At 35.9% G+C, this 144,179-nt stretch overlaps 2 protein-coding genes across 3 annotated transcripts; one reads left to right on the plus strand and one right to left on the minus strand.

Annotated features, from left to right (window-relative positions):
* Positions 1-16,830: 16,830 nt before the first annotated feature.
* Positions 16,831-66,780, minus strand: LOC101606316 (charged multivesicular body protein 1b-2). Of its 2 annotated transcripts, none has more exons than XM_045141028.1 (8): positions 66,603-66,780; positions 58,544-58,641; positions 38,381-38,527; positions 37,972-38,040; positions 37,779-37,886; positions 19,873-19,916; positions 17,655-17,733; positions 16,831-17,246 (listed from the first exon to the last, which is right to left on the minus strand). In XM_045141028.1, exons 1-8 carry the CDS (start codon positions 66,616-66,618, stop codon positions 17,202-17,204), a joined length of 606 nt encoding a protein of 201 aa, XP_044996963.1. In that variant the 5' UTR covers positions 66,619-66,780; the 3' UTR covers positions 16,831-17,201. The 2 variants fall into 2 exon arrangements, with proteins under 2 accessions (XP_044996963.1, XP_004667022.1); XM_004666965.2 differs by having other exon boundaries at positions 17,661-17,733; positions 66,603-66,778.
* A 60,732-nt stretch (positions 66,781-127,512) lies between these two features.
* Tent5d (terminal nucleotidyltransferase 5D) lies at positions 127,513-128,685 on the plus strand. The gene has a single exon (XM_004666955.1). It carries the CDS (start codon positions 127,513-127,515, stop codon positions 128,683-128,685), a length of 1,173 nt encoding a protein of 390 aa, XP_004667012.1.
* Positions 128,686-144,179: the final 15,494 nt, after the last annotated feature.

Here is a 144,179-nt window from a genome sequence, read left to right on the forward strand (position 1 = left end):
CTTTTTCTTCCCATAGAAAGCCAAGCTTATCTGAATTGGCTCTATGCCTTTATCCCTATCCCTCATGCTGCTTACTACCTGGGATATCTGCCCATTCCTCTAACTCCCATCCTCTGATGTCCATTCACAAAGCCTTCTGATTCCTTAAAGTCGCACTGTGATGAAGTTTTAGAAACATTGAAATGAGACTAGGAGATTATAATTTAATTTGCCATTTTCTAGCTGTATGATTTTAGAATAGGTACTTAATCTAAGCTTCCTCATCTGTTAAATATTAATACATACCTATCATCAGGCTTGTGTGGAGATTAGAGGAGAATATATATATGTTGAATATATACATCTTTCTGAAAACACACATTAACACAATTATGTAATAAAATTAATCTTTGTTATGGTTTGGATATAATGCATCCACCAAGGGCTCATCTGTTGTAGGCTTGAACCACAACTGGTGAATCCAATCGTTGAGAGGTGATCAGTTCATGAGGTTGCCGAAATAACCCATGGATTATTCCACTGATGGATTCCTAATTTGATTGCATTATTAATATGTGGGGAGAATACTTTCAGAAGTAGGGCATAGTTGAAAATAGTTGGCTGGAAGAAACTTGGGAACTATACTTTGTCTTGGGTCATTCTTTGTCTCTTTTAATTTTATAGTTGCCATGAATCTTCTCCAATGCATCCTCCCCAGCCTACAATATGACAAATATCCTAGGTTCCTGAAATTTGTATCATCCCCAAAGTGCACTTATATGATGAAAAAAACATCTTGCAAGGCCTTGAAGGGAACTATCTTGGAGCAGCTATCTTGAATATCAGACCACATTCAGCTCCCTCAACTTTTACTTATGGTCATAATGAAGTAGCACAGGCCAGACACACCCACTCTCTTGTCTAAAACAGTTAAAGCAACCAGATAAAAATACATAAAATATCAGTTCTTGCTAAGGTATCAGACAATAAAGGAAAGTGATCCCTAGAAATATGAAACAGATGCTGTGAACCATAGAATTGCCAGTTACTGTCTTAAAGACTTTCCAGGATACATAAGAGGGAACCAAGGCTAACCAAGCACTCCATAATAATATAAACAAGCTGCAAGTCCAAGGTGATCAAATTGGCTACAGTCTACAAGACAAAACACCAGAGAGGAGAGTAGGCTAGAAAGAATTTAGGACAGCACCTATCAGGACATGCTTATAAGGAAAGTACTGGGGCAAAATAACTATCCAGTAGCATTACAAAGGGCTAGGATTAGTGTCCAATACTCTCAGGCTGGAAAACCTCATAAATCACATTCAGTAACTCAGAATAGGCTTACTGAGAGATCGGGTATAATGAACATTGAACCTAGATTCGAGACTAAAACTGTTCTGTTTTTCCATATCAAACCCTTTCTAAGTAAGTTAATTTTAACATTGTTCATAGGACTAGCGTCTAGGAGATACTAATAAAATCAGCATTCATGCAAAGAAGAAAGTATATGCCATAGGGAGAAATAGTAAAATGTTTCAGCAGTGATACAAATGCTAGAAGGAACACAGAAATTACAACAGTTGTAACTGTATTCTGTATGTTTAAAGGACTAATTAGAATGGACATATAACAGCAAATCCAAGCCAAACTTCTGAAGATAAATACTTGAAATTTAAATATACTGACTGGATTAACAAGTTACAAAATTACATATCATAGAGGAAATTTGAAGACATAATAAAATATATTCAAGGGAAAATAAAGACAGAAAAACACATGGAAAAATGGAAAAGGCATAAGTAACCTTTGGGACAAAATTGAGAGGTCATGCTTTTGCATTTTTAGCTTAAATATTCAAAGAAAAACCAAAAAGTATTTGGAGACACAATGGATGAAAAATTTCTAAACTTGATGGAAATTATAAAGTGAGAACTCCATACAAGAAACTCAAGAATACAAACTAAAAGGAGCATGAAGAAAGTGAAATGACAATTCCTATTTTAAACATCAATGATAAAGAAAATTCTCAGGCTGGAGAGATTGGCTTAGCCATTAAGGTGCTTGCCCTGATATGCCCTTTCTCTCTATCTGCCTCTTTCTCTCTCTCTCTCAAAAAAAAAATAGAATTTTTTTTAAGAAAAGAAAAATCTTATAATAAGTCAGAGAAAAAAGGCACATAAAGAGGCCAGAAGATAAAGATGGCATATTTCACCTGGAGAAAAATGCAAACAGGAGAGTATAGCAACATCTTAAGCATACAGAATGCAAAACAAAATGCTACTAAGCTATAATATCAGACAAATTAATTTTTTTTCAAAAATAAAGATGTAAGCCTTTAAGTAGAGAAAAAAAGAATGAAAGACTGCATTATCACCACAGCAATGGGATAAGCAATATTAAAGGAAGTGCTCAAAGTAGAAGGAAAGCATTACCAAGAGGAAGTGTGACTGCAGAGTGGCAACAATGAAAATAATAGAAATATTGGTGACAACATTAAAGTATGGACATACATATATACACACATGTATAAACATCGTTAAAATATGTAGACGGATGACTACTGAAAATATGGTACATATACACAATAGAATTCTGTCCAGCAGTATGGAAAGATGAAATTATGAAATTTGTAGGAAAATGGATGGAGCTGGAACAAATTACATTAAGTGAAGTGACCAAGCTCAGAAAGACAAAAGCTGTATCTTCTCTCTTATATGCAGATACTAGCTTATAATATCTGTAAATATGTACATATAAGTGGATGGGGAGGTGGAGGAAGTTTTGGGAGAGGAGAGGTGATGAGAGTTAAGCAAAACAAATGTTATTTGAAAATGCCAGAATGAATGATACCTACATCTCTGTATGCCAACCTAAATAAAAATTATGCTATACATTTTAACTCTCAAAAAAATCCAATAAACTATGATCTACTTAAGCTTAAAAACATAATGAACCTTTTAAAAATAACTTCAATGTCATGTGGTACCTATAACATGTAATAAAAGGCAAGACAATAGTATAAAAGCTATGAGAAGAAAAATAGAAATCACACTATATTTTAAGTAATATGTATTTTAAGGTAGATTTTAACTCGTCATAGCTAATAAGTCAATAAAACAGCTAAAATGTCATTGCAAAAAATACTGATGTAATACAAATGAATGCAGACAAAAATGAAGGGGTCAATTAAGAGATGGGCCATACTGAAGCCAAGAGGGCATACTTAAGGCTAACCATGTGTTTAATCATGTTAAGTAGGAATAGTATAAATGCCCTAAGTTAAAAAGCAGAGACTGTCATGATACATAAAGAGAAGCAGACCAAAGTAGATATCACCTAAACGAAGTTCACTGCAATTGCAAAGTAATAAGTTAAAATGTAAAATAATGGAAACACGTGCACAAGAACTTCATTTAATAAATTAAAACTGGAGTGCTTAGTATCTTACAAGAATTTGACAACAGAAGTGCTGTTTTCACAATATTCTCTTGCATATGGCAATAAACAAGTGGCCAAAGCTGATAAAATTTTAAGAACTGACTTTCTGACAGAAAATTAAATGAAAAATTCCTGATACACTGTGATGTATGCTCTTTCCATGGCCAATTACAAGCTACTTGAAATCAACTAGGCCACAAATTTCCTGAAAACTTAAATAGGCTCTCTCATGAGTCAGTTCTGGACAGCTTTAGCATATAAGTAATTCCATGTGAATATATTCATCTTATTCTTGCTGAGTGTCCCTTTGAGACAAACATACTTAGAACTGTTATTTAGGACTCAAATCCCAAGGAATTATAGGACACACAAAGAATTCATGTTCTATAAATGGATATGCTCTAACTTTGAAAGAAGACTTCTGCCAGTATCCAGTAACTCCTTTTTTCCCTTTTAAATAATTTAGCTTTGGGTGTATTGATATAATAAATCCTGGAACTTATTGCACTAATCAATAGAAATTTGATAGGACATTAACATCTCATCATGGAACCTAGGTATGCCTGTAGAGGATGAGAAGACAAGCCTTTGGGGATGCTCAAACTGATTCTCTGTGATAAATTCTTGAAAGAGAAGTTACTGTAACTGTCATGGATTTTATCAATTTTCGGGTCATATCGATTCGTCTCAGTCTTTTCTAACAGACTGTAACTAATGTGTAACACTGATGGAGGGCAAATTAAGGTTCCTCATGATTTATGATAAAGGAAATCTTGATGGATGTTGACTTTTAAATTATTTATTTATTTGTAACTTTTCATTTCTTAGTGTGTGGGGCAGGAAGAATGGGGATATATATGGATAAGTTTTTGTCCCCTTTAACTTAATAGTATTTATGTATAAGATGAGGTAGTGACAATGAATCACTAATAATGGATTTCAAGAACTGTACCTTAAAAATAAGAGATTTTAGCTTGGTGTGGTGGCACACACCTTTAATCCCAGCACTCGGGAGGCAGAGGTAGTAGGATCACTGTGAGTTCGAGGCCACCCTGAGTCTACAGAGTGAATTCCAGGTCAGCCTGGGCTAGAGTGAGACTCTACCTTGAAAAACAAAACAAACAAAAAAGCAAACCAAAAAAAAATATTTCCCCTCATAAATGGAACATTTAAATGACCAAATACCTGCCCTGGCATAAGGGTAGCCTTAGTTCAGAAGCATATACACTATCCTTCCTTTATCTTATTCTTAACCCCCATATAATGAACCCTTCAAACTATCATCTAATTTTAACAAAGCAAATGGAATTTATGGAAGCTACATAAGCAAGATAGTAAGATTTTGGCTCAGCAAGGGATGGAATCCACACAGTGTGTACTAAATGAGGTCCGAAAGAACAAACTGTTAAGAAATGTGCCATCACCCATTCCTCAGATCAGAAGGATTCCTTGGTTCCTAACTTGTACAATCTGTACTTTACATTGCCTGTTATGGGAGATCTTAATTGATCACATGAACTCTATGGCCTGCTGTTTAATGGTTCGTGGCAGGTCAGCCTTCATGTTTATAATTTGGCACATGACCAGCTAGGGTAATGTGGAATACAATAACACAGGAACAAAGAAAGGTACAAAATGAAAAGTGGTGGCAAAAGCCAACATGAGTTCTCTCTGAATTACGCCACTATTCTCTGGGAGGCTGGGTATGTCTATTTCCCTATATGATTTCAATTTGCATCATATAATCAATGAATGCTAAAGGCATTTTAGTTCTAAAATTCAATAGTCCGAGGGATGCTTTTAGTCCTGACAATGACTCACTCTACCTTTATCTTCAGGAGAATAAGACTTCATGACCCTTTTCTTTTGATATGGAAGAATTGAATTTACAGTGTGCTCTCTGATTACATGTTATTTGATCCCTAAAATAGCTTTCTTAGGTAGAAGAATATCTATATTCTCAGCTGGCAGCTGAAAACAGCTGAGGAATAGAGTCTAACCTTCAATCAAAACATGTTACATGGATCATCCCTAATTTAGTCTTCAAAAACTGACCCTTTCAGGACTTTCATAGCTGCTAATGAAATTTAATACACACACACACACACACACACACACACTTAGGTTTATTGAGGTAGAGTCCCATTCTAGCCCACCTGGAACTCACCCTCTAGGGTGCTTGGCTGGCTAGCCTCAAACTCAGTAATTATCCTACCTCTGCCTCGCTAGTGTTGGAATTACAGGCCTGGACAACCTCACCCAGTTAATTTGTAATTTAGTAAATTCCTGTTTTTTTTTTTTTTTAAGACACTGAAAATAAAGAAATGCATGTATTTTCCCACCATAATCTGGATACAAATACCTAGGTTTTAGACCTCTGTACTTTTTTTTTTTTAGTGTAAACCTTTAAAATAAAATGTAATGTGTTTTTTTTTTTTTATTAGTTTTCTATTCAGCAAATACAGGCAGTTTGGTACTATTATTAGGCTCATCCTTGATCTGTCTCCTCCCCAATGGACCCTCCTTGTTGAGGTATATGGGTCGTACATTGTGGAGTTAGCCCACAGTTATTGGTACGATAAATGTCTCTGCATATCATGCCCCAACATGTGGCTCTGACATTCTTTCCGCCCCCTCTTCCACAAATTTCCCTGAGCCATGTTGGGTTCATTTTTGGTCTGCTTCAGTGCCTCTGAGGCTCTGGCTCTCTGATCTGGTAGGAGTTGATTTTTCTCTGTTTTGATCTCCTTCCCCCTTGTGCTGGTATCCGGTTCATCAGGAAAACAACACCCTTGGTTGTTTTGCAAATTTTCCTTAGTTTCAGTCAGGGCCCCTTTGAGGTATGATAGGGTGGCTCTCTCCTTAGGATCTGCATCTGCATTTATCTGAAAAAGAGAAGCAGATTCTCCAACGGAGAGTAAGTTAGCACCAGGTCAAATGAGATAACCCTTACTTTTTTTATAGAGAGTTTAATAGGTGTAGGCCCTCTCTTAGCCCATGATTGATGATAACTTGACATTGGAGAGTGGGCTTATGTTTGGATATGGTTCCGACTTGTTTCCCACCTCCAGCTATGGGTCCCATACCACTGAGGGGATCAGTTAGCCGCATCAAGAGCAGTTGGTTCCCCTCCATGGCTGTGTGCCACTATTGCACTTGTGTGGGCATCACAACAGGTTATTTGTTGCTAAGTAGGTTAGACCACAAGTTGCTTGGGCAGATATTGGTCATTTCCCCCAGTCACCCATGTAACACCTTCTGGCACTAGACATGCTGACTGTCTGGGGACTAACTCTGTCCTGGCTTCCAGCCATGCCATTCCATTTTCTATGTCAGCTGCATGTGGAGTCATTAGCAATATGGTCTTACCAATGACCTTTGGTGGGTCATCAAGTACTCTGAAAGAAATCTGTCATTCTTTTAGGAAACCTTGTAGGTTTCTCTGATCAAAAGCTCATTGTAGATGATACCCCATGCTGGTACTAGGAGTCACAGGTCAGTGCCCACTAAGAAAATGAGGGGAAAAAAGACTAATATACAAGAGTTAGAGAGGAGAGAGAGAGAGAGAGAGAGAGAGAGAGAGAGAGAGAGAGAGAGAAAGAGAGAGAGGGAGGGAGGGAGAGAAGGAGGGGGAGAGGGAGGGAGGGAAGATGTAGGAGATTTGGGTTAGATTTGATCCAACCCTCTCCAGTGTCTTGTGGTTCAGGTGTTTCCTGTAAGGGTCTGGTGAAGGTTCAGCCATTTGGTCTGCCTTTTAGGAAGTAGAATTTTATGGTACCATTGTCGTTTGGGTCTAGATTAGTGTTTTCCACCCCTTTGATGCCCTTCACTCCCTCCCCATCCCTCCTAGTGTCTAGTCCATGAGATGCTTGCTGTGTATTTAAGGTATCTTGGGTAGATTCAGGTTAGGTGCTGTAGATGAGTGAGACTATGTGGCGATTTTTTTTTTTTTCTGTGATTGGGTAAGTTCACTGAGAATGATCTGTTCCAGGCTCAACCATTTTTTCTCAAATTTCTTTGTGTCATTTTTTCTTACTGCTGTATAGAATTCCATCGTGTAGATATACCACATCTTTGTTATCCATTCTTCTAGTGATGGACATCTGGGTTGATTCCAGCTCTTAGCTATTACGAATTGAGCTGCTACAAACATGGTTGAGCAAATCTCTCTGGCCTGTGGTTTGAAGGTTTTAGGGTAGATGCCCAGTAAGAGTATAACTGAGTGTGTTGGTATCTCTATAGTCTACATTCCCACCAACAGTGGATGAGTATTCCTGCTTCTCCACATCCTTGCCAGCATGTATTTTCATTTTTTGATGTTTGCTATCCTTATTATATATTCAGGAAGTCTTTTTCCATTCCTATATCATGGAAAGTGCTTCCTAAATTTTCTTCCAGTAGTATTCGAGTTTCTGGTCTTATATTAAGGTCTTTGATCCATTTGGATTTGAGTGTAGTGCATGGTGAAATGCGTGGATCAAGTTTCAGTTTCCTGCATGTGGTTATCCAGTTTGTCCAGCACCATTTGTTGAAGATGCTGTCTTTTTTTTCCAGCCTATATTGTTTGGGCCTTTGTCGAATATCAAGTAGCTGTAGTTGCTTGACCCAAACTCCGGGCCCTCAAGTCTATTCCATTGGTCTATAGTCCTGCTTTTATGCCAGTACCATGCTGTTTTTATTACTATGGCTTTGTAAATAGCTTTAGATCAGGTATGGTGATGCCACCAAAGGTATTTCTTTTGCTGAGGATATGTTTGGATATGCGAGGCCTTCTGCCTTTCCATATGAAATTTGAGATCATTTTTTCTATCTCTGTGAAGAACACTGCAGAGATTATAATTGGAATTGTGTTAAATCTATATATTGCCTTTGGTAGGATTGTCATCTTCACAATGTTAATCCTTTGTATCCAGGATCATGGGAGGTCTTTCCATTTTCTCAAGTCCTCCTCAATTTCTTTTTTGAGTGTTTCTATGTTTTCATTCTATAGATCTTTCACTTCCTTGGTTAACGTTATTCCAAGGTATTTTATTTTTTTGTTGATATTGAAAATGGGACTCTGTCCCTTATTTCTTTCTCTGTATCTTTGCCATTTGTATATAAAAACACTACTTATTTTTGTGCATTGATTTTGTATCCTGCTACTTTTCTATAGGAGATAATCAGCTTCAGGAGTTTTGGGATGGATTCTCTCGGGTCTCTTACATATACAATCATGTCATCAGCGAATAGAGGTAACTTAACTTCTTCCTTTCCAAGTTGTATCCCATTTATTTCCTTCTCCTGTCTTATTGCTTGAACTAGGACTTCCAGTACTATGTTGAGAAGCAGATGTGAGAGAGGACATCCTTGTCTTGTATCTGATCTTAATGGGAATTCCTCCAGTCTCTTTCCATTAAGTATTATTTGGGCCTTCGGAGATTTGCATATTGCCTTTATTAAGATATGAACCAACCGTGCCAATTCTCTCCAATGTTTTGATTATAAAGTGATGTTGCATCTTGTCAAAGGCCTTTTCTGCATCTATCAAAATGATCTTGTGGTTTTTATGTTTAACTTTGTTTATGTGTTGTATTACGTTGACAGATTTCCGGATATAGAACCACCCTTGTGTTCCTGGGATGAATCCCACTTGGTCAAGGTGGATAATGTTTTTGATGTGTTTTTGGATTCGGTTTGCGAGTATTTTGTTCAGGATTTTTGCATCTAAGTTCATTAGGGAAATAGGCTGGTAGTTTTCTTGTGGCATCTCTGCCTGGTTTTGGAATTAGGGTGATACTAGCTTCTTAAAAGGAGTTGGGTAGCTTTCCCTGTTCTTCAATTGTGTGGCACAGTTTTAGGAAGATTGGTTTGAGTTCTTCCATGAAGGTTTGATAGAATTTGGCTGAGAACCCATCTGGTCCTGGACTCTTCTTTTTGGTGAGGTTTTTTATTACTTTTTCAATCACCATGAGTGTGATGGGTTCATTGAGGTGATTAATCTGCTCTGAGGTTATCTTTAATAGATGGTATGCATCCAGGAATTTATCCATCTCCTCTACATTTCCCAGGTTTGTGGAGTAGAGGTTTTTGAAATAAGTCCTGATGATTCTTCCAATTTCACTTATGTCTGTTGTGATCTCTCTTTTTCATTTTGAATTTTGTTAAATTGGAGTCTCTCCTTTTTTTGCTTGATCAAATTGGCCAGGGGTTTGTCAATCTTGTTTATTTTTTCAAAGAACCAGCTCTTTGTCAATTGTCTTAATTGTTTCCAGTTCATTAATTTCTGCTCGGATTTTAATTATTTCTTTCCTTCTGGAGCTCTTTGGATTGGATTTTTCTTGTTTTTCCAGTGCCTTTAGGTAGATGTTTAGGTTCTTGATTTGGGATCTTTCTGTCTTTTTTTTTAACTATTTATTTATTTGAGAGCGACAGACACAGAGAAAGACAGATAGAGGGAGAGAGAGAGAATGGGCGCGCCAGGGCTTCCAGCCACTGCAAACGAACTCCAGACGCATGCGCCCTCTTGTGCCTCTGGCTAACGTGGGACCTGGGGAACCGAGCCTCGAACCGGGGTCGTTAGGCTTCACAGGCAAGCGCTTAACCACTAAGCCATCTCTCCAGCCCATCTTTCTGTCTTTTTTATGAAGGCATTGAGTGCTATGTATTTCCCCCTGAGGACTGCCTTCATTGTGTCCCATAAGTTTTGGTATGATGCGTTCTCATTTTCATTCAATTCCAGGAATTTTGCAATTTCCTTTTTTATTTCTTCCACTATCCATTTATTGTTTAAAAGTGTCCTGTTCAGTTTCCAGGTGCCATTGGGATTCTTGGTGGGTCTTTTGTTGTTGATTTATAGCAATATAGCATTATGATCTGATATCATGCAGGGAATTATGTCAATTTTCCTAAATATGTGGAGGCAGTCTTTGTGACCCAGTAGATGGTCTATTTTAGAGAATGTTCCATGGGCTGCTGAGAAGAACGTGTAGTCTGTGGATTTGGAATGGAAAGTTCTGTAGATGTCTGTTATCGACCTCTGTACTTTTTAAATAAAAATATTTGCAAGAAGAGAGAGATAGGGAGAAGAGACAGGCAGATAGAATGGGTGTGCCAGGGCCTCTAGCTGTTGCAAGCAAACTCCAGATGCATTTGCTACTTTGCTTATAGCTTTACATGGGTGCTGCAGAATTGAACCCAGGTCGTTAAGCTTTTTAGGCAAGCACCTTAAGCTGTATCTTCAACCAAGAGCTTTGCACTTTAGATAAGCCAGACACTGCTTCTCTTATAAGAACAAGGATGGAGCTGCAGAGGTCAAATCTTAGAGGAGGTTCTAAGACAGACTGAGTACAATGGAAAGACTGGGAAACATCTCTGCAGCATACACCCCTACCTCTTTTCCAAGTCTCTGCTAGACACTGCCCTCACCTTACCTAGCACTGGACTCCAAATTTCAATCTACACTATTTATGGGCAATATGCCTGATGAATACTACTCTTCACCACAGTCAACATTATTTTCTCTGGCTAGGAAAAGGCATTTGAGTTGCTGTTAGATGTTTTTAGGAAGGAAAGTAGCAACAGAAGAAGACAACTGTTCAAGTGGCCTCCTTTCCAACTCAGAAGGGATAGCACAAAGGCCAGAGAAGAAACAGTGGTTCTTTTTGGAAGTTGCATTTTGGAATTTGGAATTTTCTTGACTTGCTCCTTCCCAACGAGCTTCCAGTGGAATATTCACAAGTTGTAGAGACCCTCAAGCACAGTGCCACATTGGACTATAACCACTCTTGCCAGTAGTAGGAAATGACTGCTTGGTCCATAGTAACTATTCCAAAGACTCTGATCCAGGATGACTCCTTTTTAAGTCCTGCTGGTGAGGAACTGCTCACTCAGATCAGTCTTTCTTAATTGGCCCTCATGGTACCCTGATATTTATAGCCCTCAGCACCTACCTTGCAATACTGAAATAAATGAATAAAGCCTGCTCAAAGCCTTCTCTATGAAACTTTGTGTTCAATTCCCTCAAATCTTAACAAAATGCTATTCTCAGGTTTCTTTTCAATTTGGAAATTACAATACCTCTATGTTTAAGGTCATTCCTCTCTGAAGTGTCTCTTTATTCAGTGGAAAAAAATATTTTAGAATTGTTCTCTGTTACCTACCACTGCTATCCCATTCCCTAAATCAATATAACAATGGAATGACTTGAAGCCACTTTATGCAGGGATGGTCATCTGCTCATTGTAGCATTTGCTCTGTTCCTGATGCAAGTTGTACTGTGTAACCTGGGTCATAGAGTCTGCTCAGCTTACAGTCATGCATTTGTGAGGACAGCAGGCTAGGAAAGTTCTCTATTACTGAGCTTTGTGCCTGCTCCACAATACTTCTTTTTAACTTACCAAGAAGTCATTGATCTATGAGAAAACCTTCCTCCTCCTACAAGTGTCCAAGTAGATCTACACCTGAGCCATTTTTTTCTGAGGCTGGACATAAGGGTAGGAAGTAGCTAGAATCAAAATGGCAATACTCATTAAAGTAAGAATTTTTTCATGAATTATTTATTTAACATCACAATACACAAAGCCCAGATCAACATTTCACAATGCAGAATATTTAAAGATTTTCTAAGGGTAAGAAAGTGATAGCCAACATACATTAAATATCAAATATATAGTTGTGTATGTACTTTATTAGTTACTTCATTTAATACTCCCAGTAATTTTATGAGGCAAACATAAACCCAATTTACAAATAGAAAGAAAACTTGAGAAGCTGTTACTTATCCAAACTAGTGAAAGGATAGTTAACTGTTTAGTCACTTATATGTGCCAAGCACTATCCTAACCATTCTGCATGTACATGCTCTTAATTCTCATGAATCTTATTTTACAGAGCAGATACAAGTGGTAGGGCAGAAATTCATACCAAAATATTTCTTAGTTCTTATGGATCTAGATATACACAGATTTACCCCTGATTGGTACAGAAGAACAGAGGGCAACACACAATTTGAATATTTTCAAAATTATATTTCATAAATGACTGTATTTTTATGTATTTAAGATATAACAGTACCACAACAATCTAACAAAAGATGTAGTGCCAATTCTAATTGTTCACTGAAGCTGATGTCTGCTGCTCCTGCCTCTAGTGTGGGAATAGTACAATAATTACCATTGGAAACCTATCCTATTTCTACTGCACCTGTCAACATTCATTATCTACATAATCAGTCCTTATTTTCTATGCCCCAATCCCATTCCTTCATGACAAATTTCAGATTGTTTTTTTTTTTTTTTTTTTAATTTTTTAAACATTTTTTTTTATTTATTGGTTTGAGAAAGACAGACACAGAGAGAAAGACAGATAGAGGGAGAGAGAGAGGATGAGCGCGCCAGGGCTTCCAGCCTCTGCAAACGAACTCCAGACGCGTGCGCCCCCTGTGCATCTGGCTAACGTGGGACCTGGGGAACCGAGCCTCGAACCGGGGTCCTTAGGCTTCACAGGCAAGCGCTTAACCGCTAAGCCATCTCTCCAGCCCTGTTTTTTGATGGAGAAATGATGAACTTAGCTAGTCATCCCCTGGGCTCTGTATGTTTTCCTGTGACACTACCCCATAGCCATTTTTTTAAAAAGGCCATTATATGTCAGTAGGTGTGGGATGGTCACCCAAAGATAAGGATGCCTTCAGCAGGGCCTTCAGAAGCCCTCAGTGAGCAAAGAAAACACCCATCAAAACTAGGGCCAGAACATATACGAATTGCTTTAAGTCTGATTCTGGCCTTTTGCTTTTACAGTCTACAGTAAAGCCATTCTGCATTTGAAAGACTTTGTCATTGACAACCTTCATTAATCCATAGAAAAATGTACTGAGCATGCTTATGGTATTCTATCAGTCACTTGTCTTTGCTCATCGTCAGATGCTCCTTCCTCATAACTTTCTAAACTACAAATCAAATTAACCTCAGCAGTATTTCCCTCTTTTATCTCCTAGTTATGTTTCTTTATGTGGTAGTCTTCAGAAATAAGTTAACCAGGTAAAATAACTGAGCCTGCATTTACTTACAAAGGTTCATGAAAAAGTGAATAGTTTTATACATCCAGATACCTGAATATGGGAAGAATTACTGTCAGCCTCCTGCTCTAATGGACAAAAATGCAAACAATGTATTTAAAAATATATATGAACTTATATGTTCAACCCAAAGATATTATCACTTAATCAAAACATTAGTTTTCTATTTTTTTGTGACAGTAGAAGTTTACATGTTACATTCCAAATTGCTGAAGCAATTATCAAATTAGAAGTAAAATTATATTTTTAAAAGCCAGGAGGTTATTAGTTTAAGAATAAATTATTAGAAATAATTTTAATGACATTTATAAAGCAATGAATAGATGACTATATAAGTGTAAAACTTGGAATCTAAAATGTTTCTGAAATGCAAATTTGACTTGGTTATAACATAAGTGAATGAGTACTCATGTAATTTCTAGATTTAAGTGATATTCCCAATCTAATAATTTTCATTTAAAAGAACAAAAGCTATATAATCCCACCAATGGAATATAAATTCCATACATCATAGATTTTATAGTCCATAAGTCTCTTCTATGGATTTCTAGGTTATCCCAATGCAAAAACTTACATTTTACATGGAAAGTCAAAACATCATTTATAATAAAATAGAAAACTCATACATTAATGTAACAACCATATAGCTTAATATAATGGAAGTTAAACAGGTTTACCCCAAATTAGCAAGATAGCAATTCTTCATCTATGAGCCAGCAAATATAGACTTCATTTATATACATCCTCATACATGGTAGTACATATCATATATAAATAGTTAACACTTAGTTTAAAAGTGTCTCCACAATTGCATTTTAAATATGTTTACGACTTCTAATGGAAATACTTTTTTTTTGTCCTTCTGTGGTGCTGTGGATGCAACCTAGAGTCTTACACTTAAACAAAGGTTCATGAACAGTTATAATTCATGAAAGTCTTTCAGTTAGTAAGGAAAAACAGATGGTTAACCTAAATTAGCAGTATACTTGGTAAAAGATAATTTGGTCATTTGTCTAAAATCAAAACTATAATACTAATAAAACTGTAGGCACATGATAATTTGTTCATTTTTGCTTGGTAAAAGAGAAAAATTCCTGAGGATATTACAAGTAGTACAGCTGCTCATCACATGCTTTTACAAGGGTTATAGTCTAGCAGATCTGCTCTTTTTATAAGGCTATGACTTTGGTGGCTGCCCAACTCCATGTTGTTCTCCCAATTCCCACTGGAATGGAAGTCACTTGTATTATTGAAGAAAACATCTTAACGCATTTCAAGATTGCTTTTAATTACTAAAATGCTATTTTTTTGAGGTAGGGTCTCACTCTAGCTCAGGCTGACCTGGATTTCACTATGTAGTCTCAGGTTGGCCTTGAACTCACAGAGATTCTCTTACCTCTGCAAATCAAAGTTCTGGGATTAAAGGGGTGTGCCACCATGTCCAGGAAGAGTTATTGGTTTAAGAGAAAAGTCTAAACACATTTAACTAGGACTTCTATTAGTTATAAAACTTGGGTTGATTCATTCTAGCTTTGTTATTGCTGTGGTTATTGTTATTTTGTTGGCTGAGTTAAAAATCACATACTAGGGGCTGGGAAGATGGATCATGGGCTGAAGGTACTTACTTGCAAAGCCCAAAGCCTAATGGCTTATTAAGGCCAGGGTTCAATTCCTAGACTTGATATAAAAATCATGGCACATGCATCTGGTGTTTTTCCATAGTGACAAGGGGGTCTGATCTGCCCATACATATGCACATGCATGCACAAATAAATAAATTTAAAAATTAGAAAGAAAACACACACCCCTTAACTGTATTCACTGAGTACAAAACTAATAAATAAAAAAGAGATGCATCTAGATTATATAAGGTTATAGAACAAATGGACCTAACAGATATCTACAAGACATTTCATCCAAAGGCTGCAGAATATACATTCTTTTCAGCAGCACATGGAACATTCTCTAAAATAGATGATTTATTAGACTATAATATGAACATCCCAAGGCCTTCAGCCACTGAAAACCTACTCCAGATACATGTGCCACTTTGTGCATATGGCTTTATGTAGGTACTGGGGAATCTAAGCTTTGCAGACAAGTACCTTAACCATTGAACCATCTCTTCAGCCCCTACTCTCACTTTTGGTTAGAGAAGCTTCTCTTTTCAGATGGTGCTCACCACTGGGATGATTCAAAAGGCACCATAGTGCTGGGAAGTGACAGTGGAGTGTTCAGCACTGAGAAATGTCTGTAAAAATTTCCAAGACTCAAGGTCAATTGTGGAAGAAGTAAGAGAAAGAATGTAACAGCCAAAGGAAGAGAAGGACTACTTACAATGCAATCTTCCAGACACAAAATGGCCTGGGTATCCATGACCTTGCAGTCCTGAGTACTATCTAGATAAGACCACCATAGTAGGAGGAAAAGGTGATGAGAAGACTCATTACCTTGAAAAGGTGAAGAAAGACTAATTGAGAGAGGGAGGAGATATGATGCAAAATGGATTTGTGAAGGGGAAGAAATTATCATGGTTTATTGTCTATAATTATGTCAATAAAATTATGTCTCTAATTATTGTCAAAAAATAACAAAATAGGAAATTTAAGTGCTACTAATACCACATAAATTAGCTTCTTTTAAAACAAAGAATAATGGTTGAGTATAAATAGATTAATCATTAAAATGTGCTTTTGAATTTCACTTCAAAATATGAAAAGTAATATTATTCTAAGACTTTTAACAACTATATTTAGCAAAGAAAAACATTAATAATAGGAAGTCTTATCTTCTTTGAATTCATCTTGTAGAATTTTTCTAGTTATATAATAAAATTATCAATGATTTCTTTTTGTGTGTGTGTGATGCTGGACCTTGAACCCAGGGCCATGCCCATGGTTGGCAAGTACTGGACATTATCAACCCTCAATAAAATAGTTTTTAAAACTTAAGAAACAAAAGCATCAATTATTAAATTCCTAGGTATAATAATGACTAAAATTTAAATTTAACAGCTGATAAACACAGATTAAGCATCTATCGCATTTCTGCTTTTAGAACAAAAACAAATATAAATTATAGAAAAAGAGCTGGGAGTAGAGGCACACACCCAGAGACTAAAACAGGTGGATCACTGATTTTGAGGCCAGCCTACACTACTCTGCATCAAAAGTATACAAACCAACAAAAGCAACCCAGAAAAACTCAGAACAAAACAAACAAAAGGATCACAGAAATTGATATTACTGATTGTGTGACACTAAATGAGGTGATTTGGGCTATGTAAACATATTAAGAAAACACACTTTTCCTGTTTTTATTATAAACCCTATTTCACCACAGACAGTAAACAAAACCTTTATTCTACACTTTATTCTGTAAAAAGTACTTCACTCAGTAGTACTTTGGTGCTAGATTCTTTAACATTTGTGGAAGATGTGTAATATACAGCAAACTAATACTAGGTTTGTCAAAGAAATCTACAAAAATATGTTCCTCACACTTTCACACATAATATACAGAACTATAAAATCTGTCAGAGTAGAAACTCCTTGGAATTTCTTAATGCACTGGAAAGTACGCAAGTCAAAAGAAAGCATTTTACATAGATGATTTTTAAGCATTCTGGCATAAATAGTGTTTTGGGTTACTAGATTGCAACATATCTATCTACACACAAAGGGTGTATAAGAACAAATGAAGGAAACAGTAGCACCAGTTCTTTACATTACACTTGATCCCGAAGACGAGCAAGCCTCTGTGATAGTTCATCCTGGAGGAAGCAAATTTTAGAAGTCACCAAGGTTGTAACAAGTTGAAATCACTACTATTTTAAAATGTTGACATTTTAAGTAAGAGTTAATATTTTGTCTCTAAAATTTACATAAAACATTAAGAGTTTAGTGTCTGAAACACCTCCAAAAAATTGAGGACTTATAGCAATAGGTATCAAGGGTAGCAAACCCATATTCATGCAAATTGAAAATGTCCATCAACCTGGAGCTAACAGCTCAGTGCATGTTAGCACAATTTATAATGATGTGTCAGAGTAGAAAAATGCTTTATGAACAGGTAAATATATGCTTACTTATATAAAAATACATATGTTTAACTCATAGAGCATATAGATTTCATGAAGTAAATATACATCAAATATATATGAATCAAAACAAAACCCAACCTCTACCTGCTCCACAGAAGCAATACTTGTGCCAACAGAACCTGTCTGACCCTGTGGTAGTTCCATGTTGAGATCAAGGCTAAAAAGAAATTTTAAAATAATTAGCATAACAATAAATAGCAATATAATTCTAATGAATATGCAAAGTTAATTTGAATACTGTACCCTTTCTAACCTGAAATAAAAATAAATTGGGTTTTATGTATGTAATTAGAACTTAAACATCTTCTAAATGATCGCCATACAATGAATTTTCTAATCATAAAGTATTTTCCTTGATCCCAAATGTGATCCCTAAGCTAATTAAAGATTAAGAAATCGGGCTGGGGCAGCTCTCTTCTTAGGATCTGCATCTATATAGAAAAGAGAAGCAGATTCTCCAACGGAGAGTAAGTTAGCACCCGGAAAATTGAGATAACACTTACTTTTTTGATAGACAGTATGGTAGGTTTAGGCCCTCTTATATCCCGTGATTGATGGTAGCTTGATATTGTAGAGTGGGCTTGTGTTTGGGTATGGTTCTGACTTGTTTCCCAGCTGCAGCTATGGGTCTAGTACCACTGAGTGGATCAGTTAGCCAAATCAAGAGCAATTGATTCCTCACCATGGCTGTGTACCACTATTGCACTTGTGTGGGTATCACATCCGGTTATTTGTTGCTAATTAGGTTAAACAATGTGTTGCTTGGACAGATTTTGGTCATTTTCCCCAGTCGCCCATGTAGCACCTTCTGGCACTAGACACGCTGACTGTCTGGGGACTGACTCTCTCCTGGATTCCAGCCATGTCATTCCATTTTACGCATCAGCTGCATATGGAGTCTTCAGCAATAGGGTCTTACCACTGGCCTTTGGTGGGTCATCAAGTACTCTGACAGAAGTCTGTCATTGTTTTGGGAAACCTTGTAGGTTTCTCTGATCAAAAGCTCATTGTGGATGGTAGGCCCAAGCTGGAAGTGGGGGTTACAGGTCAGTGTCCACTAAGAAATTGAGGAAAAAGATAACTAATATACAAGAGTTAGAGAGGAAAGAGATAGAGGGGAAAGGGGGAGAGGGAGGGAGGGAAGATGTAGGAGATTTAGGTCAGTTTTGATCCTCAAAAGGGGCCCAACTGAAACTAAGGACAACTGGTGAAATAAGCAAGGGTGATGTTTTCCTGTGAATTGGATATCAGCACAAAGGGGAAGGAGATCAACGCAGAGAAAAATCAACTCCTACCAAATCAGAGAGCCAGAGCCTCAGAGGCCCCCAACACCTCATCACTGAAGCAGACCAAAAATGAACCCAACATGGCTCAGGGAAATTTTGCGGAAGAGGGGGCGGAAAGAATGTCAGAGTCACATGTTGGGTCATGATTTGCAGAGACATTTATCATACCAATAACTGGGGGCTAACTCCACAATGCACGACCCATTTTCATTAACAAGGAGGGTCTAATGGGAGGGGGTAGAACACAGATGAGCCTAAATAATGGTACCAAACTGCCTGTATTTACTGAAAAGAAAACTAATAAATTATATTAAAAAAAAAGAAACGGGGCTGGAGAGATGGCTTAGTGGTTAAAGAATTTGCCTGCAAAGCCTGAGGACCCAGGTTTGATTCCCCAGAACTCATGCAAGCCAGATGCACAAGGTGGTTTCATGTATCTGGATTTAGTTTGCAGCAGCTGGAGGCCCTGGAGTACCTATTCTTTCCCCCTCTCTCTTCTTTCTCTCTCTCCTTGCAAATAAATAAATAACATATTTTTAAAAATTTAATAAAGAATGAGAAATGATTTTCTAGGCAAAAGACCAAAATAATAGTTATCTGATATACTATAGTACTAGAGATTATTTTCTTTTAGAGTTAAAATTTGTAAGTTGGAAAAACTGCAAAACAGGCTAGACAACTATAGCCTCAGGATCTTTCTATAATTTGAGTTAATTTCTATTTAGTATTTAGCTTCTGGTTCTTCTTAGTATGAAGAATGATTGGCATCCAGCCACACAACTAAAAAGTTATTTCAGCTGTCAGAACCATCCTAGTGATAGAGAAACAGTGGAAAGACTCTAGATAACTGTTATAAAGCCTTTGAAGCATAACTACAGAGTTTGAACCCAGGACCTAACTAACATATGCTAGATGAGCACTGAGACCACACCTCTAGCCCAATATTAAAAGTTTTGTAACCTCTACAGATAAAATCATGATTACTGCACAGCCCCTGAATAACATCTTACCCAGCTTCATCTGCCATTTCCTGAAGCAGCATATCCACTTGGTTCTGCAATAAGAAAATATTAATTCATATTTTGATAGCATAAGCTTTTGATTTGGACTTAGTTTTCAAAAGGGGAAACTGATCTCCAACTTTAGAATAAACCTCTAAAATACTTTTCTGGACACTAGAGGGCGGAGCACTATTCAGAACATGACATGTTAAATTCTAATCTAAACCCTAATACCTATAAGGTTATTTGAAAAATATTAACAGAGAAATTCACTCATAATTCACATCTCTGAGTAATATAGCAGTCTTATCAACCCAACCTATATAATCCACTATAAACCATTTTGCTTTTTTTATTGTTATTTTTCAGGGTAGGGTCTCACTCTGGCTCAGGCTGACGTGGAATTAACTATGTAGTCTCAGGGTGGCCTCAAACTCATGGTGATCCTCCTACATCTGCCTCCCCAGCGCTAGGATTAAAGGCGTGTGCCACCATGCCTGGGCATTTTTTATTTCAAGTGGAATAAATTTAAATTTTAGATTATAATAACTGTTAAAAGTTCCCTCTGCTGGGGCTAGAAAGATGCTTAGTGGTTAAGGCACTTACCTGCAAAGCCTAAGGCCCCAGGTTCGAGTACCCAGTACCCACATAAGCCAGATGCGCAAGGTGGCACATGTGTCTGGAGTTCGTTTTCAGTGGCTAGAGGCCCCGATGCACCCATTTTCTCTTTCTCTCTGCTTTTTTCTCTCTGTCTCAAATAATTAAATAAATAAAATATTTTTTAAATGTTCCCAGGCTGTAGAGATTGCTTAATGGTTAAGGTGCTTGCCTGTGAAGCCTAAGGACCCAGATTTGATTCCCCAGTACCTATGTAACCACATGTGCAAGGTGGCTCATGCATCTTGAGTTTGTTTGCAGTGGCTAGAAGCCCTGGAGCTCCCATCCTCTCTCTTTCTCTAACAAATAAATAATATTTATAAAAAGTTCCCTCTGTGAATTGATACAAATCTGACATTAAATGATTATTTTAATAAATATCTATAGATAAATAAAATATAACTGAGTTTTGTATTGCAGACCTAACCATTTTTTTTTATCAAAACCATCTCTAAAAGAAACTGTGCTGTACAGACTCCCATGTCATTATTCTCTCAACAATGGAGCAAATCAAATATTGATATAGACTTTACATTGTATTAGGCATTATATGTAGTTCAGAAGTGATCTGCATTACATAAGAGAATATACAAGCTATAGGCAAATACTATGACTTTATGGAAGAGGATTGAAAATCCTTAAATTTTGGTGTTTATGAAGATAATGGAACCAATTCCATATGCATATGTTTTGGATATTTTTTGTTGTCTTGAGATAAGGTCTCACTATACGGTAAGTTAGACTGATCTGGAACTCCTGAAACATAAAGTCCATTATCTCCATGTACTAAGTGCTGGGCTTATAGAGTCCTATAGATTTTAGGAAATAACGTCTCCTTAATCAAAACATCCTTTCACTTTAATAGTTACTTGAAATAGTTTGAGCAAACAAGAGAAAGTTCTAAAATGTGGTCACAGTACTATCAGCAGCAAGATACATGATTTAAAGCAAATCACTAGCCTTAATTTTAGGACTTTTACTTTCTCTTGTTCTTTCATGCACTTCAAAAATGTTTCCACAAGGCAGAAAAAGTTCAGAAAATAATAGACCATGTAGGTGCTGAGGAGATGGTTCAGTGACTAACGTGCTTATTGAAGAATAATGAAGACCAGAGTTCAGATCCCCAACACCCACATAAAAGCCAGACAGGTTCAGTAAGAGATTCTCAGCCAAACTACAAGGTAAAGAATTTTTAAGAAAGGTACCCTATATAAACCTTCTGAATTGCACACATGGACACATATGTGTCCCTGCACCTGTACACACATGTGCACACACAGACATGTGAACATATGGACACATATACACATACAAAAATGAAAGTTTAGAGCAAAGCTGGAAGGATAACAATATCTGATTTTAAGGAACATCACCGAACCTTAGTTCCAAAGGAAGTATAAATAAATAACACACAGATGAATGAAACAGAATAGACATCCCAGAAATACAGCAAACAGATTCTTGACAAGGACCCAAAAACATACAGTGGAAAAATAACAGCCTCTTCAATACATGATGCTAGGAAAACTGATTTGCGTATTAAAAAAAAAAAAAACTGAAACCAGACCTCCTGCCTTTCATACTTTATAAAAATCAACTCAAATTTAAGAAAAAAATATAAATATAAGATATGAAAATATTAGAAGGAAACATAAGGGTAATATTTCAATGATTTGTTTGGATATGACCCCAAAGCCACAGTAAACAAACCAAAGATAGACATGTAACATGACATCAAACTAAAAACTGTACAGTAAAGGGAACAATCAGCAATGTGATGGGCCAATGGAGAGAAGAAGAAGAAAAAGAAAAAAAAAAAAACTTGTCAGCTGCTGGTTTAACAAAAGTATCTAGAATATATTAAAAAATCCCAAAATCTATAGTAAAAACCAAATAAGCCACTTTAAAATGAACAATATTTCTAAAGTAGTTATTTCTCAAAAGAAGATATGCAAATAGCCAATAGGCATATGAAAATATGCTCAAAATCACTAACTAGGGAAATGCATATCAAAAGAGGAATGAAGGTTCACCAAAATCTAGTGATAATGGTTTTTACCCATATGCTGGTGAAGCCATGGACAAAAAGGAAACCTTAAATACAATTGGTGGGAATGTAAATTACTATAGGCATTATGAAGAATAATGTGGAGACATCCAAAAAGCACTTAGAAACAGACAAGAGCTTATTACTTGAGACTGATGTAGTCTGGGGACCTAAACAGAAGGAACAACTGCAATGCAGGGAATCTGGGAACAACTTATCACACTGCCTTAGTGGGTGACAGTCATGAAAGGCAGGCATGGGAGGACAAAGTGTTAGGTAGACACAGGCACTAAAAACTTTAGGCAGCAGGAGACTTCTATGAAGGCCATGGTGGTATGTGTCCCCCACACCCCACTCTCCCTGATATGAGAAAACACCATCATGTGAAGAAGACAGTGGAGACTAACACCCTTGAGCCTACAGCCAGTGAGTTCTGTAGCTGCTTCCCTTCAGTGTTCTTTGTTATCTGCTGGGCACAGCTCAGTGCTCTGAGCCCAAGTCTAGTGGATCACTTAATTTCTAGTCTCCTGAGAGAGTCACAGGGTGGCTTAATGCTGCTGCATGTAATCAGAAAGCAATGACATATTGCCAGGGTCCCTTGGCTCTCCTCATCCAGTACAGATTTCAACACAGCTTGCTTAACTCAAATTGCAGGACTAGGAGGGCAAACTTCAGCTTTGCCATTAACAAGCCTATGACGAATAATCTGGAGGATGCCTCAGTGAATGAGATTCTGCTCAGCCCACAGGCCACAAAAATAAATGTGGCCACTGGTAAATTTATGAAATTAAAAAATATCAAAAATATAATCTACAATGAAGCTCATTCCATTCAAGGCATGAAAGGAAGATACAAAAAATTCAAATCAACAAATATAGCACATACATTAAGGGACAAAAATCATATTACCACCTCATAGATGCAGAAAAATCCTTAACAGAGTGCAATATCTTTTCATGATTAAAGCCCTGATGAAACAAAGAGTAAAAGAAACATATACACCAAAAAAAAAAAAAAAAAAAAAAAACCTACCTTTGGTCAACCTATACTAAACATCTGGAAGCGATTCTACTAACATCAGACACAAGGCAAGGATTCTCACTCATTCTATTCTTATTCAATATTGAACTTAAATTCTTAAAAGCAATAGGACAAAAGAAATAAAAGGGATATAAATAGAGAAGGAGAAAGTTAAACACTCTTATTTTCTGATGAAGTGATTCAGTCCTTTATTTAACATATACTAAAAGCTCTCTCAGAAAATTTTTAGATCTGATAAACACATTTAGCAAAAAAGAAGGACACAAAAGCAGCACACAAAAATCAGTAGCTTAGCTGGAGAAATAGCTTAACAGTTAAGGTGCTTTCCTGTAAAGCCTGAGGACCTAGGCTCAATACTTCAGTACCCATGTAAGTCAGACGCAGAAGGTAGCACATGTATTTATAGTTAGGATGCAGGGGCTAGAGTCCCTGGAGCACCCATTCTTTCTCTTGCTCTCTCACATATACAAAAAAATAAATAAAATATTTAAAAAAAATAGAGTAAACTCATCCTAGTCAGGGTCACAAGAATGATACAAAAGAATCCTCTACGGCCAGGAATAAACAAGTTGACTGATAAATAAGAGGTGAGTACTACAACTCAGCCTCAACAGAAAAGCAAAAAAAAAAAAAAAAAAAAAAAAATCACAGTGAAAGCCTGAACAGCCACTCACAGAAGAGAAAACAAACCACCAAGTAGAACAGAAATGGCGGTGATAGAGAGATGGCTTAGCAGTTAAGTTGCCTGCTGGCAAAGTCAAAGGACCCAGGTTCTATTCCCCACAGTACCCATGCAAAGTGGCACATGCACCTGGAGTTCTTTTACAATGGCATGCCCATTCTCTCTCTCTTTCTCTCTATGCTTCCTTCACTCTCTCAAACAAATAACATAAAATAAAACTAAAAGGGGGAAGTTAAATCTAAATCAAATGCAAAAAAAATCACCCACAACAAAGAAATATAAACTTCATGAGAAATCAACCTACCTCCACACATTCTCAGTCTCCCAACCCCCTTATAATGGAACCCATAACCAGTGAGTTATGGGAAATCCCAAGGAATACAGAATCCTATATCTAAGTGACCATATAGAAGGCTCAAAAAAATCAAATGACTAAACTAAGAAAATCCATTTAAGACCACAACAAGATAGCTTCCAAAGTGAACAATAATGTAAGCAAATTGAAGGTAAAAGTCCAAATCATGGAAGATACATTCAGCAAGGAAATTTCAACACTGAAAAAGTACCAAACAGTAATATTAGAAATGGTAGAAACAGGGGACTGGAGAGATGGCTTAGCAGTTAAGTGCTTGCCTATGAAGCCTAAGGACCCCAGTTCAAGGCTCAATTCCTCAGGACCCACGTAAGCCAGATGCACAAGAAAGTACATGCATTTGGAGTTTGTTTGCAGTGGCTGGAGGCCCTGGTGCACCCATTCTCTCTCTCTCTCTCTCTGCCTCTTTCTATGTCTGTCACTCTCAAATAAATAAATAAACATAAACAAAAATATTTTAAAAAATGGGAGAAATAATCAGCCAAAAAAAAATCACATCAGAGAACATTACTGACAGACAAGTCCCCACAGAATATGGAACTTTAGAGATGAATGACAAAGTTGAGACAATAATTCAGATAATATAAAGAAAACAAGTCAAAGAACATGAATGATATTTCTAAAAATCTGGGATATATGTAACAGATCAAACCTTACAGAAGTAGTTGAAAACATGAACTGAACTGAAGATTCATTTGATGAAACCATAGCAGAAAAACAGCCAAACACAGAGAAGTTAATATGCAAAGCCCAGAGGAATTTAGAACCCCAATTAAACAGGACCAGAGAAGAACTCCTCCACAATACATTATAGTCCAGATGTCAAAAATCCAAAATAAAGAACCAATACTTGCCATATTCAGGTACATAGTGAATTCTAGGTCAGCCTGGGCTAGACTGAGACCCTACCTTGAAAAATAAAAAAAAATATCAATATTAAAAAGGGCAAGTATGGGATGGAGAGATGGCTTAGTGGTTATGCACTTGCCTGTGAAGCCTTAGGACCCTGGTTCGAGGCTCGATTCCCCAGGACCCACATTAGCCATACACACACACACACACACACACACACACACACACACACACACACACCACTTTCTTTGTTGCTTTCAAATAAATAAATAAAAATAAACAAGACAAAATTTAAAGTGCAATGGAAAACATCAACTCAAATACAAAGGGCAGAAACATCAGAATAACTTCAGATTTTGCCTCAGCTATCCTAAGAAAGCATGGAATATATTTCAAGCCTGAAAATTAAACAATTTCCAACCCACAGTGTTATACCCACAAAATTATCTCTTGAAATTGAAGGAGAAATAAGGATATTTAAGATGTCAAGTTAACACAAATCATGACAACCAAACCAGGACTGCAGAAAAATTCTCAAAAGAATATTATACAAATAAGAGGAAGAGAAAGTTACATCCACAGTACACATGTAAAAATACCGACTCAACAAGAAAGGGACAGGTCAGTAAAGAAGAAACACCAACAAATTAATCCTTTCAAACACAGAAATCCAGTAAAATATCAAATCTAACAGGAGAGGGGATAAAAGAAAAAAAAATACATTAACATGAATAACCAGAACCTTACCCAATACAATCATAGATAAAAAGGCTCAATAATAATTTAAGCTGAGTGTGGTGATGTATGCCTTTGATCTAAGCACTTGGAAGGCAGAGGTAGGAAGATCACTGGGAGTTGGCAACCAGCCTGGGGCTACAGAATGAGTTCCCTATCAGGCTGGGCTAGAGTGAGACCCTACCTCAAAAAAAGGAAAAAAAAAAAAACAAAAAAAAAAAAACAAAACTTTAATCAATCATGGGCTACAAGACAGCCTACACCTATTAAACTCTCTCTCTATATATATATAAAAAAAAGTAAAGATTATTTCATTTGTCCTGGTGCTAACTTACTCTCTGTTGGAGAATCTGCTTCTCTTTTTCAGATAGCTATAGAACCTAAGGAGAGAGCCACCCATCATACCTCAAAAGGGCCCCAGCTGAAACTAAGAAAAATTGTTGAAACAAGCAAGGGTGCTGTTTTCCTGATGAACCGGATACCAGCACAAGGGGGAAGGAGACCAACACAGAGAAAAATGAACTTCTACCAAATCAGAGAGCCAGAACCCTAGAGGTCCCCAAAACCTCATCACTGAAGCAGACCAAAAATGAACCCAACATGGCCCAGGGAAATTTTGCAGAAGAGGGGGCAGAAAGAATGTCAGAGCCACATGTTGGGTCATGATATGCAGAGACATTTATCGAACCAATAACTGTGGGCTAATTCCACAATGTACGATCCATATACCTCAACAAGGAGGGGCCAATGGGGAGGGGGTAGGTCACGGATGAGCCTAATAATGGTACCAAACTGCTTGTATTTGCTGAATAGAAAACTAATAAAAAATTTTAAAAAACTTTAAATATTAGTGATCTCAACACATCACTAAAAAGATGCAAACCAACAGACTAGACTGAAAAACAAGATATAACAAACACATGTAGCTAACAAAGACATTCCCAGAAATGAGTATCAAATGATGGAATGCAAACTGTAAAGCAATTAGAAATACTAAACAAATAAGCATGGGTATTCTTGTATCTGATAAACTTTACTTCAAATCAAAAGAGACAAAGAGGGACATTACATATTAATAAAGAGAAAAATTCATCAAGAAGACATAACAATTATAAGCATTAATACACCATATACTGGGTCACCCAATTTCATAAAAGAAATGTTAAAAAGCATAATAGTTCACATAAGGGCTGGAGAGTTGGCTTAGCAGTTAAGCGCTCGCCTTTAAGCCTAAGGACTCTGGATCAAGGCTTGATTCCCCAGGACCCACTTTAGCCAGATGCACAAGGGGGCACATGCGTCTGGAGTTCGTTTGCAGTGGCTGGAAGCCCTGGCCCGCCCATTCTCTCTCTCTCTCTCTCTCACTCTTTCTCTCTCTGTCGCTTTCAAATAAATAAAGAAAAAAATTAAAAAAAAATAGTTCACATAGATCTAGACACAATAATATTGGGAGATTTTACTACTCTACTCACATATTTAGATGGGCCATTCAAACTAAAAGTTAGCAATGATACTTCAGATATAAATTACACCACAGACCAGCTAGATTTTCTATTTACAAACATAACACCCAAGGGATATGGAATAAACTTTCATTTTAGTAGTACATGGAAGTTTTTCTAAAACTGACCACTTTATAGGCCATAAATCAATCCATAAGAAAAGAAAAATTGAGATTATCTCCATATTCTATCAGATCACAGGAATAAAACTAGAAATAAATAACAACATAAACCTCAGTAACTGCACAAACACATGGAGACTAAACAATGCAATTTTGAAAGACCAGAAACAATAGGTCACTGAAGAAATTAGGAATGAAATTATTTGTTTTCTAGAAATTAATGAAAATGGTAACACAATGAACCAAATCCTAAGGGACATAATAAATGAAGTCCTAAGATGAAAGTTTATAGTCATAAATGCTTAAAGTTCCTGAGAGATCACAAATAATCTAATAATTCAATGTAAGAGGCTAGAAAAATAGCATGATACAAATCCCAAACCTAGAATAAGAAAAAATATTAGGGAATACATCAATGAAAGAGAAACCAAAAGAATAATACTCAACATCAACCAAAGGGTTGGTTCTTTGAAAGTTATCAATATTGATAAACCCATAGCCAAAAAGAAAGAAAAAAAAAAAGATAACCAGAGAGAAGATCCAAATAAATGAAATTAAAGACAAAAAGGAAGCAGTAACAAAAGACCACATCTATTCCCATATTATTTGAAAACCACAATGAATCAGTTAAATTTTAATTGCATATGACCCATCAAAATTTAAATCAAAAGATATAATTTAATCTGAGCCTGTAGTGGATAATATGTGTTGCCTCACAGTCTCAGGCTTGAATCATGAGTCCCTAGTAGGCATACCCTTACTGTAGAAGAGGTAGGTCACTGAAGATGGATCTTGGAGTCCTGCTATAAGGTGTGTTAGGGAGCAGGTCTTAAACCCAGCCCCAATGTTTGTAGAACAGTTTGAGTTCTAAATGTTTCTTTGGGATGATTGCTGGTGGTGTTTGCTTCCTATTTGATGGTGTCTTTCTGCTACAATCTATAGACAGGAGCCAGAATTTTCTGCCAATAATGGTGAATCCCTGAAATTTTTAAGCCTCCAATAAACTATGTTTGGTTGGGTGTTGTTCCAGCAATGAGGAACTGACTAAAATAGTAATTTGTTACCAGAAGTGTAGAGTTGTTAATACAATGATTCTGAAAATGGGATTTTGGTTTTGAAGGGTTAACAGACTTCCCTGAAAACTAGAAGGTACTGAAGAGTCAATAACTCTCCCTAAGACAAACAGGCAATAAAGAAGCCCCAGAAATGTGCGGCCTTGACAGACTACTCTTCTCCCAATTGATAAACTTCCCTTAGGTGAGAAAAACTTGAGGGAACAGAAACTATCTGGTGGGTTATCCTTTGTAGTCAATTTTTCTAAATAAATAAATAAATAAATAAATAAATAAATAAAAGCTGATTCTGAATAAAGACACAAATAACTATAGTTGCTTATCTACTTCCTTGGACCTGCAGCTGATCCAGGTTGTTTTCTTAGGATTCTCCTTATAAGCTTGCACCACAGCCTGGTTCAGTGCTTCAGACTTTATCCCATGGGAAGGTTGCTGCCCCTCACTGTTTCTATCAATGAAAAATCTGTCTGTAAAGATCTGCAGGTGTTCCCTTTTGCTTTTCTCTTACACTTTTCTTAAATTTGGTGCTGTGACTCAGATCGGAGCCCTCTAGGGCTTTTGACCCGTACCCTCTCCCCTTCTCTTCCCCACCTCCCTGCCAGTGTTTCATTCCCTTGGGAGCATAGACTCTCGCTGAACTCACTACTCTGGATTAAGCCTGGGAGATGTCCCTGGTGGTGGGATTGGCCAATCTAGTCCTTGTCCTCCAAAATGGACTCCAAATTATCTGTTCCAAAAGATACTCCATTGGCATGTCTCAAGGCTAATTTAAAGGAGCTCGAAATTCCTGAGCTCCTGCCTGCCAAATTACTCAGGCTCTCTGTTCAAATCTGGGCACAGTATTTCGTAATGCCCACCACTGGCCTGAATTTGGTACTTTTGGTTTTAGTATTCTTATTGATCTTGATAACTTCCTCAGAAAACATGGCAAGTGGTCTGAGGGACCTTACCTTGAGGGCTTCTTTGCCCTCCATTCCTACCCTTCCCTTTGTACTTTTTGTTATACCTATCAAATTCTCCTGTCACCAAAAACCCTCTAAAATCCTCCTCAAGAGAAAGTCCTCACAAGACTACCTTCTTTTGACCCAGCAGATGACCTCTCCCATACCATTCCCCCAATCCCCCTTCTGCCGCTCCTGCTCTTCTACATCAATCTCCTGAAACTCCCACTACCTCACCCCTTCAAACCCCAAGCAATTCCCTTTGTGCACCTGCTGCTTCTCCTCAATCCCTCGCTGCTCTTCCCTTTCTGTCCTCTCACCTCAGCCCCCTGAAACACCTAAACAGGATGATCGTGCTAATACCATATACTCCCCTCCCCATTCCACAATAGGTTGTTGGGGGGGAACCAACATGGAGCTTTGGATGTTTAACTTATGCGATGAAGCAGGGACAGACAGACATACTCATGTCCACATCCCTTTAACTCTCAATGAAATGGACTCCACTGAACAAAATTTGGGATATTTCTCAGAAAATCCTCTCCATTATAAAATTTATTTCACTAGACTCACCCAAATCTATTCTCTCACCTGGAGAGATGTTTTTCACATTTAAACTCAACCCTTACCCCTGATGAAAGGGAATGTATTTGTAAGGCATCCCAGAGCCATGCTGATAGACTGAGTCAGCCGGACCCTCAATACCCTCCTGGAGTTGAGGCTGTCCCCTTACAAGAACCAAACTGGGACTACTAAGCAACAGGTTCAGGCTCAAAGCACCTCCAGCATATGGTAACCTGTCTCATTGAAGGGATGCACCAGAATGCCTGTGACAGAATTAATTTTAACAAACTGAAAGAAATTACCCAGGGCCCCACTAAAAACCTAGCCCTTTTCATCAACCACCTATCTGAGGCTATAAGTAAGTTCTTCATTAATGTAGATATAAACTCCCATGAAAGCACCTTGGTTCTTCACATTTAGTTTGTAGGATAGTCTGCCCCCAATATCAGATGTAAACTCCAAAGACTTTAAAAGGGACCTATGACCCTCCAAAATGAATTACTTGACCTGGCTTTCAAAGTCTTTAATGGTAGAGAGGAGGAGGCCAGAAAAGAGAGAAAAAGAGATTAGGAACAGACGAGGGAAGAGTGCCAGGCAGATTTAAAATTCCTGGCTGCCATCTTACACTGTTCCCAGCCACAGGCTTTACCTTCTATCTTTGGGAAGTGGGGGGTCAGTCCTCCCCTTCCTGTTTCCACTGTGGGCAGCCTGGCTGTTGGGCAAAAAACTGCCCCAACCCTCAGCACCCTTACAGGGATTGTCCAGTGTATGTCAAGGGGTACAATGGAAGATGGATTGTACACCTAGCTGCCCAGGTGGCTCTTTTGGCAATCATGATAAATCCCCTTCTCATGCTCTTCTCTTGCTGGCCCCCAGCGGAATTAACACCTGGCTCACCAGAACTCAGGGTAAAAGGCATAGAGGCTGAAGAGACCTCTATCATCTCAGATAGTAGGACTTCTTATTCTTTACTCAATTCCTGATGGGGACACACACTTAACCACCATAATCATCATAACACAGGTTTCAGGGACCCCCTCATATCCCCCACAGCACCCTACCTGTTCTTTGCCAATTTGGGGACCTAACTTTAACTAAACAGTTCATTGTCATGCCTCAATGTCCACTCCTTCTCTTTGGCATGGACCTCCTATATAAATTTAAGGTTTCCATCTCCATATCCCCTATAAAAGCAACCAGCATTTTCCTCCTACATATTGATCCATGTCTACCTAGTCTGCTCTCAAATCACTACTTCTCCCCCCCATGACTCTCAGTCAATCCTTTAATATGGGACACTTCCCTTCATGACATCACATCTTACAACCCCCTATCCTCATAAAATTTAAAGAACCTTCTACCTACATCTCCCAAGAACAATACCCCCTAGCCCTTACCATTGACCGAGGACTAAAACCCATATTTCAACATTTATTCTCAGCCTTTCTACTTATACTTACCCCCATCCATTCACCCCATAACACCCTCATCCTGCACATAAGAAAACCCAATGGATCCTATGGTTTAGTACAGGACTTCTGAAAAATAAATTGTGCTATCATCCCAACCTTTCCAATTGTCACTAACCCATATACTTTCCTCTCCTCTATCTTACCTTCTTGAAAATATTTTTCTGTTTTTGATCTCAAAGATACCTTCTTTATTATCTACCTACACCCTAAGTCAAGATCACTTTTTTGCCTTCACCTGGGAAGGCCCTGTCACCCTGCTAGCCCAACAACTAAGATGGACAGTCCTACCCCAAGGTTTGAGGGATAGTCTCCATCCACTTTTTGGCTAGGACTCACAATGAAACCTGGCCACTTTTGAGCACAGACCTAGCTTTCTCCTCCAATATGTAGATGATCTCCTATTATGCAGGCCTTCCAGGGATCTCAATTTAACACACACTACTGTGCTTCTCAACTCCTTGGCTTCTTGGGGATATAGATCTTCTAAAGATAAGGCTCTAATATGTAAAAACTCTGTCCCCTATCCCAGTCTTTCACTGTCACAGGAAGGAAAAACTATTCCTGCCTCCAGAATTAGAGATCTCATTAATTATCCCTTACCCCATGCAAATGGGAACTCCTTCCATTTCTTGGTCTGTTTAGTTTTTTTTCCATATTTGGATACCAAATTTCTCTCTCATAACCCATACTCTATATGAGGGCACCAAGGGGTCCCTTGATAAGACACTCCTATTCACCATGTCCCTTTAGGCTCCCATATACCTTCCCAAACAATCTTTATCCACTGTCACCTCTCTCTCCCTACCTGACATTAACATGCCTCTGTCTTTTCTTACAGGTCAGTCAGGGACAAGCCTTAGCCATTCTCTGCCAAAAAGGAGGTGACACTTTTTGCCCCCTAACTTATGTTTCCAAACAATTGGATATGGTAACATGGGGTTGGCCCTCTTACCTCCAAACCCTTGTATCAACTGCACTACTTGTCCCTAAGGCTAATAAAATATCCCTCCATAGTCCTCTCTATATTCTCACCTCTCACTCTCTAAAGAACCTCCTGAGTCACCGAGCCTCTCTCTCTCTCCCCTTCCCAGGTCCAGATTCTCCATGTCCACCTTTTGATACCAATCTCATTTTTGAACAATCACCCCTTCTGAATCCTGCTACTCTCTTATGTGCCACATTGCTCTATACCATATGAAAGCCCCATTCATATCTGCACAGATATTCTAGACTTCTTTCTGAAACCATTCTTACATATTCACAACTCCCCCTTACCTGATGGTCCTGACTGGTTTATTTATGGTAATGCCCTCAAAAGGAACCCTTTACAGGAGGCTATGCTATCCTCCATGGTGATCTTCAACATCCCCAACACCCACAAATCATAGACCTAATGTTTCTACCTCAATATACTACACAACAAGCTGAACTTATTGCTTTAGTCAGAGCTCTCACCAGGGCAACCACTTGCAATGTGAACATCTACACAGATTCCAAATATGCATATGATATCATACATTCAAATATTCTAATCTGGAAAGAGAAAGAGGCTTTCTTATACAGAAAGGGTCCCCCATCATCAACTCAGCTCTTATCCAAGAACTCTTAGACTCAGCTCTATTAACCACCCAAGCTGTTATCATTCATTGCAAAAGTCACCAGCAAGATAAACAGTACTTTTCTATTCTCAATCACCATGCAGACATTCTTGCTGGCCAAATGGCTTTTGCTTACCCATAGCACTCTTTGAAATAGGCTAACACTTTCCTCCACTCTCACAGAACTACATCTTTATTCCTAGCCCATAATACCACTCATAGCACTTTTATCCCACCTACTAAGGAGATGATTTCCTACCTACACTTCTTGTTCCATCCAGCTGACAACAGTTTGCTTTCCTTCCTTCAGGACTCATACAACTTTACTCCTGAAGACAGTTTCTCCAAAACAAAACAAAAACAGATTCTTGCTTTATTGGTTAGAAAACTAATCCTAATTCTAATATACATTCCCCCCCAATTCCCAACCCATCAATGAGGGGAATCTGTCCTGCAATGGACTGGCAGACAGACTTTACACACATGTCCTCTGTCAAATGCTACTGATATCTTTTGGTCTTTGTTGATAACTTTTCAGGATGGATAGCAGCTTTCCTCATGATGAACAAATGGGCCTCAACAGTTGCTAGATTCCTCCTTACTGAACTGATTCCTGATTTGGTTTACCCTCTTCTCTGCAATCTGACAATGGGTCAGAATTTATTTCTGCTGTTACCCAACATGTGGCCACAGCCCTTCATATACCTTGGAAATTTCATACTCCCTAGGGCCCCCAATCCTCTGGGAAAGATGAAAGGGAAATTGCTCTCTCAAAGGAATCTTAACTAAACTAACTCTGAAACTAAAATTTCACTGTACCAAACTCCTACACTTAGCTCTCCTTTATTTCTGTGCCCTTACCCATAAACCAACTAACATCAGCCCTTTTGAATTAATATATGGCAGACCCATCATCCCTCCCGGACTTTACCCCACAAATTTTAATCTGACCTCTGCTTTTGCCAAAGATTTTCTTTCTTTCCTCAGAGCAGAACTGTGGAAGCCTGCTGATTAAAACCTCCCCAAGCCTATCCCTAATGTTCCTCGTCCCTCTCTTCAAGTTGGAGACAAGGTTCGGCAAGGACCTCATAAAGTTATACTCCTTACCCTCATAGTTGCCAAACTCCAAAATACTGCTCCTTGGTTTCATCTTTCATGCCTCAATAAAGCACCTCCCTCCCACTCTACCATCCTAAATTCCACCAAACTCAAACTTTCTCGTCTCTCATCTATTCCTGAAGAGACAACCGAGACCACTATTAACCTATGCTTCCTTTTCCAGATCCACTGAATGACCCTGAGCCTTCATCAGTTTCACCTTTTCCTGACTGCCCTGCTAGTGGGCATCTGGTTAAGGCCATGGCTCATTTACACCTTTAATCAGCTACTCGAGGCTACTGAAATCCTTTGGTTACAGGGCACTTTTATGTCTTTTCAGCCCCATCAGATTGAATTTTTCACTCTTACCCTTCATTTTGCCCTTCACTAGGATTGCTCATGTTCTGCCCCATCCTTCCCTTTGTCCTCACTCTCATCACAGCTGCAATCTTTACCACTGGACTAATCAAAGCCATACCATCTAGCTGGTCCCACACTGAAAAGGCAGCTCTCACTCTCCTACCATGATCATATTTCATTATCTTTATAATCATAAAATGTCACCCAAAATTCTATTCACATTACTCTTTCTATCACACTTTACTCATTTCCAACTCCTCCCAAAGATTATAATTTCTGCTTATATCTTAGCTGACACATTTACCCCTCTGTATCCTTAATAGGACCTGCCAATGCAGGATATCCCTTACTGCTAAACAGTACTTTTTCATGTTCTAACACCATAATTGGTCCTATTAGATGGTATATGGATGATTAAGAAATATTTCATCAAAAAATCATGCAGGGACCATGGAAAAATCTCATAGATCAATCTAAAAGAGATAACATAAATCATGGTATCAAACTCTTGCTAACCCTCAAGACTCAGGCATATATTCTTGTATTAAACTTAAAAAGGGATTTCCCACAGATACAGTTTACTCAAAAGCTACCTTGAAGATAAGTATCTCCATGAGCTCCCAGAGTCCTTGAATACTCAAAACTTCTGGGTATAATTGGATGTTGACACAGTAAGCAAATATTCCTTTTGCTACAGGAAGAAAACATAGTCCATCAACTATTAACTAATAACCTCATGGGTCTGTACATCAGATATAATGTTACTGGGGACAAAATTACAACGCAAGACTATCCTATCCTCCATTCTGAGTCAACACTCCCAATCTAACTATCCAACAACACTGTTTATGAATCAAATGTGCCCTCCTCCTAACTTCTCATAAATCATTAACTCCTGTTTTTTTTTTTTTAAAGGAATATTTCTTTGCCTTCTGGCAAACATTTACCTAAGGGATGGGCCTTCTTCTGCAACCAAACAACCTACCAAGTTCCTCCTGGAAAATTTTCTGGAATCTCTTTCATTGGACATATCCTTCCCTTACTACCTCCCCTAACCCCTTTCTGATGAATTATCAGATCCTTTCCCTCCAACTGTGATGATAATTTACTCATATTAGATACAAAGCAGGTACCCATTGCATCAGCTTTTGTCCTGCCTGTTCCAGGCCTTGTGACAGGAATATAAAAGGAAGTCTAAAAATTGGCCTATGTTTTCAGTAAGACTGCTAATCTCACTGCATGAGTTCTGGCAGGAATTAGCCAAAAAATGAAAGATCTCTGAACTTCAATATTACAAAATAGGCTAGTATTGATTTCCTATTATTAAAACATCATATTGTATGCCAGTAATACTCTGGAGTATGCTGCTTCAACATTACAGATATATGTTATTCAACAAAAGATAAAAAAAAAAAGTCAAACAAGGGCTGGAGAGATGGCTTAGCGGTTAAGCGCTTGCCTGTGAAGCCTAAGGACCCCGGTTCGAGGCTCGGTTCCCCAGGTCCCACGTTAGCCAGATGCACAAGGGGGCGTACGCGTCTGGAGTTCGTTTGCAGAGGCTGGAAGCCCTGGCGCGCCCATTCTCTCTCTCTCTCTCTATCAGTCTTTCTCTCCATGTCTGTCACTCTCAAATAAAAAATAAAAAAAAAAGTCAAACAAGAAATTAACAAAATCCATGAGAGTAACTTTTGGTTAGATTTAGGGCAACAACTTCCATGGTTAAGCTCTTTACTGGGCCCCATTATTATGATACTCCTAACTCTCCTTTTTGGTCCTTGCATACTCAGTGCCTTACTGAACTCCTCCAAGACAGAATACATGTCTTCACTTCACAATGGGTCACTGAGTTCCTCATCATGGCCACTGAATATCAACCCGAGAACATTCAACTTCCACTGGACTGTGTGGGACATCCTAAGAGATCTATTGCCCCTCCAGCAGGAAGTAGTTGGAGAAGATGTCATCACCTCTGTTCTGGCCCACAAATGTCCCACTCATCCCCAGTTCTCCCCAATATTTTTTTATCTTTCCAGAGTCTGGACTGAAGGGTTAATAGCCTTGCCTGAAAACAAGAGAGAACCGAAGAGTTAATAACTCTCCCAAAGACCAGCAGGCAATAAAGAAGCCTCAGGAACATGTTGCCTTGACAGGCTCCCCTACTGCCCATTGTAAAACTTCCCTTAGCTCAGAAAATCCTGAGGGAACAGAAACTGTCTGGTGGGATATCCTCCCTAAAAAATTTTGCTATATTGTCTATATTTATGAAAGTTGTCAATAAAAAGTTTAAATAAAACCAGAGGTTACTAACAGCCTCAAAAAATAAACAAAAAATAAATAAGTTATTCTAAGTTATTGTATAGAAATTTCCTCTGAACTGAAACATTTCATTCTGGAGGGAGGCTCATTAGGAAACTCTAATTTGAAATACTCTCCTTAAGTCTCAGGAGACAATAAGGCTCAGGACCTCACAAGTCTTAAAAAGCTCTTGAAACTTATGATTCACAAGCCCCTCTCCAATATTATACAGGAAGGAAGAACTACTTGGGAAAGGAAACTCCTACCAGCCAAGCAGGTTCTGTAAGTCTCACCTATGTTGGGATGGACCTTTTGGTAAGATAAACTGCAATCAAGTGGAATGTGCTCCTCTAAGTAATACCAGTAAACTCGATGACTGGACAACTTAGACTTTGATATAATCATAACTTTGGTATACTGTGTATGCTCAGAGTGTAAATAGGCCTTTATTTATGTCTCTTCAGGAAAAGTTAATACAGTATAAGCATAAAATTTATTCTTACTTGTGGGGTTGTTAGGGTTGTTGTGCTACTCATTGTATCTTCCATTTGTTGTGTCTGAACATCCAGTGTTTCAAACTGATGTTCAAATTTGTCCATCAAAGCAGAAATCTGTAAAATTATGGTTATAATAAAAATATAAGGTGAGATGCTATTTGAATACCAAATAATAATTATGAGTATTCATTTATTTTACCTTCTCAAGATTCATACTCCTCAATGTAGCATCCATAGATTTAACTACACCTGCCATGGACTTTGTTACCTATATGAAATAACAAACAGATTTAGCAGCATAGAAGGTGTGTAATTTTTTAAGTGTATTGCTTATATATCCACCTTTTCCATAATAGTAAAAATTCACTATGTGCTTTGGCTCAGGACAAGTCATTATCTAGTTTATATCTTTGCCACGTTACTTAATTATACCTCAGTTTAAAAGTCTATTGACAAAATCATTTTCCTCATCAAGCTTCATTTTCCATGAAAGCTTTTAGCAGCACCCTGCAACACCTTGCAACACATTCAGATTTCTATTTGAAAATTTCTTACTTTCATTAAACTTCAATCATGCCTTCTCATTGTTAACAGAGGCTCAATGTTACCTTTCCCATCGTTACTGCAGTTTGGACTCTGGCTGCCACAGCATCAACCCTAGCACTCATTCTCAAGAAATTGATTGCTTGATTTTTCTGGCGGATTGCATTTTCAGCATGTATTCTCGCAACTTCTGTATTTCCTTTCTGAATAGCCTGTTTTAAACAAAGTAAAAGTAAAGTGACTAATGTTGAAATGAGAACAAAAGAAGAGATTGGTGAAGCCAAAGCGTAAAAGTAAAAATATTTTAAACAGTAAAAGACCCTAAATTTAACTAATCTGTAAGAGATTTTATAATAGCAATGAGAAAATAATTATGATTAAAGTATTAAAAGGATAATTTATAATTCTTCAAATTTATAGTCTCATTAGAAAATGCATGTGTATTAATAGATTAAGAAATTAGAATGTAGGGAAAATAAAGTTGTCCATAATCATATAACTGAGCCATTTCACTCTTAATGATTTAGTATACAATATAATATTTTAATAAGATATATAGTATAAATATATTTGTTACAAAAGTACATATGAACAGCATATTATTTTAAATCCCTTTTTCTCAGATATTAAAAATAACACTTTAAGCTGGGTGTGGTGGCACATACATTTAATCCCAGCACTTGGGAGGCAGAGATAGGAGGATTGCTGTGAGTTTGAGGCCACCCTGAGACTGCATAGTGAATACCAGGTTAGCCTGGGCTAGAGTGAAACCCTACCTTTAAAAACCCATATATGTATATGTTGAAAGTATGTAACCATATCATCATATCAAAGGGCTGTATAATACAAGTGCACCATTAATCAGGCTTTTCACATTTGGTAAAAAGACTATTGATAGGGCATGAAATGATTCTATATGTTACACATACATAAGTGGTTTCTGTACACATTTACTAATTATATGTATGAAAGGATGTAACTAGCACAAATGTATACTTTTCTGTTAAAATATGTTAGATCAGGAATAACGGTAAAAGAAAAATTATTAAACAGGTCAGACAAACCTCTAATATAGCAATGTGAAGAAAGCAGTACAGAAATAACTGAAATTTAAAACTAAGATCCAAATTATTCAATGATATAAGAACATTTTTATAATTCTCCTACTATGTGCAACCTTGCATCCATTCCAAGTATTTTGATGAGATAAATTTCTGGATATAATATTGCTGGACACAGAGGTATATTCAATTTTAATTGTATTCCTTACAATGCTGGTAACAATTTTCATCATGCCTTAGAAGGTTCCTGTTTTATTTTCCACAAGTATACTTATAAACATAAGATTATGATATTATTATTATTATCATCATATTTTGTCATTTACTAAGAGGTAAAAACTGGTACTTCATTGTATTTCTTTAATATATGCTGGTGAAAATGCAGGAAAAAGAAACCCAACATACTGATGGTAAAATCATGAATTCCTATGGGAATTAATATGGAGCTTCTAAAAAAGGAGATAGAAATAACATGTGATTTTGTTTCACCGCTCCTGGGTATACATGTTTTTATTCACAACTTCCATAAATAAAGACATGTTACCATACTAACCTTTCCTAGCTACCCTCGAAAATTTCAAAAACCACAGTCCTAATTTTTCATATTGTCATATTCTGCTTTATTTTTCTTCTCAATGTCTAGTTTAATTATCTTGGTTATTTTCAGAAACTCTGATCAGAAGGTATGTTGTATAAGATAAACAAATCAGTTATGGAATTTCCAATTCACAACTGAATCCCAATTGCCTAAAATATAGTCTTCCATGTGCTGGACACTCAATGTTTTTTTAAATTTATACATATACATACATACACACACACACACACACACACACACACACATTCATACACACACATACATACATATATGAAAGAAAGTTACCTGTATATATATATATAAAGAAAGTTACCTGTAGGATCTTAAGGCAGATTGACTAAGGTTGAAGAAAGGCATCTTAATTATATAGACTTTACTATTTGAACACTATACTCATGTGAAGGATTTTTTGTAGTTTTTTTAATAACTTATTTGTTTGCAAAGACAGAGAAAGGAAGACAGGAAACATAGGGATTCTAGATACTACAAATGAACTCCAGATGCTTGAGTCACCTTAGCTTTAAGTAGGTACTGGGAAATGGAACTGAGGTCATTAGGCTTTGCAGGCAAGCACCTTAACCACTGAGATCTCTCTCCAGCACCTTTTGTACTATTTTCAAATTCATTAAAATGAGGGAAGGTAATTAGGCATGAAACAAAATCCTTAAATATATTGAAAAGTAATTCTTCAATGAGTAAAGCACTAACTGTTGGAAAACATTGAATGACACAGTGTTGCACTCAGGTTTGTATTGCTGGCAGAAATAACATGACCAAAAGCAGCTTGTGGGAAAGAGAGGCTTATTTTGGCTTATAGGCTTTCAGGGGAAGCTCCATGATGGCAGAAAAATCTATGGAATAAGCAGAGGGTGGACATCATCCCCTGGCCAACATCAGGTGTAAAACAGGGACAGGAGAGTATGCCAAACACCAACAAAGGGACACTGGCTACAATACCCATAAGCCTGCCCCCCAACAATACACTGCATATAGGAGGCATTAATTCCTAAATCTCCATCAGCTAGGAACCTAGCATTCAGAACACCTAAGTTTAAGGGACACCTGAACCAAACTGCCACATTCCCCCCCTGACCCTCATAAACAGACAACCACATATGATGTAAAATGCACAACATTCATCCAACTTTGAAAGTCTGCTTAGTTTTTACCAGTTCCAATGATGTTCATACATTCCCATAGTCCAAGATTGTCTCACTGAGCCACAATACGAAAAAATGGCCCCCAAAACCATAATGACACAGAAAAAACAATCACACTGTAAAATATGGCATTGCGTAAAGCAAGGATACATTCAACCAGTACAAGAATTTAACAGGGTAGACACCAAACTCTAACTCCAGTTCCAGCAACTATAGCCATTGACAAATCTCCAAGTCCAATAATTCAAACCATCAACAAGTCTCTGAAATGCTAGTTCCACCCATAGAGCTGGGCTACTCACAATCCTGGAAAACTTCACTGGGGCCCTGCAGCTCTCCTTGGCAGCCATCTTGTGGTCCCAGCATCTCCACTGCAACCCATGGTTCATCCTCATGGTCCCATAGGTTCTCCAAGCAGGCACCCAGCAAACCTGATTGGGGACACCTGAATCAAACTTCCACATATAGGATGTTCAGGCATAACATATGGAAAAGACATTGTTGGGATGGGAGAAGGGTCAAAACAAAGAGAACTGGAAGCTTACTGCAATAAATGAGGTAAGAATGATGACTATGACAGAGGTAGGAACATTGAAATTGGTAAGAAAGGATGGAATTCTGATTGTTAATGTTTTTGAAAACCTTTCAAAAATTTGCTGAGATATGATCTGTAAGGTATGAAATAAATGAGAGGCTAAGTACCAACTGATTCTAAGGCTGCTATTTTTTTTTTCCTCTGAACGTCAGAATTGAATCCTGTATTTGAGGATGGGAAAAGTTTTGTCCCCTCCCCTTCCCTTCAGACAGCCTAGTGGAAACTAAACAGTTAGATGCTGGAGTGTGCCATTAAGGCATAAAGACTAGGCTACATTTGCACACTCATTATCCAAAGAGCATAAAAATATTATATAAAATATAAGTCTAGATGAACTCACTTGTAGAGTCACTATAGATTGAGAAATTTAAAAAATATCACAAGTGCGGGGTGTGGTGGTACATGCCTTTAATCCCAGCCTTTGGGAATCAGAGGTACAAGTATTGCTGTCAGTTACACCAGCCAGGATCTACACATTTCCAGATCTCCCTGGGCTAGAGTAAGATCCTATCTCAAGAAAAAAAAAAAAAAAGATTAAAATAAAACAGAATTACAGCCTAAGCACTGGTGGGTATGTTTTCCTGGAAGCCAAAGTGAGAAAATGTTTGAAGGAGGAAGGAGTAATGAACTATGACAAATGGTATTAGTAGAGATAGAGTTAAGAGAAAACTTTGAAAAGTTTAAGGATTTGTATGTGCCCACAGAATTTATAAAGTACACAGGGGAAAATAGTAATGTAAGAGAGAAATAGCTGGGTATGGTGAAGCATGTCTTTAATCCCAGCACTTGGGAGGCAGAGGTAGGAGGATCCTTGTGAATTCAAGCCTACTCTGAGACTACATAATGAATTGCAGGTCAGCCTGTGCCAGAGTGAGACCCTACTGCAAAAAAACAAAAACAACAACAAAAAAAGAGCATGTAACGACCTGGGACATAAGAGATGACCTTTATTAGAGACAAGGTCAGTTCTTAAAGGATAGTTTATGGCAAAGAAGCAGACAGGTAGTCAATGATTTCTCAGGAAATAGAAAGCAACATCATCAGATGAATTTGAAAATGAGAAAAGGGCATCTTGAAATTGAAAAAGAGAAGTTGTCAGTTGTGAATGTTGGAATAAATGATTAAGAAAGTAAGATACGACTTCCGGTTAAGATGGCGGCGTAGGTACCACGCCAAAACAGCCTGGGGGGAAAAAAGACCAAAAAAAACTCAGCAAAATACACACTTTTACTAAAAAGTGAGGTGTATAGGAAATTGAAGCAGCAGCGGAGAAGTAGGAGAGATCCAGAGCATCCAGAGCCCGCACAGGCCAGCAAAAGCGGCCCTGGCAGCTCAACCAACTGTGGCGGCGGGCGCACCAGAAAGCCACCAGGCTCGGCTCCAGCCACAGGAAAAGCCAGGTCCGGGAGCTTCCCCTCAAACCGTGTTCTCCACAACTCAGGAAACATGAAGGGAGAGCAGCAGTGAGCAACGGAGGAGCAGATGGCAAAGTAGAAGAACACGTGGAACAGCGAGAGAACCAGAGCAGCTGCGGCTCCCTCCCCTCCCCCACCGTCTGAGCCCAGCTCCAGCGAACAGAGCAGCATCCCGGGACCAGCCACGCAAACTTGAGCCTACAGCGGGACCCAAGCAGGAGCAGAGTTTGGCAGCAACATCAGCAGCTCCGGAACCGGTACCACCGGCCCCAGCAGCAGCAGACCCAGGAGCGGCAGCAGCAGACCCAGCAGCAGCAGCAGCTTCCAGCAAAAGCAGTGGCTGCAGAAGTGGCAGCTACAGCAGCAGCAGCAGCAGAGGCAACAGCAGCAGTGGGCCCAGCAGCACCAGCTTGAGCTGCAGACAGACCCAGCAGAGGCAGCTTTCGCAGCAGCAGTTCTAGCAGTGGGGGTGCTGATCTGCAGGGCCACAGTTGCCAGGCTTTGTTTGCCCCACAGGAAAAGCCAGTGCCCAGCTCCAGAAATCAGAACAGCAGCCCGACGACCCAGGGAGCAACTTGACTGAGACCAAACTCATCCAAGGTAACTGGGTTTGCAACAGGGAAGGGTCTCACATGGTCACAAGCTGACTGGGATCCCTCAACAGACCAGAAATCTTAACGTCTATGTTGATAGAGGATCTGATTGTAATAATAGCTACGCTGGCATACATACTTGGGGCTGTTTTTGACTGAAAGGGTACAGTGTTTAGTTAACTTTTAGAATCTACCTGTGTTTTATTCCACTCAGCCTACTTGAATACTCCCATAGCAGGGAAACTTAACCCCTAGGAGCACCTTTGTAGATACTCTCAGAGTCTTAGGAGCCACATCCAACACCTTAAGCTCCTACCCTGAAAATATATAACATCAAATCAACTGATACAGCTAAGAATACCCACCTAGCTAGAAAATCCAAACATTAACTTAATTCAAGATGCAAAAATATATACATTATAACACAAGAAACACTAAAAAGCAAGACGATATAAATCCACCTAAAAGTATTAATGCATCAGAAATGACCTCCAGTGAGAACGAGTTAGAGGAAATGCCTGAAAAAGATTTCAAAAGAATGATTGTAAATATGTTCAAAGAAGTCAGAGAACAAATCAAAGGAGTCAAAGAGGAACTTAAACAGGAAATCAAAGGAATCAAAGAAGATGCAGTACACCAATTTCATGAAATAAAGAAGGCAATACAAGTCATAAATAAGGAAATAGAAATAATAAAGAAAAAACAGTCAGAATTACTACCAATGAAGAACACAGTTAATGAAATAAAAAAAAACTCTGTAGAAAATCTCACCAGTAGAATGGATGAAGGAAAGGACAGAATATCTAAGCTAGAAGACCAGGTTGCAGATCTCATACAGGCCAACCAAGAGAAAGACAAACTTATAGAAAAGTATGAGTGGGAATTTCAAGGTATTTGGGACACTATGAAAAGATCCAATATAAGAATTCAGGGCATAGTAGAAGGAGAAGAATTCCACTCCAAAGGCATAATAGGTGTCTCCAACAAAATCATAGAAGAAAATTTCCCCCAAATTGGGAAAGAGGTGCCAATACAGATACAGGAAGCCTTTAGAACCCCAGCCAGACAAAACACGGAAAGAACCTCTCCTCGCCATATTATAATCAAACTTCCAAACACACACACCAAAGAAAAAATATTGAAAGCAGTTAGAGAGAAAAATCAAGTTACCTACTAAAGCAAACCCATCAGGATTACAGCAGATTATTCAACACAAACTTTTAAAGCCAGAAGGGCTTGGAGTGATATATTCCAAGTTCTGAAAGATAGCAACTGTCAACGAAGGTTACTTTATCCTGCAAAGTTATCCATTCAAATAGACAGAGAAATGAGGACATTCCATGACAAAAGCAGGTTAAAGGAGTATTTGAAGACAAAACCAGCTCTACAGAAAATACTTGATAGAATCCTCCATGCTGAAGAAAAGGAAAAGCACACATATAAGGAACCTAGAAAAAACAAGCAATACTCAAATACTTCTTAAGAGAGCATAGGTAGAACCAGAACCACACACACACACACACAAAAAAAAGGCAAATATAAATACACACCTTTCAATAATATCTCTTAATATCAATGACCTCAATGCCCCAAAGAAAAGACAGATTTGCAGACTGGGTTAAAAAGCAGGATCCTACAATTTGTTATCTCCATGAAACTCACCTTTCTACAAAGGATAGACATTTTCTTAAGGTGAAAGGTTGTTAGACGGTGTTTTAAGCAAATGGGCCTATAAAACAAGCAGGGGTGGCTATCCTAATATCGGACAGGGTAGACTTTAGTCCAACGTTAGTCATGACAGATAAGGAAGGTCACTTTATATTGATTAAGGGCACACTCCAACAGGATATTACAATTCTAAACATATATGCACCTAACATGGGGGCTCCCAAATTCGTCAAACACTATTAGAACTAAGGTCACAGATAACACCAAACACACTGGTGGTGGGTGACTTTAACACCCCACTCTCATGAAGTGACAGGTCATCCCGGAAAAAAAATAAACAGAGAGGCAGCTGGACTAAATGAGGTCATAGAAGGAATGGACCTAACAGATATATACAGGACATTTCATCCAAAGGCTGCAGAATATATATTCTTTTCAGCAGCACATGGAACATTCTCTAAAATAGACCATATATTAGGACACCAAGCAAATCTTAACAAATTCAGGAAAACTGAAATAATTCCTTGCATTCTATCTGACCACAATGGAATTAAACTACAAATCAGTAGCAAGAAAGGCTATAGAGCATACACAAAATTATGGAAACTAAACAATACATTACTAAATGATGAATGGGTCAATGAAGAAATCAAAAAGGAAATCAAAAAAAATATAGAGTCAAATGATAATGAGAACATACCATACCAAAATCTCTGGGACACAATGAAGGCAGTTCTAAGAGGTAAATTTATAGCCTTAAGTGCCTATATTAAGAAATTAGAAAGGTCGCAAGTAAACGACCTAATGCTTCGCCTTAAAGCCGTGGAGAAAGAAGAACAAGGCAAACCAAAAATCAGCAGACGGGAAGAAATAATAAAGTTTAGGACAGAAATTAATGAAATAGAAACAAAAAGAACAATCCAAAGAATTAATGAAACCAAGACTTTGTTCTTTGAAAGGATAAACAAGATTGATAAACCCTTAGCAAATCTGACCAAAAGAGAGAAGAGACACAAATTAATAAAATCAGAGATGAACAAGGTAACATCACAACAGATTCCAGAGAAATTCAAAAAATCATAGGGACCTACTATAAAAGCATATACTCCACAAAGTATGAAAATCTGAAAGAAATGGATGATTTCCTTGATCTATATGACCTACCTAAATTAAACCAAAATGAGATTAATCACTCAAATAGACCTATAACAAACATGGAGATCCGAATGGTTATCAATAATCTCCCAACTAAAAAAAGCCCAGGCCCGGATGGATTCACTGCTGAATTTTACCAGACTTTTAAGGAAGAGCTAACACCATTGCTTCTTAAGCTGTTCCAGGAAATAGAAAAAGAAGGAATTCTACCAAACTCCTTCTATGAGGCCAGCATTACCTTGATACCAAAACCAGGCAAAGATAGAACAAAAAAAGAAAATTACAGACCAATCTCCCTCATGAACATAGATGCAAAAATTCTCAACAAAATATTGGCAAACAGAATACAAGAGTATATCAAAAAGATCATTCACCCTGACCAAGTAGGCTTTATCCCAGTGATACAGGGATGGTTCAACATATGCAAATCTATAAATGTAATACATTATATAAACGGGTTGAAGGACAAAAATCACATGATCATCTCATTAGGCGCAGAGAAAGCATTTGACAAAATCCAACGTCCCTTCATGATAAAAGTCCTACAGAGACTGGGAATAGAAGGAACATATCTCAATATAATAAAGGCTATTTATGACAAGCCTACAGCCAACATATTACTAAATGGGGAAAAACTGGAAGCTTTTCCACTAAAATCAGGAACAAGACAAGGGTGTCCTCTGTCCCCACTTTTATTTAATATAGTTTTGGAAGTCTTAGCCATAGCAATAAGGCAAGAGACACACATAAAAGGGATACAAATTGGAAAGGAAGAGATCAAGTTATCATTATTTGCAGATGACATGATTCTATACATAAAGGACCCTAAAGACTCTACTAGCAAACTGTTAGCGCTGATTAAAACCTACAGCAATGTAGCAGGATACAAAATAAATACACAGAAATCAGTAGCCTTCATATATGCTAACAACAAACACACAGAGGATGAAATCAGAGAATCACTCCCATTCACAATTGCATCAAAAAAAATAATAAAGTACCTTGGAATAAACCTAACGAAGGAAGTAAAGAATCTATACAATGAGAACTTTAAAACACTCAAGTGAGAAATTGCAGAAGACACTAGAAAGTGGAGAAACATCCCTTGTTCCTGGATTGGAAGAATCAATATTGTGAAAATGGCAATCTTACCTAAAGCAATCTACACATTTAATGCAATCCCTATCAAAATTCCAAAGGCTTTCTTCATGGAAATAGAAAAAACAATCCAAAAATTCATTTGGAATCACAAAAAACCTCGAATATCTAAAATAATACTGAGCAACAAAAATAAGGCTGGTGGTATCACCATACCTGATTTTAACCTATACTACAAAGCCATAGTAACAAAAACAGCATGGAACTGGCACAAAAAACAGACATGTAGATCAGTGGAACAGAATAGAGGACCCAGATCTAAGCCCAAGTAGCTATAGCCACCTGATATTCGATAAAATGCCAAAAATACTCATTGGAGAAGAGACAGCCTCTTCAGCAAATGGTGTTTTGAAAACTGGATATATATCTGCAGAAGGATAAAAATAGATTCTTCTCTCTCTCCATGCACAAGAATTAAGTCCAAATGGATTAAAGACCTTAGCATCAGACCGGAAACTCTGAAACTGCTAGAGGAAAAAGTAGGGGAAACCCTTCAACATATTGGTCTTGGCAAAGACTTTCTGAATACAACCCCAATTGCTCAGGCAATAAAACCCCAGATTAATCACTGGGACCTCATGAAATTACAAAGATTTTGCACTGCAAAGGACACAGTGAAAAAAGCAAAGAGGCAACTTACAGAATGGGAAAAAAATCTTTGCCAGCTATATATCTGATAGAGGATTAATATCTAGGATATACAAAGAACTCAAAAAGTTAAATAATAAGGAATCAAACAAGCCAATCAAAAAATGGGCCATGGAGCTAAATAGAGAGTTCTCAAAGGAAGAAATATGAATGGCATATAAGCATCTAAAAAAATGTTCCACGTCACTTGTCATCAGGGAAATGCAGATTAAAACTACATTGAGATTCCATCTCACTCCTGTCAGATTGACCACCATCATGAAAACAAATGATCATAAATGTTGGCGGGGATGTGGAAAAAAAGGAACCCTTCTACACTGCTGGTGGGAATGCAATCTGGTCCAGCCATTGTGGAAATCAGTGTGGAGGTTCCTAAAACAGCTAAAGATTGATCTACCATATGACGCAGCTATAGCACTCCTAGGCATATATCCAAAGGACTCATCTCATTTCCTTAGAAGTACGTGCTCAACCATGTTTATTGCTGCTTAATTTATAATAGCTGGAAAATGGAACCAGCCTAGATATCCCTCAACAGATGAGTGGATAATGAAGATGTGGCACATTTATACAATGGAGTTCTACTCAGCAGTAAAGAAAAATGAAGTTATGAAATTTGCAGAAAAATGGATGGACTTGGAAAGTATTATACTAAGTGAGGTAACCCAGGCCCAGAAAGCCAAGCGCCACATGTTCTCTCTCATATGTGGATCCTAGCTACAGATGACTGGGCTTCTGCGTGAGAATGAAAATACTTAGTAGCAGAGGCCAGTAAGGTAAAAAGGAGACATAAAGGGTAGAGAAAGGAAGGGAGGAGGATACTTAATAGGTTGATATTGTATATATGTAATTACAATGATTGTAATGGGGAGGTAATATGATGGAGAATGGACTTTGGAATGGGAAAGTGTGGGGGTGGGGAGGGAGGGTATTACCATGGGATATATTTTATAATCATGGAAAATGTTAATAATTTTTTAAATATTTTTGTTCATTATTTATTTATTTATTTGAGAGCGACAGACACAGGGAGAAAGACAGATAGAGGGAGAGAGTTAGAATGGGCGCGCCAGGGCTTCCAGCCACTGCAAACGAACTCCAGACGCGTGTGCCCCCTTGTGCATCGGCTAACGTGGGACCTGGGGAACCGAGCCTTGAACCAGGGTCCTTAGGCTTCACAGGCAAGCGCTTAACCGCTAAGCCATCTCTCCAGCCCAATAATTTTTTTTTTAAAAAAAAAGAAAGTAAGATACAATCCATCACCAAGTCATTTTGATGAAATTAATTCTAAGGACAGAATAAGAGATTCCTTATAGGTAAATATAAGAATATGATATTAAAATACCCAAAGCTTGTCATTATATAGATACCCTCAAAATAGTGTAATGTTTGGAATTATAATGCATTCATATTATAAAATAATATTTTATTAATACATTAACTGTTTCAGAAAATTAGCTAGTTACATGGTGGAGAATGATCATATAATAACAACAGGAGTACACAGGTCATTTCTTCATGCATTTTTCTATTTACCAACAAGGAATACTTACTATGTAGCAGGTACTAGTTTTATAGCACTAAGAAGGAGTGCTCTGCTGGAAGGCAACTACCATCTATAACAAGTTATTTAATAAAAATAAAGCAGGACAATGTCATAAGGTAATAGAATGGGTGGACCTGCTGAGTAGTTAGGGACAGTCACTTGAAAGAAATGACATTTAATCACCGATTTACTAGACACTACATTTCTGAATTTTTACCTTGAGGATTTTGTATTAGTTATGTTCTTTGCCTGGATAGATTTTTTCTCCCATGTATTTATAAGGCTGGTTCATTCTGGTCACTAAGTTTTAACCTTAAATTATATTTCTTTCAAGTGACTGTTCTTAATGGCTATAGAGATCAATGAGGGACACAGATTAGACCAAATGAATGTTATGACAATAGGACAGGCAAGAAATGGTGTGTTCTGACTTAAGAGTACAGGCAGTGTTAAGTGGTGAGATCTAGAAAAGTTCAGGATATATCATGAAAATAGTCTTAACTGTGGACAAAATGTGAGCTAAAGACACCTAGCTTGTAAAAATGGCAGGTATAGAGTTTCCATTTATTGAAATAAAAATAATGGATCAGAATCAGGTAATGTTTTAGTTTGTACAGGAAGTAGAATCACATATGTGGCTTTGGAAAATATTAAGTTTGAGAAGCTTTGTAGAAACCCAAGAAGATATGACACTATGAATGTCAGATTCATAAGCCAAGCGTAGAAGACAGAATAGAAGACAACAAAGATAACTATCTGCTTATGCTTTCCTGTCATTCACATCCCAACTTGATGTAACCAGTACTTTACCTCTACTTCACTGGAATTTCTCTTGCTAAAAATAACTGTTTTGCTGGATATCTCCAATACAGTTTTTAATCTTCTTGCCCTGCCAAACATTTTTTCCATGACTCTATTTTACTCTAGTTTTTTCTAATTTTGTGGTTGTTCCTTTTTCTTTTTGTTGATTACTCTTTCCCTACCTCCTCTCTCCAATCCCACTGGATGCTGTTTCTTATATAAGGTTTGTCAACCTGGTATGGTCCTTATTTCTTATCCTTCTCCTGGATGAGTCCCATGTATATGTGGGTAATTATAAACTGTAAAATATATTATATCTAGATGAAATGTGCCTCTTGAATTCCCATAAAAAAAAGACTTCCTTTCTCATTAGGCCACTTAATCAGGACAAGAATCTCCCATTTAGAATACCCAAAATTCAGAATCTCCCACTTAGAATACCCAAAATTAAACATTCTTCCTCAAACAAATCTATTACTTTAAAGTATTTATCCACTAAAACAAAAGCTAACACCATCCAAAGAACTGTACAAGCTGTAATTCAGAGTTTTTGTCATCTACACATCTGTATCAATTACTCTCTCGTTGCTGAGATAAAAATACCTTAGCATGGCTGGGCGTGGTGGCGCATGCCTTTAATCCCAGCACTCGGGAGGCAGAGGCAAGGCCACCCTGAGACTACAGAGTTAATTCCAGGTCAACCTGGACCAGAGTGAGACCCTACCTCGAAAAACCAAAAAAAAAAAAACCTTAGCACAAAAATCTTATGGAAGGAAACGGTTTACTTTGCCTTCCAGTTTTGAGGGGAAGTTTCATCATGGTGAGGGAAAGACAGCATAAACAGGAAGCCTAAATTCCATCAACAGGGTGGAAGTAGAGAGCAAGTGGGGCTGAACTATCAAATCCCAAGGTCTTTCCCAATGACACACTTTATCCAACAATGATCCACTTTATAAAGGCTCCACAACTTTCCTGACGATACCATCTAGGGATTAAGTATTAAAACACAGGAGTCTTAGGAGGTCAAATTACATTCAAACCATCTCATATCCGATGAGGCATGCTATCTAGAATAGACAAAGAACTCAAAAAATTAAACACTAAGAAAATGAACAAATGAATCACCTGGGCTATAGAGCCAAATGGAGTGCTCAATAAAATAAATAAAAATGATCAATAGATAGTTTTAAAAAGTGTTCAACACCCTTAGCAATCATGGAACTACAAATTCAATCTACTTTGAAATTTTATCTCACCTCATCAGAATGGCATATCACCAAGAAAATAAATGACAACAAATCATGGTAAGGATATGAGGGAAAGGAATCTCTTATTCACTGCTGTTTGGAGTATAAACTGAAGCAGCTATTATGGAAATCAGTGTGGAGGTTCCTCAAAAAGTTAAAAATAGACCAACTGTATGACCCAGTTATACCACTCCTGGTCATATACACAAAGAACTCCACATCCTACAAAAGGACATGAATCCAACAGAAGAGGATTCAGCCCTATGACCTATCACCAAGAGTAGCCCTTCTCCCCACTGATACCATCACATTAATGATCACATTTTGGCTTATAAGTTGTAGGGACAGAGGCACAACCATTCAGTCCTCTATAGTTCATCTGCTTTTTTTCTTCCGACAAATCTCTAACTGAACTCAGAGCTCCTGTTTGTTTGTTTGTTTTTCAGCCAGACTGACCATCAATTCTCTGGTCTCCATAAATGAAGCTACAAGCTGTGTGTGGCCACAACCAGATGTTTATCTCAGAGCTGGAAAATTGAACTGAGTGCATCAGGACCCTCAAGCCCTCATACTTGTATGGCAAGTATTCTACATTCTGAGCCATTGTGGTGGTTTAATTCCCCCATAAACTTAGGTGTTCTGGATGCTAGGTTCCCCAGTTGATGACAAGTGGAAATTAAAGCCTCCTGGAGGTGGTGTACTATTGGGGGCTGGATTATGGGTGTTATAGCCAGTTTCCCAATGCCAGTGTTTGGCACACTCTCCTGTTGCCATTGTCTACCTTATGTTGCCCAGAGGGTGATGTCCACCCTGTGCTCATGCCACAGTTGACCTCTGCCGTCACAGAACTTCCCTTAAACTAAAAGACTTTTTTCCCAAAAGCTGCTCTTGGTCAGGTGATTTCTGCCAGTAATGCGAACTTGACTACAATAGTAATATTGGTACCAGGGGTGGGATTACTGATAGACGCCTGACTGTGTGGCTTTGGCTTTTTGGAGCTAATTTTCAAGAGGAATGTGAAAAGATTTGAAACCCTGGCCATAAAGATACCTTGCAGTGCTGTAAGAACAGCCTTATGGATTCTTGTAGTAAGAGTTGAAAGACCTAAATGCAGTAAGAATTATGGACTGTGAGGTTTGACTTATGAAGGTGAAAAGGAGCTTTACTTGGACTAGGCTAGATGCAATTTGTGTGAGAGGCTTGCTGTCTATCTGTGTCCTGAGAAGTTGTGCAGGGTTGCAGTGCGTAGAAACAGACTGGTGTGAGCAGAGGGATATGGCACAGAAATGGATTTGGGGGGCCCAAACTACTGCCTATTTAGCTTCAATTGAATGATTAAACCTTTAAGATTGGGTCAGCTGACCTGCACTCGTGCAACAGGAAGAATGTAGACTCTTTTGAAGGGGCCTGAGTGCTCAAGAAGTGTCCTGTTCTTCAAAGTCTGCTTTATTCCTGCTAGATTAACAAACTGGCACTCTACCTTGTTTTATGGAGTATAAGAAATGCAGGAGAGGGTCACTGAGCTTGCAACACAGTCTTGTGTTTTGGGAATGGCCATGGGCACTGTGAAGCAGGTTTGCTGGATGCCTGCATGGAGACCCCATAGAGCCATGAGGATTGACACTGGGTTGCAGCAGCGGCACAGTGGAGATTCCAGGACCACAACATGGCTGCCAAGGAGAGCTGCTGGCCCCGGATGAAGTTTTCAAGGACTGTGAGTAGCATACCTGGAGGGACAGAATTATAACTCCAGAGATTTGTTACTGGCTAGGATTATCGGTTTTAGAGACTTGCCACTGGCTAGAGTTGTTGGTGTTGGAGTTACAGAGTTTGATGTTTGTCCTGGTTGTTTTAGATCTTGTGTTGGTTGAGTATTTCTTTGCTTTGCCCAGTACCATCTTGTACAGTGTGAATGTCTATTCTTTGCCATTATGAGTTTTGGGGAATTTTTTGGTATTATGCTTCAGTTAAAAGATCTTGGGCTATGGGGCTATATGAACATCATTGGAATTGATAAAAACTATGGAAACTGTGGTGGTTTGATTCAGGTGTCCCCCATACACTTAGGTGTCCTGAATGCTAGGTTCCCAGTTGATGGAGATTTGGGAATTAACACCTACTGGAGGCTATCTGTGTATTGCTGGGGACAGGCTTATGGGTTTCATACCCAGTTTTCCCATGGCAGTGTTTGCCACACCCTCATGCTGCTACTGTCTACCTCATTCTGGCCAGGGGGTGACGTTCACCCTCTGCTCATGCCATCATATGCCCCTGCCTTTGTGGAGCTTTCATTGAGTGTGGGGGAAAAAAAAAAAAAAAAACTTCCTTTTCCCAAAATCTGCTTTCGGTTGGGTGATTTCTGCCAGCAATATGAACCTGACTGTGTAATGTTGGTACCAAGAGTGGGGTCATTTGCTGCTAGACACCTGACTGTGTGGCCTTAACCTTTTGGAGGTGATTTTCAAGAAGAACATGTAAGGATTTGAAACCTTGGCCTAAGAATGCTTTGCAGTGTTTTAAGTACAGCTTGATGGATTATTCTGTCAGAGTTGAAAGACTTGAATGCAGTAAGAATTATGGACTATGAGTTTTGGCTTATGAGGGTGAGAAAGATCTTTGCTTTGACTGGGCTGGAAGCAGTTTGTGTGAGGCTTGCTGTTATACCCATGTCCTGAGAACATGTGCAGGATTGCAGTGCATAGAAACAGACTGGTGTGAGCAGAGGGATATGGCACAGGAAAAGAAAAAAAAGAAAAAAAAGAAAATTTTTGGGTGAACTACTGCCTGTTTAGCTGCAATAAGAAATTGCAACCTTTGAGATTGGGTCAGCTGACCTCCACTGCGGCAACAGGAAGAATGTAGGCTCTTTTGAATGGGCCTGAGTGCTCAAGGAGTGTCCTGTTCTTCAAAGTCTGCTTTATTCCCTCTTGGGTTAACGACTTGGCACCCTACCTGGTATTGTGGAGTATAAGAAATGTAGGAAAGAGAGAGTCACTGAGTTTGCAATACAGACTTGTGTTTTGGAAATGGCTATGGGCAGTGTGAAGCAGGTTTGCTGGATGCCTACATGGATACCCCATGGGGCCATGAGGATGAACTATGGATTGCAGTAGAAACCCAGTGGAGATGCAGGAACCATGAGATGGCTGCCAAGGAGAACTGCCAGCCTGGGATGACGTTTTTCAGGACTGTGAGTAGCCTAGCCAGTGGGGTAGGATTGGAACTCCAAAGACTTGTTACTAGTTAGAATGATCAGACTTGGAGACTTTTCACTGGCTAGATGTACTGGACTTGGAACTATAGAGTTTGCTGTTTTCCCTGTTTAATTTGGTTGAACATTTCTTGGCTATGCCCAATTCCATCTTTTTCAGTGTGAATGTTTATTCTGTGCCATTATGGATTTGGGGGGATTTTTTTTCCCTTTGGTATTATGGCTTAGTTAAAAGACCTTGAATTATGGGGATGTTTGACAAAAACTCTGGGAACTTTTAAAGTTGTACTGAATGTATTGTATTTGCTGTCATGTATGATTATCAGTTTATGGGGGCCAGGTGTCCTCCGTAAACTCAAGGTGTTCTGAATGCTAAATTCCCAGCTGATGTAGATTTGGGAATGTCTCCTGGTGGCAGGGTATTGTTGGGGGCAGGTTTATGGGTGTTATAACCAGTTTCCCCATGACAGTGTTTAGCACACTCTCCTGTTGCTATTGTCCACTTTATGTTGGCCAGTGGGTGATATCCACTCTGCTCATGCCAACATTTTCCTCTGCTATCATGGAGCTTCCCCTTGAATCTGTAAGCCAAAGTAAATCTTTTTTCCAACAAGCTGCTCTTGGTCGGGTGATTTCTTCCAGAAATGTTAACCTGACTGCAAAAGCCATCTCCCTCACTCACATGAATGACTTTTCTATTAACTACTCTGTATCGTTTGCCTCTTTTAATAAATTTTTAGCATTTTCTTTAACAATTCCATATTTACTATGTAATAGTTTTTTTTTTTAATTTTTAACATGTGAATGTGTGCTATGTACATGTGTGTATGCATGTTCATGTGTATGGGTACAGATGTATAACATGACATCTGAAGGCTAGAGGTTGACAACAGGTTATTTTCCTTTTTATGCACTAAGGCAGTGTGTCTCACTCAAATCTAGAGTTCATAGATTTGGCTACTCTAACTAGTCAGTTTGACCTAGGGATACCTCCTCTCCTCCTCTTAAGTGCTGGAATTAAAGTCAGCCTGGCAAGTCCACATGACATTCACTAGGGTATTGGGGAATTGGACTCAGGTACTCACACTTCTAGGACAAGCACATTATCCACTGAGTCATCACTCTAACCCCTATAAATAATTTTAAAAGCACTTTATACACAGTAGACCATCTGTTACACTGCTATAAATGTTCTTTCCTGTACATTTTTCCTATTGACATTTTATGGAATTTGTACATTTAAAGATTTTTTTCAACACAGTTATCAGTCTTCCTTATATGGTTTTTACTCTTTGTATGGTTCAGGTTACAATCCAAGGTTATAAAAAAATATAACTCCTGTCTCTTCTAGTATGTATGTGGTTTATTTTATGCAATTCTACTTTTAATCAACATAAAATATTTTTGGCATATAGATTTTCATTGAAATTTAATATAACACATTCTAATTAAGAAATAAAAAGTTGTGGTAAGCAATGTGTTGGAATATATTCAGAACACAATAAAGGGTGAAGAATAAAAAGCTATGGGGGAGTAGAAAATAGAAGAAAATAAAAATAAACAACATTTTTTAAAAAAAGAAGAAAAAATTAATTGTAATGAAATTTACATGAGGAAGAGGATAACCAAGGTACACTAAATACAAGGTCAAGAAGCACTTCTCCCTGCCTACAAATGGCTTGCATAAGAAAAGGAATGTATGGAAAAAAAGAAAAAACAAAAAGAAAAGGAATATATATTACTTAATAACTTATAAAAATGAATAGTTGCCCTTGCCTGAAATTTTATAATTTAAGAAAAACATTTCTGATTATTTCTAAATTCTTCAGTATGTAAAACTACTAGATCAAAAATTTTTGAAGGTTTCTCTTTTCTTGCTATACTTAGATATATGTTCTAAGAAAAGTAAAATCCTGACATCAATTTTAAGTTTACTGTTTCTTTTAACTCCACGTAAGAACTTCCATGTCTTTTTCTAAGTTTTCTACTTGTATAGTTTTCTTAAGTAAAAAGTAAAGATTAGTTATCTATAGTGATTCAAGTTGAGAATCAGATGTGTTATTACAAAGTATCTGAATATGAAAAATAATATAATTTGATTAATATAATATTTAATAGTATATTAAAACAGATTTTAACTCACTTGTACAAAAACTAACATAGTAAGTATGAGCCTTTTGTCCTTTGAATTTTCCACTTGAAAGTCTGGTTCTTGGCTGACAACTAGTAACTTGTATTTGGGGAGAAAGCCCAGAACTGTGAGTGGCTCACTACCAAGAAATCAATGATCCAAACAATAAATGACCTAATGACATGAGCTTAACGTATTCAAAGATGGAGGAAAACTGGCCTATAAATACACAAAAAAGGTGGTCAACATCCTTAGGTAACTGGGAAGTGCAAATTTAAAGTAACATCAAGATTCTATCTCATCCCAGTGAGAATCTTTATATATAATATATATATAAAATCATACGTGCATTAGACATAGAAGTATAAGAGATAATGTCTGGTGCAATGAATGGAAAGGGGTAAGGAGAGGGTGGAAGTGTCTAAATATGTTCAAAATACACATTTCACAATGTCTTTACAAAATCCATCATTGTGTACAATGTATATACAACAATAGAAAAATCATGTCTCAGGCTGGAGAGATGGCTTAGCAGTTAAGGTGCTTGACTGTAAAGCCTAAGGACCTAGGTTCAATTCCCTAGTACTCAAGTAAGCCAGATGTGTCATTATCCCTGAACTGTTTGTGCAAATAATGGTGTTTGAGTCAAACAAATGGTTTCCTTCCAGAATTTTGGTATATTATAGGCAGAAGTACCAGCATGACTAGCAAGCAATAAAAACTCCAGACCAGTCCAGATCTTCCTTGATAGACAACAGTTCACATGTGCTATCAGAACTAGCTGGAGATTTGACTGGGAAAGGACTGATAAGTGTGGGCCTGAGTTCAGTCTGACCCATATACTTTTTTCCTTTACTGGTTCTGCTTTGAATCCTACCCCTGAGTGTAACTGCCTACTTAGGTGAATCCTGCTAGTAAAAAGTCAAAATATGTATCTACTAAGCATACACAATGCTTATAAATGAAACTTTAAAAAGTAGAAAGACATTAAGGTTAGCCAAACTGTAAGGAAACAATTTTATAAGCCATATTTGCATATAAAAATAATTAACAAACACTAAAGCATAGTTGAAAAGCCATTACTATTTATGACAATAATTCATTTACATAGACACTTTGTTTAGTATGTTGTAAAAACAATTATTTTCCCCCAAAATATATTATATACAGTTCACCATGCTTTCATTATTTATTGTGCTTATTTTATAAATAAAACAGTAAAAATATTAAAAGTAGTCTACCTTTTTAATTTTTGCCTTTTCAGCCTTTTCTTCTTTATCACATTTCTTGGCATTCCTATTAAGTTCTTTGGCAGCAAACTTCAAATTAAATAAGTGTTCTGAAAATATAGGTTAAGGCTATTCAAAAATCATTTTTCCAAGATAAGTGCCTGTAAGCATGTTAAAATTATTTAAAAATAGACCTGATTTGATTTTAACCAACTAATCCCAAAGCTTTTGTAAAGCTACAACAAATTCTATCTGTTCTATATTTTCCTACTTTTCATTTTTTGACAATCAAAAAGTAAAATATAGCGTTTATTAATTACAAGGGGAAAATAAGTACCATGATGAAGTTAGGAGAAAAAAAAAAAACTTAAAGCAAGGTTAATGCTATCATTAATAAAGCATGTCAATGTAGTTTCCCTTCAAAGTGACGGCTTGAGGAAAATCCATCCTGCATCCCTTCCATGGTGGTACTGCTAAAAGCTTCAAAGTACTCAAAACAAAACACTGAAAAATCCTGATCTAAAAGACATTTGTTATAAATGACTGGCACAGTCTTGAAGTATCAAATTAAAGAAAATCAAGGAAAGACTGAATTGTCAAACTTCTGAAAACTACAAAGACAGGGTGACTAAATGCAGCATAGAATCCTGGACTAGATCCTTATGCACACACACACACACAATAATTATGTCAATGATGAAATCCAAATGAGTTTAGCTAATAACAATATAATGATACTATTTTTCTTTCTGTTCACAGATATACTATGTTTATATCAGACAGCTAGGTAAAGATTAGTAAAGAGTATATAGTGATTTTACTATTTTTGTAAATTTTCTTCAACTCTAAAATATTTTAAGAATAAATTTTTAATAAAATGTCATTAAAAACAAAAAATAAAAATTAAATGCAAATAAACAAAAAGAAAGACAAGACACAAAATGGAAAGAAAAACACTACCTTTAATAACACTTCAATAAGCAGTATTACTCACATTCCTTACTGTTGGACTGAATGTGACCAGCTTCTGCAACCTAGTATATCCTGTCATGATAGACTCAAAACTCCCTGCACAATCAAAAGAACCTGAAGGAGAGAACAAGTGGGGATCAGACAAGGTGCTCTGGAACACCTCTAGGTGGCAATTCACAGCTTTGTCTCCATCATATGCAGGCACCAGGAATACAACCCTTGATTGCCAGAAGTCAAGGAATCTCATTTACCTATCCTACACACAGCATCCAGAGTAGCTGACATATCTAGCCAGCTGAGACAAGCCCATCATGTACCAAAGAGGGAACCTACTTAACCTCAATGAGATAGAAACTCACTTGAAAAGCCTTGCTCATTTGCTCCCCAAAACTTTTGAAGTCAGTAGACCACTATTGCTAATTTACTAGCAGGACATTCCCATAGGAGACACTTCTACCAGCTTTGCTTTCTCCTACTGTTAGTATTCTTCTTTGAGAATAATACAGAGCCCACACCTGACACTGAGCTCTGGCCCTGACATGTAACTTCTGACCTACATGTCTAAGAATACAGCTAATACAACAAAAAGAAAATCCAAACAAAGAAATAACTTGAAATGTGAAGATCCCAACTCAGTAAGAAACACAAACACCCTACCTCAAGGCAACAAAACTGCTAAAAAGCATGAATCCCAATACTAATGACCTCCAGTGAGACTGATACAGATAAAATGCCAGACAGGGAATTCAAAAGAATGACTGAATGATTATAAGTATATTCAAATAAACAAAGAAATGAAATAAGAAAACAAATTCCTGAAGGAACACCAAGAAAACACAGGAAGGCAGCTAATGGAAATAAGGAGATCAATAGAAGATATGAGCAAGAAAATAAAAATACTGAAGAAAAAGTAATCAGAAATAGTGGAAATGAAAAACACAGTAAGGCAAATTAAAAAAAAAAAAAACCTCTATAAAATGCCTCAGAAACAGAAGGGAACAAGGAGAGGATAGAATATCTGAGCTTGCAGACAAAGAAGATTTTGAACATTCCAACAAGGAGAAATTAAGTTAATAAGTGTGGGTCTAGAAGGAGGAGAATTTTCAACAAAATCATAGAGGAAAACTTCCCAAAATTAGGGAAAAAGATGACATGACAGATACAGGAGATATTTAGAACACTAAACCTACAAGAACAGAAAAGAATCTCTCTCATTATATTATAATTAAACTACTACATAACTACATAGACCAAATAACATATTGAAAGCAGCAAAAGATAAGTACCTATAAAGGCAAGCCCATCAGAATAACCATATATTTTTCAACAGAAAATTTAAAAGCCAGAAGAGTTTGGAGTGATGTATCTCTAGTTCTGAAAGGTAACAATTGCCAAGCCAGACTATAATAACCAGCAAATCTACTTCTCATAGTTGAAGGGGAAAGAATGACATCCCATGATAAAATCAAAACAAACGAAGAGAAAACAAAACCAGAAGAAAGTAATAGATGACGAGTAAGCTAGCTATACAGAAAATACTAGAAGGAACCATTCAGACTAAAGAGGATGAAAAGCACAAACATAAAGCCACAGAATAAACCATACCAGAATACTAGTTAGCACAAGAGAGAAGCAGAGGAACACTAAGCAATACAGAAACAACAAGAATGATAGGCATTAATACATACCTTTCAATAATAACTGAATACTAATGGTTTAAATTCCCAAAAAAAAATAACACAGACTAGCAGGGTGAAATAAAAGGCAGGATCCTTCTGTTTTCTGCCACTGACAAACTCATTACTCCATAAAAGATACATGATACTTTAGAGTAAAATGTTAGAAAATGGAGTTTCAAGCAAGTGGGCCTAGGAAACAAACAGTTCTTGCTACTCTAATATCTCACAGGGCACAATTCAAACTGACATTAGTCAGAGACATAAACAATGTTAGTTCAGGGCTGGAAAGATGTCTCCATTTGCCCATAAAGCTTAAGGACCTGAGTTTGATTTCCCAGTACCCACATAAAGCCAGATAAACAACGTAACACTTGTGTCTGGAGTTCATTTGCAGTGACTAGAGGCCCTGATGTGTCCATTCTCTCTCTTTGCCAGGAGGGTTGATGCACACCTTTAATACCAGTGCTCAGGAGGCCAAGGTAGGAGGATCTCTGTGAGTTTAAGGCCAGCCTGACACTAAATGAATTCCAGGTCAGCCTGGGCTAATGTAGGTTCCTATGTCAAAAAAAAAAAAAAGCCACAGAATAAAAGAATGCCACTTCATGCTGATTAAGGAACAATCCAACAAGAGGACATTACAACTGTAAACACACAAGCACATAACATGGGTACACTCAATTTCATTAAGCAAACACTACAAGCCATAAATTCATAGATTAACCCCAGAACAATAGTAGTGGGCAACTTCAATACCGTACTCTCACCAATTGACCAGTAAAGTCACCCTCCCAAAATAAACAGAGAAGCATCTGAATTAAATGACATATAACATATAGAGCTAAAAAGACAACTTTTATACAGCACAAGGCACTGTTAAACAGAGGCAGCATACAGAATAGAGAAAATCTTTGCCTACTATATATCTAACAAAGGATTAACACAGTATATACAAAGAACACAAAAACCTAAGTAACAATAAACCAAACAACCCCATCAAAATTAACACAATTCTCAAAGAAATATAAGTGACCAATAAATATTTTTTTCAATGATATATATCTGTATTTTATCTGGGAAATGCAAATTAACACTATTCTGAGATTCTACTTCACTCTGGCCAGAAAGGCTATCCTCAAGGAAGCAAATGACAACAGATGCCTGTAAAGGTGTGCAGAGTAAAAAGGGACAATTATTCACTGTTTTTGGGAATGTAAACAAGTGGAACCATTATATAAAATGGTGTGGAGGTTTCTAAAACAATCTAAAAACAGATGTAGCACATGACCTCGCTATACCACTCTAGGTCATAGGAATATACACTTTACCATACAGATACTTGATATCCACATCCATTACTGTTCTACTAACAAGAGATAGGAAATGGCAGCCTAGATGCTCTTCATTAATTACTGGATAATGAAGATGTGGTATGTACACATGATTTAGCTCTCTTCACTGCAAAGAAACATAAAATTATGAATTTTGCAAGAACATGGATGAATCTACAAAAGATTAATCTAAGGGAAGTAACCTGGGCTCACAAAGTCAAACCGTTTTCTCCCATTTACAGTTCAAGATTCAATTTTTAAAGACTTGTTTGTGAGCTAAAGAAATAGTAGAGGCCAGGGAGCTAAAAAGTGGGAATGATAGAAGAGAGAGGAAGGCTCCAGGGATGGGGATAACATAGGGGTAGAATTCTAGGAGAGAAATAGTCTTGGTCAAAGTGGTGTCATAGGAAGGAATGGAAGAAAATAAGGTGTGGAAAAAGGTTTAATCAAAACTAAAGATGCTATGAATATGTAAGCCTACTTCATGTTGGCTAATTAAAATGTGTATTTTTTTAAAAGTGAGAGCTGGGCAGAATATTGTGCCCAGAAGCGATAGGTTATTACAAAAAAAATCCCATATATGACAAAGAATGGGGTAGTGAAGTTAAATATGTGAAAATCTTACTGGAGTTGAGAAGAATTGTGTCTCATTAACTTTAATATTAACAATACATGTTAAAATGTCAAGAGTACTGCTAAACTAGCATGTTACATCCAAAGTAATAAAGGGAAAATGTGGTAATTATTTAAAGATCTAAAAGGGCAGCAAAGGAATCATGAATCCAGAAATAAAAGGCCATACAGAAATTATACAATAAATGAACAGAGATATTTCCATGTCATAATGGATTAAAAAATAACAAAAGTTAGCTAGGTGCTTAAAACAGGATGTCAAGATATAAAGACAGAATAATATATGTCAAAAAGCAGAAAAAAGTATCCTAAAATAAATAGGTCTAAGTTTATTAGTACCAATCAAAATGATATATAAAAGTATAGTATTATGAATTAAAACCAGGGTCACAATATAATAGTAAAACTTCACAAATTAATTTAACAATTAAAATTTTCATATTCCTCTAACATAGTATCAAACTATATATATGTATACATAAACATACATACATCTGAAAAATAAACTAATAGATCTTAACTGGGATAAAAAATCTGAAAAAATCAAATAAAAAAGAGACTATTACCAATCTTAACTTAAAAAATTCATTGTGTTAAATAAAATAACCACTTTTTCATGTGGACTCTAAATATACATATACACACACACCACATATGCATACACATATATACATGACATGAACATTGAAAGGCAATTATTTATAGTGGGAAGAAGGGAATTAAAAAGAAAGGAACTGAAAAGGTAGTTGGGAAAGAGACAAATGGCACTTTCTCTTATTTGTCAAAAAATGGATTTAAATATATAAATTGATACATACAGAAGACATGAAAATAGAAAGGAGAATGTTTGGGGGTATAAAGAATATATAGATTGTGATGCTAAAGGGAGGCTAATGGGATGTAGTAATTAAATCAATGTACAGTGATATAATTGTATGAAAATACATACTAGTAAAGTAAAAAAAAAAAAAAAGAATTATAGCCAGTACTGCTCCAACCACTTGAGACTACACATCATCAAGCATATTATACCTAAGAAAACATCACTTATTGGGCCATCAAAAAAATCTGAAATAAACATCTGAAAAACTTGCTGTCTAACCATGATACAATAATTGTTTATTGTTTTCAAGTTTTTCTGCACACATCAATAGTTAAAATGAAAATTATTGAAGATATTCAAAAACTTAAAAGATGTCCATATGGTTAAAGAAAAGGAGAATATAGCCTATATTTAGAATCGCATGGCAATGAAATGTCTTATGACAGTTTTTGTTAGGCATTAAACTCAATTATATTGAGACATACCTTTCAATGAAAGAAAATTATTAACAGGGCTGGGAGATTTTTCAGCAGGTAAGAGTGCTTGTTATTTAAACATAAAGATCTAGCACACATGGAAAATCCAGGCATAGCCATGCATACCTATAACCCCAGTATGACCAGAGCAGACAAAGGAGAAATACTGGAGCTTGCTGGTTAGCCAGCCAGACCAAAAAATGGCATCTCCAGGTTCAGTAAAAGACCCTGTCTCAAGGAAATTAGTTGGGGCTGGAGAGATGGCTTAGCGGTTAAGCACTTCCCTGTGAAGCCTGAGGCTTCATTCCCCAGGACCCACGTTAGCCAGATGCACAAGGGGGTGCACACATCTGGAATTCATTTGCAGTGGCTGGAGGCCCTGGTGTGTCCATTCTCTCCCCCCCCCACCTCTTTCTCTCGCTGTCTGTCGCTCTCAAATAAATAAATATAACTTATTTTTTTTTAAAAAAAAAGAAAATTAGTTGGAAAACCAATAGAGTAGGGCCCCTGACCTTCTCTGGCCTTTGCATATGAGGTATGTGCACCATACATACACAAGTGACAAAAAAAAAAAAAAAAAAAAAAAACTAGAATAACCAGTTGGGTTGTTGTTTTCCAGGTAGGGTCTTACTCTAGCCCAGGCTGACCTGGAATTCATTCTGTAGCTCAGGGTGGCTTCAAACCAACAGTGATCATCCTCCCAGCTGTTAGTATTAAAGTGTACCACTACACCCAGTTCAGTTGTTTCGTTACTGGAAATAAAACAGGGCATGTTATATAGAGCAAAAGCAACATATCTTATTATAATAGGAAACCACACTACTTTCAGCACTATTACCCCAAATCCTTCCAAATGATCTTGGAAAAGAGCAATTTTTAAACTATTTGCTCATATTTGGGTAAGTTCAGGACTACAATTTGTTAGACACTACCATTTCCTTTTACCTTCAGAAATACTTTTATAAAGTCGGACGGCCAGGTAGTATGCCTTACAGACAAGTCAATGTTAGATGAGGAGAGTATATGTAACTTGCCCTAACCCCCAGGCTTCTTAAAAGGAAATGTAAATAATAATTTATATTCACTTATAGGTCAGCGCTCTTCTCTTTATATACCAAGCAAAACTACACTTCTTTTAGTCTTTAACGGACAGTGACAACTGGGCATTTCTTAGTTATCTATTCTGTTCATAAGATGACCTCCAATATTTATTTTTTGTCTATGTTGATCAATCCAGCAAATAGGGTTTTAGCACCATTTTCATTTTGTCATAAAATACCTCCATTGTCTGTCTTTCAGGCTTATAAATTAATGAAGACAAAAGTGCTTTAACATGAGCTACCAAATAATTACCATTACCCATATTTTATCATTTTGCCAAACTGCACTGGGAATATAACAACTTATTCTATTTTTTTTTTAATGCCAACTCCTGCAAAAGGCAAGCATTACAGCAGCATGGAGTTCCTGTGATGGAATTTTAGTAGTGAAAAACAATTTCATATTTCTCCAGCTTAGCTTGTCACACGGCTTGGTTCTCAGTTCCCAAGTAATTTCTTAAACAGCACGGGTTTGGAGAATGGATTTCCTAGCTTTAGGAAGAAAAGGGGGTTTCTTTATGTTTTAAATCAACAAGCACTGTCATTAGGAAGCAAGCACTCATCTGAATTTGGAGGGCTGGTAATAAACCCTCCCATTATCAGTCACCTCCATTCACAAGAGGGGAGCAGTTCGCCAAAAGGTATTTGTGCACCTCCACCTCCACCTTTACCTCAAACCATTGGCAAATCCTGGCCGCCTCTGGTCCCGCACCACTCCCTAGCCATTTCAAAGAGGTCACAATTTACAGCTATGACAGGTGACAGAAGTCCTCAATGAGAGGGTTCGGACTCCTTAAGCTCACATCAAGTCCAGAGACTCTCCAGCCGAACCACTTTCTCCGATTCTAGGATGACGGCGGCAGCTGCTGCTAGAAAAAGAAATAATAAATAAATGGCAAAACCCGGGCCGTGGGAGCCTAGCCCACAGCGCCAGAGCCCTCGCTCCACACAAGGACCAAAAAGGTCACGGCCACCGGGCTCGCACTGCGACCGCGAGCTCGGGCCCTTCTCCCGCTCCCCTGGCGCGGGCGGCAAGCGCCTGGACACACTGAAAGGATACTCTCCATATTAGACATGGCTCCACGAGACCGCGGGGCGCAGGGAGGCAGCGCCTGGGTCAGGGGTACCAGCTGTTCGCGGGAACGCACCCAATCCCGAGACGGAGCCAACCTGGCCGGCTCGCCGTAGAGGTGGCAACCCCACTTCCTGTTTCGGTGCTCGGAGTGGGCGGAGGCCGGAGGGCCCGAGGGGCGGTACTGGGGCTTCGCCAAAATGGCTGCGGCTAGGAGCGCTGGTAAGGCTCCGGTCGCTAGGGGGCGGTGGAGGCCCGAGAGCTGCGGTTGAAGTCCCTCCCCGTCAGATGCTTCACGTGCGCTTGAGAAAACCGCCTCACCTTAAGGGTCCGGCAACCAACCAACATTCTAGTTCTTTCCTCTGACCTCTCGGATTCTTCTTACCTTTCTGCCCAACTTTTTCCCTCAGATTTTACACTATCCATCCTTGACCCCTCCCCTCTTTCCCAGCTTTAGTCTAAAAGGATGAAGACAAAGGTATAGGACTTTTAAAGTACTTTTTGAAAATTATAGTAGTTTAAAATACGGGTTTATGGGTTGTCGTGGTTGGCAGTGTGGAAGCTTTAGGCTACAAGGAGCAGAAAAGTAAGTTCGAGACGATGTTTCTGTGAAGAACATTCATACTAAGTACTTTTCTGTACCATAGAAAACTATAATTTGGTAAAGTGATTTACTATAAGTAGGTGATAGTGCTAGACATTTTGTTTGTAACTTACTAAAATGCCCAAAGGTTAGTATAGTAGACGCCGAGTCTTGGTTTAGCATAAGGAAGGGCTGGTTGGCTTTGGGGTGGTGGTGTTCCAAACTAAATATCATAGAAATTTCAACGATGTACTAAGATGTTATTTTGTCGTCTTTAAAATGTCACTAAATGAAAATCAATATGTCATTGGGAAAGCTTTTTTTATCCTTAGGATTACTTCCACTTTAAATGAAATACTCTAAAAGCTAATGTTTTGTTATGCTATATTGATAATGATTGGACATACACTTCATACTTCTGTAATTGTAAATTCAGCATGTTGCTTTAAAAGAAAAAAATACACCTTTAAAATACACGTTTCCGGAAAAGTACAGCCTGTAAATCACTTTCATAGGTAAAACTGCAGTAAAATTAGTTTTGGTTTTATACCTCATAATTGAGTTGCAAGGCTTATGGAAACATAAAATTTTGCAGATTTCATCAGTTTCTGTGCAAAATCAACAATTATGTTTCATTGATGAGAAACTTAAGTTTTTTGGGGTGTGAAGGTAATTTTTTAAAAAAACGTTCTTTCTTAAGCACTTAATATTCTTAATAGTTATTTCAGTAAAACCATACATATTAGGACAATACATTATACTTGATCATTTCCAAGTTTTATAAAGTGGTTAAGTTTTATATGTATACAATGCATAATTTTTAAATGTGTTTGAAGATTGTATGATTTTTTTAAGATGCATCCTTAGGATAGATAAGGTCATTTTAAATCAGATATGAAATTGTTCAATTAGAGAAAATTGTTGTTGATGGGCACCATACTAACACTGAACTACTCTAGATGCTAAGTAAGTTTTTATTTGCCCTCATATTTTTGTGAGCCTCTGATTTCTTAAAGCCAGATTTAGAAAAATCAGTATTTTAAGTGCATACATGTTGACTTATAACTGTTGTTGAAAAATTCATATCTTTAAAAATCATAAATCTCACAACAAAATATTGGAAAATAATATAATTTTAAATGATTTTAATAATTAAATACTTCTAAAGTATTGTACAATAATTTCGTGCACAAAAAAGAAAACAATCACTTGTGACTAGTCAACCAATTTAAGAAAAAAGAACTTATAATTTTCTACAAATTAACTTATGTACACTTTTCTAACCATATTCCTTCTGACCCTCGTGGCAGCCTCTGTCTTGAATTCATGCCTATTCTCCATTTTTCTTATTTTTCTATAATGTTTGCATATATAAATAATATATTACTTAGGTTTACATGCTTTTGAACATTTTTGTATAAATGAAATCATACTGCTTTTCTACTCTGTCTTGTTTTGAGCTCATCATAAAGTTATTCAATTCTGTTAAAGTATATAGCTATGATGCATTTACGTTTCTCTGCTTAAAAATACCCCACTAGTATCTTTTATCTAATGATGAATATAGGAAAATATAGTTTCTAAGAATATGTTTATTTTTACCATTTAACATATATTTTGATGTAGGGTAAAAAGTTAAAAACCAAATAATATCTTTAAAAATATAAGTATAACATTAGACTCATTCATTTATTGTTTATTATATTCTTATTTCCAAATGTTTTGGATTATTTTTATCCTAGCCTTTTTTTCTTCCTGTTTGATGTACCAAATCTACTACCCTTTCTCACCTAAATAAACAGACACCTGTTTTATGCTTTAGCCTACAAGTTCTCTTAGCCAATTTAACTTTTTCTATGAAGGTTGAAATAAAGCACTATTAACCACCTGTTGTTGAGCTAGTTTTCTGGTTAATTTCATCTGCTTATGTCAGAAAGTATGCATTTTATGTACAGTGAATTCTAACTTGGATAATGGGGATAAAAGAGTACAATATCTTAGGGATATATTAGTAATTGTATGTGCTACAATTTGTCATAAACATAGCTATATGAGAAACTATAATCATTCCCTGGGAAATTATGTTGTTTTAATGATTAATCTTGGTTGGGTCAGGAATCCAGTGTGCTCTAAAGATTTTTTTTAATTAAATGCATTTATAAAATCATTTTACCTAGGAATGAAATTACTTAAATTTTAATATTTTATAAGACTTTTATGTTACTTTGTCTTTGTAATTTTTAGTAAATGATTTTGAAGTAGTTAGAAAATTTAATGGTACGTCATAGCTAAACTCCACTGAAGTGAAAAGAAGTGAATTACCAGAAATGAGAATGGCATACTTTCATAGTATTTCTCAAACATTGTTTTCCCTTTAAAATTATAGATGGATAACCCTTGCCTCCATAGATTATGATAGAATAAATTTATAGTCTATACAAGTGCCTGTATTTCAACTCTATTTACAGAGTGAAAATGAATATTTTAATATAGAATATATAAATCCATATCTGGCTGATATAGCTTAGTTTATGGGGAATTTAGTTTACAAAAAGTGCCTCATATATTATTTGATTTGATATGTAATATTCTGTGGTCACAAGGGTGGGCATTATCATCCTGTTTATTAGCAAGGGAACAGTGACAAACAATAGCAATAAAAAACCTTAAAAAGGATGTTTTGTCTAAGCAAACTGATAATATAGAGTTGGTGTTACCAAGGTTTCCTTAGTTTCCATTCTAGTATTTTAAATAAAAATAGCAGACTGGCAAGGAAGAAACACAAATAAGGCCACACTTGTTGCTGCTTTTTGTATCTCAGATAACTATTTAGTATATGAGTGAAATGAATTGTTTTAGCTAGCTTGCAGTTTTCTGCAGTTTCTATAAGGAGATACAAAGTTATTTTTTTAAATAAATTTTAGAGAAATGTAAAATGAATGTCTTTCTTGCTCATGTTAGGAAAACTTTTCCCCTTAGACAAAGATCACCTTACTGGTCTCTCTGTTCTGCCATTTCAGATTTGATTGGCAAATTGTACTAGTAAAGAGTTGTTCAAGTGACCGATGAAAGAGATTAGAGGTACAAAAGAGGATAAAGCTCTATCTGCCAAGGCAAATAGGAGACTAGGTAGGGAATAATTAATAATAATAATAATAATAATAATAATAATAATAATAATAATAAAAACAGAAAATATCTAGGTAATGGCACATGCCTATAATCTGAGCAATCAGATAGCAGAAGCTGGAGGATTGTTGCAAGTTAGTAAGCCAGGGCTATGTACATAGACTTTGTCTCAGAAAACACTCTACCCCAAAAGAAAGAAAGAGAAGAAAAGAAAAGAAAATAATACATACATACATACATGCATGCATTCATACCAAGAGGAATGGGTTTCAGTAGTTGACAGAGGGTACCAGAAAAAAATATTCAGTTTATGATTAGGAATTAAGAAACACAGAATGGGAAGTTGAAAGCAAGATTCAAGTTAATAGGAAAAGTACATTATTATAAATCTTAGAAGATTGAAGGAAACATATTTACATATTTACTGTGTTGTTATTTAAGTAATAAGTGGTAATATTTAATAATTACAATATTTAGTTATCAGAAACAATATTGATATAGCAACTTTTTTGTTGTTTTCTTTTGAAGTAGGGTCTCACTGGAGTCCAGGCTGACTGGGAATTCACTATGTAGTCTCTGGGTGGCCTAGAACTCACATTGACCCTCCTACTTCTGCCTTCTGTGTGCTGAGACTAAACGCATGTGCTACCATACCCAACTGATATAGCAAATTTTGATTTCTATTGAGCACACATGACTTTAAAATTTACCTTTGTCAGGAAATATTCAATTCTCAAATAATCAATGTAAAATCACATTTTATCATTAAGATATTGGATTGATTCTGAAAGGATTATATAGTAAAACATTAGAAAGGCTTTATGATTATTAGAGATATTCTAGGTAGATTCCACATTAACTTTGGAAATTGTATCATTCAGAAACTTTTTTTTTTTTTTTGAGATAGGGTGTCACTCTAGCCCAGGCTGACCTGGAATTCATTCTGCAGTCTCAGAGCAACCTTGAACTAAGGTGATACTCATACCTCTGCCTCCCAAGTGCTGGTATTAAAGGTGTGCACCACCATGCCTGGCTTAGGAAACTTTTTAATTCATGCATAAATGCTTGAAGGAGTTGATGTTTAAATAAATGTTTTCTTTATCTTTATTGTTAATTTTTATCATGCAGAAGCTGCTTGAAAGAAACTGGAAGAAAAATCAAAAATAAGACACTTTGATCAAAAGCATAGATGAAGAAAGGTATGGAAAAAATAGCTGTCTCAAAAAAAAAAAAGAAACATGTTGCATGCCTATATCCCATTTTGCTGACCACCAAACCTGTACATTTACTTACAGACAGTGAATTTATTTACTACTTACCACCATACTATTTACTTTTCACCTTAAATTGGTTCTGGAGTCTCCAGTTAGAACTCTAAAATCATTATCATGTCATTTTATAGTTTCATTTAATAAATTGGTTAGAATAAAGCCTACCAGGCTCTCCAAAACTTTGAGTTATCTGCGTTGTTATACACAATCTGTGGTTTTGGATATCATTTTTCTTTCTTTTTATTCACAAATTTTACTTCTTTATCAAAGTTTCTCAAATTGTGTTGTAATTTCCTGTGTAGGATATTTCATACCTTCTTAGACCTCAGCCTGTGCAAGCAAGTAAATAATAGCCTCTCCAATTTAGGATAACCAAATAGGTCTTCAGATAATACCAAACATTCTGCAAAGGACAAAATCACTCCCAGTTAAGAACTACTGAATATCACTTTAGAATCATGTATCATGGATGCTGTAGTAAACCAGCAAGACTGACAACAATAGCAACAGAAATATTTTAAGACTATTCTCTTACAGACTTTATCATAGCAATAACTAAGCAATTGTACCATTCCTGACTTTTGAACTAGCATACCAAGGTTGGTAAAATGAGAATCCTTGAAAGAGATTTTGAAGTCACCTGACCTTTTTATATGTACTATAGAGGCCATGAAAAGAACTGAGTATTGGGTGTCATTCAGACCTAGGTTTAAATATCTGTTCTTAATACTTACTCATCTTTAATATTAATCATCTTTGAAAACATGAATAATAGCTATTTGATAGGTTTGTTGTGAAGATTAAATGTGATTATAACATAATATTACAGTGGTCAAACTAGAAGACCTGAGTATTAGCAATAGCAATGGTCTCTGTTGCCAAAAATCTAAGAGTTCGTGATCGTTGACAATGATGCTTGAAAGAGTGAGGAGAAAAAAGTACTAATTGAAAAACATGGTGGGTCTAGGGAGATAGTTTGGTGGTTAAATGCACTTGCGTGCAGACTGCCAAGCCTGCTGGCCTAGGTTCAAGTCCTGTGCAATTCATGTAAAGTCAGGCGGGTATTCATCTATAGTGGGAAGAGATCCAGGTGTGCTCATACATACATACAAACACACTCATACACGTGCAAGTAAATCATTAAAAGCATAAGACCTTAGTACTTACAAAAGATGGACATTTGTGTTTATAATTCTACAAGAAACAACTCACGTCTAAAGAGAATTAGAAAAAAGCAAGCTAAAATGGCTGTCACAAAGGCTTTGATGTGGTAGATTGATTAATATATATGAAAAGAACAGATAAAGGTTGAATCAAAAAGTGTAAAGTGAATGGATATGAGAAGACTATTTGATTTTGTTCCTAAGATCTTTAGTGACTAAGAGTAGGTATTCATTTTTTATTAGCATATTCTCTCGGTATTCTGTGAGATTTTTGTGGTTCTAAGAGGGTTTTAATAAACCATTCAACTTTGCACAGAAAAGTTACAGGCATTTACATCACAAGGATATTATACATTATGATTTCTGTTACTTCTCTTATCACGATTCTTTTTACTTTCTTGAGTATTTAATTTTCTTTCTTGGTTAATTCTTATAGTTATTTTCAGTATAAATTTGAGGTAAATTTATTTTATTTTATGGGATTTTTATTTATTCACAAATAGAAAGATACAGAGAGAGAGGGTAAAAGAATGAGAATGGTCATGCCTGGGTCTCTACAAATGAATTCTAGATTTATATGCCATTTTGTACATCTGGCTTTACATGAGCACTGGGGAATTGAATCCAGGTCATCAGACTTTGAAACAAGCATCTGTAAACACTGAGCCATCTCCTCAGCCCTTGGGGTACTTTAAAAACTCAATTGCACAAAATAAACTAAAGCTAATGTGTGGTATCCCCTAGAATGCAACTATAGTTGTTCCATAAATCATTAACATTAATTTTGTGCCTTTTCTATTAGTTACATAATAATACATAATACATAATAATAAATATTATTTGTAATTTTAAAATATGAACATATTGTACATTGGTTGTATTCTCACTGGTTGTCCTTTTATGTCCCATCTCCCCTGCCTGTATTCCATGCTGAGCCCTATTCAGTTGAAGTATTCATAATTACAATGGGGTTATGAATACAGCAGCCAGTTCCATTGGGAGGGATAATATCACAAAGTAAAACATCCCACCCTATTTTTCTTAAAATTCTAGCCACTGCAAACGAACACACCAGACATATGCGCTACCCTGTGTATGGGCTTATGCGATCATTGGAGAATTGAACCTGCATCCTTAAACTTATCAGGCAAGCTCCTTAGCTGCTAAGCTAAGCCATCTCTGCATTCCACATTGTTTTTCTTTTCTTTTCTTTGTTTTCTTTTTCTTTTCTTTTTTTTTTTTTTTTGGTGTTTTAAGGTAGGGTCTGGCTGTGGCTCAGGCTGACCTGGAATTAACTATGAAGTCTCAGGGTGACCTCGAACTCACAGTGATCCTCCTGAGTGCTGGGATTAAAGACATGTGCCACCATGCCCAGCTTTCTTTCTTTTTTTATATCATTTTTTCTTATATTGTTTATGTCTCCTTTTCTGCAATATTCCATGAGCCTTGGGTGGCATGTTATTATTAATATTTTTTAGTGTTGTGCTCTCAGCAGTCTCTGATTATCTGCTTTGGTAAGTGTTGAGTCTCCTCAGTGTTTGCTACCATCTCCCTGGATAAGCTTCTCTAGCTAGACTTAACAGTAGCACTCTAATTTAATCAGGCATTTGTTCTGTAATGTTTTCTGGACCCTGGTGAATGTGATAGAGATAACTTGCTTGGTGCAAGTCACATGACTTTCTCTTCTCATCATTCTAATGGTCTTGGGTTACTCCAGAATTCACCACCATCTGTAAAAGGCAAGTTCTTTGACCAAAATAGAGGCAGCATTGACCAAAGGAGATAAACACACATTTAGAATACGTGGTGGACATAACCTCTCAGTTTATTCAAAGAACTAAAAACTAAAGCAGAAGCTTCTCTCTATAGTCTATGACCTTCTAAGCCATAGGCTTTTGACTTGGTTCTCAGTATTAGCCACAAATTCCCTCCCCCTGAATGTGTCTAATTTCCAATCAGAGAACAGTTTATAACCCCCATAACTTATATACCATTATTGTACTGGTGGGTTCATTTGTCTAGATGGTAGTTTTTGTAGTTTGAGCATCTACTGCTTATTGATATTACTGGTGACTTTAAAAAATATTTATTTATTTATTTGAGAGAGAGAAAGAGGGAGATAGAAAGAGAGAATTTGTATAACAGGGCCTCCAGCCACAGCAAACGAGTTCTAGATGCATGTGACACCTTGTACATCTGGCTTTAAGTGGTTACTTTTATCCCCAGCAGGTGACAGTACTTTCCAGCATTATGAAAGTTAGCCAACATGGAGCTGGCTTCCATCTCAATTCCAGCTTGATTTCTCAGTGTTGTTTAAGCATGTCTTTAGGATCAAATCATTTTATGTCTTAAATGACTTTCAATGCCTGAAACTATTTCTTGTCAGTAAGTGAGCCTTAGCAACTTATAATATTAGTAAGGCATTATCATGTTTTAATTCAGGCTATCAAAAGATAGATCTGGGGCTGGAGAGATGGGTTAGCAGTTAGGCACTTGCCTGTGAAGCCTAAGGACCCCAGTTCGAGGCTTGATTCCTTAGGGCCCACAGCCAGATGCACAAGGTGGCACATACATCTGGAGTTCATTTGCAGCGGCTGGAGGTGCTGGCGTGCCCATTCATCCCCCCCCCCGCCTCTTTCTTTGTCTGTCTGTCACTCTCAAATAAATAAATAAAAATAAACAAAAATTTTAAAGTTAGATCTATCTCATTTAGAGCGCTGTTTCCATATGCAGTTTTGTTTTTTTTTTAATTTTTTTTAAATTTTATTTATTTGAGAGTGACAGACACAGAGAGAAAGACAGATAGAGGGAGAGAGAGAGAATGGGCGCGCCAGGGCTTCCAGCCTCTGCAAACAAACTCCAGACGCGTGCGCCCCCTTGTGCATCTGGCTAACGTGGGACCTGGGGAACCGAGCCTCGAACCGGGGTCCTTAGGCTTCACAGGCAAGCGCTTAACCACTAAGCCATCTCTCCAGCCCTGCAGTTTTGTTTTTATAATTGAGAGATATATGCAAAAGTTTAAGAAATCTAGAAGTGATAAATAATGAAATGTGAGGAACTCTTAGTTTATATTTAGTAGCAAAAATTGTATCTTTAAATCATATTTCTTCTGAAGTAACTTATTCAAAACAGACAACATTGTCTATATTTAAATATAATATATTGCCGGGCGTGGCGGCGTATGCCTTTAATCCCAGCACTCGGGAGGCAGAGGTAGGAGGATCGCCAAGAGTTCAAGGCCACCCTGAGACTACATAGTGAATTCCAGTTCAGCCTGATCCAGAGTGAGACCCTACCTCGAAAAACCAAAAAAATAAATAAATAAAAAAAATATATATATATATATATATATTATAAAGTTTTGATAACTATAACTGAACATAAATGTGCTTCCAACAAAATTAACAGCATAAAATACTCATATTAATTTCAAATGTCTGGGTTAATAATAATAAAAATTAATCAATTTCATGCTAGCAAAACTCTTAATTTTATGATTGTAATATCTTTATGAATGGGATAACTACAATTTACTTGATTAATGATCCTATACTTTCACAGCTACTAAATATATATTAGAGTGCCTTTCTCATTTGCTTCTTTGGTTGGGGCAAAATTTGGCCCCAACAAAAAGGAACACTTGCACTATGAATACCTCAAAGGACCTCACCATACCATCTTGGTGTTACTGTAAATATGTTTTATTTTATTATTTTAACTATATGAAGTATTTTAGTTATGGAAATGTAGAAAGAACATGAAAAATTATTGTCTTCTATAAGATGGAATAGGAAAAATACTTTGAAGTTTATAATCATAAGAAAATGAAATCACAGATCAGAAAATACACATTTTATAACAACCAGTTATTTACCTAGCTGCATATAGTTGAATTATGGGTTCAGTTTTTATTTGAGAAACTTTCTTCAGATGAAACATCTCCATATAATATTTTTGTATTAATATCATAATAGCTCTTTAATTAAATTACTATACCTTTTATATACCTTTTGTGAGTTGAAGAATCTTTTCATAGTTTGTATCACTGATTCTAGAATTTAACAGTAAAAATTTCTGTGCAAAATTACTAACTAAATGTGATTTAAATAAAAATTATGAAATAAAATAACTTAAGTTTGAATTGATCTAAACTTAAATTAGAAAATAGGACAGTAGTGGTAGACACTGTGGTCACTCAAAACTCATCAAAGCAGAAATCCAGTGCCTACAAAGAGCTGAACACTAAATCAGACTCCTAACATGTATACCGAGGGTCAGGGAACATTGAGGAAGAGAGGAAGTAAAGACTGTAAAAGCCACAGCGTGGGTAGGAATACCCTTAGGTATGCCCCCCCACACACACAGAGAGAGCCTGAGACTCATGACCTCACAGTGAATATAAATGACCCCAGTGAAGAGGGCCTATAGTGGAATGGGGGCTGAGGAGAGAGGATATAAGAGTATGACCTATAAAAGTAATTTAAAAATAGAACATATTTTATTAGTAAATTATGAGTTTTTCTTAAAGTCATGCAATTAAAGAAGTTTCTAGGAATGCTTCAGACTGTTGTTAGCTATATGAGATATGAGAGAACAATGGTGTGTTGTATTGAATAACATGTTTTCAAAGAGTTCATAAAACAGTAGCTCAGCTTCTCTGCATATTTGAGATAAAGGTATAAAAAATCAAGGACTGTCTGGTTTGGGACAATCTTGGTGGCAGCTAGTCTGGAGCAAAGGAAGGTGATTCTATACACAGAAATGTATAACAATTTATGAACAATTTTATAAAGCTATTCATGGCTTAATACAAAAGACACTACTCAAAAGGTAAAATTTTGAATTCTGCATTTGTAGTAGCTGCTTGCTTTTACAAACTTGTAATTTTAATTTATATTATATATAAATATATACTAGTGTTTCATAGGAATGAACTCTTTGTGACTTTTGCTATAAATCCCTTTGATATTTGAAATTTACCTTTATTTATTATAAAAAGATTAGAATATTTTCAAAATCAAGAGAATTAGTTTATGGAGACTGCATACTTTAGTTCCTAAAGGTGCAACACAAAACTAATGTGCAAACCAAGTATTAAAGAAATGAAAAAAGCTATGTACTACATAGAGAAAAATACAATAAAGAAAAAATACAGAATTTTAATTGTTTGTACTATGTTGGGTCTCAGTTATGCTATTTTTATTTATTGAGAAAGATGTATATCTAGGTTTAAGCAATACATTCTCTAGCTTGAGTATACTATACTGTATTTTACTCATGTGAGTCATTACATATAGTGACTCATATAAGTATAAAATATTTGAGATCTGTAGCTGGATAGTATGAGTTACATGCTGTAATCTTTAACTGGAATGATATGAACTAATTTGATGAGTGACAGAAAATGAAGACTTATTCTGGAGATGCAAATATATGTGTGTGTGTGTGTGTGTGTGTGTGTGTGTGTGTGTAAATGTTTAAGGTGGTACTATTTTTTTTTCTTTTTTACTAATTTTTAAATGTTCCTACTAAATAATGGATTACATTATGGCATTTTCATAAATATATGACATATATGTCAATACTTTCTGTATATAACATATAAGAAAAAGAGGAACTTCGAGACGGAAATTAAAGAAAAAAAAAAAACACCTGGGCTGGAGGGAATGCTTAGCAGCTAAGCACTTGCCTATGAAGCCTAAGGACCATGATTCGAGGCTCGATTCCCCAGGACATACGTAAGCGCATGCATCTAGAGTTTGTTTGCAGTGGCTGGAAGCCCTGGTGGGTCCGTTCTCTATCTGCATCTCTCTCTCTCTCTCTGTCACTCTCAAATAAATAAATTGATTAATTAAAAAACCAAAAAAACCTAAAAAGAAGGTGGTTGTTACATTTGCCCCTTTGTTTTTAAATAAGTGCAGAAAATACATTTTGTCAGAACATGTAATTATACACACACACACACACACACATATATATATACATACATGTATATGTACATATATACAGACACATATATGTTTGCATATATATTCAAAATTCTATGTCATTTTATAAAATTAACATCTTTTTAATATTATAATTTTGAATTAATTTGTGAAATAATTGACCAATGGGAAATGTAGCCTTACCTAGTATGTCTTTTTGTTTGTTTTAAAGCAGGGTCTCACTCTAGACCAGGCTGGATTCAAACTAACAGCAGTCCCCCTACCTCAGTCTCCCAAGTGCTGTGACTTAGGCATGAGCCACAATGACTGGCTAGTATGTCTTTTATATTAATAAAAATACTGATAAGTAGCTGCATTTATAGTGTGTGCTCTCTATAAGACTTTAAATGATAGGTTGGCATTTTGTACATTTACAGTTAAGTTGGTTTAGGATGTATGTAAAACCTTGTCTACAAAACTATTACTATCCTTCTATATTCCAGTTATAGTTATTATATATATATGGCCTACATATCTTGAGTGTTACTAGGATTATGACATAAAGATACTGTAGATCCTCAATTTTCTTGGGGTACATATTTAAGAATTTGTCTTCTCACTAAAATCTAATTTTAGCCCCCAAATTTTAAGGTATTTTAAAAGTATTCTTTTGACAACATGTGGAGCAATTTAAACAAACCAAGTTACACAATTTTCAACTTTAGTAAATGAGATCAAGCAAATTTATGCTGTAGTGTCAGGCACTGCCAGGCACAAGCTGGAGCCTTCAGGAGTGGGGCCTGAGCTTCCAAGGCATGGCTATGGACCCCCAGGCTACAGGAGGCCACTTCCTCTCTAAGCCTGTCACACCTGAACTTAGGCTCTGCCCATAGCCCTGTAACCTTTGGCCAGTTGCCTAGGAAACTCCATATCAGCAGTCACACAGCCCATCCTCCTGGGACCCTAGATCACTTGACCTCCGCTGCCATTGTCTAAGTGCTAGAATGAATGTCCCTGTATGCTAATTCGGTATCAGAAACAAACTTGGTACGTCCAATCGCCTTAGGACCCTTTCTTCTACCCTCAGATGCTTATAAATCTATTTCACTGACAATAAACTGAGAGATTCAACTTTTTCCCGAGAGTGTTTCTCCTGTCATACAATCACCCACCCTCGGTTGCCTGGATGCCTTGGGGGGGAGGTCACTGGCTACCCCCTGGAGCAAAAATCCTGGAACCCACACTATAGGTACCAAATTTCTCAAGCTTTATGCCATTTGGGGCAATTTCAATGTTGAAATGGCTCCCAAACACATTGCTGAAATGGTGTCTAGTGTTTCTAAGCTAATGACTGTGAGGAATCTTACAGAAGAAATATGTGTATTAACTAATCTTCATTCAGCCATGGGTTTATAATGCTGTTGGCTGTAAGCTCAGTGTTAATGAAAAGACAATATATACATGAAGATACCTTAAAACAGAAATAGTCTTTGTAATAAATGTTATAACCAGAAATTAGAAGAAATTTAATCTCATATTTATCTCAGGAGAAAGGCTTAGTATTTTCCAGTTTATTTATAGGGCCATGAAACATATTTACTGTAAAAAATTAGTATCTGTCACATATAGTTACAGTGTTTTCACTGCTTGCTTAATCTCATGGGAAGTGAATCTGTGTATTTCTTTAGTCACTTCTTTCTGGACAAGTAAGGCTGCATAACTGCTCTACATCTTCATTGATTTTGTGGAATTATCTCTGCTTTCCATATAGTTTGAGTTCATAGGCTGAATTTTGTTTTATATTATTTGTGTACTGTGTGTATGTGTGTGCATGCATACATGCATGCATGTGTGTTTGTGTATATGTGTGGGTATTCATGTATGCATGGGCATGTCATTGGCTCTTGCTATTGAAGACAAGCACTTGTCTGACTTTATTTAGGTGGCTGAGGAATTGACCCTGGACAGGCAGGCTTTGTAGGCAAGTGCCTTTAATCACTGAGCCATCTCTCTAGTCCCTGAAATTCATTATAATGATCACTTAATCCAGTATATTTTGTTTTATAGTTAAAATGTATTATTAAAATTAATTATAAAATTTGGGTATAGTGGCACACACCTTTAATCTCATCATTTTGGAGGCAGACATAGGAGGATTGCTGTGAGTTTGAGGCCAGCCTGGAACTACAATGAATTCCATGTCATCCTGGGATAGACCCTACCTCGAAAAAGAAACAAGAAATTAATTATTAGTAGAAGTATAATGATATATATCACATGAACATTTTTAATATTTTAACATTTGATTGCTATCTAACATCGACACAAGGACAAATGTCTGAAGCAAACATCTTAAACATTTTCCACTCATGATTTCTTTTTACCTGAGAAATTTTTCCATGACCCTGGCTGTTTAGATATATAAAATAAGTTTGCAAATAAATAATTTACTGACAATGAAGCATAAAGTAATTTATTCATAAATTTCTTTGGTGCACATGTGATTTTACCATTTATTACATTTTAAAGCAAACTGCTGACTAATAAAGTAAATGTGCTTATTTATTTTTGCCTAAAGAATTAAATCCGAGCTAAGTATTTGATACTTCAGGACAGTCTCAGCTTTTCTCAGAGTTGATTCGTCAATGCTGCGAACACCATTTTGCAATCATATAGTGCAAAAAGGCAGAAATACACTGAGAACAATTCAAAAATTGTTGACAATTCTGCTACAGTCCCACATCAAAATTCAATTAACATTTTTCTTTTCTTTTCTTTTTTTCTTTTTCTTTTTCTTTTCTTTTTTTCTTTTTTTTTTGTGGTAGAGTTTTGCTCTACCCTAGACTGACCTGAAATTCACTATATAGGATCAGGCTGGCTTTGAACTAATGGTGATCCTCCTACCTCTGCCTTTCAAGTGCTGGGATTAAAGGCGTGCACCACCACACTGGGCTTCAGTTAACATTTTTATGAAATTCAGGTTAGCAATTCAAATAGCAACACTTTTTTGTTTGTTTGTTTTTGTTTTTCAAGGCAGGGTTTCTCTGTAGACCAGGTTGACCTGTAATTCACTGTGTAGTCTCAGGGTGGCCTCTAACTCATGGCAATCCATTTACCTCTGCCTCCTGAGTGCTGGGATTAAAGGCATGCACCACCACGCCTGGCTCAAATAGCAACACTTTTAAATTAATCATTATATCACATTTCAATCTGAAGGTATACTAATTTGATACTTTTATGTGGAAGAATTATAGTAGGAAAATATTAGAAGTCTTAGTTTTTGATGATTAAACCCTTATGTTTTTGTAAAAAGAAAATATGGTGTGCTAAAAGTAGAATACTGAAATTCATAACATGCATTAATTTCTTTTTAAATTAAGAACATACTTATTATGGGTACAGCATGTGTTGGTACCACCTTTTCCTTCATCCCTACCCTCATTCCACTGGGGCCCTCCTCAGTGGGGTTGATGGTATTCCTCATGGGGATGCGTGTTATGTGTTTTTGGAGTAGCAGGCTGGGTATTCCAAACCTGTGGCTCTTACAATCTTTCTGCTCCCTCTTCTGCACTGTTCACTGAGCTGTGTTGGGTGTGTTTTAAGTCTACTTCAGTGATGAGCTCCTGGGAGCCTCTGGATTTCTGCGTTGGTAGGTGTTGAATATCCTCAGTGTCTGTCTGCTTCACCCTGGAACTGATTGCCAGACACACCATAGAGGTGGTATTCTTGCTTGTCTCCCCACTTCTGTGCTTTCAACTGGGCCTTGGCTGAAATGTGAGAGATGGTTTATCTCTTCTGGTCTTGCTACCTTCTGAAATAGACAGATTCTCCCACAGGTAGTAAGTCAGCTTTGGTTAAATAGGATAAATGTTATTAATTTAGGAAAAATTGATGGAATTAGCCCCTGTTTAAGCCAAAGAATAGCGGGAACTTGACATTAGAGAGCATAATTTTTGTCTCCATAGGAATCCGACCTGGTTTCCACTTCCAAATATGGGTTCCTTTCTACTGAGCAGATCTCTTAGCCAATCTGAAAGCCATTAGTTATCCACCAAGGCTGTGTCCCACCATTACACTGATGTAAACATATTGTCAGGCTGGTTACTTCTCACACCATTGTTGGCCAGTTTCCCCCAGTAGCTTATGCAGTGCTTTCCAGAGGTAGATGGGCAAACTATCTGGGGACTGGCTCCTCTATATTCCAGCTGGGTCTCTCTGTGTTCTGTATCAGCAGCATATGGTGTTATTAGCAATATGGTCTTACCTTATGCAGGTAAGCACTTGCTTTGACAGAAGCCTGTCTTGTTTCGGGGGACCTCGTAGGTCACTCTGATTAACAGCTCAATTTGGTTAGCAATACATTTCTGGTAATGGGAGTTACAGGACAGAGCTGAATTATTTTTTAAAGTTAAGTTTCATCCCACTCTCTCCAAGATCCTTCTTTTTAGAAGCTTTCCCTATGCTCCTGTTCAGGGTTAAATCTTTTAGTCTACCATTAAGGAGAAACATTTCTCTGGTAACAGTTCATTTGGGGTTTAGTTTTGTGCTTATTTCCTCCCAATTTCCTCTTCACCTCCCCAGAAGCCCTTCTATACCTATTGTCTGTGCCTCAATTTGCCTATCATGTATGCCAGAATCTCAATCTGATTCAGGTTAGGAACTGCAGATGAGTGAGAACTTGTGTCATTTCTCTTTCTGTGATTGTGTATGTTTACTGAATATGATCTGTACTAAGTCCATCCATTTTCCTATGAATTTCAATGTACCATTTTTTCTTATTGCTGAGTATTCCATTGTGTAAATGTGCCATAGCTTTGGTATCTGTTCATCCAAAGATGAGCACCTAGGTTGGTTCCATATCATAGCTACTATTAATTGAATAGCTATAAACATGGTTGAGCCAATATCTCTGTAGTGAAGCATGGAGTGTTCAGGGTAAATGCCCAGTATGGGAATAACTGGGTCTTTTGGCAGTTCTATATTCATCTTTTTCAGGAATCTCCATATTGATTTCCATAGTGGTTGTACAAGTTTGCATTCTCACCAACAATGAATTAGGGTTCCTCTTTCCCCTCATCCTTGCAAATTTTTTTTTTGTTTGAGTTTTTAATGACTATCATCTTTTCTGGAGTAAGGTTGAATCCCATGGTTGGTTTAATTTGCATTTCCGAGATGGTTAGGGATGTTGAATGTTTTCTTAAGTGTGTGTTAGCCATATGTACTTATTCCTCTTGAGAACTCCCTATTTAGTTCTCTGCCCCAATTTATTGAATGTGTTGTTTGATTTTTGAGTTCTTTGTAAGTTCTACATATTAGTTCTCTGTCAGTAGTATAGCTGAAAAAAAAATTTCTCCCATTTTATGGGTCATCTATTGGCTCTACTTATGGTATGTTTGTCTGTGCAAAAGCTTTTAGGATTCATGAGATCTCATTGGTTGAGTGATTGTTTAATTTCCTGGGCTACTGGAGTATTATTCAGGAAGTTTTCCCCCATCCTTATATAATGGAGCATTCCTCTTTTTTTTTTTTTTTTTTATTCCAGTAGTTTAAGAGTTTCAGGTCTTATATTAAGGTCTGTAATCCACTTAGAGTTGTTTTTTTTTTTTTTTCAGAGTGTGATGAGTGGGTCTAGTTTCATTTTTCTACATATGGTTACTCAATTTTTCCAACTCCATTTGTTGAAGATGTTGTCTTTTCTCCAGTCTATGTTATTGATACCTTTGTCAAAGATCAAGTAGCTATAGTTACTTGACTTAAGGTCTGGGTCTTCAGTTCTGTTCCACTGGACTATTATGCCAGAACCATGCTGTTTTTGTTACTATGGCTTTGTATTATAGCTTTAGATTGAGTATGGTGATACCTCCAGAGGTGTTTCTTTTGCTAAAGATATGTTTGCATATCCAAGGCCTGCTGCCATTCCATATGAATTTTGAGATAATTTTTTCTATCTTTGTGAAGAATGATGCTGGAATTTTTATTGATATTGCATTAAATCTGTATATAACTTTTGGTACAATTGCCATTTTCACAATATTAATTTTACCTATCGAAGAGCATGGGAGGTCTTTCCATCTTCTCAAGTCCTCCTCAATTTCTTTGTTGAGTTTTTCTTATGTTTTCATTATATAGATCTTTCACATACCTTGTTAGTGTTATGCCAAGGTTTTTTTTTTTTTTTTGTGTGTGTGTGTGTGTGTATAGAAAATGGGACAGCCTTGCTAATTTCTTTCTCTGTATATTTTCCCTTTGCATATAGAAAGGCTACTGTTTTTTGTGTATTGATTTTGTATTCCACCACTTTGCTGAAGTAATTAATCACCTTTAAAAGTTTTGAGGTGGAGATTTTTGACACACTTATGTATAGGATCATGTCATCTACAAATAGGGCTAATTTGACTTCTTCCTTTCCATTTTGTATCACTTTTATTTCTTTCTTCTATCATATTTCTCGGGCTAAGAGTTCTAGTACTTTGTTGAAGAGCAGTGGTGAGAGTGGGCACCCTTGTATTGTTCCTAATCTCAATGAGAACTCCTTGAGTCTTTCCCCATTATTATTTGGGTTTGGGAGTGCTTTATATATTGCCTTTATTATGTTAATATATAAACCCTTTATGGCTATGCACTCTAGTTTTTTGATCATGAAGTGATGCTTTATTTTGTTGTAGGCCTTCTCTTCATCAATTGGGATTATCATGTGTTTCTTGTTAAGTTTATTTCTGTAGTATATTATGTTGACCAATTTCCGTATGTTGAAACTTCCCTGCATCCCTGGGATGAATCCTGCTTGATCAAGGTGGATAACAATTTTGATGTGTTGTTGAATTCAGTTTGGAAGGTTTTTGTTCAGGATTTTTGTTCATCAGGGTAATAGGCTTATAGTTTCCTTATCTTCTTATATGTCTATCTGGGTTTGGTATTAGGGTGAGGTGTTGGGAAACTTTCCCTGTTCTCCAATTATGAGAAACATTTTGAGAAAAATTAGTTTCAGTTTTACAGTGAATGTTTGAAAGAAATTGGCTGAGAAGCCATCTGGTGCCAGACTTTTCTTTTGGGGGAAATTTTTTATTACCTTTTTAATCTTGATGGATATGGTAGTTTTGTTTAGGATATTAATCTGCTCTGAGTTTAGTTTTGGTAGGTGATATGTGTCTAGAAATTCATCCATTTCTTCCAGATTGACAAATTTTGTGGACTAGAGGCTTTGAAATATGCCCTGATGATTTTTCCAAGTTCATTTTATGCTTTCTTTTTTCATTAAACATAATAAGTAGGTTATGGAGCTCCTGCACTTGTTGATTCACCTTAATTTATTTATCTATTTATTTATTTATATTATGTTAAGCCAACTGACAAAAGTTGTGTGCTCTCAGAGACAATTATGCTCAATTTCATTTAGGGGATTGTTGGTTTTTTGATGATTTATTTCTAGTTCAGCTATTGGCCTGGTCAAGATCACATATCTTTTCATTTTGGGATTCAATTTCTCTTGTTTTCTGTTTTCATTGGAGGCTTCCATTATGGGTCTAGCAGCCTTGGAGTTGATCTCTGTCTTCTGACTTTTTTTTTTCATTTTGTTCTACCCATCTCAGGGTAAAAGTCTTGTTTTATTAAGGAGGAAGCAAGTGTTTGTCCTTCTAGGATTCAGTGGGTGTTTGGGAGCTCTGGTCTACTCACTCCGGGGTCACCTTCCAGTGTAGGAGATCCCAGAGTTTGGGACCCAGGGACCAGTCAGTCAGGAATTGAGAGGCAAAAAGCAATATGCAGTAATTTCTAATGTGAGCTTAAGTGTTTTATCAGCTGATATTGTGTGGACTGATGATGTAAAAAGTATAAAGGCTGTATGTACAGACACAAGGCTATGCAAAATCTTGCAATGCAACATGGACAGACACTTTCCAAAGCACCTCAAATTAATCACATATTTTATTTTGAATTAAATTTTGGTCATAAACATTCAGAAACATTTTATTGTTCCCAAATTTTTCCCTATACCCATATTCAGTTATACAACTTTGTATGAAGTTGCAACCCACTGTTTAAGAAGCTGTTGTTTAAAGCACTAATAAATTTCAGACTATTTAGTTAGTTGTGAGCAGAGGGAGGGGGAGAAATTGAAACTAGGCACATCAGGGCCTCTTACCACATGCATCTACCGCTTTGTATATCTACCTTTACATGGATACTGGGGAGTTAAAAATGAGACAGCTGGTTCTGTAAGCAAGTGCATTAACCACTGAGTATTCTCCCTAGCCCTCACACCTACTTTTTAAAGTAAGCATTTAAATTCTCCTCTTCCCTTTCCCTAGTAGCTGAAATACCAGCATTTCTGGGGTTTGGCCTTGGCTTGTATCTTTCTCTATCTATGGATTTTCTTGCCCATTTTCCCCACCAACCTAGTACCTTGTCATTTGATCATGCATTTAATGAATGAAGATTCTCTATTCTACATACTTAAGATATTGCTATAGCTCTTCCTTTTTTGTCACAAACCCCCTTGTTTTAGTGGGATCCCTTTTCATTTAGTCAAGAAACCATCAGTGACATATGTTATGAATTGTTATGAAATTAAGTGTAGAATCAGCCAAATCCATTAAACAAGTCTTACATGTAATTAATTGCTGACAGTATACTCTTATGTTAATTATGCCCATTGTCTAGAAGAAATGGTGCTTGTAAATAGAAGTAACTTTTATTTTTATTTTTTTTTAATTTTATTTATTTATTTATTTGAGAGTGACAGACACAGAGAGAAAGACAGATAGAGGGAGAGAGAGAATGGGCGCGCCAGGGCTACCAGCCTCTACAAACGAACTCCAGATGCGTGCGCCCCCTTGTGCATCTGGCTAACGTGGGACCTGGGGAACCGAGCCTCGAACCGGGGTCCTTAGGCTTCACAGACAAGCGCTTAACCACTAAGCCATCTCTCCAGCCCAAGAAGTAACTTTTAAAACAACAAAAAAAGATTCACTGAGCTGCTTCTCTAACATGTTTTGAGATAAATTAACATATAAAAAATTGGTATATTGCTATACAATCCAATTGAGTCATACAATATGCATCTTACTTGGTTTGTAGTATTAGTAATTAAATAAAAATCATGGAATTATAATCATAAATTTTGAAGGTATTAAAAAGTGCCAAATCCCTGGTAATCAGAAGGAAAAAATGTACCTTTATGATGCTGACTTATTTTAACTAGCTATAACTTTATTTTTGTATGTTCTTGATAGGAATACAGTTTTGTAAGTTTTTTGTTAATACAACATATTAAAATATCATGACATTTTGACATATAATTATTGATATTATTATATATCAAATGCTACACTTCTTAACTTATAACCAATTTTATAATAAAGCAAAGTTTCATGATACATTTATAATCTAAATACCAGTTAAGGCACAGTCAATTTTTTTTGAAAGAATCCATGTTAAAACATAATTTGACATACATACATACATACATACATACATACATATATATATATGGAGCATGAATTATTTCAAAGATAATAATTTTTTAAAGCCTTCAGTAAAGTGACTTAAGTTCATAAATTTAAATTTCTCCTATACACAATTATAGAAGACTATTTTAATGTTTTATGTGATGAACCATTTGTCCAGTTTTTTGTATATACCATACTATTAAGTACATGCTTCTTTATAAAACATTTCATGTCTTTCTATGATAGCAGACTGTAGTTTGCTCCTGCCTCTCTGCCCACTTTCCATTGGCTCTTCCTTGTCTATCTGCCTGACTGCTGTCTAAATTAGCCATACATAAATCATTTGTTCTCACTAATTAACTCTTCTTATACTTTTTCTTCTTAGATAGATTCCTACAGTTTCAGAACTGAATTTTTGGAGGGATAGCTGGCCTAAAATTTAAGATTCTTTTGCTTCAGCCTCCCAAGTACTTGTATTAGAGGTACCACCACACCTGACTCTGATCTTTAACAAAGAGAAATTGTATATATTTAAAGTATACAGTATGATATTTTGATATAGGTTGTACCATGTGCAATGATTAGTTTTATTAGCATTCTTATCAACTTACTTAGCCAATTTCATGAGGCAACAGCACATAAAACCTACTCGCAAAAAAATTACAAGTAATGATTGATTATTACCTATGGTTCACCATGTTGTATATAACTTCTATAGAATGTATCCATCTTAATGAAAAATTGTACCATTTTTATTGTTTTCCTAACTTTTAGTGCCATTTATGTAAAGACTTATTCTAATTTTGACTTCTAGGCTAAATATTTCACCTGAACTGTATCCTCAAAAATCTCACTGCCTACATTAAAAGCTAATGCCTTTCATGAATTTTAAAATCAACTTGTATGTAAACAAACTAATTATTCCTTTTACAAACATACACAGAGTACACTTAGAACGTATACCTGTCTTTATCTTCTTTGCTCTAATTGAGTGAAAAATATAAAGATTTGCCCACATTACTTAAGCCAGAAGCAAGAATTATTTTTCCCTCCTTAGACTTACAGTGAGTCCTGTGAATAATATCTTACAAACATAGTGTTAATCTATCTCCATGTGAAGTCAAATATACTTGAACACTGCTCCTTAATTTTCTCAAAATATAGTGCCTATTTGTACTTCCCTATTTGTACATCTCAGTATAGTCAGTATGGGTGAGAAATGTTGGTGGAAAAAGTTAGCTTTGTACTGCTAGCATGGTGGCTTAGGCCTACGCTGTCAGCACTTAAGAGGAAGAGTTCAAGGCCAGGTTGGACTATATAGTGAGTTCCAGTCTAGTCAGCAACACAGTGTGAAGCTTTATCTTAAACACAACAATTTACTCATTTAGGATTAAAGGTGAGAATATGGAGACTGATCAGAGGAACATAGGTCAAAAATCGGGGCACTATTCTTTTTGAATGGGTTCAAAATCTACCTATCTATCTATATGTATGCATATATACATACATATGATTTAAATATAACTACATGTAACATCTTAATATATATTTGTGAGACTTTTATTTTTTAGTTATGAAAGGAACGTAAGTTTTGAAGTGTTTTATATGTATGTATGTATGTATATATGTATATGTTTAATATATCTGTGCTGAGGATCAAATGCATAGCCTTGTACAAGCTAGGCAGTGTTCTACTCTTGAGCCCAAAATTCCAAGCCCATCTAAGGAGGTCTTTTAAAGAATATGAGGTTTGAAATTAGACCTGGATTTTATATTCTGCCTCTGCCACCTATAAGTTTTGGGAAATCAAATGTCCCAACTATAAAATTAAAGTAGGAATATCTTGTCCATAGAGACCTTATAAGGATGAAATAATATCATTTACTTGAGATACTTAACCAGCTATAAGAAATACAGTTAATGTTCATTAAAAGTTAGGGGAGGCAATTTATCAATAAGAGCAGAGACAGCAGTAGAATAATTGTAATAGGAGTATCTTCTCATACTTTGTTGTGCCATTGCCTGTGAACTTTTTCTTGGTTGAGTTTTAGTTAATCTGACTGACTTTTAAGACTCACGTATGGGGGCCTGGGGAGGTGGCTCAGAAGTTAAAGTTTTTTTTTTTATTGCAAAGAAATTCCCTAGTACCCAGACAAAGCCAGATGTACAAAGTGGCACATGCATTTGAGTTTGCAGCAGCAAGATGTTCTTGCATACCTATTCAATCTCAGTCTCTCACTTTCTCATTGAAAATAAATAAAAATGTTTTAAAATTTTTAAAAAATACTCTGTCATGGTTGTGAACTCCTTTAATCCTAACACTTTGGGGAGGAAGAGGTAGGACTGCTGAGTTCAAGGCCAGTCTGGAATACAGAATTAGTTCCATGGCTGCCTGGGTTAGAGTGAGACCGGACCTCAGAATCTTCCCCCCTGCAAAAAAGACTAACTTATGCTTTTTAGTAAGTTTTCATAATATGCCAAGAGAAGTTGAAAGTATCCTGTCAGCATTTATAACACTAAATAGACTGCTCCAGTGGTGATTGTGAGTTACGTGTATGCATATATTGTTTATGAAACTCATTACACAAAGACTATAAAGCCTTACTTTTACAACAAATCAAATAATGAAATGCTATTATTAAAAGAATGTGAACATTATTTCCTTAGCATTTTGACTTTAATATATATTTTAATATTCATTATATAAGCTGCATTTAGGATTATACAGTTTTATCACAGTATACATAAATTTACATTCAATATAATACATTCCAAAAAGTTGAAAAATATGCTTTCGGCTATAGTTCAGTATTTTTGTAAGGACCATCAATGCTATTCTTTGTGTTACAACAAGAACAAAAGTTAAATGTTTCTTCTTTGATATTTGTATTTTATTTGTTTAGGTTTTTACAAATTATATATATATATATATATATATATATATATATATATATATATATATATATATATATATATATATATTTGAAAGAGAGAATGGGTGTGCCAGGGACTCTAGCCACTGTACATGATCTATAGAGACATGCTACCTTGTGCATCTGGCTTATGTAGGTCCTGTGAATTGAACTTCTGTCCTAAGGAATTGAACCAAAGTCCTTTCGCTTTGCAGGCAAGAGCCTTAACCTCTAAGCCATCACTCCAGCCCTGATTAGTTCTTAAGATAAGATTGTACCTTCTTTTCCAGGCTGGCCTTGATTTTGTAATAGCCCTCCTGCTTCAGCTTCACAAATCTGGGATTACAGATGTGAGTTATCATATCTAGCTCTAATTTTTTAAACTTTTTATTGAAAGCTTTCATAAGTGAAAAAGAATAAACCATAATTCCCTCCCACCACTCCTATTGTCCCCCTCAAAACCCATCCACCATTGAATCTCTCTTCTTTCTAATTATTATTTCTTCTATTATCACGTCATTATTGATTTCTCCTATTATGAAGGTCTTGTGTTGGTAGTGTCAGGCACCGTGAGGTCATGAATATCAAAGTCACTTTGTGTTTGTAAGATACAACTGTAAATAGTTCTCCCCTTCCTTTGGCTCTTACACCTCTTCCTCAGGGTCCTTGAGCCTTGGAGGGTGTGATAGAGATGTTTCAATGCTGAACATGCCACCCACTGTCACTTATTCTCAGCACTCTGATGAGTTTTGAGTCACCCCAGTGGTCACCACCATCTCCAAAGAAAAGCTTCTCTAATCAAAAGTGAAAGTAGCATTAATATATGGCCATAAACATTAAGAAGTATCTAGATGGAAGTTTGGTGGGCCTAATATATGCATTTATCCAGGCACAAAAGTCATTACTCCCCTAGGGTTCATGACCTTTCCAGCCATAGGCTTTTGATTAGGTTTTAAGTACCAGGTATGAATTCCCTCCCATGGAGTGGATCTTCAATCCAGTTAGAGAGCAGTTGGGGGCTGGAGAAATGGCTTAGCAGTTAAGGTTCTTGCCTGCAAAGCCCATGAGCCTATGTTCAACTTTCCAGATCCAGATAAGCCAGACACACAAAGGTGAGGCATGTGCAAGGTCACACATACCCACTAGATGGCACAAGTTTCTGGAGTTTGATTGCAGTGGCTGAGCCCCTGGCATGCCAATTCTCTCTCTCTCTCTCTGTCTAAAATTGAAAAGTGCAGTTGCTTTCCTCCATATTAGACATGCCACTATAGTACCAGTTGGCACAGTTGGCCTGTCTGACCAGCTTTAAGGCTTGCAGGGTAGGTTTGGTTTTACTTTTTCTGGAAATATGGTCACTAATTGAGATTGCCTGGGAACATACGTAGCCCAAGCCTTCCTTGAATTCATGGCAATCCTGTCTCAGCTTGTAAAAATTTGTAAAATTAACACTTCTTTGAAAAACATTCATATGTTCTCTTTCATTTATAAGGAAGGAATAAGTGTTGAAGTTTTGTTGAAGATTTATCATTATTCTTATTTAATCACATTATGATCATATGAAGAAAATAGTTATTACTCCCATTTCCAGATGATAAAACTAAGACGTATGTGTTTGTGTATATATGTGTGTTGGTAACCATGGAAACATCATTTTAAAATTATAGTTATTCAGATAATATCCCAAATATATTAGTATTCTGAGGCTATAGTTCCTTTTGTACTATATAATGGTACTTTATTTATTAACAAGTATTCATTGTTTAAGATACTAAGCTGGACACTTTACCTAATACACTAATTTTACGTTCTATAACATCCATATGATATACGAATTATGCTCATTTTATAAGTGAAAGATGTAAAGTTTTAGTAATTTAAATATTTAACCCATGATTGCACAGTGATAGACAACCAAACTGGAATTTGAATCTAATATTATAATAATTCTAGTCTAGTACCTATTATACTTTTAAATCAAGATTATAAATGACAAGTGACAAAACTCCAGCAGTTCTTTTTTGGTTCTAATTGTAATGCAATATAGCTTTCACTATACATTTTGAAATTTGTCTAAAAATTAACATTTCAGTTCTAAATATAACTCTGACTTTTTACATGTTACAAAGTACATTGGCTAATAATGAAAATAGCTCCAGAATGATTTTTTAAGTATATTAAGCATTTCCTTTCATTTAAAAATACTTTATTACGGAAAGGTATGTTGTTACATACCTGTAATCCCAACACTAAGGAGTCAAAGACAGGTGGATCACCACAACTTCAAAGAGAGCTTCATTTACATAGCTCCAGACCTCATGGTACTATTTATTGAGACCTTTTCTCAAAAAAGCAATAGCATCAAAAAGTTATTAATAGTATTGTTTGCTTTAAATATATTTATTTATTATTATTTTTATTTTTTGAGGGCTAGAGAGATGGCTTAGTGGTTAAGCGCTTGCCTGTGAAGCCTAAAGACCCCGGTTTGAGGCTCGGTTCCCCAGGTCCCACGTTAGCCAGATGCACAGGGGGGCACACGCGTCTGGAGTTCGTTTGCAGAGGCTGGAAGCCCTGGTGCGCCCATTCTCTCTTTCTCCCTCTATCTGTCTTTCTCTCTGTGTCTGTTGCTCTCAAATAAATTAATTAATTAATTAATATATATATATATATATTTATTATTATTTTTATTTTTTGAGAGTAAGTGTGAGTATTGGTACACTAGGAACTCTTGCCACCGTAAATTAACTCCAGATGCATGTACCACTTTGTGCATCTGGCTTTATTTGGGTACCCCTTGATCGAATCTGGGCTGGCAGGTTTTGCAAGTAAGTGTATCTAACAGCTGAGCCATCTTCTCCAAACCCCAAGTCATGAATTTAAAAAATATGTTTCTGATTTAGTTCCTTTTTCTTTTTAATTTTTTTATATCAGGGTCTTGCTATGTAGCCCTTATTGGCCGAACACTCACTGTGTAACCCAGGCTGTCCTCAAATGATGGCAATCCTCTTGCTTCAGTCTTCTAAATGCTGAGTTTAGCTCTGTGTAAATATACCTAATTATAGAAGTCACTTAGCATTTTCCAGAGTTGTAGAATTTGTTATGTATAGTATTCTAAATATCTCTGTCTAGTATGTTATATCTGTTCAAGTACCCATTAAGTAAAGTTTGTATAAAGGTATGTTACCACAGTATGTATGTAGGGGAGAGGGAGATACATAAGTATTTCCCATTTTCCAAGGCTACAAAATGTAGCTCAGGTGGTGCAGGACATGACTAACATGCATAAAGCCCTGGATGCAATCCTCAGCATCACATAATATGCATAATATACATAATTAAAGATGTGATGACACACTGGGGAAGGTGGAGGCAGGAGGGTCAGAATTTTAAGGTAATACTCAGCTACATAAGAAGTTGTAAGCCAGCTTGGAATGCATGAAATCTTTTTACATACAAAATAATAGAAGACTAAAAGCCCATCAAGTAAGTGATACAAATTCTTTAACATTATTTTTATCATTAAAGATTTTGAAGACAGTAGAATCTTCTGAGCAGTCTCTATAAATACCAAAATTCATGCTGTGCTGTGGTACATTTTTAGTATGTTATGTTTTCTGGCCTTTTGATATACTTGTGATTGTATTGCACTAGCATTTTCTGATTAAGTGATTTACGTTTGAAGTATAACAACTGCTTAAAGTTAGATAGTTATTGAATATGCACTAATTATCTGACATCCTGTATTTTTGGATTAATGAAAAATTTTTATTTAAAAACAATATATTTGCAAACATAAAAATATCAACTCATAAATAAGCAATGAAAACAGGATTCACAGATTAAATGTAAACTGTAGCTATATTTTGTTAGTTATAATTATCTCTTATTGTGAATTGTTTCTAGTTGATGGCAATGAAGGTTTGATAATAACAAGACTAAATAAAGTCCATGTTCAATAAAATATTATTATACTTAATTTACAAATGAAAAAAGAATTGGAGTAGTATTTTATTCACTTTTTTGGTGATTATAGTTGTCAAAGACTATTTTCAAGGTGACAAGAAATGGTTTGATAATTGATGTCTGGAAAGATCAAGTTATTTAAAACTTTCAAACAGTGGAGCTGGAGAGATGGCTTAGCAGTTAAGGTGCTTGCCTTCAAAACATAATGATGACGGTTTGGTACCCCAGTCCCCACGTCAAGCCAGATACACAAAGTGGCACATGCATCTGGAGTTCACTTGCAGTGGCTGGAAGCCCAGGCATGCCCATTCATATTCTCTTTCTCTGCTTGCAAATAAATAAATAATTTACTTACTACAAATATTACAGTAGAAGTAACAATCATGTTAGGTTATCAATAGGACAACTCTTTACTGTGGCTTTTGGTGATATTTGCATTTTCTTCTTATGTGGACTATTTTGTACTTTATGATCTATTACCTATGATGAAGTAGATAAAAGCTATAAGTGCATTCTATATTTTTTTTTCTCTTTGAGCTCCATAAGTCCATTCCAAAGTTTTCTTTCTTGAGCTCCACAGTGTATTTTGTAACTATTGGAAGTCTTCTGTCCCAGAAAGTACTTTCAGTATCTCAAAAATTGAACACATCATTTTCCCCTCAAAAAGAGTTTGTTTTTCAGTGCATGCTAGGAGATAGTACAAATCCTCTCATTACTGGCATTAGTATTCCACTGCTTCTCATTTTTTTATTATTAAGAACTTACATCATGTGTTGGTACCAGTTTTCCCTCCTCCCTGCCCCATTCCACAGGGGCCCTCCTCAGTGGGTTTACCTGTATTCCCCATGAGGTTGTGGCTTATGGGTTGTGGGAGCAACAGTCAGTTATTGGGGGGGAGGGAATGCTTCTGGGAATGAATTTCCAGCCTGTGGCACCTGCAATCTTTCCACCCCCTCTTCTGCAAAATCCTCTGGGCCTTGGTGGGTGTGTTTTAAGTCTACTTCAGTGATGAGCTCTCAGGAACCTCTGGATTTCTGCTTTGGTATGTGTTGAGGATCCTCAGGATCTGTTCCCTTTACGTTGGTGCTAATTGTCAGGCTCACAATGGAAGCAGCACTCTTTCTCATCTCCCCAGTTCCTCTGTGGTTTCACCGGGGCCTTGGCTGAGATGTGAGTGGTGGTTTATCTCCTCAGGTCTTGCGACCTTCTGAATAAAAACAAGCAAACAAACAAACAAAAAAAGAAAACATTCTCCAGCAGAGAATGAAGTTAGCATAAGTTAAATTGGATAAACATCATTAATTGAGGGGGAATTTGATGGATGTAGCCCTTCTTTTACCCAAACACTTGTGGGAGCTCGATATTGGTGAGCAAAATCTTTGCCTTCATAGGATTCAGACCTGTTTTCCAGTTCCAGATATGGGGTCTCTTTCCACTGAGTGGATCTTAGCCAATCAGAGAGCCATTGGTTACTCACCAAGCAAGGGTCTAAGCTATTCAGAAGTGACTAGCCTGACAAGAAGTACTTCTTTTAATTTTCTTTCATACACTAATTTGATTTGAATATTTCTTAGAGCTATTCCTTTCTACTCCTCCCGTAACTTTTCTAGTTGAAACTCTCTTTAAAAAAAAAAAATTTTTTTCTTATTTGTGAGGAGAGGTAGAAACAAAGAGGAAGAGAGAGAAAAGAGGAGAGAGGAGATGAGAGTGAGGAGTTGTTGTTATTAATGGACAGGCAGGGCTTCTTTCTACTGCAAACAAACTCCATATGCATGCACCACCTTGTGCATCTGGCTTTACATCAGTACTGGAGAATTGAACCTGGGCTAACCCAGCATAGCATGTATTGCCAACAAACACCTTTAACCACTGAGCAATCTCCCTGCCCCACTTTACACTCTAATCATCACATGTATTGCATATAACAACTTCATCCCTGTAATACTATGTAACTTTATCAAAATATTTTATCAATATTCTTCCCTCCTTCCAACTCATCTACTACGTCGCTACCAGAAAGCTTGATCTAAAACATAGTTTGACAGTATCATACATCAGTATAAAGGCTGCACTGGTTCTTCATCATTTGTAGTATAAAATTCACCATTCTTACCATCTTAAGACTTTCTATAATCAGAACTCTTTCTAATTCATAGAACTGTATTTACTTAATGCTTTATAGCAGCAATGCAGAAGTTTTCTTTTTTTTTTTTCAATTCCATATAATACTTTTTATCATCTCTGTCTCTTACCTTTAGACTGTCATTCAGCCTTGGGTTCTTTCTTTTTTTAAACCCTAGGAATTCTAGTTCTTCATTTAAGTCTTGGATCATATGCTAATCATAGAAACTTTTTTTGGCCACTCTTACCACCTTGCATTACTATATAATTCTCTATAATGACAGATTATATTTATTTTTGGCTAATGTTTCCCATATGCTGAAATATTTGAAGGCAGAGAGTCCATTCTTTATTGTCTAGGGCCTGTCATCATGCTTTGAGTCTACTAGGCACTGTGAAAGTGAGTATTGTCACAATGGATTTAAAATTTATGTGTATCTGTCCCAGGAAACTTATGTATGACTCATATAATAGCCCTATGAATTGGAGATAATAGTCTCTAAATTTTGCAGACTGAAGCTTATTTAACCCAGTCTTACTCAGAGAGCTAGCAAGCACTAGGAACTAGAAGCAAATTTAAATATGCTTCAGGGCCTCATCCATTTTAGAATTATTTTTATTACTTCTTTTATATACTGTTTATTACTTTTTAAAAACAAATTTGTTAATTTTACATTTATTATTTGCTAAGTGATTCTCCTTTATCCTTCACATCCCCTTGCTCTTTCTACTACTGTTTCATTTACAGAACTTGCTCTTTTTCTTTTCTCTTGCATCTGTAATACCATCCCTCTCCTCTCATTTGTTTTGTGTTCATTTCATAAAACATTGACTCCAAATTCTCACTTTCTATAAAATATTTCCTCATGAGCAGCATCATATTCTAATCACTCCTGAATAAGTAATGTACCTTTATAGCAATTTATTGCTTTGTACATTTCTGTTGCTTTTTAATTGAATTTACATCATTGTCAGGTATAATTTTTTTCTCATTTTTAGTGCATATGTTTTGCCTATACAAATGTAAAAAAGCATTTAGTTAAATTATAATTGAAGTTGACTAGGGAAATAACTAAAGAAAATCAGTAGGAAAACATTTTCTAATATAATCACATAGTAACTCATTTTACTGATATTTTGTTTGCTTAAGGAATATTTACATGATATATTTATTTAACCTACATTCTCTTATGTTATGTAAAGAGTATTTGGTTTTGATCCATGCTATGTTCCTATATTATGGGTCGCACTTTTAGTTTTATCTCATATGTTTCAATATATTTTAAGAGAAAAGGATAATAGTCCACTTTTCTTAAATTTTTGGTCCTAGAAAATAAGATGAGCATATAGAGAATTGTTTCTCACTATTGCTTGGACAGTAGAATCATTTAGGGTCTTCTAGCACTCTCAGTAACCAGGGCAATTCTATTAGACCCTTTTAGGTAAAATCCAAAATTTAGCATATCGTTAAAATCATCATGACACTTGTAAAAGGTGATCAAGAGAAACTGCTGGGAAAAGATAATGGTTACAATAATAGATGATTGTAATTAAAGAGCATGGATACTTGTGTTTCCTCCTACCTGGATTAAATATCTGATCTATAACTAGTGAGGATTATTTTAGCTATTTGACCTGATTCCTGGTCTGTGCATTATAAATTAGAAAATATACTCGTGGAGTTGTTGGGCAATAAATGTGACAATGTATGCAAAGTTTGTCTGTGCTAAGGGGTACTAGTATCCCTTTAAATATATACATATCCACTTCATTTTAAATTAGTTTGCTAATTCTGTCCCAATGATGCCTTGAATAATCTTATTTTGATATGTTGCAATACGCAACCTGGGAGCAATCTAAGGACAAGATGCCTCCTTAAGTCAGGGTTGAATCAAAAAATCTGGATGAATTACTAACCAATAAATTTGTTTGGTAAAGGACTTTATATATCTGTCAGTGCATCACCTTTTACACACAGGATAAATTCATTGTTTTTAAAATAGAAAATGTTTTATTAAATCTAAATCCAGCCTCTTTCTGTTTCTTTAGTATGTAATAAAAGTAGATAATTTTGTTTATGTTGCTCAGTACTTGATGGAGTCATACCTTCTCAGTTGTCTTCAATTTAAGCTGAAGTTAATAACCATGCAAGATAAAACAAAACACCCTGGAAAAATTAACATATAAAGGTGTTTCTTTCAAAATCAAATTCTTTCCACAATGATAATAGGATACCTGCACAAACAACTTTAAATAAATACAGGCTATGTGAGAAGTGAACCCTGAAAGCTGAATAACTTTTGTGTTTAACAAGTGGCCTCCACTATGTTCCTGTCTTACACTGCTAATTTATGAGCTCCTTATGTTACACCAAAGATGAACATGTGATATACAAAGTCACAGTTATCCACATAGTGACACCCCTGTCAGATAAATTGATCTGTTTCCTCTTAGCTCATATCATTTAGAGCTGCAAATTTTATATTTAAAATATTTTATTTTTATTTATTTATTTGACAGAGAAAGAGGGAGGGTGTGGGGGTGGGGAATGGGTATGCCAGGGCCTCCAGCCACTGCAAACAAACTCCAGATGCATGTGCCCCCTTGTTCATCTGGCTAATGTGGGTCCTGGCTAACCTGGGTCCTTTGGCTTTGCAAGCAAATGCCTTAACTGCTAAGCCATCCCTCAAGCCCCAAATTTTCTATTTATTAGTATCCATTTTAATCCAAACATTATTTTCCAGATATTCTGATGTTTGGTGTTTTTATTCCTTCTCTGATAGTGACTTTGTAATAGCTATTCATCACATAGGTAAATGAGTACAGTAAGTATTTTGGTTATGACCAAATAAATTGCAAGTGTAAATTTTTTAAAGAATTTATTTATTTGTAAGAAGGATAGGTAGAGATAGAGAGGAGACAAAGAATGAGTATGCCAGGATCTCCAGCTGCTACAAATGAACTCCAGATGCATTTACTTTGTATATCTGGAATTGAGTACTGGGGAACCAAAACTGGGTCTTTGGCTTTGCAGGTGAGCGTCTTAACTGCAGAGCCATTTCTCTAGTCTGAGACTATAATTACTTTTGTTTAAATATTTTATTTTTATTTATTTATTAGAGAGAATGGCCCATTCTCCCTCTATCTGCCTAATCTGGAAGAAAACAGCCAATGAGAAGCAGATTATGGAAGGAAAGGTTTCATTTACATCTTATAGATTCAAGAAGTTTCATCATGGGGAAAACATGGCAGGAGCAGGCAGCCTGGCATCACATCTTCACATCAATAAGTCCCACTTGTTACACTCAGTTCACTGCATTCAGTGACATACATCCTTCAGAAAGGCTCCAAAACCTTACCAAACAGGTCCACCAGCTGGGAATTAGATATTAGGTATGAAACTTAATCACAAACACATGAGTCCATGGGAGTTATTTTACATTTGAACCACTAAACTGTACCTCCAATCCTGAAAGATGCATGACCATCTCATGAGGCAAAATGCCTTCAGTACAACTTTAAAGGTCCCCATATTTTTTATTCAGGATATAAGAAGGATTTTATTTTACGTTTTTATTAATTAGTTTTGTATTCAGCAAATACAGTCAGTTTGGTACCATTATCAGGCTCATCTGTGATGTACCCCCTCCATAGTGGCCCCTCCGTGTTGAGGTACATGGGTCATGCATTGTGGAGTTAGCCCACAATTATAGGTAATATAAATGTCTCTGCATATCATGATCCAACATGTGGCTCTGACATTCATTCTGCCCCCTCTTCTGCAAAATTTCCCTGGGCCATGTTGGGTTCATTTTTGGTCTGCTTCAGTGATGAGGTTTTGGGGGACTCTGGGTCTCTGGCTCTCTGATTTGATAGGAGTTGATTTTTCTCTGTGTTGATGGCCTTCCCCCTTGTGCTGGTACCTGGTTCACCAGGAAACCAGCACCCTGGAGTAATTGAGACCACCTCCCTTTTGAAGTGGCAGAAAAGAATTTACTGATAAATAAGGCAGGGTATAATTCTATTTTTTTTATTAGTTTTCTATTCAGCAAATACAGGCAGTTTGGTACCATTATTAGGCTCATCCATGTCCTACCTCCTCCCCAATGGTTCCTCCTTGTTGATGTATATGGGTCGTGCATTGTGGAGTTAGCCCACAGTTATTGGTACAATAAATGTCTCTGCATATCATGACCCAACACGTGGCTCTGACATTCCTTCCACCCCCTCTTCCACAAAATTTCCCTGAGCCATGTTGGGTTCATTTTTGGTCTGCTTCAGTGATGAGGTGTTGGGGGCCTCTGAGGCTCAATCTCTCTGATTTGGTAGGAGTTGATTTTTCTCTGTATTTGTCTCCTTCCCCTTGTGCTGGTATCCGGTTCATTAGGCAAACAGCACCCTTACTAGTTTCGCCAATTTTCCTTAGTTTCAGCTGGGGCCCTTTTGAGGTATGATGGAGTGGCTCTCTCCTAAGGATCTGCATTGATCTGAAAAAGAGAAGCAGATTCTCCAACGGAGAGTAAGTTAGCACCAGGACAAATGAGATAACCCTGACCCCTTCAATGCCTTCCCCTAGTTCCCCATATTTTTTACCAGGCCCAGCACTGTTCAAAAGTCCAAAGTTCACAGTTTTGTCTGTGACTCAAGACTGCCACTTAACTGTATACCCTATAAATTCAAAACACAATGCACATACTTCCAACACATAAAGGCACATAGTAGCCATTTCCATTCCAAAAGGGAGGAATGGAAGCATAGCAAGGAAATATTGGACCAACGCAAGATCAAAACCTGAAGTTCCGTATCCAGCACTTGGGACACATGCTGAAATATCCCCAGCTCCAAAAGGTTTGTGTAGTTCTGCCTCTCTCCCCATGGACTTTTGTCTTTCTCATTAGCTTGATCTTAATCACAAATGCATGAGGCTATGGGGGATATTTTACATTCAATTTCTACAAATATCAATCCCTATTTTAAACATTTAATCAAAGCTATTAGGAAAGTACAATTTCTAGAAATATTCCAGAACATTATTTGAACCTAGGGTACAGTGAAAAGGCTATTTGTTGTAACAAATTGTACTCTTTTTAATAATCTATTTATTTTTTGTTAATTAGTTTTGTACTCAGTAAATACTTCAAGTTGGCACCATTGTTAGGCTCATCCATGTCCTACCCCTTCCCCCGGTCCCACATTGTTGAGGTATATGGGTCATGCATTGTGGAGTTAGCCCACAGTTATGGGCAGGAGAAATGTCTCTGTGTATCACGACCCAATATGTGGCTCTGACATTCTTTCTGCCCGCTCTACCATAAAATTTCCCTAAGCCATGTTGGGTTCATTTTTGGTTTGCTTCAGTGATGATGTGTTGGGAGCCTCTGTGTCTCTGAATATCTGATTTGGTAGGAGTTGATTGTTCTCTGTGTTGATGTCCTTCACCCTTGTGCTGGTACCTGGTTCACCAAGAAAATAGCACCCTTTCTTGTTTTGCCAATTATTCTTAGTTTCAGCTGGGGCCTGTTTGAGGTATGATTTTTATTTTTTTATGCAGAATTTAATAGTAGCCACAATTGATGATAGTTTGATATTGGCGAGTGGGCTCATGTTTGGATATGGTTCTGACTTGTTTACCAGATCCAGCTATGGGTCCTGTTCCACTGAGCGGATCAGTTAGCCAAATCAAGAACAGTTGATTTCCTAACATGGCTGTTCGCCACTATTGCACTTGTGTGAGCACCATGACAGGTTATTTGCTGCTAAGTAGGTTAGACCATGAATTGCTTGGACAGATATTGGTCATTTTCCCCCAGTCGCCCATGTAACACCTTCTGGCAGTAAACACACTGACTATTTGGGGACTCTTATAGTCACATTTCTATTTTTAATTTCCTTGTCTATATATCTATCATTGATTATGTATTATGCATTTTTATTATTATATACTATATTTCATGTGCTTACTATTATCTTGAAGTAGTCTAATTTTTAATCAAAGGTGAATAACCAGGACTCCTGCAATCAAGGAATATTGAGGATGTTTCACTTCTATAATTTAAGATGTTATAATTAATATAATATGAAATGTAAACAGTTAGTAATCTCACTTTAAGTATGTACCCTCTTCTAAGAAATGAAGTTCTTAAAAGAAAATACTAGTCTTTCTTTCATCTTTGAATCTTCAGTGACTGACAATGTGCCTGGCCAATAGGAAACTTCCTACATTAACTCAAGAATTATTTGTAGAATACTATCTACACGTCATTATTTTATTTGCTTAGCAAGTTCAGTGAACAGAAACACTCCTATTACTATAGTAGGAAATAAAAAAGATAAATAAAAATAAAATAAAATAAAAATATGAGTCATGCTAAGAAGAATTTCAAGTAAAAGAGAAAGGATAAATATCCAGGCATGGGGAAAGGAAAGTAAGATGTTTTATAAAAAGTAGCCAATGAAAGTCTTGTCAAGAAGGCAACATTGTTTAAGTTCTCCTGTTTGTTTATTTTATGAAATAACATCCTAAAACTATTTCAAGCAATAAATCATTTCCAACATTTGTCATAATATGCTCCACCTGGTGTAAAGCCTCTGCAGTCGAGAAAAAATGTTGCACTGAGACCCTGGAATCTTTTGATCTCAGATGAGAAACAAAGATGGCACCTCAAGTAGTTTCCTCTCTAGCAGCACCTTCTGTACTTGATGAAAGTATCTATCCAAGGCAGAGCACATCACTTAGGCCCTAAGACACACAATAATTCACTCTACAGAGTAGAGAAGTAGCCTAGGCTCAAATTCACTGCAATGCATGTAGATACCCAGCTGCTGGTAGTGAAAGAAGACAAATTTTAAAAATATTTTTTTCATTTATTTATTTACAAGCAGAGACAGAGAAAGAGGAAGGGAGAGAGAATTTGCACACCAGGGCCTGTAGCTGCTTCACCCGAACTCCAGACACATGTGCCACTTTGTATATCTGGTCTTACTGGGGAATCAAAACAGGGTCCACGGTTGTCAGGCTTTGCAGGTATGTGCCTTAAGCTCTGAGCCATCTGTCCATACTGCAAGAAGGCAACTTTTAAGACCGGAAGGAAGTGAGAGAAACCAACATTTGGATACATGGTAGAAATATATTCCAGAATAGATAATTCTTTGTGACATTAGTGAGTTAAGCATGTGTAAGAAACACAAATTAGGCAAACAGAGCTAGAGTGTATGCAGAAAGAGTGGGTGATACAGGTCTGATAAATAATAGATAAAGCCCTTATGGTCATATTCAAAATTGCTTTTTATTTTATCTGATGTGGCTTACTATTATGATGATTGTTAGTCTAGAAAATTTGAGCAGAATGGTCATATATTAAGAATTCAGTTTTTAAAGACTTAATCAGGATTTTTATTTTTCAAAGCTGGAGAGACATAAAGTATAAGCAGGGGGTCCAACTTGGAAAATATTACAGCAGTCTAAGTGACATTATATGGCCTGTATTACAGTGGAAGTTGTATAGTGGCAAAAAGTTATTGCTGCTCTATTCACAATAGCTAGGAAATGTAAGTTCCTCAGTAGATGAATGGATAATAAAGATGTGGTACATTTATACAATGGAGTTTTATTCAGCAGTAACGAAAAATAGAATTATGAAATTTTCCGGGAAATGGATGGATCTGGAAAGGATTATACTAAGTGAGGTAACCCAGGCTTAGGCCAAACGTCACATGTTCTCTCTCATATGTGGATCCTGGCTACAAATGTTTAGACTTGTGTGAACTGGAACCAAAAATTGGTAGCAGAGGCCAGTAAGCTGGAAAAAGGCTATAAGGGAGGGAGGAGAATGAAGGATTTTAGGGGATGATATTGTATATATGTAAGTAGAAGGACAGATACAGGGAGTAAGGCCAGGGGAAGAGATGTAAGAGAAGGGTGGGGGAAGGTTCAGTCAAAATTGAAGATATTCGGAACAAGACATATGAAGGCCTACTTCTTTGGGTAATGGCACATCCAGAAGCCATAGATTGATACTAGAAAATTTTCACTGCCAGGGATGGGATACCTACCAGTGAGCTGTTGGCCAGGGAGGTCATTACAGGATGTTGCCAAGGTCCTTGCTTTCCCATGAGTAACAGATGGTAAGACCATATTGCTGAAGACTTCACATGCATGGGCAGCAAGATCACTGAAAAATCAAATTGGTGCTGAGCTTCTCCCTGTAGACCAGCTGACTGAAAGCTGGAGAAAGCTGCACTGCATGCAGCCAGCCCTATAGGAGACAGAAGTCATCATCAGTGAAAACAGTGAACATTGGAAGCCTCAAGTTTGGCTCTGCTCTGGGGGAAACCAACTGCTCTCTAATTGGACTGGATGCCTGCTCTGTGGGAGGGAATACATGCCTGGTACTGAAAACCTAATTAAAAGCCTATGGCAGGGCAGGTCATGTGCCTTAGGGTTGTAAAGTCTGCTCTTTTTTTTTAATTTTATTTATTTATTTATTTGAGAGCGACAGACACAGAGAGAAAGACAGATAGAGGGAGAGAGAGAGAATGGGCGCGCCAGGGCTTCCAGCCTCTGCAAACGAACTCCAGACGCGTGCGCCCTCTTATGCATCTGGCTAACGTGGGACCTGGGGAACTGAGCCTCGAGCCGGGGTCCTTAGGCTTCACAGGCAAGCGCTTAACCGCTAAGCCATCTCTCCAGCCCTAAAGTCTGCTCTTGTCTGGCTAAATGCATATATTTTTTTTTTCTCAACAAACTGCCATGAAAGCACAACACTTAATGATCATATCCATGTATTAATGCTACTCTCACTTTGGTTAGAGAAGTTTCTCTTTTCAGATGGCACTGACCACTGGGATGAGAAGAAGTGACAGGAGTGCTCAGCACTGAAACATCTCTATCACAGCCTCCAAGGCTCAGGGTCCATTGCGGATGAGGTGGCGGAAAGAATGTAAGAGCTAAAGGAAGGGTATCACCCCTTACAATACAACTGTCCAGGCAGAAATTGGCCTCGATATCCATGACCTCTCAGTGCCTAGCAATACTTTCACAAGATCCTCATAATAGGAGAAAAGGATGATGACATCAACATAAAAAAGAGACTAACAAAGAGGGAGTTGATATGATGGAGAGTGGAGTTGTGAAGGGGAAAATGAGGGAGGGGAAGGAAATATCATGGTATATTGTCTGTAAGTATAGAAGTTGTCAATAAAAAAATGACTTAATACCTAATTATATTTTAAAAGGGGAACTCAACACATTTTGATACTTTTGAATATTTTTCAGAAGTTATAGTGTTGAGTCAAGTAAAAATTCTATCGTTGGGCTGGAGAGATGCCTTAGCAGTCAAGGTGCTTGTCTGCAAATCCAAAGTACCTAGCTTCAACTCCCCAGAACTCAAGTAAGCCAGATGCACAAGGTGGAACCTGTGTCTGGGGTTGGTTTACAGTAGCTAGAGGCCCTGCCCTGATGTGCCAATTCTCTCGGTAGTAAATAAATAAATATGATAAAAAGTTTTTTATTCTATTTTTTTCCATTTTTTGATATAGTGTTTCACTCTAGCCCAAGCTGACCTGGAATTCACTATGTAGCCTCAGGGTGGCCTTAAACTCACATTGATCCTTCTACCTCTTTTTTGATAGTGTTGGAATCAAAGGCATGTGCCACCACACCTAGCTTATTATTAATTTTTTGAAGATACTATGTACTGATTTTCATAGACTGTAATAATTTACATTGCCACCATCAGTATATAAAAATTTCCCCACTTTCTTATCAGTATTTTTTTTTTTTTTTTTTTTTTTAGTTTTTCAATGTAAGGTCTCGCTCTAGCCCAGGCTGACCTGGAATTCACTATGTGGTGGTCTCAGGGTGGCCTCGAACTCATGGTGATCCTCCTACCTCTGCTTTCCAAGTGCTGGGATTAAAGGCATGTGCTACCACACCTGGCTGTTGTTTGTTTTCTTGATAGTAGCTATTCTGACTAGGGAGATGTGAAGTAACAGTATAATTTTGATTTATATTTCTCTAATAGCTATGCACGTTGAAAGTTTTCACGTTTATTGAGCATTTAAGTTCATTTGAAGTCTTTGAAGTTCTTTATACATTCTAGATATTAACCCCCTTTTATGGAGGAAGGGGTTTATTTCAGACTTACAGAATCTTGAGGAAGCATCATTGTTGAGGAAGAAGCTGGCTCACTTCCAATGCCCTTTTATCTGGATGTTTATTAAAAACAAATTCTCTTGCTGGGCATGGTGGCACACACCTTTAGTCCCAGCACTTGGGAGGCAGAGGTAGAAGGATCGCCATGAGTTCGAGGCCACCCTGAGGCTACATAGTGACTTCCAGGTCAGCCTGGGCTAGAGTGAGACCCTACCTCGAAAAACAAAAAAAAATTTTTTTTTTTCTCTCCTTCTGTGGAGTATCACTTTGTTGTCTCTTTGGCTTTGCAGAAGCCTTTTAGTTTTATATAGCCCAATTTGTTCATGTTTGCTTTAATTTCCTGAAGTGCTAGAGAAATCATAGCAAAATAAAATATCATTTGCTTTTGTTTTATTAGTCATATTCTCTATTTTTAGTGCTGCCAGATAGAGAACATTTTTCCATCAAATACATCATGGTGTTTTAGTTCAGGGGTATAGGTATTAATTTTCTGGAAGTTTTATTAGTATAGTAAATATTTAGAAAAACAATGATATGAGTGAAAAGGAACCCTTATCAATAGCTTTCTTTATGTTATAAAATAATTGAATAAAATGTTACCTTTTGTGATATTTTATGCTCTTTGACTTTCTATTAACATCTTTTATTTATTTTTTTTTTGTTTTTTTAATTTTATTTATTTATTTGAGAGCGACAGACACAGAGAGAAAGACAGATAGAGGGAGAGAGAATGGGCGCACTAGGGCTTCCAGCCTCTGCAAACGAACTCCAGATGTGTGCGCCCCCTTGTGCATCTGGCTAACGTGGGACCTGGGGAACCGAGCCTCGAACTGGGGTCCTTAGGCTTCACAGGCAAGCACTTAACCGCTAGGTCATCTCTCCAGCCCACATCTTTTATTTTAAATGATGATCCTAAAGAATATACTGTAAGTTATGATTAATAAAATTTCCTCTTAATATTTCCATTGTAAGAATTTTTTACTGAATCTAACTAAAATTAGAAGTTATGTGGCTGTCACATGTAGAAGATTAGGGAGTAGAAATTAATCATAAGATTGTAGTCCACCTTTCTAAGTAGGACCAAAAAAATCTTTGTATTCAACAAAATATATTCATTTATAAGTTTAATAAAGCATAATCTTACTAAAGTAAATTTGAAGTACTAATAGAAATAAATGGAAAACTTATGCTGTTACATTTAATCCTATTACAGTGCTCCTGAAAGCATAGTTCAAGGAAGCACCTAGAAGTCTCTGAAATATTTCTAGGAGTCCACAGGGATGAGAGCCCTTTTCATAGTAGTATAAAATATTTTCCTCATTTATTGGTTCGCATTTTATACAATATTCACAATTGTACATAAAAGTAATAATGCCCTAGCACGAATCTTAGGGCTGGTAGTAAGCTATTTAATTCCTGAATTCTTTACTAACTTAAACTAATGGAAAAAAGAAATCTCTACTTCAGAATATTCTTGAAGCAGTAAAAATATTTTTATTGTATCTAGACCCTTGGTTATTAAATGTATTCTTTTACTAATCTTTGCAACAAGGTGTAAAGTAGGTAAAATCATTTCTGACCAATATCATGCATTTATATGATTGTTTGCATTGTGAGAGTTTCCTACTTGCTTCTTCCATTTCCCTAAATGCACTACTAATAGACACTGTATGATTGTTCTATCTTGGTATTTGGCACACATTGTTTTTCCAAAATGAGTAATATAGTTTTCTTACTTCAAAGAATGCTACTGACATTATTCATCCATCACATATGATATCATGTAAGCTTCAAATTGAGAATTATAATTTTGAAATATATTTTTAATTCTGAGTTTTCATTTCTGATAGATAAATCTAGATTATTTAGATCTGTCATCTGCAAAAACAAAAGCACTTGGGAGTCCCTGTTCTTAAGAGTACAAAGAAGTCCAGAGACCATAGTCTTTAAGGATTACTAATCTCATGTACTAGTAACCTTGATTGCTACCTTATTAAGAAGCAGTTGATATGTTTTCATAATTGCTTGTTTATGTTCTACCTACCAGCTTTAACTTTATACTGATCCTGAACTGGTCATTGAGTACAACTCAGCCACCTTACCAGGATGGCAAATTTATATGTCCTAGTTTCTTTATAGTTGTTATGTGATATTTCTCTTTTCAAATGTGTGTTTTGGAGGAGGATCTCCATTAATTCTAGGGTCATCTTGGGACTACATAGTGAATTCCATATCAACATGGGCTAGAGTAAGACCCTATCTCAAAAACCAAACCAATAAACAAAAAGGAATTTGCCGGGTATGGTGGTGCAGTCCTTTAATCCCAGCACTTGGGAGGCAGGCAGAGGTAAGAGGAGACTAATTACAGGTCACCCTGGGTTAGAAAAACATTCTACCTCAATAAACAAAAAAAATGTTTTTTGTTGTCAACACCAGTTTGAAACTTATTTTTTTTTCTTTACAAAATATGTTGTTCAATTTTATTCAGATTTCTGCCTATTAAGCTATTTAGGCTGCTTACCTCATATATTTTAATATCTGTATTGATTTGTAACATTATCTAGATCACTTTCCTGCAGTTACATTTTAACTTTTTAGCAGTTAAGAGCTTGTAGCATTAAAATTACATTTCCATTTTTATTGTACATACACGATAGTCTTTGCAAAACCACATACAAATTTGTGTCTTTAAGTGGAAGAAGGTGCTTCTGAGATACTATAGACAGGCCTCAAAACACTGAGGAGATATATAAATATCCCCTAACTATCCTGCCCAACAGTTTAACTCTTTGGCTTTCATTTCACACACATTGTCCTCCACATTAACTGCTTATGTTGGTGCAGCTCTACAAAAGGCGCTGATGAATTAGTAGATAGCAATCATTTCTCTTACTTGTCTCTCATCCATGAAATAAGGTGATAACTTTTCATACTTTTTAATCATGTATATGTTAAAAAAGTTGCAAAATATATCTATTACTGTTAAGTTAGCTTGAGTGATTAATTGTGAATCCTCAAGATAAAAATAGAACCTTTAAATTTTAACTGTGTATGGTTTCCATTATTCTAATAGGATTATAAATATTAAAATAAGTATTAATCTACCTGTGGGCATTTATAGGTTTAATTGTATAAGTATCCTAAGCAACATTCTGAGTTTGCATAATAAGCATACATAGTAGGGCTTTCTTAAATATTTTTTCTTTAGCCAGTGAGATTTTTAATCTAATGGTATTGTTACCTTTGCACAAACCACTTGACCAAAAGCAGCTTTGGGGAGGAAAGCATATATTTGGTTTAATGTTTTGAGGGGAAGCTTCATCATGGCAGGGAAAGGATGGTATACCAAGGCTGGATATCCTACCTTGCCGCAGCAACTGATAGGAAGCAGCAAGAGAGTAATCTGAGCTACTACTGGCAAGAGGAAGTAATGAAGCTCAAGGTTTGCCTCCAGTGACATACCTCCTCTATCAAAACTCCATTTTCAGTGATTCAAAATACAAGAGGTTACGAGGGACATTTTACATTCAAACTCTCACATCTAAAATTAGTAATTATGTACAAATCAAGAGTACTTTATCCACAATTGAGAAATGAAAATAAAACTTTTAAAATTTAAATTGTTATCATATTCAATTTCATTGATAAAGCCTGACCTATCAGGAATCAGTTTGTTACCAAATCTTAGGAATATAAGATGAAAATTATGTTTATTTGTCACGCTGAATAAGAATATTAATGATTAACTACAGAAATATGAATGTGGTTTATTATATGATGCTTCCATTCCCAATTAAGGTGTTGCACAATAACAATATGTGAAGACAGAGTGTATTATGCATGACATTTTCTAAAACTTGAAATATCTGAAATTTGAAAAGATATATATTTCCTCCTCTTAAATATTACACATGTGTGAATGTGGTAACATTTACAGTCTCCACTTTCCTTTGCACTGCAAGTACATACTTAACTGACTTAAAATCAGTAAAGACTAGAGAGAAGGATACAGCTTTATACTGTTTATCACAAAGTTTACATTGTTTCCAAGGATCTAATTTCTTTTTTTTTTCTTTTTAATTATTTTTGTAGTCAGCGTATACAGTCAAGTTAGTACCATTGTTAGCCTCCTCCCTGTTCTCTCCCCTCCACAGGGTCCCTCCTTGTTGGGGTATATGGGTTGTGAATTGTGGGGTTAGCCTTTAGTTTTGTAGGAGGAAATGTCTCTGCATGTCATGACCCAATGTATGGTTCTGGCATTCTTTCTGCCCCCTCTTCTGCAAATTTCCCTGAGCCATGTTGGGTTCATTTTAGGTATACTTCAGTGATGAGATCTTGGGAGCCTCTGTGTCTCTAGATATCTGGTTTGGTAGGGGTTGATTGTTCTCTGTATCTATCTCCTTTATCATTGTGCTGGTCCCTGGTTTGCCAAGAAAACAGCATTCTTGCATGTTTCCCCAATTATTCTTAGTTTCAGCTGGGGCCCTTTTGAGGTATGATGGGGTGGTTCTCTCCTTAGGATCTGCTTCTATCTGAAAAAGAGAAGCTGATTCTCCAACAGAGAGTAAAGTTAGCACCAAATAAATGTGATAACCGTTATTTTTTAGAGAGAGTTTAATGGCAAGCAGGCTCATTTTTGGACATGGTTCTGACTTGTTTCCCAGCTCCAGCTATGGTTTCCATTCCACTGAGCAGATCAGTTAGCCAAATCTAGAGCAGTTGTTTTCCCACCATGGCTGTGTGCCACTATTGCACTTTTATGAGCATCACATGGGGTTGTTTGCTGCTAAGTAGGTTAGACCATGTGTGACTTGGACAGATATTTTCCCCCAGACGTTCATGTAGTACCTTATGGCACTAGACACACTGGGGACCAAGGATATGATTTTATATTAAAGATATTTGAGGACCTTCAACTAGTTATCTTTTCTCTTGAAAAAGTGATGGAAGCCCAGCCTTGTGGTGCATGTCTTTAATTCTAGCACTTGGGAGGCAGAGGTAGGAAGATCACTGTGAATCAAGGCCAGCCTGAGACTACAGAGTTAGTTCCAGGTCAGACTGGGCTAGAGTGAGACTCTACCTCACCAAAAACAAACAAAAAAATGATGGTAAATGGATATTGATATTTGAATTTTTAGTGAAAAATGTAGATTAAATGTAATTTTTCATTGCCATGTTATCTGTTCTGAAGAACCAATCAATCTGAACCAATAAAACAGACTGGCAAATGTGAAAGCTATATTTACCACCTCAAAATACAGTGTAACATATTAAAAATAATAGAAAGATTTTTGAGACTTCTGGTTAAAGTCAGATTTATAAAGCAAACAAATATACAATATTATATAAACTCTATATAAAATGACTATAAAATGATATAACACAGATATTTTATTTATAATTCTTACAAATCTAATCATGATATTTTGGGATGTCTTCACAATACTTCTTGCTTGTATATTAGATGACTCAAGACACTTGACCTTTTATTATATTTAAAACCTCTTTTCACTTGGTTTTTACCTATGTAACTTTTAGTTCACCTATAGCCATTTCCTCTATTACTCTATTCATGAAATATAATTTATTCTTAATTTTTATCTGGATATTTGTATCTTCTGATTTTTTTGCATTCTTTTGAGTGAATCTTAAATGACCTAACTTAAGTACATAGAGCTCATTACATTATAAGCATTATATAATATTTAGTCATTGTTACATTTACTTATGCTTAAAGTTCTACACTGAAAATGTTTAAAATCTGTATTCAGTTTTGGATAAAATAAAATGCTATGTATATTCCATATTTTCCTTTAAAAACCACATAGAAATATTTCTTTAAAATTAACCTCGTATTTAACTAACACATACTCTTTATATACAGCATTTGTAGTTTTATAAACTATTCAGAAAATATTTGTTTTCTTTAACATGTACCACAGTGACAAAAATTAAGCAGATGTATTGGTTCACCTTTAGGGCTTACAAAATCCTCTTAGACCTTCTTATATTTTACTGAAAGAAATGCCTTAGATAGGCTATATAAAGTGTATTCCATGGATAATTGACTCTACAAAATAATTTGCTTCTTATTAATATTTGCTGATTCTCTTCTTAATATCAGCATTTCTATTAAAATTATAGAATCATAGTCACAAGATAAGATATTCCACTGGGACAATCTCTCTCTCTGCCTTGTAAAGTTACTCTTTAGGGTTGGAGAGTTATTAAATTCAATTTCAACAACATATGTTATCAATAACTTGGCAACATCTTGTTTAAAAGAATTTTATTTTTCATTTTGGAACCTAACACAAGTTATTAAATGTTTGTAAGAATGCATTTTGATGTTTAAGGGTATTTTAAACAATTTAATTTGTGGATTAAAAATTGAATACACATTACTTATCCAAAATTTGTATTTCAAAAATTACCATTTAATTTGAGTTCATCAAAAGACATTACAAAACATATAGAACACTATTAATTATTCAGCTATTTGAATATATACACACATACATCTATGTGTATTTACCAATTTATCATTTTTAATTCATGTCTATTTTTGATCTTTAATCTACACTATATTGCTTTTCTTTAGACTTAGAAATCAGAATTGCCTCATTTACATTTCTCATTTGAAAATGCTTCTAACTATAAGAACATTTATGATGCAATAGTAATATTCTTTGTCTCCTAGCAACAGTATCCATGGGATTGTGTCAGTTGAGGTTCAGAGAGTGTGGGGCCGACATCAGTTCATGGGGAACTCTAGAGAAGAAAGTCTTCAAAGTCAGAGCCACTATTAAATAAAATTCAACAGAGTGTGTAATCAAAACATGTGGTGAGATCCTGTTGAAAGAGAGTTTCATTACTGTTTCTTTTAGTTTCTGCTATCTGTGGACATTGAAATTGACATTTAGTCTGCTTTATTCAGAAACTTACTCTACTAACCTTAAATTCTATAGTGAATGCCATAGGAAATATATCAATAATTATGCCAGTAACTATAACTGGTAAAATTGAGTCATTAGTTTGCTGAAAAAGTTGATCAGTTAAAAAACAATACATATTTTTGAGTATAAGAGGAAGAGAAGAAATGCATAATCAATAAATAGATGTAATGTCCAGAATATCATCTATTCATAGTTCTAAGTTAAAGGCACTATAAAATTCCCCTGATTGACTGTGAAAGAATGATTTTGCTAATTTATCTAAAGATATTTCTGAGCTAAACTATAAAGTAATAGTCTATGGCATGGTCTCTCTTTGAAATATCAAATGTCCTTAATTTCAGTGAAAAAATATGATAAGCATGTTTACATATTTATGTATTTTTTATATTCATAAACTTTCGATGTACATCATTTTTCCTACGGAGTATTCCTAAGTTTTCTTTATAGTCGTTAAATAACTTAAAAGTGAATTAACATTATTTTCCTGTAGCAGAACAATTTAAAGCAAGTAAGTATCTGAAACAATAATCAAATTAATAATGCATTTAGTGGATTTAATTTAAGCAATTCTATTTCAAATGTGTATCGATTGAATTTTGAAATTATGTCTTTAAGAATACTTTTGTACCACTGTGTAAATGATTGCAGATATTGGAGAAAACATGAAAGAAACGAATATTTCTAGCCAAACCAAAAGCAAATAGTGTTGAAGGGAGGGAAATTTGCCACAGTAATGGAAGTTAAGGAAAAATCTTCTAGGAACAACAACAAAAACAAATGGCACTTATTTTAGACAACCTGCCTCTGAGCATAAACTTATTGCACTTATGTTGCAAATGATTTAGGAAGCTCTGGCAAAATGAGGAATGTGTGTATGTGTACGCATGTGAGTGCTTACACACATGCATTCATACCCAGGAGAGTGCATGTGTGTGTGTGTCTGTGTGTATGCACACATTGTGAGCGGGAGATGAAAAAGCCCGTGAGACTAGGCAACGGTTGTGAGGAAAGGAGACACTGATTTTCAGAATGGGGAGGAGAAAGGGTAGTAATATTGCACCAGAGAAAGTTCAGCACTAAAGGAGAATTGGAAGTAGTAGAGAGATCATCCTTCCTGGGGTATGAAAAACTCACATGACTCGATAGTCCGGACCACCTTAAATTGTGTGACGACAGGTTGCCATGGAAATGGTTTTACGCTACAAGAGGGGGATGAGCCTGGGAGGAAGGGAAGTCTGTGGAGTGGGTGAGTGGGACTAGAGGGGTGTGTTGAGGAAGTCATTTCAGCACCTTGTAGCCCTTGGACAGCAGCGTTTTTGCAGCCCTGACAGCTGTTGCAGGATCTTGCTTTCTGTGCTCTTATTTCTTCTTTAATCTCATTCTTTCCTTCTCCCATTTTGCATTCTTTTCTTATTCCTCTCCATCTTTCACATCTTTTTAAAAATTTCTTTCAGTTTCTCTCTTTAACTCCATTCTCCTGCGTGCTTAGCAGCAGGCTTCTTCAGGAGCCTCGCTCTAATACCCCTTCCCCTCCTCCAGTTGCTCCTTGACTGGTCGGATTTGAAGAGAGCAGCAGTTGGTAAAGTGAGTTCTTATGACTGAGAGGGTAGGGTGAGGGGCTGGGAAGAGCTGTGAACAGAGGTTTTTGTTGTTGCTGTTTGTTGAAAAGGTTGTTGTTTGGTTTCCTTTTCCTGAAGCATTGTGGTGAGCTCCTACTTTTTTGCTTCTTTGGATAGTATTTGTGAGCCATGTGTGTACGGTGTTGACTATAATACTAGAGTTTCCTTCTGTCTCTGTATAGCTCTTACTGCTTAGAGTCATGACAGACATATCCACAAGAGGGATTAGAGAACTTGGATGATTTGGTAAACGCTGATGAAGCTAATGGGTTTATTGTGTGGGTCATTTGAGTTGAACAGCGTTGTGTGGAAAGGGGGTGGCATTTTGGACTTTCTAGGGAGCTTTAGCTTCTGGCTTAGGAAGCACTTCTCAGTGATGTCCCCAGTAATTTGCTCCATTCAAATGCAAGTGGAGTTGCCTCTGACCAGTTCATCTCTGAGTTTTTGGAATCAGTTTTGGAAGCAGTTCCCAGAGGCAGAAACTGTGAATCACATAGCATAAGGAGCAAAAGAAGCCCAATACATGGCTATTTAATTTTCACAATGATCACTGTCTTTCAGGAGGAGCAGAAGAAGGCTGTCATGCCTCCTGCTTACATTCCCCTCTTTAAGGATTGGTGCTAAACATTTAGAGGGACAGGAAACGATTTCATAGAAGAGTATACCCCTAAACCCCTTCAATACAACAGAGAAGAGCCACATAACAAAAACCAATAAAAAAACACAAAAAGTGATGTATGTCTGTTAGACAAGAAGAGAAAGTGTTAGGATTTTCCTGTAATTAAAGCATAGGATGGACCTGAAGGTATACATTTCTTTTAAGTTTATGAGCACCATGATTTTAAATCCAGATTTTTTTTTTCTTTTGGGGGCCTATTTGATAAATTTTAGGTAACTAGATGCCTAGCATATTTCTCAACTATTATAATGCACACTTCACTAAGCCTTCTAGTTTTGGTATGATTCAAATTATATAGAATTTTGAGCCATTTCTTCTGTATAATGCATGGACAGGATATTGGAAAGCTGTGTAAATTCTCAGTCAATAACAATTCTTTGACTCTTTAAATTTGAAGTGGATTTAAGCATAATACTTGAAGGATATGATCATAAAATAAAGAGAATAGCAGACCAACATGTAAATAATATTAAACTATAAAGTGCCACAGTGTTATTGCTTGTACATATAGAATGAAAACATTTAACAATGGCATCATCTTTTAGTATAAGAGATATACCAAAGAAATTGGCATTGTCCCTCTTCTAGCAAGGAGCCCAAGCATAATGATAATAGGCCTATTTATCTTCCTGAGAACTGTGATATTTCTAGTAGTTAAAATAGGTATAGTAGGTTCGTTTGTAATGTAATTAAATATATTGATTCTTAAAATTGGGGAAAATTAATAAATCATTACCCTTCTTAAAAACTTCAGAGCTATTTTAAGGTCCATTTGTGAGTGGCTGTAAAATTTTTGAAGTGAATCCATTTATCTCATTAATACTATCCAGACAAATGGATCATTGCAAATATTTTAGAATATGAACCATATTGAAACTCAAATGAGTTTTGAATTGGTCTAAATTGTAACTGTTTTAGCAACAATAGTGGTGTGATTCACTTTTCAGAACCAGATTTGAAAGTGACTAATTCCAAATGTGAGCACTACTGAGAATGCTTTAGTGAATCTTTAAACTAGACACATAATATCAATAGTGCGTTATGGTATAAGTGACATAGCACTTTGTAATATAATTATTTTTCTAGAACTTCATGATATAAAATTATATGCACACAATAGTAAATAAAGCTTCAATTAGCTTAACAATACTATAGTTCCTCTGATTGATTTGAGCTGTTGTATTTGGCTGCTAAAATACCACATATCTACATTATAATTTTAAATTCAACCATGCAAAGAAATAAACATTTGGACATATAAGGTAGTTGTCCATTTAAAAACTTACACATCTTTAATCGAATACTTTCATCTTTTGCTATACCTTAACTGAAATATGTTTTAGGATTGCTTTTAATTAAATATTTTAATTCAGTGAACTAACAAATCTCCAAAAGGCATAAAATAATACTTTATTATAATTTTTAAAAAGCTGCTCAAAATATTTGCTTGAACACATTATAAAATAGGCACCTGTATAGAACAACTATTAACACTTTGTAATTATGGTGTTATAATAAGTCCTTTATAGATTTTCAGCTAAGTTTTTAAAATATATTTTATTTATTTATTTATTTGAGAGAAAGAAAGAGGCAGAGAGATGTATTGGGGGAGAGGGAGAAAATGGGTGTGCCAGGGTCTCCAGCCACTGAGAACAAACTCCAGTTGCATGTGTCCCCTTATGCATCTAGTTTATATGGCACCTGGAGAATCAAACCAGGATCCTTTGGCTTTGCAGGCAAATGCCTTAACAACTAAGCCATCCCTTCAACTCAACAAAGTTTAATGTCAGTATTACTTCTTGTTAGAGTGATAAAGTTCTTTACATATCTTACATTTATGTTTGGCCTATAAACAGACATTTATGTATTTCATTTGTGAGGAAAACCTAGATTGAGGAAGCAAGGTGATAATTGATTGGAAGGTTAAAACTAGATCTCTAGAATATTTTAATTTCCATTTTATTTTATACATATTTTAAAAACTCTAGCCATCACCGGACCAACTTAGCGAAACATCCTTAGAAAACCAGTCTTCCTCATGGTGTTCCAACTAAGAAGATTTTCTTTTATATTCGTTTATTTATTTGACAGAAAGAGAGGGATAAGGAGAGGGATGGGGACTGGGATTGAGTGTGAGCATACCAGGGCCTCTTACCACGGCACATGAACTCCGTATACATGTGATATTTTGTGCATCTGCCTTTATGTGGCTACTGGGGAGTCTAACTCAAGCCATCAGACTTTTCAAGCAAATACCTTTAACTGCTGAGCTATATCTCCATAGAGTTCACAACTAATAATCTTCATTGAAATAGGGGTTTGTATATAATGTAACTATTCTATAAAGTCATTTCTGTCTCTTTGAAGAAGCATATATTCTGACTTGTTGACTGTTCTTGGTATCACTTTAGGATTGTATAAGTAGATGTAGTTGGTAATCAAAAGAACATGTATAATTAATTTGGATACCATTTAGAGATAACTATAAAATATCCATGACTTACTCAAAGCAAAATATTTTATATGTCGTTATTGTCATTCCCCTTAATAATTAAGAAAATGTAGACTGCTTTTAGTTAATTTGTTTGCTCCATAATCATACAACTAAAGCCCTGTAATTTTCTTTTGTTACTGAGATTATATTTTCACATTTAAAGAAAGTCACTTTCTTTTATTCTTACTACTTTTACTAATTTCACTATCCTTGTTTACAGTGTTGAAGAATGAAGAAAATCAAGCCTATTTATTACTACATAGTTTTTGTAACTTATTTTCTTTCTTTCTTTTTTTTTTTTTTTTTTTTTTTTTTTTTTTTTTTTTTTGGTTTTCCGAAGTAGGGTCTCACTCTGGTCCAGGCTGACCTGGAATTCACTATGTAGTCTCAGGCTGACCTCGAACTCATGGTGATCCTCCTACCTCTGCCTCCTGAGTGCTGAGATTAAAGGTGTGTGCTACAACGCCCAGCTGTAACTTATTTTCTTTTATAAATTTTCCTGACCTACACAGTTATTACACCAAAGAATATGTTTTGAGCAAGCAACTACTTAATTGACATGCCAACCTTATTTTGAATGACAAAAAGTAGTCATCTTAGATTTTCCATTATTGATCCAGACACAAAGAAGTAATTATGACTACATAGGCTTCTTATTTTTTAATCTTTTTCTCTTTTGGTAAGTCAGAAGTAACACAATTTGTGTTCTGTTCAGTATTCTTGTTTTAGATTTATGTAACTCAAATATGCATCAGAGTTTTCTCTTCGATTTTTCCATAGCTGGGAATTGAACCTAGAGATTTGCATATGTACTATAGCACTGATCTATACCCCTCATATCTTAGCATTTTTAATAGTTATGTATATAGTTCATACAGTCATGTTGGTACCATCGTTAGCCTCTACCCTGCCCTTTCCCATCTGCAAGGACCCTCCTTATTGGGAAATATGGGTCATGTATTGTGGGGTTAGCCATCAGTTATGGGTAAGAGGCAATGTCTCTGCAAAATGACCCAACGTGTGCCTCTAACATTCTTTCTGTCCCCTGTTCTGCAAATTTCCCTGAGCCATGTTGGGTTCATTTTAGGTCTACTTCAGTGATGAGGTCTTGGGAGCCTCTGTGTCTCTGGATATCTGGTTTGGTAGGAGTTGAGTGTTCTCTGTGTTGATCTCCTTCACCCTTGTGCTGGTGCCAGGTTCACCAAGAAAGCAGCACTCTTTTTTATTTCCCCAATTACTCTTAGTTCCAGCTGGGGCCCTTTTGAGGTGTGACAGGCTGGTTCTCTCCTTAGGATCTCTGATATCTGAAAAAGAGAAGCAAATTTTCCAATGGAGAGTAAAGTTAGCACCAGATAAATGGGATAGCCTTTGTTTTTTTTAGAGAAAATTTAATAGGTGTAGGCCCTCTTGTAGCCCACAATTGGTGGGAGCTTGATAATGGAGAGTGAACTCATCTTTGGATATGGTTCTGACTTGTTTCCCATCTCCAGCTATGGGTTCCATCCCACTGACCCTATCAGTTAGCCAAATTAAGAGCAATGGGTTTCCCACCATGGCTGTGTGCCACTATTGCACTTGTGTGAATATCACTTCAGGTTGTTGCTGCTGAGTAGCTTAGACCACAAGTTGCTGGGACAGATGTTGCTCATTTTCCCCCAGTTTCTCATGTAGCACTTTCTGGGACTAGATGAGCTAACTATCTGGGAACTGACTATCTTCCAGGTTCCAGCCAGGACACTCCACGTTCTTTACCATCAGCATATGGTGTCTTCAGTGGTAGGGTCTTACCACTAACCATCATCAAGAACTCTAACAGAAATCTTTCTTTTGGGAAACCTTGTAGGTCTCTCATCAACAGCTCATCGTGGATGTTAGCCACATGCTGGTACTGGGAGGTACAGGTCAGCGCCCAAGAAGAGAGGCAAGAAAAAGATAGGTAATATGGAAGAGATAGAAAGAAGAGAGAGAAGAGAGAAAGCGATAGAGAGACAGAAACAGGAAAAGATTAAGGTCTTCTTCATCAAACCCTGTCGAGAGCCTTGTGAATCAGCTGTTCTCTCTAAGGGCCTGATGAAGGTTCAAACATTTAGTCTGTCTTTATAGATTTTCAGAAAAGTTTTAAGAATATATTTAATGAATTTATTTATTTGAGAGAGAAAAAAGAGGCAGAGACAGGGAGATTGGGAGAGAGGGAGAGAATGAGTATCCAGCCACTGTGAACACTGGGGAGGTAGAGGTAAGAGGATCACCATGAGTTCAAGGCCACCCTGAAACTGCATAGTGAATTCCAGATCAGCCTGGACTAGAGTGAAACCCTACCTCAAAAAAATAATATTTTTATTAAATGGAATTAGACAATTTATTATGTATTTATTCTTATTGATTACTGTCTCTTCACCATTCTTTCTTAGTTTCCTTTAGTGTAATGATTTTTAAACTGCCCTCCCCTCACCAGCAAAATGAGCATCATCTGGGACATTGTTGAAAATACAAATGTGCAGGCTTCATCTCTGACCTGCTAAGTCAGGGCTTGCTCTCTGCATAACTGTGATACATTCTGAAATTGGAAAACTTATATTTTTTGTATGTCCCTCTGTGTGAATATATACATGTATATAATTTGTAGGTATGTGATCAAGAATATCGGATTACTCACATATAACAGCCATCAAAATATTGTGTTGGTTTTTCTTCTTTAGACTGGTTGCTTCATGACTTTATTCAGTGATAAGATGAAGATTGTCTTCTTTGGAAGAAACACTGACTCACCATAATTGACTGCACTGAATCTTTGAAAGTTATCTTTACAATGTAAGTCTTAAATCCTTTCTCATTTTCTTTTAAAATATACTGCTAATATAAATGTAATTAGAAAACTGTGATTGACTTTCACTTTTATTCCCATGATCAGATTGCTAAGAAGGTGTATAATATGGAGAATTGCTGCAGTGTATTATGCAAATAGTCATAATCCTATGTGAGATCCTAACAACTCAGTTTACTTGCATTCCTAGGTGAATTTAACCAATCAAATAAAAATAATTTTGCTCAATTTCAATGTTTACTACAGCCATATATAGCATAGGCATACTCTGATATTTCATTATTCTTCATGCACAAAAAAAATACTTTTAGGAATTGAAGCTCCATTTACACAGCATAATACAGAATGCTATTTGGATGTTCTTCTTGGAGATTTTCTAAAAACTTTTTATTGTTTTTATCTACTCACTACTTCCATAATTATAGACAATAATACTAAAACCATGATAATTTCATCCCTCTCATTTTTCCCTTCACAACCCCATTCTCCATATATAATTTTTTACCTTTATTATGACAAACAACTAAAGTTGATGTTGTATAGTGCTTCTTAAAAATTTCAGGCTTTACTGATGAGGTCTTGGTAACCTCTGTGTCTCTGGGTCATTATGCACAGAGACATTGCCTTTTACCCGTAACTGATAGCTAACCCCATAATGCACGACCCATATTCCCAACAAGGAAGGTCCCTGTGGAGGGGGGAGGACAGGGATGAGGCTAACGATGGTATCAACACGACTGTATACACACTGTGTATATAACTAATAAATAAAAAAAAACAGTCTGGGCTTGGTGGTGCATGCCTTTAATCCCAGCATTTGGGAGGCAGAGGTAGTAGGATTGCTGTGAGTTTGATGCCATATTGAGAGTACATAGTGAATTCCAGGTCAGCCTGAGCTAGAGTGAGATCCTACCTAAAAAAAAAAAATTAGTATGGGCTGGAGAGATAGATTAGTGATTAAGACACTTGCCTTCCAAGCCTAAGGGCCAAGGTTTCATTCCCCAGTACACACATAAGCCAGATGTACAAGGTGGCACATGTGTCTGGAGTTCATATGCAGTGGTTAAAATCCCTAGAGTGCCTATTCTTTCACCCTCAAATAAATAAATATATTTTAAATATCATCAAATTCAAATTATTTTTATAAAATTTTCCAATATCCTTTTTGCTTGATATATGGGGGACTGATTATGTCTTATGACTTGTAAGTTCTGATCTATAATTTACACATGAAGGTAATATACTGATATTGTATGTCAGATAAAATGGGCAATAACTATGTGAGTATAGCTTAAAATTAGGATAAAATCTTAATTATCCATGTTTATATATATTTGAGCAATCATGTGAACACATATTAGACTCCAAATTAATAAAAATTACTTACATTTATTCAGCCATGATATATTTTATTACATTTAGTATGCTTATATATTTATATGTGTATGCATTCTATGTGCATTGTATATTATTATAATTATTTTTAATTTAAAATATTTTATTTATTGTTCATATTCAAGAAGACAGAGAGAGAGGGAGAATATGGGCAGGACTGGGCTTCCTGCCTGGGAAACCACCTCCAGATTCATGTGCCACTTTGTACATCTGCCTTTATTTGGTTACTGAGGAGCTGAACCCAGGCAGTAGGCTTTGCAAGCAAGTGCCTTTAACAACTGAGACATCCTTCCAGCCATAATTACTAATTTTACATTTTTGTAATTTGCATTTCCTGAGGATGTAGCAGTAGACATGATTAAAAAATTAGTAGTCCAGGAATCTTCTCTTAATAATGGCATGGTAATATAATTAAAAAGTAGTCTGTTTAAAAAATATTAGCTTTGGGGAGGTAATATGATGGAGAGTGGAATTTCAAAGGGGAAAGTACAGGGGGTATGGTATTACCATGGGATATTTTTTATAATCATGTAAAATGTTAATAAAAATTGTGAAAGGAAAAAATAAAAAGAATTAGCTTATTTATCTGTAGCAAGGGAAAGGTGAAAAAGTTTAACTATTAAAAATCTTATTTTGATAATTGAAATACATGTTGGTCAACCTGTTAAACCATTTCCAATATTCTAGCAATTAAAATTCACATTTTTTTATTAAATTAACATGCTAATAGTACAAGTATATATATATATATATATATATATATATATATATATATATATATATATATATATATATGTAATTCTATAAGCTAGAATATGTGGAATCATTAGGTTATCAAATGAAAAATGGAATGTTGTACATTGCTGGTATACAGCAAAATTAAATGTGAAACTTCTTTGCTTTGAAAAATTTTACTATGATTCTGTCTGGGAAACAAAATTTTGTCCCTTGCCTTTGTCCTCTAATATCAGTGAGTAGAGCCAACTAGTAAGTGAAGTTTTTTTTTTTTATGAGATGTCTTCAGGATTAATCACTTTTTTATTATTCATTTATGCATAGGTTTGGAACATGTTTTTACCATGCCATGTATCATAGCTTCACCCTGTTGGGATGAACCTCTAATCCAGACACAGTTTATGGGAGGAAGGGATTTATTTTAGGCTTTCAGATCCAGGGGAAGTTTCATAATGGTGAAAGAAGCTGGCCCCTTTTACCAAATCCACACAAGAAAAAGACCAACCACCACCACCACAAGCAAGCACACTCTGGGAACCCCAGTATTAACTCAAGCACTCTGCATACCTTTAGGCTAGAATTCAGATCTGCCCCCAGTAGCACCTTAGGGCTGGACCACAGGATCCATCCCTATTGACACCTTCTCCAGGCAGGTGGCTGGAGATCTAAGTTACAAGCATTAATAAACTCCTGAATTTATTGTAGGACATCAATTTAAAGTACTACTCCATGTGTGGATGTCAGATATTTTGAGGAGTCTTTTTTGCTGTACCTTCTTTGGAACAGGGTCTCTTGCAGTTGCAAATAAGCTATCAGACTGCAAGCAAACATTAAATTAGCCAGCCCACAAGTTTCAGATTCTCCTGGTTCTTCCTGCCATTGTTCTAGGTGCACTGGACTCACAGATGGATGTTGACATGTTGCATTGGACTTTATGTGAACAGTGAGGAATTGATCCTGGTCCATCAGGCTTTTCAAGCAAGTGTTTTTAACCGTTAAGCTCTCTCCCCAGACCTCAATCACTTATTTATTCTGGCAATTATATACTTTAATCATGTCTGGATGATTTTATTTTTGATTTCCACAAAATATTCTGTAAAATTCTGTATTAAAATAATGCAATTTAAGAAAATACCTATAACAGCATAAATATTCTATCATAGACAATTTGTATAGTGATTACAGGCCTAGGATTATGCTATTTTTAAGTTTTTTTTCATTAATATTAGAAAATGAGATTACCATACAGGAAATAGAAATTTCTATTCACAGAAAAAATTGAAAATTAAGGAATATTAAACATTACTCAATTTAGATTGTAAAATTTATGTGATGATTCTAGAATATTTATCAAGCAAATTGTAGCTCATATTCATGAAATGATTACAATGAATGACTCCAGATATGGTTATTAACTTTTTATTTTTCATACTGAGAATTTGATTATAACTTACTGTGTTAGCTTATAATAATTTGGTGATGATTTCAGGAAAATAATTCTAAAATAGGATTATCAGTTTTTATTGCACATCTTATTAGTACTTGTAAAATCTTGTACTTTTCAAAGTCCACAAGGTGGTGGGAAGAACTTTCAGTAGTAGATGGGTGAATTCTTAAAGTCTAATAACCTGAGGAATCGTGGTCCATTCATCCTCTCCATCTTTTAGGGTTGATTTGGGTATTGACATAGCTGGCCAAACTGAACAAATAATTGTAATTAAGGTGGCTTAAAATAACTCATTACATAAACCATTTTATCATATATTAAAATAAATATATAGCCTTTAATTTATATTCATAAAGATAAAATTGGTTAATTTTCTCCCTCATGCAGGCCTATTGTTGCTTAAGTGGAATTTTGAAAATTTAAAAATGATTGAAATACCCAAGTCTGTCTTACAAATATCAAGATAATCCTATTGATGTAGTCCTACCGGGGACATATCTAGTGCTAATTTCTAAAGATCTCTATTGCTGTGCAAGCTCCCTATATAAGAAGATATAACTGCCTTCTACATACATCTATCTTAAGCATAAAGTTTTATTCCTGGAATTTGGGAAGGATACTTATTTCCAAAACTGTATCCATAGTGAACTTTATTGAATTTACTAGATATATTGGCTTAAATAGCTTAATGATGTGTTTGAAGATCAATATAATCAGTGAAGTACCTATTTATATAACTATATGTAATTGCATTTACAGCATTAATTTTCTTTTTAAAATATGATATTTATTATTTAGTTATTTATTTGTGAGAAAAAGAGGCAGATAGAGAAAGACAGACAGAGAAAGGGGGGGCTGGACTAGGCATGCCCAGGCCTTCAGACTCTGCAAACAAACTCCAGATACTTGTGCCACCTTGTGCATCTGGCTTACATGGGTCCTGGGGAATCAAACCTGGGTCCTTTTGCTTTTCAGGCAAGCACCTTAACCATCAAGCCACCTCTCCAGTGCACAGTGTTAATTTTCTAATGCTTCCCAGTTGTAAAAATGTTTTAGCAGGGCTGGAGAGATGGCTTAGCAGTTAAGCGCTTGCCTGTGAAGCCTAAGGACCCCGGTTCAAGGCTTGGTTCCCCAGGTCCCACGTTAGCCAGATGCACAAGGGGGCGCACGCATCTGGAGTTCGTTTGCAGAGGCTGGAAGCTCTGGCGCGCCCATTCTCTCTCTCTTCCTCTATCTGTCTTTCTCTCTGTGTCTGTCGCTCTCAAATAAATAAATAATTAAAAAATGTTTTAGCATATGATATTATAGATTTGTATTAAATATGTTTAAAGCCTAGGAATTGAATGCTTGTGGATATACTTATTTTCATTTTAGGGTTCAAATTTAGTAGTTTCACTTATTTTATTTTGAAGCAACATTCATTACTACTTTTGAGTTATATTTCTTAAGTTATTTCTAGGTATATTGGAGAGGTTATGAATTATGTACTGTCCTTATTCTCAAGTAATCCAAGGATTTAATAATCCAATAAAAGCCTTAAATAATATTCTTTAAAATGAAAGCAATAAAATATATGCAACCAAATAATATATTTGAAAATGCCTTTATGCTTTTGAAATAAGGTATTTAACAATGGTTTAAACACTATGGAATTCCTTTCATTTGGGTCTAACACAGAGACAGGCTGTCTAACCACAATTTAAGTAATTGACAATTGAGTTCAGTGATATGATTATGCCATAAATGATATTTATAACACTAAATGATATTATTATACTATTACATTAAGAATGAATGAAAAAATACCACCACATTTGTCAATGATACAGCTCCAATTAAACCTGAGAAATTACACTCACCAATGAATTAACAAACTTAATGTAATTACTGTGACTTCTATTTCACCAGACTGAAACATGATTGTATACAATAATAAAATTCTCCTTAGTTTTACTTTGTTTATGTTAAAGGTAAGTTTAATTTGAACTTTTTCATATTCTTTATGTATAACAAACATTATTTTAAAATGCTAACATTTTTTTCAATATTTTGCTTTGCCCCTTAGTTGATCTGTTGACTTCACAATGTCGGAGATCAGATTCAGCAATCTTACTTGGGATCACATTGTAACACTAGATCGTGTGTTAGATGAAGTGATTCCAGTTCATGGAAAGGGAAATTTTCCTACATTGGAGGTAAAACCAAAAGATATAGTTCATATTGTGAAAATTCAACTCATAAAACAAGGGATAATTGTTAAAGATACCCGATTGAATGGTTCTACAGCAAGTTATATTCTCGCAAGCCATAATGGAATCAGCTATAAAGATCTGGACATTATTTTTGGTGTTGAACTACCAACTGATCAAGAATTTCAAGTTGTTAAGGATGTAGTTTTAGGTTGTCTACTTGATTTCTTACCAAAAGGTGTCAAAAAAGAAAAGATTACCCTAAGGATCATGAAAGATGCTTATGTGCAAAAAATGGTCAAAATTTGCAATAACAGTGATCGTTGGAGTCTCATCTCTCTTTCAAATAACACTGGGAAGAATGTAGAACTAAAATTCGTGAATTCACTCCGACGACAGTTTGAGTTTAGTGTAGATTCTTTTCAAATTCTTTTGGATTCCATGCTAGACTTCTATAGTGCCCCCAATGCTAAGTTAACCAAAGAATCTTGTCCTATTGTGGTAGCTGAAAGCATGTATGGGGACTTCCAAGAAGCAATGATACATTTAAAATACAAGCTTATATCTACCAGAAAACCTGAAGAGATCAGAGGTGGTGGCCTTTTGAAGTATAGCAATTTGTTGATTCGTGACTTCAAACCAGCTTGTGAAGCAGAAATTAAGACCCTAGAACGTTATATGTGTTCTAGATTTTTCATTGATTTCCCTGATGTAGCAGAACAGCAAAAGAAAATTGAGTCATACCTTCGCAACCATTTCATAGGTGAAGAAAAGAACAAGTATGATTATCTAATGACTTTACATGGAGTTGTAAACCAAAGCACTGTCTGCCTCATGGGATATGAAAGAAGGCAGACTCTTAATATGATCGTGCTTTTGGCTTTAAAAGTACTTGGAGAACAGAACATTCTACCCTGTACAGACAATGTAACTTGCTTTTATCAACCTGCTCCATACTTAGTTCTAGAGGGTGGTTACCCCAGTTACTATGTATCATCTGGGCCACCATTTATTTTCTTCCAACCATATAATATAGCACACTATACTGTGCCAAATGGTATGATGTAAGAAACTTACCCATCAAAAAGCTTGCTTAAACAACCTCTTACAAGTAATTTTCCAGATTCTATGAAAGTCAAGATATATTTTTAGTGCTGTTGTCAACTATTTTTCACCAATTACAAATTAAACCATCATAAAAATAGTCAATAGCATATCACCTGTAAACTTTAATTTTTAAAAACGATTTCAGATGTTACAACAATATAACTTTCAAATGTTGTGCCATACTTGAATTGACTTTCAGATCTTACTCATAATTAGGACTTAATATTTTGTGACCAGTATGTCTGAGATGTCTGTATTTTTGACTAATGTATAAAACAACAACTCTCATGTTTGAAATCATGAGATATAGTGAAGGCAAGTATCAATATTTCTTATATTTATTCAATTCCTTAGTTATACTCATTTTTTCTAATGAATAGTGCCATGTATTTTTCAGTGCTCAATTAAAAGTCCATGCTCTCAAAGATAACAAATTCAAAAGAATTAAAATCATGGACTTCATAAGCCGTTTTCCCAACTAAATTATTTTTTGTTTCAAATATGAGAAAAATTTACTAAACACTAACAAAAGAGTTCTGGAAAACACTAGACATTAGTAATTTATCCTCCATATAGTAAGACATGTATGGTAATTTGTTGATCTGAAAAATAGCATCCAGCTGAACAACCAGTGCAATTGCCAGTTATGCAGAGATCTCTTTTGCATCTATATATGTTGGAAAGAAAGAAATGACCAGTTGTGAGTATAAGAGCATTTTATCATCACCTGTTAAGAAGAAACGAAATGGAAAAAGTAAAATAGCAACAATAAGTTAGAAATTTTTAGCCATGGCATTTACTATTTTTGTGAGGTATTTGACTATATCTGGAAATTTGCAGTATTAGTAAATGAAAGTGATTCATTGCCAGTAAATGAAGCTCTTCTTCATTTTCCCATTACCAACGATTAGTTTCTAACATGCTTCCTCAATGTTAGATTTTTTTCATAGCACTGGTTTTTTTTCAGTAACTGCACATATTTACTATTATTAAGAGTATATACTCACTATATCAGTATATCACAGCAAATCTACAAGTTGGATTTAAAAGCTGTTCTGAATGAGGATCAATAAGGCCATCAGAAAACTTGAACATTTTTCTATCACAGCATGGCCCAACAGTCATGATCTGCAAGTGTGGTACTTACTAACTGTGTTTAGTCTGTCTTCTTTGTATTACAGTGCTGAACACAAGTATACCTTATATGGTATTTTCAAATAACCAATTATTTCTAACATGTTTTATACCATTACAACACTGACCATCTATATATTTTTAAGTAATTATCACATAACTTTACAATATTTGTACTTATTCCCTTTTGGGGGAGTGGAATAAAGACTTTATAAATACTCCCTAAAAAACATGAAATTTTCTGTATATTGTATTAGTTAATGCTGAATGATCCTTCAGTCTGTCCTAAATATTGTCTTTAAGTTTTAGTGAGTGGGAGTGCACATACATAAAATTAAAGGTATTTGTGAATGACAAAAATAATTCCAAAAGATGCAGCAAAATAATTATATTAGTGATGCTAATGTTAATGGTTCAGTATTTCCCATAGTAGAACTTTATACGGAAGTTGTTTGGAAGTATCATATCCTCTTTGTGATCCCATACTAACTTTGAGCTTACTGAGATTCAATTTCCTTCTCTTTTTTGGCAGTTGTTCAGGCATTATCTCATAACTTGAAGTTGTAATAGAATAATGACTTAAAACATACATGTTTCTTTCTAATGTTTCAAGCATATGATCTCTTCTGAACAAGTTCATCATTTGGGTCTATATTTTCTCAGGATAGAGAATCTAAAAGTGTGGAAGTGGAATCATATCAGAAAAAAAGCCATATTATATTCTTCAAGATTTTTTTTTTCTGTAAATGGCATCAAGCTGAATATTCCATTATTTCCAGCTACACAGAAAAATTATTTACATTAAATATCATAGTGTTATCTGTCCAGGATTAGACTAAGTGGTACTATCTCATTATGTCCATTGGCTTAATGAATGTGAAGCTTTGTTCTAGAAATAAGTGGGTGCTAACCTTTTTACTTAAAGTAGTTAATGAAAATTATTTAGTTATTTTAATCCCCATTCATGCATACATCCTTTCATTACCACAGAGGTCCCATACTGCCTTCAACAACTTTAATCTATGGTACAAATCCAAGAGCAAGCTTGGTTCTTGAAGTTGTTTTTCGTTTGTTTGTTTGTTTGACCCCCCCCCTACAGCAATCTACACAAATGAAAAAAACCAAAAAGTTCTAACATACATATCTATGAGATAAATTATATGTGATCAACAGACATACACTCTTTTAAGCCACACCATTTTAAAATTATGTTTTTTAAATTAATACTCCAAGTATTAGATCTCATATGTGACATTTTCAGACAAAATTGTTCTCCTTACTCTTTTTATTCTCAATCCCCTTTTCAACCCTAGCCTCCTTTCTGCTTTCCTATTGCAGAAAAAGACAAAACATTCCTATGTTTCACAAATTTCCACATATCTAATATTTACTAATATGGAATTGAGAACATTTAAATACAGAAATGTTCTTCTGATGGCAACTGATGTCCACCTTAGTCAAATGAAGATGAAAAAGTAGGATTATTTTGCTATCTTGTTTTGGGAGGTAGCATAACAATTAGAGTATATGTTATTGGGAACTAATTTAACACAATCATTCATATATACATACATACATACATACATACATACATACATATATATATATATATATATATATATATATATATATATATAGAGAGAGAGAGAGAGAGAGAGAGAGAGAGAGAGAGAGAGAGAGAGAGAGGAGGGAGGGAGTGTCTTGGAGATTAACACCTTACACTTTTTGTTTTGTTTTGCTTTATTATGGGAGACTATGGATTTATTCACAAAATGCATATTTTGCCATAATGGTTCATGTATTTTATTAATGTTTGAAGAAAATAAGAACAAAATTACTTTTATAGATATATTCCTTGAAGGAGCAGCACATGATTTATACATGGTTTTGTGCCCATACATTTTATGAGTATTCCAACAGACAAAATTTCTTATCCTATAAAAGTAGTGTCATGTAAACATACATACAGTAAAAAATTATTAATCCCTGTATGCACATAATTTCCCTTAGGTCTTGAACAATCCTGGAATTTTAGGCAAAATAAGTGAAGAAATCACTTAATTGTCTTCTATCATTTAGAGTTCAGTTCAGCATAAATTTATAAAGTAACTATTTTCCTAGTAAAGTTTCAATGTCATTATATGGATTATGTGAACTTACATAATTCTTGGTATTTTCTTTTTTTCTATTTTCTAAAAGATGGTTAAGTCATATTTCAATTTAAATTCTAATACATATTATTATCAAACAAAATACTAAGTTTTTAAAATCAAAACACATCAAGTTTGATTTAGTACATAAATGTATAATTGCATACAAACTTTCACGTTTTAAAATTACTGTATAGTATTACATTAAAATATAATATGATTGATAGAAAATTCTCCTTTATAAATTATACTGAAATACCATAATTACTGAATTATTAAATTTAGTATATTTTATTCATCAACCCTAACTCTTTTATAGTAAAAATTGAGAATAACCTGTTTAGTTATCTAAATATTTCAGTACTAAGTCCATCATAATTGTATAATTTTGTTATATGTATGTTTTCACTTTGCCTTGAAATGACTTAGCAGGGCTTAGTTTCCCATTGTACAGCTGACTGATATTCAACCATAAAATGGCATTGCAAACTCAGACTTGATCTTTAAGCCTTTCTCCTATTACAGAAAAAAAAGCTTATGCATCTTAAAATTTTCTTCCACTTTATTTCTACACATTGCCCTGGGATTTTTGTAGTCTTTTCTTTGGCAGCTAGCATAATTGTAAATCCTTACTTAGCATTGCTTACATTGAGTAAGATGAGGGTTAATAGCTTTTTCTTCTATTTCAAAAAGTATTAATAAGTATAATTTTTTTTTGTTCTTAAAGATGTTAAGTAAATGTCTTGGTCTATAAAACATGAAGGGCAATTACTGAAATAATTATACCATGCCCCTAAGTGGTGTACAAAGAAAAATGAGTCTAAATTGTTTATGATCACATCATTGAATTGTGTTTTTACCCATTAAAACACAAAAAAATATTAGATGTGTGGAAACACAATGTCATTTCAGTAGACAAAACAATTGATGTGATAAAAGGAAGGTATACATCAAAGTGAAGCAAACTGGATCTGTAATATTTTTCTTCATGACATTTTTCAAAATTTCAGTTAAGTCAAACTAAAATGTTTAGCGTTAAAGAAAAAAATCACTGAGTACAAAACTAATAAAAAATAAAATAAAATAAAATATCACTGATTATGATCAGAGTGGGAAAATAATATAACTATCTAAATTTAGTTGTCTAGGTCCAAGTAAAATGGCTATGAGTATTTACTGTAGTGCTACATAAAGAAGAAAGTTTTACATTTTATCATTAAACAGTTTCAAAATTTTTAGGAAAGCAAGAGTTAATAAATATAGCTTTATAATGTTTGAGGTGCCTTTCTATTTTTATAGCTTACATCACCACTTTTAGTCTTTTAGTGCAGACATTTTGAAATGTTCTAAAACCTACCATGTTTCTGTAAATGAAAATTTTCAGGAATTTTTCAGGAGTGGTATATTTAAAGAGATGTCTGAAATGTCTAAAGTAGAGTGAAATGTACATGTTTGTATTAATGTTGAATGTATATTAAATAAGAAGAGATTTTTTACTATGTTATACAATGTTGAGATTTGTATGTACTATTTTGGAAAGATAAAATTTAATATAGGAATATTAAAGTATCTTTTGGTGGAAACTATTTTTGAAATTGATAATATTATAATTGTGTACTTTATTATTCATTTAGCAACCCTCATACATGCTTCATTTGGTTTGTTTTTGCTTTTGTGTACTTTATGAAAAAAAATCAGTGTAGATATTGTTATGATTATATTTTTGAAATAAAATCACTTTGAAACATGCAACAGTACACCAACTGTAAGATGGGTAAATTGTCTATTATTTTAAACACTAACAAATCAATATTTAAAATATTTTAAAACAATTCCTAAAGATTTTTCCCATGATTTTTATAGAATGGCCCACACATTGCATTAGTTTATACATATGGCAAATGGGAAAGAGCTTAAGTATACCTTAAGTATAGTTGACTCTCATGATTTATGACAATTTAACCAGAAAACACCATTCAAGAATCCTAATTATAAATAAATATATGTATTATATAAATATATAATAAATCCTAATTATAAAAATGGTTTGTATTCATTCATTTCCTTCAACTTCATTCCATACTTTCATTGGCAAAACTTATCGTCTTCAGCATTCAAATTAGTGTTGCCAACAATACATTCAAAACATAATTGATGGTAGAATAAATAAAATGGAAAAATCATTCAAAAATTTGGTCAAAATTATATTACAAATATTAAATGTAAACTTGTACACATATACATCATACCTTTAGCAGAGCTAATGCTTACTGTGTTTCAGGTCTTTGCATGCTGACCACCTATCCAAATAAGGACCATGAGGGATTACATCATGAAAAGTTAGTTATAAGTATAGCCTTTATTAGAAGAATAAGCACCAATAAAAGTAATTGGAAAGATAATACAACACTAATATAGTTGTCTTAAAGTTTAAACAGCCTTAGCATCAGCCTAGTTACTCTGTAGAAGTTTATATTATTGGGAACAAGAAGTAATAACCTTAGTAAAATCATAATTTTCTCTACATAATGTAAATGATTAGATAGCTGCAGCTTGAAATGAAATAGATGATTGTAATGAAAAGCCAAAATGTTTCACCAACACAATCAAGATAATATTTCAACCATTTAATATTCAAGGATGAATTTTGTCTTACCTAGCTAGCCTTGAATCATTGCCAGAAATCCTAGAAACTGTCCTCACTGATAAAATACACAGCCTTAAATTTAGCAGTAAGTTGAGTAAATAAAAAGTCCCAATGTATCCCTGTATCTATCTCATGGTATTTTGTTTGTAACATTCTAATTGAATAAAGGGTGATAAAGACATGTCACCAGCCGGTTGTGGTGACACACACTGGTAGGATATTAGGGCATGGTGTCACACATCTTTATTCCCAGCACTCAGGAGGCCAAGGTAGGAGGATCGCCACCTAGAGACCATTCTAGGACTACATAGTGAATTCCAGGTCAGCCTGGACTAGAGTAAGACCCTACCTCAAAAAATAGGAAAAAAAAAAAAAAGTCACTATATTCATTGGTATATTTTATCAAGCATAGTAATGCTATTTCATTATTGAACATTTAGCAAAAGCCATATTTGTCAAATTGGTGACCCTGACAATGATGCCACTAAGTTACTTGCATAAAGTCTAATTTCAGTTTATACTGAGTGATTACTATACATGGTTTCTTTCCCCATTATTTTCAGCAATATATATATATATATATATATATATATATATATATATATATATATATATAGTTGTGATGAAGTACTTGTGAGTGTGTATGTGTGTATGTGCGCTTTCATTCTCTCTTCATACCTGTCCAAAGTACATATGGTTTCTAGCAAGATTATCTAAAATTATTTAGTATATGATTTAAGGTTTTGCTTTATCTTAAAATGGAACAGATTTTCCACTTCCCTAATGTTTTATGAAGTTAAGCATCTTTTCAGATGCTTATTTTTCAGCTTGATATCTTCTTTGATGAGATATCTTTTCACTTATTTCACTAATTTTAAAAATGTTTGTTCTTTTATTATTGTTTCGGAGTGTTCCTTCCTTACAGCTGATAGCAATGTTTTCTCAGATGTACAGTTATTACTTACTAATATAGCAGTTGATTCTAGGACCCTTCATGGATACCAACCATTTGGCAACTGTATATGTCCTCCTATTCGTATATACTTTTAATTACCTAGTGATTATTTATAATACCTGCTATATAAATATGTATTATAATGTATTGTTTAAGAAATAATAAGAAAAATCTTTCCAATTTCAGTATAATCTTTAAAATGTTTTAATTCATGGTTAGCTCTTTTTCCATGGATATAGAACACATGCATATTGAAATGTAATTGTATATACTCCAAGTCTATGGCTTTCCTCTCTTTCTCTTGACGTTGTTGTTTTCACAACAGTTTTTGGGTTTAATGATGTCCAGCTTGCCAATTATTTTCTTTATGGATTTTGCCTTTGAAGATAGTGTTAGATTGACAAGCACAGTGCTATCTAGATTTTCTCTCATTTTATTTTCTAAGAGCTTTTTTTATTTTTATTTTTATTTTTTAGTTTTGAACTTTACATTTAAGTCTGTGGTCCATTTTGTATTACCTTTACGATGTCTGTAAGGCCTATGACTAGACTTGTTTGGAGTTGTTAAGTACTATTTGTTGCAAAGACCATTTTCTCTTCATCATATTGACTGAACTTTATTTTCAAAAGACCAGTTCACTACATTTATCTGGATCTGTTTCTAGGCTCTTTATTCTGTCCCACTGATCTATTTGTCTGTTCTTTTCCAAATACTAGACTGCATTTATAAATGCACATTTACAGTAAGTGTTGAAAATTAGTAGTGTTTATCCCCTGTTCTGTCAATATGTTTTGGCTATGATTTTTCTTTCTTTCTCCCCATAAACTTCACAGTAGTCTATAACTATCCACAAGTTAGCTTTATATTATTTTGATTGCTATTGCATTGAATCCATAGGATAATATGAAAATAACCTATACTTTGAGAGAGTGTATCTTTCCTGTCTATGATATAAACTAGTTTTTCTTAGATTTTTAATAAAGTTTTTTAGTTTTCCCCATATAGATTTTTAAATGTCACTGTTAATTCCCTTGTTTTTTGAATTTAAAACTCTCTTTGCTTTTAACTGATTTTATATATGTATATAATATATATGTAATTGATTTTTTTCTTTTTCTTCTTTTGCATGCTTTTCTGTAATGTGCATGTGCATATATGTGTGCACATTCATGTGTGTGTGAGTACATGTGTTTATGAGTGCATATACATGTGTATGTACATGTCTTTGTAGGATACAGGTTAATGTCTGGTATCTCACTCTATTGCCCTTCCCCTTATTGATTATAACAAGCTCTCTCACTGAACTTAGAGTTCATCAACTCAGCAGTTTTCTTTTGTGTTCTTAATTCTCTCCATGAGCCTAGCTAAGAGTAGTGAGTAATAATTATTTCACGACCTGAATTCTGGACTTCCTTAACTTTTTATCCACCATAGTAATTAGCCCATCGTCTTTATATTAAGCCTCCCATCAAATATGTACAAATTGTAAACAAGTTATTTTCCAAAATATAACATTAGCCTCCAGTCCAATTTCTAATAGAGTCCTTCTTGTCTGAAGCCTCAATCATTACTGTCTGCATTCCTACTATTATTCTAATCTTCTTAGATCCTAACAAGATTAACCATTAAACTTTGCCTTTAGCATTGTAGGCTTAATCTAGTTCACTTTAAAAAAAAAATCCAAATTCCTTCCACTAACCAGACCCACAGATTTCTGAACCACATTGTTATAATCCCAACAATGGCGCCAGGTTTGGTACACATGCCTTAAAAAATTCAGTTATGTCAGAAAATCTAAAACAAAAAGCATTATTTCTGAAAAGATTAGCACTTTTAAAAGCAATACAAGTATATTGCCTGGGATGCTAGTAAAGATGTTTCAAAGGCATCTCAAGAACTGGCCAGTGACACCTATCATGGCCTAAAGCTATGCAGAGCAAAGCTATTTGGAAGTATTTCTTTTGTGAAAAAGTGCCTCCTAAATGCTCTCCTCATACAGGGATGCCTAAGTATGTGTTTCCCCAAGATTAATTTTACCATGTTCATCTTGTCTGCACAAGCATTCAGAGGCTGTTACAACTGTGATCCAAGGACAACCAGGTACTTCTCACTTTTGCAACAGACCTTTATGACATTAACATGATCACATGATGCTGGCTTTGTTCCCTTAGGGGATAGGAATGCTTATCCTGTGTAATAATAATTGAAAGTATATAGCTCGCTTTATAAATTTTACAGGGGTTAACAGAAAAGAGTTTTCTCTGAGTTTCAGAAGAGTATTGAAATTAAAATTTGAGCAGTACTGCAGTGAGATGAGGATCCCTGAATTAGTGTCTTTTTTCTTGGTTTTACACAAGGAAGTTTTATTACACTGTGGAAAATCATGACTGTCATTTTATTGATTTTGAAATTGACCATAACTTTAGGAGATATGTTTGGATGTCAAGTTTACAAGGAGTTGGACTTGTTAATAATGCTTTTCAACTTGATAGGATTGAAAAGTGCTTAGGAGATTAGAAATGCACACTTTTAATGAGCTTTTGAGGACATTACTAAATATTATTCAATTAGAAGTGAACAAATCAAAAGGTGAAATTTTTCTCTGATTGAAGACAATATAGTAATATTTGTATAATATCGTAAGGGGTACACAAAAATCTCTTAACTGATATTTAGTAAAATGTTAAGCTACAATATGATCATCAGAAATTAAGTTGAATATTTTTATATTAGGAATGGTATTCCAACAAAGAAATTAAGAAAATAATTCTATTACATACTTATTAATCAAAAAAGAATTAAAAGATCTTGACAATGTAAATTACAAATGAAATAAATAGCAGATAATCCTTCAATCTGTGACTACATGGGCACACCGTGGGGACAGTATTCTAAGTGAAATAACCCACTTAGAAAACTGCATGTTGACACTTAATATGAATTATCTATAATTATTAATCTCATATAATACCAGAACACATAAGAATAATTGCAAGGGATTTTTAGAATTGGGAAATAGGACTATTAAATATATATAAAATTTCAGCTTTACTAAATGAGTTCTTAAGATTTGCCATATGAAATAAATTAAAGTACTTTTAGAGAAAAATACAGTATTGTTCATTTCAAAATTTTTAGCCTATTGAGTTCCTTATAGCATACACAAAAATCTCACAAAATTAAAATAAAAATTGACACACAAGAATCTATGAATATTTTAGATATTTATATCATTTTGCTTATGGTGATAGTATCATTGGAGTTTTATTTGTCCACACTCATAATATTGTACATATTGAGTAAGTCTGTTTCCTTGAATATCAAAAACTACCTAAGCATATTTTGAAAAGGAAAGTTATATGCATATATCACTTTCTCATTAATGGGACAAAAGAAAAAAACCTTATATAAGGTAGGAAAGGCTTTTATTTCAGGTTACAGTCACAAATGGTAGATTCAATCATGGTGGGGAAAACATGAAAGAAACAGAAAGTATGTGTCACATCACATCATCATCACATCAGCAGGGAGGGAATTGAGAGAGTAAAGCAAATAAGATTTCACTATACTACCCTGAGGCTTGACTCTATTGTCACTTCCTCCAACAAGGCTAAGACTCCTAAAGGTTCCACTACATTTACAAATAGTGTCACCAACTGGGGACCAAGTATTCAAAACATGAGTCTATGAAGAATATTTTACATCCATATCACCATATTCTGCCCCTAACTCCCATAGATTACATGGATATATCATGATGCAAAATGCATTTATTCAAACTTAAAAGTTCCCATAGTCCTTATGAGTTCCAACCCTGTTTAAAAGTCCAAAGTCTCATGTGAGACTCAAGGCAATCTTTTAACTGTGAGCTTTGTAAAATTAAACCACAACTTACATACTTCCAATATATAATGGCACAGAGTAACCATTCCCATTCCAATACTGAATAATGAGGAGCTAGCAAGGAATGAGAAAACCAAAACAAGACTGAAATGCAGCAGGACAGATTTCCAAACTTGCAATTCCATGTCAGGTATATGTGACTTTTGATGAAATCACTGGGCTATAAAAGGCTAGGGTAACTCCACCACTGCAGCTGTACTGTCTGTTTCCTATCTCCTGTGTAGAATCCACCTCAAACTCACAACTTTCCTTGGTGAATATCCCATGATTCTAAAATCTCTAACATCCAAAGGTTTTCATTGAAACTTACAGCTCACCCTCACAGCTTTACACAGTGGCCTCACAAGGCATATTTGCAGGGATTCCAACCATGCATCATGATGCTTAGCTTCAGCAGTTGTCATGAATCATGGTGCAGAGTTCTGTGACACACTGCCTCTTACATATTTTATCCTTCCAAAACCAATTCCATGTGGACAATGCTGCTGTGTTCTGCTGTTAGATTGGGATGAAGAGTGGCATCCATGCATTATAACTACAACAGCCTATGTATGCTGACCTTTAAGAGCAGGGAACCCCTTCAGCCTTTTTTTTCTGTCAGGCATTTTCCTTTTAAAAGTATTTTTTTTTTTTTTGGAGGTAGGGTCTCACTCTAGCACAGGCTAACCTGGAATTCATTCTGTATACTCAAGTTGGCCTCAAACTCACAGAAATCCTCCTACATCTGCTTCCCAAGTGCTGGTATTAAAGGTGTGTGTCACCACGCCCATAAAAGTATTTTATTTCTTCCTAATTTAAGCCTTCAATGGGTTGTATCTTGCCACCTTGCCACCATTTTTCATATTGTCACAGTACAGAGCAGTAAAATTGCTTGCTTTTCTTCACATGCTAAATTTTTTTACATATTTTATGTGTCTGCTCTATATTTTGCTGTATTTCATTACAGGTCTGAATGAGAACAGATAAAAGAAGCCACACAACAAATCCAATGCTATTCTGCCAAACACATTAATATATTACATTAACATTTTACTTCAGTAAAGTTTCTCAGGACATGGGTGAATGCAGACATACTTTTAAAATATCTAAGTATTTGAAAGAGAGATAATGGGCATGCCAGGGCCTCTAGCCACTAAAAATGAACTCCAGATGCATGTACCACCTTGTGCATTTGGCTTAACTGGGTACTGGGGAGTAGAACCTATGTTCTTAGGCTTTACAGGCAAAGGGCTTAATCATAAGCCATCGTTCAAATTTCCATATCCTTCCACATTACTCCCACAAAGCAGTCCCAAACGACTAAGACCCACATGGTCAGATTTATTGCAATAGTGGCCCCATTTATTTGTACAAACTAAGTTCCAGACTCTGAAATAATGAGAGTAAGATTCTATTCAATAAGAATATTTTCTCATTCCTGGGACAAAATACCAAGCAGAGGTTTATAGGACGAAAAGATTTAATTTGGCTTATAATTCCAAAAGGTGAAGTCCATCATGGTGAGGAAGTCATGGTAGAACAGGAAGTTAACTTCACAGCAAGAAGGAGTAATTAGGAGCCGGGCATGGTGGTGCACACCTTTAATCCCAGCACTTGGGAGGCAGAGGTAGGAGGATCACTGTGCATTCGAGACCACCCTGAGACTACATAGTGAATTCCAGGTCAGCCTGGGCTAGAGTGAGACCCTACCTTGAAAAAACAAAACAACAACAACAACAAAAGAGTGAGTAATTAGAGAAAAAACATAAAGTGGGGCCATGCTAACGGTCTCAATGTCCATCACCAGTTACCCACTTCTTCCACTAAGGCTCTACTTCCTAAAGGTTCTTTGACCTTCCCAAGCATACCACCACATTAGGAATATGTACTCAAACACATCAATTTATTGGGAACATTTTACATTCATAGCACTACAATAAATAATTATACTCCCAATTAAGACGGCCAGAAGAGATGATAAAACTGCCTACATAGAGGGAAAATTTGATCTTTGAAGCTGATAGATATTGAGACAAAATGTGATTGCTTGATTCCAATTGTGATAGATTGTTATTATTTAAAAAAATAATGTATTTATTTACTTAAAGTAAGGTGAAAGAAAAAATGAGAATGTGTGCACCAGGACCTTCTGCCACTGCAAATGAACTTCAGATACATGCACCACTTTGTTGGTCTGGCTTTATGTGGGTAGTGGAGAATTGAACCTGGCAGACTTTGCAGTCAAGTATGGTTAACTGCAGAGAATCTCCCCACAGGTGATATTCTTATTGCATATAATCTTTTTTTAAAAAATTAATTAATTAATTTATTTGAGAGCGACAGACACAGAGAGAAAGACAGAGGGAGAGAGAGAGAATGGGCGTGCCAGGGCTTCCAGCCTCTGCAAACAAACTCCAGACGCGTGCGCCCCCTTGTGCATCTGGCTAACGTGGGACCTGGGGAACCGAGCCTCAAACCGGGGTCCTTAGGCTTCACAGGCAAGCGCTTAACTGTCTAAGCCATCTCTCCAGCCCTGCATATAATCTTCCTCTCATTATTTCAGAGTCTGGAACTTAGCTTGCAGGGAGTAACTGAGGCAATATTAATGGTTTGCAGGACTAGGTAAAAGGGAAGTTTATCCTATCTTAGCAACGAGAAGTCTTTTCAGGTAAAGCAAAACTATGAGAAGTAGAAAGTGTCTTAAATATCACTATAATAGATAATCCTCATAGCATGCATCTTCCATATCCATCTTTCCTGCCTATATGCATCAGCAATTAACATTTGTTGTGGATTGAATTGCAGCCTCTATAAACTCATGAGTTTGAATGTTAGGTCCCTGGATGGTGGAAATTTTGACATTGGAGTCTTCCTGGAGGAGGTGTGTAATTGAGGTCAAGCTTATGTCCAGTTTCCCTTGCCAGTTTTGGGCTCACTCTTCTGTTGCTGTTTTCCACCTGCTGTGTGTCATAGCTGATGTCTAGCCTCTGCTCATGCCATCCATTCCCCTGCCATGATGGAACTTCCCCTTATGTCTGTAAGCCAAAAGAAACTCTTTCCTCCCATAAGCTCCTTTTTGTTCAGGTTTGTGCCATCAATGTGAATTAACACCATGTTATGACTTGTACACTTTGGCAAAAACAGTTTTAGGTCCTGAAGAAAGAAGTTTGGTTTAAGAATGTCTAATTCAGAAGGAAGTCACTCATGGAAAAACATGATGTTGTGTGATAGGAGGTGTTTATACATAAATTTCTAGGTAAAGCTTAAGTTTTCTATAAATATTAGTCATCTGACTCTGATGTAGAACTTTAAGTAGTATCTTAGAGATGATTATCAAAATGTTACTCCTTGAATTTCTTTCTAAAATGACTCAGATCAAACACTTAAGTTTAGGATTCATATGCAGCCAATACAATGAAACTCATACTTTTCACCTATCATAAGGGGACATAATATTTGGATCTCATTACAACTCCTTGCACTGCTGACACAGGTTAATGCAGTTTCTAGTATATTCAATTTAAATATATTAATCAGTGCTAGCTGTATTCTCCATACTTAAGCACAACACATTACACTGTTAAAATAATGTTCTGACCATATTCTTATGAGGTCCTGCATGGAGTTTGAAACAACAACCAAGACACAAATCCCACAGTGCTCTAAAATTTTTAAAAGATTTTATTTGACTATTTTTCTTCAATTTCAGTTATTTTATATGCTGGATATGGGATGCAGGGATAAAGTTTGAAAAGCTAGTACCTCCTCTGTAATTCATGGTTGGTTTTTTTTTTTTTTTTTTTTGGTTTTACAACCTTGAGGATATTTTGATGCAGATTTATTTCTCAGTTTTGAGGCCTCAACAAAAATGCAATACAGATTTCCTTTAACATCTTGTTATAAGCTTATTTAGAAAGGTAAGGTTATCACTAACACAAATTTAAAAATCATATTACTGGATCTACAGAGAAATAAAGCATAAAATGAAAAACTATTAGGAATGCAATGCTGTTGAAATTTAAATATGAAATGTCTTCCCATAGTATCATATGTTTGAATATTTGTTCCCCAACTTGTGACACTGTTTGAGAAGATTGTAAACATTAAGGAGGTGGAGCATTGCTGGAGAAAGTGGGTATTTTGGGGTAGGACTTAAGATATTATTAACCTGGTCTCACATCCTGTTTATCTTTGTTTCCCTGCTGTGGGTGCAATGTGACTAGCCAGCCTTTGCTTGCTGCCATACCTTCTCCACCATGAGGGAATGCGTCAGCTGGAAACTGTAAGCCAGAATACTCATTACTTCCTTAAGTTGCTTCTGGTCTTGTCCCATCAATAAGAAAGTAACTAACACAAATATCTTCATATTTAAATAAAGTTAAACAATGAAATGTAGGCATTAATAAATGTAGTTTACAAAAATTAGTCAAAATGAATTCCTTGAAAGAAATGACAGTTATTTGTGATACATGGATAGCAATAACACATTTATATATCACTTTCTAATTTAACATTCAGATGGATTCTTAATATTCTTTCATTTTGCTTCAATGATATTGGCATCAAGAATCTTAATATATGTGATAAAGGTAACTATAACAGAATGTAATTCTGCTTACCTCGGAGGTAGGTAATTTAAGAAACCTCTAAAAAGGTGAGACATGTATCTCATAACTAGAATAATTGC

The sequence above is a fragment of the Jaculus jaculus genome, chromosome X (assembly GCF_020740685.1).
Source record: "Jaculus jaculus isolate mJacJac1 chromosome X, mJacJac1.mat.Y.cur, whole genome shotgun sequence".
NCBI classification, from domain to species: Eukaryota; Metazoa; Chordata; class Mammalia; order Rodentia; family Dipodidae; genus Jaculus; species Jaculus jaculus.

What these genes read in the sequence shown, in the direction of transcription:
- Tent5d (XM_004666955.1), top strand. Translation starts at nt 127,513, where the DNA reads ATGTCGGAGATCAGATTCAGCAATCTTACTTGGGATCACATTGTAACA.
- LOC101606316 (XM_045141028.1), bottom strand. An exon ending in GGAGTATGAATCTTGAGAAG is followed by an intron (nt 37,887 to 37,971) that starts GTAAAATAAATG and finishes ATAATTTTACAG; the next exon opens with ATTTCTGCTTTGATGGACAA. An exon ending in CTTCTGTGGAGCAGGTAGAG is followed by an intron (nt 17,247 to 17,654) that starts GTTGGGTTTTGT and finishes TGCTTCCTCCAG; the next exon opens with GATGAACTATCACAGAGGCT.